At 44.5% G+C, this 144,179-nt stretch overlaps 1 protein-coding gene across 3 annotated transcripts; it reads left to right on the top strand.

Annotated features, from left to right (window-relative positions):
* The first annotated feature begins 27,917 nt into the window (after positions 1 to 27,917).
* On the top strand, positions 27,918 to 137,686 carry ARMC3 (armadillo repeat containing 3). Of its 3 annotated transcripts, none has more exons than XM_073581809.1 (19): positions 27,918 to 27,968; positions 33,411 to 33,459; positions 34,125 to 34,242; positions 39,627 to 39,752; positions 52,530 to 52,598; positions 61,509 to 61,684; positions 62,010 to 62,204; positions 64,735 to 64,918; positions 74,815 to 74,967; positions 75,052 to 75,157; positions 97,190 to 97,439; positions 103,323 to 103,459; positions 106,720 to 106,888; positions 109,073 to 109,173; positions 116,818 to 116,916; positions 118,354 to 118,446; positions 133,314 to 133,520; positions 134,936 to 135,098; positions 137,383 to 137,686. In XM_073581809.1, the coding sequence occupies exons 2-19, from the start codon at positions 33,412 to 33,414 to the stop codon at positions 137,584 to 137,586; spliced, it is 2,598 nt and encodes an 865-aa protein (XP_073437910.1). In that variant the 5' UTR covers positions 27,918 to 27,968; position 33,411; the 3' UTR covers positions 137,587 to 137,686. The 3 variants fall into 3 exon arrangements, with proteins under 3 accessions (XP_073437910.1, XP_073437909.1, XP_073437911.1); XM_073581808.1 differs by having other exon boundaries at positions 118,351 to 118,446; XM_073581810.1 differs by lacking the exon at positions 62,010 to 62,204 and having other exon boundaries at positions 118,351 to 118,446.
* Positions 137,687 to 144,179: the final 6,493 nt, after the last annotated feature.

The following is a 144,179-nucleotide window of genomic DNA, read 5'->3' as shown; positions in this document are numbered from 1 at the left end:
ACACGAAACGTGCTGGGTGGTGGGTGGAGCTTAGTTACATAAAAGAGAGCGGGACGAGTTTAGGTGGAATCAGTCAGAGTTGTTGTGGAGTTGGAGAGAGAAGAAGATCCCCAGAGAGAGGGATAGATGGATGGAAGTGCGGCAGCAGATCCCAGTGACCTGGGTCTGCTGGCACGGAAGAGAGAGAGAGCGACATACAGTAGACTGAAAGCCTGATTTTCCATAGAAAGAAAGATTAGTAGGGAACGTGAGGAGTAAAAGAGAACAAAGGATGTGGGTTAGAAGAGAACCCTTCCTAGAAGTTCTAAGCGCAAGGCCGGGGCCTGGTCCCTGAGGTTGTATGGATACTAATGGTCCTGCAGCAGACACCGGAGGAATAGAAGTAGTGACCGCTTTATTCCCGCACAAGACTTGGGGGCCCAACAGCAACTGGATAGTGAGCCGGGACTTAGTAGCAAGGAGTCCCCGAAGCAGGCTACAGCTGTCTGCCGTACAAGTAGAGTTCATAAGAGCATCGGTCAGGAGGAACTCCAGTGTAACTCAGTACCGCTGCCCTGGTGCGGGGCCTAACATCCAGGGGGGCCGCGGCTTGTTGGCACTGGTAGGCGGCTACGCGGGGGCTTTGCAGCCAAGGGATCCCAAGGTCAATATCCCAAAGCGACCTAGACTCCTCTAAGCCCTGAGGATGCCGTATTGTGCGCGCCTGCTCCAGCCGCTCCCTTCTCAGTAGGGACCTCTTCCACCTCCCCATCTCCGACAGCCTAGTGTCCCCAGCTGACTCTTCCAACTGCCCCACTTCGAGTTCCCGCAAGCCAGCCTCTGACAGCGTGAAGTCGGAGGGCAACCGATTAGGAGGGCCGGGGTATATACCTGGTGCCTCCCGGCAGTGCGGTCTCTGCTCCGGTGCAGGCATAGTGGCGGTGGATGCTGCTCGGTGGGATACCGGGGACGGCGGTGAAGCTAATGGCCGCTCCGGGTCCGCAGGGGTCTCTGGAGGGACCTGTGCGGCTGCGTCAGGTCCGGACGGGAGCTCTTCTTCCTCCGCTTCGGCTCCCAGGGCCTTGTACAACTCCTCCGGTGGTGGCGGCAGAGAGGGAACCATACACGCTGCCGATGGTATAGCAGCGGTCGAAGGCTCCACAAGGTCTGCCTGGAAACGACCCGGTGCAGCAGCGGCGGGTACCGGTTTCACTGGTACCGCAGGTGTAGGCCCCTCCTGGGCGCGCTGCAGATTTAAGGTCCATAGCGCTTCCTGCCTCAGTTGCAGGCGACGCATCAGCTGGGCTATTTCGTCCTCCAGCTGCTGGCGGTTCATCTCGGACACTGGGTTGGAGCCTTCAGCCATGGCGCCGGGGAGATCCAGCATAACCGCCTCGTGCTCCGCAGGCCTCCTCCCTTATCCTTCCAAGATGGCGTTCTCGCGTTCTTCTTCCTGCCTGAGCTCTTTTCCCGCCACTGGCTTCCACTCCTCCTTCTAGGGACGGCGTCTTCTTCTAGCTCCTCCATACCAAGCCAGTATACGAACCCCTCGGGGGGTGGGCCATCTCGCTATCGCATAGTAATTCAGGCAGGGGAGACCCAGGACAGTTTGTGGTCTTTTCTTAGGATCTCCCAGGTTGTCACGCCCTTCTTCACCGCGCCAGCGGCCATTTTTAACATTCATTTCACAGTCTATTAAATTGGGTCTTCTGCACATTTTCAAAAACTTTAAGTCTTAGGCACACAGAACCCGATGGCATCGGGTCTCGTCATTCTGTTCGTGACGCCAAGTTGGGTCGCCCTCCCAGGGCTGTGGGGTACTCGGTACCAGGCCGGTGTCAGCGGGATGTGTCACAGCAGCGGTGACCCAGTCCGTGGCCCTGGGCGCCCAAGTAATGGGGGAGATTGGATGGTGAATGTAGTTGTTTGAATGAATAGTTTGTGACACCACCTGTGGTATTCGGCAAGGAAGATGTTAAGCCGACGCTGCATGCAGATCCTCTGGGACTGGTTGTGTGTTGCAACCAAGATGGTGAAGCTCCCCACAGGTGGAGCTGTAGTCCCAGGGCAGTGTAGATGTAGGGGTAGAGGAGAGGCACAGGCGGTGTAGAAGCTGGTACCCTGATGTAGTGGTACAGGGTGTGTTAGCGCGGGAATAAGTGGAGGACACCAGGGCATGTAGTTCCAAAGCTTTACTCACAGTCTGTAGTACACACAGGTGCCTGCCTCCATGCTGTGTCCTCCGGGTCAGGGACCCAGTCAACCTCCAGGCAAGATGGAATGCTCCCTTCCAACACTCCACCAACATGTGCCTTTCTGAACGTCTCCTCTTATAGCGCCTTTGGTGTGAAGTACTCCTAGTACTGAGTTACACTGGAGTTCCTCCTGACAGATGTTCCCAAGAACTATACTTGTACGGCAGACAGCTGTAGCCTGCTTCGGGGACTCCTTACTCCTGAGTCCCAGCTCACTATCCAAGTTGCTGTTGTGCCCCCAAGTTTTAGATGGGAGTAGTGCATTTACAGCCCACTACTCCACCGGTGTCTGCTGCAGGACCATTAGTATCCATACAACCTCGGGGACCGGGCCCCGGCCTTGCGCTTAGAACTTCTAGGCAGGGTTCTCTCCTAACCCACGTCCTCTGTTCCCTTTTACTCCTACGTTCCGTACTAGTCTCTCCTTCTTATGGAAGATCAGGTTTCTGTTCAATGTCTTTCTCCTTCTTTCAGCAGGTCACTGAGGTCTGCTGCAGCACCTCCTTCCTCCATCCCTCTCCCAGGGATCTTCTCTCCTCACTCCTCTGAACTGAACTCACTGACTGACCTGAAATCCTAAACTTTCCCGCTCTTTTATGCATTCTAACTCCACCCGCCTCCCAGCAAGTTTCGTGTTCCAAGCAGGGAGCCACCAAAGGTGCTCTGCTACACTCCAAGCAGGGAGCCGCAATGTGGCTTTACTGAACTACTGTGTTGTGTGGGATGCAGGTGTTGGAGCGTGGTCAGGAGCCTCCAACCTACCTGGATGGTGGGGTACCACACCTCAGGAGGAGGTGCAGTACCTCTGTGGCAACTGAATCCTCAGGGGTGCCACATTAACATCACTGCTGCACCAAACCATCTGTCCCAGAGGATCTGTCTGCAGCGTCGGCTTACATCTCTATTGCCGAACACCACAGGTGGCGTCACGAATCACTTCTCCTAAGCACACAGAACATTCTCCTTTTTACAATGGGCGCCCAGGGCCACAGGCCGGGTCCCAGCTGCCATGACATCTCCCATTAAAGTTCATCGGGCCCGGTACCGAGTACCCCACAGCCCTGGGTGTGAGGGCGTCCCATAGGTACTATGGAAAATGACTTATCCACTGGCGTCCAGAGGAAGATCGATGCGGAGCCCCACACCTGACAGCACATTGTGACTGGGACATGATTTTCCTGTAGGGTGCCAGGGCGTAATGGAGCAGGAGCTTAGCCATGGCTACCGCCCTCTGCAAGTTTTATACTAATATGAGGGACCTTTTCCCTGATGGTCAACGGTGGAAGGCAAGAGATGAGGAGTTAGCAAAAGCTGACTGTAAAAAACTCCTGGGGAACGCTTTCACTTCCTGGTAACATGGGGTAAATTGGTGGCTGTCTAGAGGAAAACAAACAAAATTGCAGAGGAGTGAGTAAAGAGGCTTAAAGGGGTGAAATTTACAGTGGAAAGTGGTATTTTGTGCACTGATGTTTTTTTTCCAGTTAGTGGGATAATCAGCTTTAAAGGAAGCCTGTCAGCAGGATTATGCTCAGTAACCTACAGACAGTGTCACTGATTAAAATGATACCTGGGTGACGAAATCAGTCTTGTGGTTATTGTTTAATCTTTATTGTTGAATCTATTTTTATTGAAAAAACAAGGAGACAAAGGGAACATACAAGGTAGCAAAGTTATATACCTAACTGTACAAGATCACAGTATAGACAATCTCATATAAAGTAGAGCATATCTTCTGTGGTAAGAACTCGTAACTTCTCAGGGGGGTGAATGTCGGTTTACAGTATATTCAAATACGCAACCATTTTCAAGATTCAGACCGAGTGACTAGCACTATAGGTTGGTCAACTCAATTATATCAACAGACCCTCTCATCCCTCGGCATCACAGACTTGGCCCTCTCCTGGATCTCATCATACCTAACAGACCGGACATTCAGCGTCTCCCACTCACACACCACCTCCTCACCTTGCCCCCTATCTGTCGGAGTCCCACAAGGTTCAGTCCTTGGGCCCCTGCTGTTCTCTATTTACACCTTTGGCCTGGGACAGCTCATAGAATCTCATGGCTTTCAGTATCATCTTTATGCTGATGACACACAGATCTACATCTCTGGACCAGATATCACCTCCCTACTAACCAGAATCCCTCAATGTCTGTCCACTATTTCATCCTTCTTCTCCACTAGATATCTGAAACTCAACATGGACAAAACAGAATTCATCATCTTTCCCCCATCTCACGCGACCCCCCCTACGAACCTATCAATTACAGTAAATGACTGCCCACTCTCCCCAGTCCCACGAGCTCGCTGCCTCGGAGTAATCCTTGACGCTGATCTCTCCTTCAAACCACATATCCAAACCCTTTCTACTTCATGCCGACTTCAACTCAAAAATATTTCACGCATCCGTTCATTCCTCACCCAAGAATCTGCAAAAACCCTAGTCCATGCCCTCATCATCTCTCGCCTTGACTACTGCAACCTCATGCTCTGTGGCCTCCCCTCAAACACTCTCGCACCCCTCCAATCTATTCTAAACTCTGCTGCCCGACTAATCCACCTGTCCCCCCGCTATTCCCCAGCTTCTCCCCTCTGTCAATCCCTTCACTGGCTCCCAATTGCCCAGAGACTCCATTACAAAACCCTAACCATGACATACAAAGCCATCCACAACTTGTCTCCTCCATACATCTGTGACCTCGTCTCCCGGTACTTTCCTGCACGCAACCTCCGATCCTCACAAGATCTCCTTCTCTACTCCCCTCTTATCTCCTCTTCCCACAATCGCATACAAGATTTCTCTCGCGCATCACCCCTACTCTGGAACTCTCTACCACATCATATCAGACTCTCACCTACCATCGAAACCTTCAAAAAGAGCCTGAAGACCCACCTCTTCCGACAAGCCTATAACCTGCAGTAACCACCGATCGACCAAACCGCTGCACGACCAGCTCTACCCTCGCCTACTGTATTACCACCCATCCCTTGAAGATTGTGAGCCCTCGCGGGCAGGGTCCTCTCTCCTCCTGTACCAGTTATGACTTGTATTGTTTAAGATTATTGTACTTGTTTTTATGTATACCCCTCCTCACATGTAAAGCGCCATGGAATAAATGGCGCTATAACAATAAATAATAATAATAATAATAATTCATTAAACATTTTTGCTTATATGCAATAGTACAGACTGGAGAGTTGTCCTTTCTCTCCTACTATCTTTGGTGCGTTAGTAATATAGATGGGTAGATGCAATAAAGCAATAGTCGCAAACGTTCATAGCGCTCTTTTTTTATGTATCAGCAGAGGTGTATTTCAGAAGAGAAGAAGGAAGAATATAAGAAAAGAAAGGGAGAGAACACAAAGGAAATTAGAGTGGACCATTTAGGGGTAGTAGAATAGTAAAAGAAAAGGGGGAAGGGAGGGGGGGAAACGGGCACCAGACCTCCAAGCCAGCCCCTAAGAAGCCTCCTCAACCAGTTGAGATAGTCCGGCAGTTTCCTTGAACAAGATCCACGGATGCCATATACGAATCAGGCGGGTGTTGTCCCCTTCCATTTCAGCCGTCAGTTCCTCCATACGGAAGATATCTGCGAATTCCGACACCCATTCCGCCATAGTTGGCGGTATTGCTGCTCGCAATGGCGTGGAATTACCATGCGTGCCGCGGTGGCACAGAACCTAAGAAGGCTCCGTTTCTGAGCGGATATGGGACCCGGAAGGATCGAGAGGATGGCAATCTGCGGGGAAGGGGGAACATAATCTCCAGAAATTTTGTGATAAGCCAAGAACACCTTCGTCCAGAAGGGTTGTATAGCGGAGCACTGCCACCATATATGAAATAGTGTGCGTCTCTCAGTTCCACACCGCCAACAGGTGTCGTCTACTGACGGAAAAATAGACTTTAGTCTAACGGGGGGACAGATACCATCTGGTCAGTATCTTAAAGTCTTTCTCCTGTGCGCCCCCAGCCGGGGACATTTTGTGTGTGAAAAGGTAAGCTTTGTCAAGGTCCTCAGCAGAGAATTTACATCCCATCTCCTCTTCCCATGCCCGGATGTAACTTGGGATCACCTCCGAGTCCCCATCGTGGAATTCTTTATATAAAAGAGAAATCAAATGAGAGGGAGGGTCTTGCTGCTGCAATAAATTTTCCATTCTTGTCAAGGGGGGCAAGAAGTGCGGTCAACCATATGTCCTCGGATAAACTACTTCAGCTAATTGTATTCCATCCAGGAGAGCCCCCCAGTGGGAAATTGTTCCCGTAGGGTCTCCAAAGATGGAATATCTCCTCCCATCAATACCTGTCCTAGACGTAAGTCAGAACTGATATGCCAACCTAAAAATCGATCCCCGAAACGACCAGGAGGAAAGTCTGGGTTGCCAAAAATTGGTGTCAACGGATTCAGGACGCTAATCAGCTTCTTTTTAATTTTTATGCAATTCCAGAGTCGTAATGTCTCTCGCGCTAAAAAGCCCGTAGATCCCTCAGAGTCGTTTGCAGTAAGGTCATAGCATCGAATCCAAGGAAGGTGTCGCAAAGGGATGTTAAAAGATGTCTGTTACAATTGAACCCATTGTTTAGAACGGTGGCCAAATTGCCAGTCGAATAGGCGTGCTAGTATGGAGGCCTTATGGTAAAGTTGTAAGTCAGGGAGGCCCGCACCGCCTCTGGACTTCGGAGTAGTCAGACTAGTGTACTTTAAACGGGGCTTAGAAGTCTGCCAAACAAATCGAATCAGTGCGGATCTAATGGTTTGGAAGAATGCCTTCGATGGTGCAATCGGGACCGCTTGAAACAGGTATAAAAATCTGGGAAGAGCATCCATCTTAAAGGAGTTCATCCTACCAAACCACGAGATGTTCTTTCGTCCGTACTCTCTCAAGTGCTTCAGGGTCGATTCCAGGAGGGGCAAATAATTGAGTTTGTAAAGGTCGGTCATGTCGGTAGGGATTTGAAGGCCCAAATATTGAATAACTTCAGCTTTCCAATGAAAGGGGAAGTTCCCCATTGTTCTCATAAGTTCTGCTTATCCTAGGTATATATTAAGGGCTTCAGTTTTCTGAAAATTAATTTTAAAATTACTGACTGCACCATATTTTTGAAACTCCACTATCAACGACGGGAGGGAAATGTGCGGCTGAGATACATACAGTAGGAGGTCATCTGTGTAAAGAGAAACCTTATAATGAACATGGTCCACCCATAGACCGTGCACACTGGGGTTCCCCCTAATTGCTACCGCCAAGTGTTCCATAACTACCATGTATAGAAGGGGCGATAGAGGGCATCCCTGTCGTGTGCCGTTCCCGATGGTTATAGGATCTGACAGTGCACCGTTGACCCTAACCCTCGCCGAAGGGCTGGAATATAGAGCCGCAATCCTGTGTAGGAGACGGCTCCCCAGATCTATCTGTCGTAAGGAACGAGGATGTGGAAACCACAACAAAAATTGCGACCATAGATCCATATCATAAAAATATAAATCATCTTTATTTAAATAATGGACAAGAAGGGACAAACATGGGGGATCTGTGCAAATGGCAAACAAAGTGCAATAGTACAAATACAAAGAACGAGCAAGACCGGCCACGGTCCACCTAGGCAGTAATAAAAAACTATTGTTCAGAGATCAAATCTCTATATATATTCCTCAGCGTCCCCTGAGGAAGGAGCCCAGCTCTCCGAAACGCGCGTCGGGGAGACGAGCAGACCGCCCGGTCATCCTGAAGTCTGTAGTGAGGTAATGTGATTTTGCGTTTTACCCCATTGAGGTAGGCTGTGTGCATGTCCTGCAGCATCGGGAACGTATACACGCTCCATTTTACATGTGCTGTGTCAGTATAGTTGGAGATACTCTGGCGCAACTGCGCCATAATCTGACTGGTATTCAGTTACTTGGTATACAATGCACATGGGGATAATAAGCTGATGGATATTAGCTCCTCTATGTATAATAATGGACATGTGCAGCTGCTCTAACAATACAAGACAGCTCAGTTTTTTTTGTTTAACCCTTTTTGTTTAACCCTTTCTGAGCCCATTTTGGGCACACCCCATACCTCCTTATATATAGAGATTTGATCTCTGAACAATAGTATTTTATTACTGCCTAGGTGGACCGTGGCCGGTCTTGCTCATTCTTTGTACTTGTACTATTGCACTTTGCATGCCATTTGCACAGATCCCCCATGTTTGTCCCTTCTTGTCCATTATTTAAATAAAGATGATTTATATTTTTATGATATGGATCTATGATCGCAATTTTTGTTGTGGTTTCCACATCCTCGTTCCATATATCACAGCGATTGATCCTTGATTGTCCGATACAAGCTGCACCTTGGTGTCAATAGACAACACACAGGATGCAGTTTTATACCGTTGCTATTGTGATCTATCTGTCGTAAGGCCAAAAACATGAATCCCCAGTGTACACGGTCAAAGGCTTTCTCCGCGTCGATCGACAGCAGAGCCATCGGTTTGTGTTTTGATTTAGCATGTGCAGTCAGAATAAGCGTTTTGCCTATCCCGTCTCTTGCTTCCCTCCCCCGTACAAACCCCACCTGATCCGAATGCACAACCAAAGGTAGAAGGGGAGCTAGTCGGTTAGCTAAAATTTTTGCATAAAGTTTTACATCTACGTTAATGAGTGATATTGGGCGATAATTAGTCACCACCGTAGGATCCCTCCCTGGTTTCGGTATTACTGTAATGAAAGCCTCTAAGGATTGTGGGACAAACGGGGCCTCGCTTGCGATGGAGTTAAAGACCTGTGTCATAATGGGATTAAGTTGCTCTCAAAACATCTTGTAGAAATGAGGGGAGAAGCCGTCCGGTCCCGGACTTTTACCAGCCGGGGTGTTCCGGATGACCTCGTCAATCTCCTCAGTTGTAAAATCAGTTTCCAATGGTTCCGTTAGATCTGTGGTCAATGTCGGGAGGTCGGTGTCATGTATATAAGATTCTATTTGTGGTTGGGGGTCTAGGGGCGGCTGAGGGGGACTGTCTCCTTTAATATTGTATAATGTATGGTAATAACGTCGCATTATGTCAAGAATTTCGGTTGGATTCGACGTCGTCTGACCACAATGCTTCTGAAGGGATGGGATGTACGTGGTCTGACAACATGGGTGTAGAAATCTAGCTAGCATGCGTCCACATTTATTAGCTTGGCCGTATAATAAATTTTTAAAGCGATTTCTATGATGACGGGACTTCTCATTTAGCAGGGACTTCAGGTCATCTCTACATTTGATCTAGTCAGTCTGCGTCTCCGCCCTCAAGTCGTTCTTATGGTTCGCCTCCAGAGTTAATATTTTTTCCGGGGGGGCGGGGCCTAGCTCTTGATGTGAGAAGTCGGGTGGCTATGCTTCTCTGCCACCATTAGCCTCAATTATCCTGCACAGAGCCCGAACCAGCTAATTCCTTTACCAGGATCAGATGTCTGAAGGTCCCAGGAGTCAGGGGCGAGCTTCTGCCAGATTCAGAGAGACAGACATGGGCCGCAAAAGGCAGAAAGATGTCAGAGCCTGCAGCAGTGCCTCAGTCCAAGATGGTGCTGAGAGAGAGGAGGAGGCGGGAAGAAGAAACACAGCCTTTGCACAGAGGCTGGAAGTCTCAGCCCGGCTGAACAGGTATGTGAGGGGCATAGAGACAGATGAAGAAGGAAATGGAGGGAGAAGCACAGAGATGAGGAGGAAGACGATGAGGAGATGCCTGTGCTGAATGCAGAGCTGGAGCAGGAGGAAGAGGGGGATGGTGACACTGTGCAGTTAGCTGAAAGTGCAGATGTAGCAGAGCCCACCCTGCGGGATGTATTCCAAGCTGTCTTATACTGCAAGACTGCCTTAACTTCTCTAGCAAAGCAGGTGAATTGCTTGAAAGAAGAAATGGGAGGCATAAAAACATCTATGCAGAAAGTTACAGCCAGATTAACTGAGGTGGAGGACAGAGTTGGTGTAACAGAAGATCACTTAACCTCAGTGCAAAAGACACAACAACAGCACACTCAGAGGATCACGGTAGTAGCCAATAAAAATGATGACCTGGAAAACCGGTCATGTAGGAACAATTTGCGCATTGTGGGCATCCCTGAGAGAGCTGAGGGTGCTGACCCCACAGCCTTTATTGAAACCTGGCTGCTGGACAAGTTTGGTGCTGATAACTTGTCGAGAGTGTTTGCGGTGGAGCGTGCCCATCGCGTACCCATCGCGTACCCATGAGACCCCCAGTGCCGGGAGATGGACCTCGCACGATGCTAGCCAGAATCCTGAATTGCAGAGACAGGGACACTATCTTACGAAAGGCTGGAAAGTTGACAGATCTTAACCTGGAGGGTAAACGAATCGAAATATACCCGGATTACTCAGCCTAGGTGCAAAAGTTGCGACTGCGGTATGGCGAAGTGAAGAAACAGCTCCGCTCTTTGCATTTGAAATACTCTACAATTTATCCTGCTAAATTAAGAGTGGAAGCTTTTGGAAAGGTCATTTTTTTCCCGTCACCGGTTGAGGCTGCGTCGTAGTTGGAGCGCAACCGGAGCAAATTGAGAGAAGATAATGGCAATATGACCACATGACCCTGCTAGACTGATCACTGGACAGGGTTGTGGCGCTGCTTTACTCTGCGAAATAGGAGCGCAGAGGAGGGGGAGAACTCCCCACTGGGATCTACGTATTATGGTTAATTGTTTGACTAATGGTTCGGGACTATGCATACTGTTGACAATATGGCGGAGAGGCTGCCAATGATGGAGGAGGACACGACGCATGTTGAAGTGCGGAATACTGAGAAGTTGCTCAGGTTCTTTGAGCTCCCACTCTCACGTTGGGGAGAGAGTGACAACTGCAAAAGGGGAAGGGTGGGGGGAGGGTAAGCGAAGAGGGATGGGGGGAGGTGGGTTGGGCGGATTTGTAGGGAGATGGGGGTTTTCATGCTGTTTGACCGGGTGTGATTGGGACCACAATGTAATGATGTTACTTGATGATGATGGATTGTTCTTTCTAATGCACAATGAGTAACCGTACTGTTCGGATGTTAAGTTGGAATGTACGTGGTATATCTGATAAGGTTAAGAGGGCGGCTGTTCTGAATCATATCAAATCCTGTGAACCTATGATCGCGTGCTTGCAGGAGACACATCTCACTAGAGACACTATGCACTGGTTGTCAAGAGCCTGGATGCTAAAGACATATCATTCTACTTATTCCTCGTACTCCAGGGGGGTGTCAGTCCTAATACACAAAAACACACATTATGAAGAGCTGGAAGTGCATGTAGACAGTGAAGGGCAGTATGTATGGATTGCTTGCAGATTGTTCGGACACAAAATGATTTTATTGGCTTTATATATCCCTCCACCTTACTCTAAAAAGAAACTACAAGCAGTACTGGAACTGACGGGCAGATGGGGGGAGACTCCGTTGTTGATTATGGGAGATGTTAACAACACTATGAATGATTATTGGGATAAAGTAAGACCTGGCAGGTACGGAAGCTGGACAGGACAGGATGACTGCCTTTGGCAAGTATGTAGGGGAACTTGGGCTGGTAGATCTGTGGAGAGTACGAAATGAGGGTAAGAGGACTTTTTCATGTCATTCGGCAACACATGGAACACTGTCGAGGATAGACCTGGCTTTGGGGGATAACGCTATGGACGGGATGGTGGGGGAGGTGGAATACCTACAGAGGACTCTCGCGGATCATGGTCCTATGGTGGTCACACTTCTGGCGAGATCTGCTCAGGGTCAGAGGGGAGGTTGGCGTCTTCACCCGACGTGGCTTAAAGTGGTGGACATGGGTGGCATAACCAAAGAGCTAGAGCACTTCTTCCAAATGAACGAAGGGAGTACTGAGGCCACAACGGTATGGGATGCCATGAAGGCGTTTACGAGGGGACTTTTTATAAGTGAGATTGCGAGGTGTAAGACCAAAACTAAATTGGCAGATCAACAAATAAAGGATGACCTGACAAGAGCGGAGGCATGATTTTGGCGCCAACGAGTGAAGCTCACAATATACTAAAATTGGCTCAGGAGGCAGTTGATAAACTGCACATGATGCAAGCTGAGAGGAAAAGGGCATTTCAGCAAGCCCAATTCTTTGAAGAAGGAGAGAGAGTAGGTCACTTGTTGGCGGTGATATCTGCGGCACAAAGGGAGTCTTCCAGGGTGTATAAACTGAGAGATCAAACAGGGCCGACTCTGACAGACACAAAGGACATACTGGAGGTCTTCAAGGCATATTACATGGCACTGTACACTTCGAGAGCACGGGACACAGAGGGGGATGTGGAGAAATTTTTGGAAGGCATTTCACTACCTAAATTGTCTGAAGAAGATAGGTTGAGGTTGGAAGAACCTGTGAGTGTGGAGGAGGTGGAATGTGCAATACTGTCTATGCCCAATAACAAATCACCGGGAGCTGATGGTCTACCTGGGGAGGTGTACAGGGAGTTAGTGGAACTGCTGGCTCCGAAATTGAAATCTGTGTTTGATGAGGCTTTAGTGACGGGGGCACTGCCGAGATCAATGGAGGAAGCGGTGATAGTAGTTCTGCCGAAGGAGGGAAAAGATCCCATGGATGCGGAGTCGTACAGGCCCATTTCGTTGTTGACAACGGATGTCAAAATACTCGCTAAGATCCTGGCCACCCGGCTCACCGGGGTTGCGCATACCATTATACACGAGGACCAGTCGGGCTTTATGCCTAACCGCTCCACGGCTGTTAACTTAAGAAGATTATTTCTTAATATGCAACTGCCTGCTGATAATGGTGGCAGGAGAATAGTGATGTCATTGGACGCTAGGAAAGCATTTGATAGCGTGGAATGGCAATACTTATGGAAAATTATGGAACTGATGGGATTCGGCCCCGCGTTCATGGCCTGGGTGAAGTTATTGTACTCATCCCCAAAGGCGGTAGTTAAGGTCAATGAAGAACAGTCCGGGATGTTTGACTTGCATAGGGGCACAAGGCAGGGGTGTCCGCTGTCCCCGCTATTGTTCGCGGTGGCAGTGGAGCCCCTGGCGGCCAAGATTAGAGCTGAGAGGGGAGTGGTCGGATTTAAATTTGGGAAGCTGGAGGAAAAAATATCATTGTATGCTGACGACATCCTGTTGTTTTTGAAAAGTGCAGGAGAGACACTGGGGTGCGCGATGGATGTAATTAAACAATTTGGGAGCATTTCGGGACTGGAGATAAATTGGCACAAGTCTTATGTCATGGCTGTGGATAGAGCAATAGAAGCGGAGGAGATAGATGAGAGGGGGAAACAACTCCAGCTAGTTTCACAGTTTAAATACCTAGGGATATGGGTAGCTCTTCCACTGTCCCGATTCACGGGTCTGAATTTGGTTCCTCTGCTAGAGAAATTTAAAGGGAAAATAGGTGCATGGTGCAAATTGGCTTTAACGGTAACGGGTAGAACTAACCTGATTAAGATGGTCCTTATGCCACAACTAATGTACGTTTTGCACAATTCACCGATATGGCTACCAAAAAAACGGTTTCGGGGCATTGATTCTATCTTCAGATCCTTGATATGGGGCAAGAAGCAGGCACGGATTAAATTTGGGACTCTGCAAAAAGGAAAGGAAGAGGGAGGACTGGTCGCACCAAATCCATGGGTCTATTTCTTGGCAGTACAGGGCCAGCATGTCAGGGGATGGAGAGAGCTCGATTGTGGAGGAGCAGCTCACCGGGTGCTGGTACATGTGACGGGGAGACGCCCACTTATCCAGGGTCTAGAGGATGGTACCTTTAAGAAACTGGGAGCACCATATCCTACCATAGGCATGATTCAGAAGGTATGGGACACCATTAAAAGGATCAGAGGGGTGGATGAGCTGACTAGGTACTCACCGGTGTGGGACAATGAGCATCTGCCGGAACTTAATAAACTGCATCAAATGGGCAATTGGAAGGCGAAAGGAGTGAGATATGTGTGCCAGCTGCAGAGTGGAACGGACCTGAAGACCTTTGAGACATTGAGAGAGGAATTTGATTTGCCTTCGGTATGGGGGTTTCAATACTATATGCTTCGACATGCTTGGAGGGCACAGTGTAGATTGGGAGCCATGACGGTTCAGGGCGACATTGTACTAGACTTTGTGTGTATGAAGGGAGGGACGAGGGGAGTTATATCGAGCATATATCATGATCTACTACACTCCTATCTGGGGGACAATCACCTCACTGCAAAGAGTAAATGGGAGAGGGAGGTGGGTACCCTCACAACAGAACAATGGGAGGCTATTCTTGAATATGTCCCCAAGATCTCTCTAAGCGAGCAGGCACGGCTCTCCCAATTATATGTAATACATAGAACATACAAAACACTGCTGGTCCTATTCAAGGCGGGCTTGAGGGGAGACTCTAGCTGCCCTAGATGTGGCACAGACCAGGCCGGACTGTTACACATGCTATGGTCGTGTCCGCGGCTGGTGGCATACTGGCTGGTCGTTATCAACAAAATTGAGAGAGCTTATGTATGTACGCTCGACAGGAATCCAGTGCTGTGTGTTTTGGGGGAGGTGGATGGGATACCTGTCTCAGAACATTACAAGGTGGCAATAGCGAGGTTGCTGTATGTGGCACGCAAACTAATAGCACGAAAATGGAAGGATTCGGAACCCCCCACTAGGAGGGAATTTATTGCTCAGACACGTACGGTGATGCATTTAGAGGAAAGCATTTACAGGCGAAGGCATGGTGAAAGAACTTTCGAAAAAATATGGTCCGCCTGGATGGCGGTGATATGATTGCTAAGACTCTCAAATATACCCGGCATAAGGAGTATTGGGGGAGGGGGGGATGGCTTTGATTGTATTACTACAAGATATGTGAATTGTTACATGTATAGTGATATCCACTGTTTATTGTTTAAAATCTTTTGAAACCTAAATAAAAATAACTGGTTTAAAAAAAAAAAAAAAAAAAAAAATTTTTCAGTAAGATCCGTAATTTCCCTGTTTTTCATTTGTTTCAGACGGTAGCCATGTTTAATAAGTACCCCTCTAAGGACGCATTTAAGGGTTTCCCATTTGATAGGCATAGCAGTGGCGTCGTGTGCGTGATCTTTTAAAAATGTCGCTATGGTAGCTTTAACATCAGCCACGCATGTAGGGTCTTTTAAAAGATTATCGTTCAGTCTCCACGTCCACTGGCACGTCCCCGAGTCAGGAGGGCTGATGTCCAAAAAGACTGGAGTATGATCCGACCACAGGAAACTCCCAATGGACGGTTTCGGGTCCCAAGCCAACGCGCAATGACTAAGAAGAAAGAAATCTATTCTGCCATATGAGTTACAGTGGGGAAAAAAAGTATTTAGTCAGTCAGCAATAGTGCAAGTTCCACCACTTAAAAAGATGAGAGGCGTCTGTAATTTACATCATAGGTAGACCTCAACTATGGGAGACAAACTGAGAAAAAAAAATCCAGAAAATCACATTGTCTGTTTTTTTTTCATTTTATTTGCATATTATGGTGGAAAATAAGTATTTGGTCAGAAACAAGCAAGCAAGATTTCTGGCTCTCACAGACCTGTAACTTCTTCTTTAAGAGTCTCCTCTTTCCTCCACTTATTACCTGTAGTAATGGCACCTGTTTAAACTTGTTATCAGTATAAAAAGACACCTGTGCACACCCTCAAACAGTCTGACTCCAAACTCCACTATGGTGAAGACCAAAGAGCTGTCAAAGGACACCAGAAACAAAATTGTAGCCCTGCACCAGGCTGGGAAGACTGAATCTGCAATAGCCAACCAGCTTGGAGTGAAGAAATCAACTGTGGGAGCAATAATTAGAAAATGGAAGACATACAAGACCACTGATAATCTCCCTCGATCTGGTGCTCCACGCAAAATCCCACCCCGTGGGGTCAGAATGATCACAAGAACGGTGAGCAAAAATCCCAGAACCACATGGGGGGACCTAGTGAATGAACTGCAGAGAGCTGGGACCAATGTAACAAGGCCAACCATAAGTAACACACTACGCCACCATGGACTCAGATCCTGCAGTGCCAGACGTGTCCCACTGCTTAAGCCTGTACATGTCCGGGCCCGTCTGAAGTTTGCTAGAGAGCATTTGGATGATCCAGAGGAGTTTTGGGAGAATGTCCTATGGTCTGATGAAACCAAACTGGAACTGTTTGGTAGAAACACAACTTGTCGTGTTTGGAGGAAAAAGAATACTGAGTTGCATCCATCAAACACCATACCTACTGTAAAGCATGGTGGTGGAAACATCATGCTTTGGGGCTGTTTCTCTGCAAAGGGGCCAGGATGACTGATCCGGGTACATGAAAGAATGAATGGGGCCATGTATCGTGAGAATTTGAGTGCAAACCTCCTTCCATCAGCAAGGGCATTGAAGATGAAACGTGGCTGGGTCTTTCAACATGACAATGATCCAAAGCACACTGCCAGGGCAACGAAGGAGTGGCTTCATAAGAAGCATTTCAAGGTCCTGGAGTGGCCTAGCCAGTCTCCAGATCTCAACCCTATAGAAAACCTTTGGAGGGAGTTGAAAGTCCGTGTTGCCAAGCGAAAAGCCAAAAACATCACTGCTCTAGAGGAGATCTGCATGGAGGAATGGGCCAACATACCAACAACAGTGTGTGGCAACCTTGTGAAGACTTACAGAAAACGTTTGACCTCTGTCATTGCCAACAAAGGATATATCACAAAGTATTGAGATGAAATTTTGTTTCTGACCAAATACTTATTTTCCACCATAATATGCAAATAAAATGAAAAAAAAAACAGACAATGTGATTTTCTGGATTTTTTTTTCTCAGTTTGTCTCCCATAGTTGAGGTCTACCTATGATGTAAATTACAGACGCCTCTCATCTTTTTAAGTGGTGGAACTTGCACTATTGCTGACTGACTAAATACTTTTTTTCCCCACTGTATGTGGCGTGGAGAAGAACGTATAATCCTCCATGTTGGGGTTAAGGAGCCTCCAAACATCGGTGAGACGTAGGTAATGAAGGTCTCTTTTCAAAGAGGTCATTTGACGAAGAGAGAGGTAAGACCTTGCCGCCGTGGAATCCAACGTCGGTTAAGAGTCAGATTAAAGTCTCCCCCAAGTATAACAACCCCTTCAGCGAAATCAGCTACTGTCTTCAAAAAAGACCTAGCCACTTGAATTTGGTCTCAGCTGGGGGCGTACCAACCCGCTATAGTATATGTTGTTGAAAAGATCTGGATTTTCAAGATCACGTGCCTGCCCTCGGTATCAATTAGCGTGTCCAGTATGGTGTGTTGGAGGGATTTGTGGAGTGATATAGAAACACCTCGGGATCGTGAGTCCGGGTTGGCGCTGTGGAACCAAGTCGTGTAGTAGCGATTGGGTATATCAGGGACATGTCCAATCTTAAAATGAGTCTCCTGCAGTATCTATACATTAACTCTTTTCTTGTGCATACCATATAAGATATGTGACCGCTTCTGTGGTGTATTAAAGCCCCTAACATTCAAGGAGCCTAGTGTAATCTTTTGTGTGGCAATCTTACCAGGCATTGTATTTGCAGTCCAGAATCGAGAGAATCAGGCTTCTTCCAAAAGGATGGGTCTGCCTCGGGGTCCAACGCCCGCTATGGAAAGGGGGGAAGAGACTAGTAGGGTGGGGGTAGAAAAATTAGAAAAAGCAGAAAGTAACAGTAGAATTAACGATGCGAGTGTGAGTAAGCACACACCCACAGACAACATGGAACCAGGTGGAGGTAAGTACTAATTGCTGTACGCCTCAATGGCAGAACAGCACCTCCAGGGGGGGGGTAAGTGTACGACAAGAAGGGAGATGGAGACCCGTCTCCTCCGGACCCCAACCTCGTGATGATATAACACTCGAATACCCCTAAAACAAGGAATCTAACATATTAAGATTATATACAGTGGGGAAAAAAGTATTTAGTCAGTCAGCAATAGTGCAAGTTCCACCACTTAAAAAGATGAGAGGCGTCTGTAATTTACATCATAGGTAGACCTCAACTATGGGAGACAAACTGAGAAAAAAAAATCCAGAAAATCACATTGTCTGTTTTTTTTTCATTTTATTTGCATATTATGGTGGAAAATAAGTATTTGGTCAGAAACAAGCAAGCAAGATTTCTGGCTCTCACAGACCTGTAACTTCTTCTTTAAGAGTCTCCTCTTTCCTCCACTTATTACCTGTAGTAATGGCACCTGTTTAAACTTGTTATCAGTATAAAAAGACACCTGTGCACACCCTCAAACAGTCTGACTCCAAACTCCACTATGGTGAAGACCAAAGAGCTGTCAAAGGACACCAGAAACAAAATTGTAGCCCTGCACCAGGCTGGGAAGACTGAATCTGCAATAGCCAACCAGCTTGGAGTGAAGAAATCAACTGTGGGAGCAATAATTAGAAAATGGAAGACATACAAGACCACTGATAATCTCCCTCGATCTGGTGCTCCACGCAAAATCCCACCCCGTGGGGTCAGAATGATCACAAGAACGGTGAGCAAAAATCCCAGAACCACGTGGGGGGACCTAGTGAATGAACTGCAGAGAGCTGGGACCAATGTAACAAGGCCAACCATAAGTAACACACTACGCCACCATGGACTCAGATCCTGCAGTGCCAGACGTGTCCCACTGCTTAAGCCTGTACATGTCCGGGCCCGTCTGAAGTTTGCTAGAGAGCATTTGGATGATCCAGAGGAGTTTTGGGAGAATGTCCTATGGTCTGATGAAACCAAACTGGAACTGTTTGGTAGAAACACAACTTGTCGTGTTTGGAGGAAAAAGAATACTGAGTTGCATCCATCAAACACCATACCTACTGTAAAGCATGGTGGTGGAAACATCATGCTTTGGGGCTGTTTCTCTGCAAAGGGGCCAGGACGACTGATCCGGGTACATGAAAGAATGAATGGGGCCATGTATCGTGAGAATTTGAGTGCAAACCTCCTTCCATCAGCAAGGGCATTGAAGATGAAACGTGGCTGGGTCTTTCAACATGACAATGATCCAAAGCACACTGCCAGGGCAACGAAGGAGTGGCTTCATAAGAAGCATTTCAAGGTCCTGGAGTGGCCTAGCCAGTCTCCAGATCTCAACCCTATAGAAAACCTTTGGAGGGAGTTGAAAGTCCGTGTTGCCAAGCGAAAAGCCAAAAAAATCACTGCTCTAGAGGAGATCTGCATGGAGGAATGGGCCAACATACCAACAACAGTGTGTGGCAACCTTGTGAAGACTTACAGAAAACGTTTGACCTCTGTCATTGCCAACAAAGGATATATCACAAAGTATTGAGATGAAATTTTGTTTCTGACCAAATACTTATTTTCCACCATAATATGCAAATAAAATGAAAAAAAAAACAGACAATGTGATTTTCTGGATTTTTTTTTCTCAGTTTGTCTCCCATAGTTGAGGTCTACCTATGATGTAAATTACAGACGCCTCTCATCTTTTTAAGTGGTGGAACTTGCACTATTGCTGACTGACTAAATACTTTTTTTCCCCACTGTATACTCTTATCTAACGAACCCATGAGTCGTCAACATATCACGTAACGTATATAGCTTCATTACCATCAAAACTGATAGTGTTAAAGATTTCGCAACCTTTAGGTCTAAAACAACATAAGCTTCCAGGAATCATGCCTTCCGTTAAAATAGAGCACGACAAAGTGGTGAGCTATCTAGGCATCTGGAGGTATTCAGTAGAGAGACACAACTGTCCAAGAGTATATGGGAGGGGGCAAGGGGAGGGAAGGGGGGAAGAGAGGAAGGAAGAGGAAAAGGAAAGGAGATCGACTGATAGTAAAAACTGATTTAACCTTCAGTTCCACATTGCTAGTAGAAATGATCCCCCATCCCCGACCCCACCCACCCAGGCAAAAACCCTCCCCAAATCACAAAGCTTCACAATCAGGGTCGTCCATTCTGTAAAAGGATGGTAAGGGTGGCCAGTCGGGGATGTCCACCTCAGATACATCCAAAGCAGCCGAGAATGCTGGAATTCCGCTTGGGTGGCTCAAACGATGTACTCTGCCCCTTTTCTGAACCCGGAGGCAAAACGGAAACCCCCAGGTATAGGGAAGATCATGTTGTCGCAGCTCATCCAAGAGTGGGCGGAGGGCTCTACGTCTCTGCAAAGTCCATCTGGATAGATCTGGTAGGAGCTGTATGCGGGTATCCAAGTGCTTAATGGGTCCTGCTCTCCTGGCTGCTCCCATGACCGCATCTTTAAGTTGGTACTTGTGGACCCGGCATATCACATCTCTCGGTGGGTCCTGTTCACTAGGACGCGGACCCAGAGCCCTATGGGCATAATCTAGCTCTAGTGGAGTATCTTGGGGCCTGTCTAATACCGAATTGAAGATGCTTCTCAAAGTGATATTTAACTCCTGGGGAGGTATGGATTCGGGTAATCCCCGTATTCTGATGTTATTCCTGCATCCCCTGTTTTCAGAACCGTCCAGCATCTCTGCTAGGGTCTGCAGCTGTCTAGCCTGAGCGGCCACGGCAGCCTCTTGAGCCTCTACCCTTTCGTTCAGGGAAGCCAGAAGCTCATCATGAGATTCAACCTTCTCTCCGCATTGTTGGATATTGTCTTTAAGTATGGAAAGTTCAGCTTTATAGGAAGATTCCAGGCGAACAATATATTGTTCCATGTCTTGTTTCGTCGGGATGTCTTTTATCTTATTATACAGTAATGTGAAATCGACTCCCGTGGGTGTTGCAGATTGTCCCACAGAAAGAGAGGCCGAAGGTCCGCACTGTGATGTTAGGGACGTGGCTAGTTGGAGGGTAGGTAGAGGAGGTATAACAGACAGCAGGCCATCCTGATGAGCAGATATCGTGGAATGGTTTGACTGCCCTCTCATCATGGGGTCTGCTTCCTCCTGCATTGTATTGCCACTGGTGGTGGTAAGGTTGCCGTCAGGGGGAATACTGTTACCTCCCCGGGAATATGGCGCAGAGAGCTTCAGGGAGGTCTCTTCTAGGCCAGCACGAGCCACACCGGCACGAGGCCGCTCCGACCTGTCTGTGGGGTCTCCCTGTGAGGAGCGGGCTTCCAGGGGCCCAGCGATGTTGTTATTGTTATGGGGAGATTGTCCCATCCCTTTTATAGCCACTAGAATCGCCCCATTAGATCCGGAGAGGTCCCCCCACCCTCTCTCCTTCTCTCAGGCTGCTCCCCCACCTCCGATACCTTGCTCCCCACTGGCGGCGGAGCTGGCTGTCCCTTGCGCGCCACATCCATCATGGCGCCTGCAGCCTTCTTCTTGTCCACTCCCGTGAAGTAGCGGGAAATGTTGTGGGGAACCTTTTTGGGCGCCGCGGGGCCTGTGGACACACTCCCTCAGCTTCTTCTGGTGGACTTCGGGGTAGAAGACATCAGGGTAAGTTTCTGATTAGGTCGGTTCCCGGTGGAGGAGCGGGAGCTCTCCAGAACGCGTCCTCACTCCTCGCCGGCCATGCCACGCCCCCCCCGTTGTTTAATCTTTATTTTCAGTTTTCAGTTAATGAGGTTCTTGTGCTACGGGGCGACCTGTGGGGGGGTCTGTATATGGTGCTCTGCTCACGTATTCATCTGTATGGCTAATGACAGGTCACTGATCCCTCACTGAACTGCCCCCTCTTTTACATACTGAATATATATATTGAAAAAAAAATCACTGTGCTCTGTTGCCGCTCTGGTCTGTTCGGTCATATCTATTGGGTGATGGCGGCAGCCAGTAGCGATTCAGTGGCACGAGCAACAGCGCCTATGCGCCCATGTAATTGGCACTTGTAGCCACAATACAAAATGTGGATAGAACACCACCACACCACACGTCCCCTTGAGAAAGCAACACACAAAACGTGCGTCGGGGAATTGCTGGTTGGACTTCACTGATTTCTCCCTAACCATGGTGAGCAGCAATTTATTTAAGTCAACTCCCTTTGTCTCATTATGTGTTTATGGCCACCTGGACCGTTCATAGTCTATTCATGCATTGAGATTGAGCGCTGTGGTGTTTTGCACACTATGTGCTGTTTGATGTACTGGAATTCAGTGTAGCTCATCATTTTCTTTCCTCTTTAGAAGACTCATTTTTTGTATTCCATGGTAATAAGAGTTAATACGTACTATTTCAATAAATAACCTTTTTTAACCTTATTGGTGGTTCATAGCTACTCTTTTGTCCTTTTTGTCTTGATGATCATGTTTTTGAATACTCCACTGCTTGATCTTTCACGAATGATGTATTAAAGGGAGATGCTAAACTTTAGTCCCATCCCTTAACCATGATTCTGTGCTGTATGAATTTTGTCTTATTTATCTTCCTATTTATCATTTCATGCAGAGGCTAATGGAGGTGTCTTCTGCTGGATGTATCTTAGAAGCAAAAAGGGGAATTACCTATCGAATTCTGTTTCTTCCCTAGAAGCAATGGATTTATATGACAATATCATAGCAATACAAGGCAGTATAGAGGCACCATATAGCAGTATGCTGTATTGCTAAGGCTACTGAGCCACATGAAATCTGTGTGCTGCCGTACCGGCTCACATACATGGCAGGCTCTGGCGTGTGCATAAATCTGAACACTGAAGGTTGTGTTCTCCTTGTGGTCCTTTCTGCTGGTGGACAACGGAAAAATAATATATTTAACGAGAAACTGTAATCAGGATTATCCATGTTAAACGAAAGGTATGGTCATAATGGCACTGTCATACTATTTCTACAGACACCCTGAGTGTAGAAATCTGCAGCCAGGCTTTGGTTAAATCATCATTATAAATTTTGATTTCCTAATCTCTTCGTGTGTCGGGGCGGGACTGTGGGTAGGGTCTTTGGCTCTGCCAAGGTCACTTTGCTTCCTCTTGTGTCTTTATTATTATTATTATTATTATTATGCATTCATATAGCACCATTTATTCCATGGCGCTTTACATGTGAAAAGGGGAAATATAGACAAGTGTAATATATACAAGAGTAATATACAAGTGTAAGACAAGGGACAAGGGACACACAAGTACATAAGGAGAGGGGACCCTGCCAGAGAGGGCTCTCAGTCTGCAGGGATGGGTGAGGATACAGTAGGAGAGGGTAGAGCAGGTCGTGCGGTGGTTCAGTAGACCGAGGATCATTGCAGGCTGTAGGCTTGTCGGAACAGGTGGGTCTTCAGGTTCTTCTTGAAGGTTTCTGTTGAGAAGGAGATCCTGGGACGATCGAAGGTTGCGTGCGGGTAGGTACCTAGAGACCATGTCACAGATGTATGGAGGAGACAGGTTGTGGATGGCTTTGTATGTCATGGTTAGGGTTTTGAATTGGATACTCTGGGCAATAGGAAGCCAGTGAAGGGCCTGGCATAGGGGGGAGGCTGGGGAATAGTGGGGAGACAGGTGGATTAGTCGGGCAGCAGAGTGTAGGATGGACTGGAGCGGTGCTAGAGTGCTAGAGGGGAGGCCAGAGAGTAGGAGGTTGCAGTAGTCGAGGAGGGAGATAAGTGCGTGCACTAGTGTTTTTGTGGTTTCGTGGTTGAGGAATGAGCGGATCCGGGAAATATTTTTGAGTTTGAGGCAGCAGAAGGAGGCGAGGGCTTGGATATGTGGTTTGAAAGAGAGCGCAGAGTCGAGGATCACCCCAAGGCACCAGACATGCGGGACTGGGGAAAGAGAGCAGCCGTTGACATTGATGGATAGGTCTGGTGGAGGGGTAGAGTGAGATGGGGGAAAGATGATGAATTCTGTTTTGTACATGTTCAGTTTATCTTCTTCATTGAAATTTCACACCGAGACCATCCTAGATGCGAGCGGTGCTTGTGCAGATTGATCTGGTGGCGGGTTTCAGGAAAATGGCACTGTGGTGGCGCATGCACAGATTTAGATCTCGGCTCAATCTAGATCTTGTTATACGCATGTACCACCGCCAGTGCCATTTTACTGAAGACCGCCCAAGGTCTATCTGTGCATGTGTCACAACTGGCACCATTTTCCTGAAGCCCACCACCAGATCAATCTGCCAGCAGCTAGAACAGCGCCAGTGCAAAATTGAAATGAAGAAGACGATAAAGACACCAAGGACAGCAGAGGCGCCATGGCAGAGCCAAAGACCCTACCCACAGTCCCGCCCCACAGTTCGGTCATGATGCACAAAAAGTTTATGAAACCGAAATTTGTAATCATGATTTAACCAAAATGATGCTGCAGATTTCTACATTGAAGGTATCTGTAAAATGGGTATGACAGCGCCATATAGAAGAAGTCAATCTAGATAAGTGATTAAGTTATGATGCAGGTTACCAGCACTAATGCGAACATCTTTTTTCCAGTGTCAACCAGTAAATAGAAACTGTCCAAGGTAATTTTACCCGTTTAAAACTATTTCGAGGTCAGGATGATAGGTGGAAGAAAGCAGAAAAATTGTCTAAAACTGGTTGAGAATCAAATCTAATCAGCCGTCCATCTCATGGTGGAAGTGAGGGATCTTTATAACATCTCATCTAACAAATATTATTGTCAGAACACAGAAAAAACGAGTATTGCAGATCTGTCCATAATTCCTGTAGAGTTCTCCTCGCCCAGAAGCTTTCACGGATCCAATTTGTAAGACTTATCTGTATTTTATCTCTTTTATTTTATACTGTTTTTATGTCTTTGTATAATTTCATTTTTTGGAACCTTTTTAAGCACTGTACTTCTTTTTGTATATTAAATATATAATTTAATAAGTTTGTTCCTTGATGCTCGATAAGTACCCACAGACCCTGACGAGGGCGAGAAGAGCTTGGTTGTGCGCGAGCGAGTGGTGTTCATGCCAAATTGGTGGCAGCAGGAGTGCTGTTCATGGTAAGGTGGTAGATGTGTGGTACAGTATATACTGGATGTGTCATAAGAGAGGTCGGGGATGGAAGTGGAGAGGGGTTGCCGTTGCACGAGCTGGTAGACGTACTGTTTATACATGGGAGGGCGACAAGGAACTTTACATATACGCAGGGTATAAGTGGAGACGGAAATATGGCGCATGCATGATTAATAAGAATTCTAGGGATTGGGGAAGGATTGGGTAGGAGTGATTGACAGTGATCAGGGAACGGGGGAATGGGTACATCATGCAAACCCCTGCTTTGGGATCCAATAGATCTTGTTCTACCATTGAAATCCACTCTGCTAGATAAATCAGGAGCAAAAATAAAAACCTCTAATTGAGATGGACAGTTGTGACACAATTCTGAAACTATTTCCAATGAAACCTTTTTAATCCTCCTGTCACATAAATTGTATTTCAATTAAACAGAATTGTGTTACATGACGAATGTGGAATTAAAAAAAAAAAAGTATATATTAACGGCAAGTAAATTACGCCGTCTCGGTCTGTGATTTAGAATTCAATTTCAGTAATAGTGACAAAGCCTTTGCTTTAAGCCTCAGAAGCAATTTGTCTAATGTGATCGTTTCTGCTTTAATGCGGGTGATCACTATCGGAGAGGTTACAAAACTTCCAGGCTGTGCGCAAAAAAAATGGATCGATCGGACGCTGATCGCGTGTAACGCTGCCCACGTCCGCTGGATGGCAAAAATAATAATGCACTTGTCGAAGAAATCTCCGGGGAGCACAATACGAGCAAAGATTTAGCGACTCAACTTTACAGTTCTGACCTAAATAGACGTTAGCAGATGTTCCAATATTTAGAGATGCTGACTTTTACAATAAATCGTATTACACTTACCTTTGGCAGCTGTCTACAAGATTAAGGCCCAAAACAGACAAAGGCCTGAATTTGGAAAGAGTGTCTTATTTCAGGCATCTGGCGCTCTGCTCACTGCCTCCACTGTTCACCGGCTGCGGGGAGACTGGATGAGAATTACCGGATAATCATCCAGCTAGAAATCTCCTGGGAAAATGATTGTTAGACAGACTTGACCCATCGCTTTGCACTTGCGTGAGAAGAATGGGCTCCGTTTTCCTTACGGCGTATGTTCACCTTTGAACATCAATCCACAGATTACGTATAGAATGAATTTATGTGGGAATTTCTGCAAGGGTAGGTGCGTCACCCGTTAAGTATTTGGTGCAGAAAAGTCTGCATCACTTGGCAGGAAAAAAAACTACGCAAAATATGTGCTTTTTAATGCATTTTATTACATGTGTTTTGGTTCAGGTTTTTCTTCATTTACAGGTATGGGTATAGGTTCTTTTCAGCTTAGAAAAAGAAAAACACAGACGCCTTATATTTCTTTTACGGAAAGTGCAAAAAAATGTGCCCTATTTGTATGGACATATATGCAAAACACAAGCCGCGGAGACACCATCACATGTTTCTCAACGCAAGCAATGACTAGCCAGGTCTTTCCCCGGGAAGGAACAACCACGGGAAGGGCAGTCTCCAATGAAGGAAACCACCTATGCCAAAACATGGTATCCATCCACATACAGCTGTTTCGGGGTATGGCCCCTCATCAGTGTGGAGTAGGAAACTGGCCAGTAGGAGCAATGCCTAGTAAAAGACTGTGAAAAATGAGGATGAATGACCTCATGGAGATCAACATCCTTATTTTTCACAGTCTTCTACTAGGCATTGCTCCTACCGGCCAGTTTCCTACTCCACACTGATGAGGGGCAATACCCCGAAACAGCTGTCTGTGGATGGATACCATGTTTTGGCATAGGTGGTTTCCTTCATTGGAGACTGCCCTTCCTGGGGTTGTTCCCTCCCGGGGAAAGACCTGGCTAGTTATTGCTTGCGCTGAGAAACATGTGATGGTGTCTCCACGGCTTGTGTTTTGCATATATTTACATATTTCCCATAAGGGATGGGGGCATTGCCCTAGAATCAGTGCGTTGAGAAACATGTGGTGGTGTCTCCGCGGTGTTGGATGTTGATCTCCATGAGTTCATTCATCCTCATTTTTCACACTATTTGTATGGACAGTCCGGGAATTTTGATTGGCGGCCCTAATTGGACGCTGCCAACTTGGTGCCCTATAGACACAGGTCCGGGGGCTTCATGCAAGATGGTGATTTTCACTTTACACTACAACAGGGAAAGATCACAGGTTCCTCTATGAAGGCTAAAATATAAAGCGAGACTAAAAAGAAAAAAGTTTTAAAAGTAATAAATATATAAAAGTTTGATTCGACCCACTTTTCCCATTTGAAAAATATACAAATGAATTTTTTAAAAAAGCAGCTGGTATTACCTCATCAGTAGATACCCCATCCATCCAAATATAAAAATATAACATTATTTAGCCCATCAAATAAAGAAAAAAAAAAAAGAATAAAGACGTCAGAATTGTCATTTTTTCCATCACCAAATCTCGCCAATAATTGCAGAAAGCAATCAAAATATCATATGTGCCCCAATATGTAATTTTCAGAACTACAACTTGCAGGATGGATGTATGAATTTTTCCTGCGCTCAATGTGTATATACATACATATATAATTTTGCTTTGTTTATCTATGTATTAAAAGTAATTTTTATGCCGTAACCAAACGTCACGTGATGAGGCATTATGATTATAATAATCCGTAATATCACCGTATCACGTGACACTGATCCCCGCGCCATTTCTATACGGCGCCAACAGCGTGCAGTACCACCTAGGGGGCGACAGAGAGCCACTGTGACAGCCGGCGTTATCAGCTGTGCGCGCTCCCTTGTGCTTGCGTGCACGCGTGTTCCCCGGGCGTCTCCTAGCAACCGTACACAGAACTGTGAGCGAGCGGCCACCGCGCAGCGCACACGGCAGGTAATAACACCGGGAGGCACCGGACGTGGCACGGGAGTCGGGACTGTCGCATATATTTGATTGGAATGCCCTTTATAAAGTGGAGGGATGGGTCTGGAATGGAGGATGTGTGATCAGTGAACCTGCGAGTGTTTGATTGCTCATTCTGTATACTGCCATACCCCAGCATTGCAGGATATAGTGAAAATACAATGAACTCCTATAAGGGCAGGTGCAGACAACCAGATCTGTCCAGGCGTGATCCCACAAAACATCGGATCGCACCCAAACTAATGTTATTTAATGGGGGATGCGAACATGTTCAATTATTCCCACGGGCAGAACCGGTCCGAGGAAGAGATCGCAGCATGCACGATTGGCATCCTATCTTCGGATCGTACTCGGCCATGCGAGTCACTGAGACCATGGAGAAAATAGGACTGCACTTGGATGACTTCTGACTGATGTCTGATTTTCATGGACTGACAGAATGGAGAAAATGGGGATATTTTTTTTGTTTCCATCTTCTCCCCATCCGAGAAAATTGCTGACTCTCTGATCAGTGTGATGGATGTGTGATTAGCATTATCAACTCTATTCCCTAAGCTGGGGTCACACAACCGTATTTTCTCTCATCCAAGAATATTGGTCCAATTATGCTAATCACAGAATAAATCGGACATGTGCACAGCCCCAAAGCAATTGGTCCGAGTGTGATCCGAAGTGTTGTCGGATCACACCAAGAATACAGTCATCTGCACGAGTCCTAAGGCTGAGCCTGTGGCTGAGCTTCAGAGTTTAACAAACATGGCAACGACCCACGGTCTTTAGAAGGCTCCAGCCTGCATGGTACCACATCAGCAGAGGGGCTCATGGATGCCCGGACCGGCACACAGCCACATAGAAATCATTTAAAGGTTTTTTCTCCTTTAGGAAATGCTCTAAAATAATAAACTGGGCCGGCAGCACTGCCGCTGAGCTCAGTGATTGGCTGCAGCGTTGATGCACATTACCGATATGATGTCACAGCTGCAGCCGAAGCACTAAAATCCAAGCAGCAGCAGGGAAGAGGGGCATGAAAACCTGGCACTGCCGCCGGCAGCGTGCGGCTGCATAGAATTACATGTTGCCGCACGCTCCGGTCCGAGTGCCGGCGGTAGTGCCAGGTTTTCATGCGAGTTTCTCGCAAGTGAGTATGAGCCTTTAAGCAGGCATTAGTTCTTTGCATGTACTAAGTACAGTGCCACTGCCCAATCTAATTCCCATCGACGACTCCAGGGCTTTTGTGCATTGGCTGCTGCAAGAAGGAGCTGATGAACAATGGAGGGGTCCTTACATAGGAGCTACCACTAGGTGTGTGTGAGGACCTCCCATCGATACATCTCATCTTCTGGTCAGGCGAAGAGTCGGGGGGTGTTTCTTTATGGCGTGCCTCCATACTGTCTTTGTGCACACAGCAATGCCATATACATGAGCCTTTAGGATAAAATAGTCCAGGAGGTGAGATACAGTAAGGTTGTGATCTGTGACTGCTCACTATGTTGAATATTGGAGCAGGAGGCGCACAGGTTATTGCCAAAAGAAATCTCTGTGTTGACTCCTAAGTGTACCTTACACCTGTGACACCTAAATCTGGTAAAACCCAGCTGTCGCCCAGACTTCAGTAACAGAGTGAGGTCATTCTGCTTGTTAAGGGGAACCAGTGGGAATGATTTACCCCAGCAGTATAATTCTGACCAGACGTAAGCTTCCTATCCTATACCATCTGCCTGAAGGGTTCATAAATCTGACAGTCTTTGGTCATGTTGGCTCAGTATATAGAACAATAAGACTGTGATTAGGAGGTTTGGCCACATTCACATGTTCAGTATTTGTAAGCCAAAATCAGGAGTGGAACAATATAAGAAAAAGTATAATAGAAACACATCACCAATTCTGCATTTTTTGCCCACTCCTGGTTTTGGCTTACAAATACTGATCTGAAATGCTGATGAAATACTGATAGTGTGAAGGTAGCCTACAGTGCGGACAATCAACAAAAAGCCATTTATCAAGACAATCTTGAACCCAAAGCCTGTCGGAGTAAGGTGCCCCAAATTTATTAAGAGGCGCTCACCTCCTGATAATTTTGGTGCCACTTTATTGATCAATAACATCAGTGTTAATCCTGGAGACAGCACTTGTTTAGTCAAAACTGCAAGATCTCGCATATTGACTGCCAGGTTTGCTGTGGGAGTTTTGTGGAAAGTCCCCAATCCAAAAGTTCATACCTGATTCCTGCCGGGGGGGGGGGGGGGTCTGATTTATATATTTTAGTTTTATATACTGCCATTAATTACCACAGTGCTTTCCAGACATCATCATCGCTGTCCCCCGTCAGCATGTATTTGGAGTGTGGGAGAAAACTGGAGAACCCGGAGGAAACCCACACAAACACAGGGAGAACATACAAACTCCTTGCAGATGTTTTCCTAAAAGATTGATCATTCAAAACATGAAATTATTTTATCCATATGATAAAAATGAAAAAGAGAAATCTGAATTGAGGTTTTCCATGTTCTTTGTCTCCCTTGGGAATATAAAATAATCAGAAGGTCATCTGTACCCCAAAATGCTATCATTAGAAAACTACAGCTGGTTCTATAAAAATAGACATCATATAGATTGACTTAATTGTATTGACTTAAAGAAAAAAGTTATCAGGTCAATTTTACTGCATAATAAATGCCATAAAAATAAACCCTCAAAAATGTTGGCAGAACATTTTTACCCCACGCCAATCTTGTTTTATTCAGGACATTATATGGTAATGTGGACAATCTTATTCACAACTTGTCCCTAAAAAAAAAGGTCCCCATAAGGCTGTGTCGATGGAAATATAAAAAAGGTTTGGCTTGGAATAAGGGGAGGATTAATCAAATTGGAATATTGCAGCTAGGTCTCTAGAAAATCCGGCATCAGCTGCAGGGATAGAAAACGTTTCCTTATTTTTATAAACTTTTCTGAATGAGAAAATGATTCTAACTATCATTGGTACACCACAAGCTGTTCCCATTACTGCAAATAGGAACATAAATATTAATTTGAAAATGATAACTTCATATAAATGTAACTAAAATGAACAATTATAGAGAATTAATGAAGGGTAATTAAATGCTGTTTCTCTTTGAATCTAGTTTTATGTTATTTTTGACACTGGCGTGCATAATTCATGGAGGGATGTAAGCAAAAGTGCAAATGAACAGTGAAAGCAATTCCCTTGGTATTAACTTGCAAGTCATTTTCAGGTGCTAAAACAAGAGATGTAAAATTTAATACAATGAAAGTGAGAGAGACGATGCTCAAGAATATAGGTTCTTACATAATAACTGTATCTATCTAATGTAATGTAGTGTAATCTAATCTATCTATCAATCCCCGGGAATGGCCATTAGATCTATCATATGTAGAGATGAGCGAGCACTAAAATGCTCGAGTGTTCGTTATTTGAACCAATCAATTCCTAATACTCGGATGATCGTTTTGAGTAATAAATATAATGGCAAATCTGAGCATTTTTCCCAAACTCTTCGATGGCTGCCTGTCACACGTAACGATCTCCCGCCGAGATGCCAACTGTCGTCACCTTGCGGCTAGAGGGCCCGCTAGCATTTCTCCAGCCTTGGTCCTGGCTTGTCTCCTTGTCTCTACCAGCCAGCCTAAGCCCCGTAGTTCGCCCACCCGTTCCTGGATTCTGGATCTCCCGTCCGCAGTATGCAATAACAACAGCGGTGAAGGCTGCGGCCAAGGTTCAGGTCTTGGAGGTTCTCAGAAAACTGCCACAAGCTACTGCCACCTCCGCTGTCGCGCCAGCTTCCTCTGGCTCTAATATTCCTCCAGTCATTGTCTCGGGGGTCTCGTAGGATTCTGCCGTCTTTGTCGCCCACAGAGCATGCAATACTCTATGGATGAGTGATTGAATACAGAAAAACGTTTCACTCCTTTTTTGGGCTGTTATGTAACACCGAAATGTGCCACAGACCACCTAGTAGTATATGGATAAGTAAGTGAATCCAGAAAAATGTTTCAATGCTTTTTTGGACTGTTATATAACACAGAAATGTACCAATAAGCACCTAATACTCTATGGAGGACAATATAGTCAATTTTTACCCCCAAAAATAAAAATGTGGTCAGCTGCTGCAGCTATATATTTAGCAATAGACTTCAAAGCCCTAATCCCTGCCTAGAGACTGTATTCAGCCACTCAACCTGCTCTTACAACTCTTTCTTCCTACCTAGGCTAAATGCAGATTGTATCTGATGCAAACAGCAAAACACAAAATTGAGCCCTTCCAAGTATGATGGTTCAGCTTCAGCACCAGTATCAATCCTGCAGGACTCTGATTTGTTATACTGTGCGCCAAGAACCTGGACAAGCACCCTCTCTCTCTACTAACAACTGTCACAGAGCTGTTCAGTGGCGTCAGTGTGCCGAGCCTGGGGGCATCTGTGCTTTAATAACCCCTGATGATGTCACACGGTCAGCCAATCACAGGAATTTTACCACCAAGATGGCTACAACATTACAGTGACTCGCAGACAATCCCCGCATGCTTATTGGAAGTGTAAAAGGCGCCATACATGCGGAGCGGGGATTCGCCCATATCTGATCACCCAGACACTCCAGTGATGTCCGAGTATCACTGAGCACATTTGCTCATCCCTAATCATATGCTATCTGATTTCTCCCACTCCCTTGTAACAAAAGTTAACTCATTAGATGCCAAATACTTTGATTGCTAATATATCTGCAACGGAGAGGCAAAATTGTGCTCCTGATTATCTAGGACGTTAAAGAAATATGCAGTCAAAATAATTACTTTCAGTAGGAAATGACTTTACAGATATTAAAAAGTTGCCTTATATTAAATGGTAACTTCAAGTCTCAGAGAGAATGAAGAATCTCAGAGTACAAATTTATGAAAACTTTCCAAACATTCAGTGCAGGAATGAATGTGTCGCATGGATTTATGTCTTTTTACATCAATTAAGGAATTTGCTCTTTAGACCTTCTGGGGTCATCACAACACAGAACCAGACAGAGGCAATCAGAGGGCAATAAAACCTTCACACTGCTTATCTATGAACTGTTCCAATATTTATGCTTATCACTCCCCCATAATGACTATTCCACTTCACATCACTTGTCTTAGCTATTGGGTTATTTCAGTGCTGTCTTTTGTATAAATATGTTATCCTTCAGATTTTGTGCTAGTCTAGCCTGATGAAGAGACCTGCATAGTCTCGAAAGCTTGCAACTTGTTACCATCTTTTCAGTTAGCCATTAAAAGGTATCAACCACTGATGACTCTCAATTCTAAATATTCTTCTATCTACTGGCTAACACGGTACAAAGATATACATCTTTCCTGCATGAAATGTTCTGCATTGTAAGTTTATTCTGTGTTTTATTAATTTTAGAATGGGGAAAAAAGTAAAGAAGGAACTGGAGCCGCCACCAAAAGATGTGGTAAGTTTTTCTAATTCAGCTCCTATGTATTTACAATAAAACTTAAGGAAAAAATCTTGATAAATATTTTCTTACTGTTTTAAGTATACGGCTCCTGAGCAGCTCTGTTATTTACTTATTTTTAAAATAACCGATGACATACAAAATCTCTAAGGCTGTGTTCACACACAGCTTTTTTTAGCGGTTTTTACCGCGGTTTTCACTATAAAACCGCTATAAAACCGCTAAAAATAAGCTGCACAGTCATTTCTATGCATTTTGCACTTTTTGTGCACATTGATGCGTTTTTTACTGCGAAAAAAACGCATCGCGGTAAAAAACGCAGCATGCTCATTAATTTTGCGATTTTTCCGCGGTTTTGGCTTCTCCCATGCGTTTAGAAACCGCTGCGGTAAAAAACGCCTCAAAAATGCATCAAAACCGCGCAAAAAACGCGCAAAAACCGCCGCGGAAAAATAGGTGCGGTTTCTGGGAAGGGATTCAGGTTTTTGTGCAGAAATTTTCTGCAACGTGTGCACTTAGCCTAATACGTCCATGCGCATCAGTTCTAGAAGGCAAAACATAATTGGTTTTCAATGCCCGATCGCATCCTCTATTTAAGGTTCCTATATATTTTCTTATTTGTGCGTTCAGTTCACAAATCGTTTTCCCTTTTATATTTGCAGTTTGATCCATTAGCAATTGAAAGTAAAAAAGCTGAAACGGCAGTCTTAATGCTTCAGTCTCCGGAAGAAGAAATTCTTGCCAAATCCTGTGATGCTATATATAAATTTGCACGAAAAGGTTTGTGGTGTACATTGTAACTAGAAAGTGTAATAAAAATCATATACAAATATGTGATATAAAGAATGCCTGGTAATATAGGCCCCATATGCCAGTCTTGATGAAGTGAACACTAGAGTAACATGTGCCACATTCATTATGATGTATACGCCACTAAACTAATTTGCGTATCTTTTGTCTGCTGTGCACCACCGGCAAAAATGTACATCAGGGCGCAGTCAGAAGGCCGTATAACGGATGACGATCACATGGACTGACCGGTGGCTCTCCTGACCAGAGCGAGACAGTATGTATTTCTGTGCGCTGTCACGCTCGACTCAGCAGAGTCACTGGTCAGTCCGTGCAATGCGATGCCATTGACATCCGTGTTTTACGCTTTTTTGTTTTAAATCAAAAACATTGTTTACTAAGTGCCCTATGTATTTGCCCTATTGCTTTTCACTTACAACAGGGTGTATGTTCATTTTGTTTCTGTCTGTTTATTGGCCAGTGTGAACATGTTACATGTATACCAACTTATATTCCAGTTTGGTTCTTTCAGTTTTACTCTAGCGGATCAGTACAGTGGAATGCCAAAATCTTCAATTTTACTCAAATTATTGTCAAGATGTGATGGTGGGATAGGAAATGTGCATCTATACTGACCCTCAGGCTAGAGGTCCCTGGATATACCTGTCCCAGGATTACCCCTGAAGGTGGGGATGCCTAGGCCTCGTTCCTTACTATGCTCCTAAGTAGCACTAGTCTGTGCGGTGTATGGGGGGAATGCAAACAAGACAGACAGGACAAAACGGAAGGATTTTGTGACGTAGCAGCGATATTGCTAGCGATATCGCTACATGTGATACTTACCTCCGACCGGCTCCCCTGCTGATTATCGCTGGTCGCGCGAGAAGGTCCTGGATCATTTCTCGTCGGGCGCTTCCTGCGGCGCCGACGAGCGACGCGTGGACGTGGGCGGGAGGACGTCAGGATCGCCGCGTCTGACAGGTAAGTAGCGTCCCCCGACCCCTGCGATGTCGCTGGTGAGATCTGCCTGTGTGGCAGCTAACTAGTGACCACTTAGCGATGCACCAGTGATCCATATCGTTGTCGGGATCGCTGGTGCATCGCTAAGTGTAACGGTACCCTTAGCAGGACGTGTCCACCTCTCCAGACCAGGATAGAGAAACTATTGCTGGCATTACCTGTATAGCAGAGCCAGCTTAAATAGAGAAAGAGCAGACATGGCTGGCTCTTCCACAGTATGTGACCAATGGCAATAAACAACCTCAGCCAAATCTAAGATTTAACTCTTGCTAACCTGCCTAGGAGCTGCAGCTCTAAGAGTCGACACCTGAGTCACCCTGCACTGATCATAGCTATCAATGGAGTTACAAGGAGGAGAGTAAGAATCTGTGGAATCCACCGACCCTGACGCCGCCAAGACAGTTGGTGATGTTTGAGAAAACCTCAATGTGACAATTATTTAATGCAAAAAAGAAAACACCCCACATAAAAATGACTGTTTATGCTATATGTGTCCTTACTTTTTGGGGAATTGTTTTTGATATCTGTGTCTTTACAATACTCTGTTATTGGCTGTTTAGAGTTTATGTGTCTTTATGAAAAATATTCAGAATTGAGAGTCCTCAGTGGTTGATACCTTTTAATGGCTAACTGAAAAGATGGTAACACATTGCAAGCTTTCGATGGACCTTGCAATGTGTTACCATCTTTTCAGTTAGCCATTAAAAGGTATCAACCACTGAGGACTCTCAATTCTGAATATTTTTCTATCTACTGGCTAACACGGTACAAAGATATCCATCTTTCCTGTGCCTTTATGATACCCTGTTGGGAGTTGATTATGCTACATGAATCTTTGCAATACTCTGTAGGGAGTTTCTTATGCTGTATCTGACTTTACAATACTCTTTTGAAAGTTGATGAAGCTATATGTGTCGTTATGATACTCTGTTGGGAGTTTTTTATGCTGTAAGTGTCTTTATAATACTCTGTTTGGAATTGTTTATGTGTCTTTATGGTACGATACGATGCGATACACTTTATTGATCCCGAGGGAAATTATGGTATTGCAGCAGCGTTACAAGCAGCATTCCAAACATTACAACATTACAAACAGCATTACATAAAGTAATTCCTAGACACAGATCTTCCACATGACTAACCACATTACGTAACAAACAAATTTGCGTAAGTGCAGGTACTTAAATCCTAAAGTACGATACTCTGTTGGGAGTTGTTTAGGCAACATGTGTCTTTATGATATTCTGTTGGAAATGGTTTATTGTATGTGTCTTTATAATACTCTCTTGTTTCATATGTATCAGTATGTGGCCACCCAGTAGTTGTGATATGATTTTTAGTCTGTTGGGGTATATCAAATGTGTGATAATGTATTCATTTTAGATTGTGAGACATTGCCGTTCTTTTGGAACTTCTGGGAAAGGTTAAAAGGATACATCTGTATAATAGGAAACAATACAGTTGTGGCCAAAAGTATTGACACCCCTGCAATTCTGTCAGATAATACTCAGTTTCTTCCTGAAAATGATTGGAAACACAAATTCTTTGGTATTATTATCTTCATTTAATTTGTCTTAAATGAAAAAACACAAAAAGAATTGTCCTAAAGCCAAATTGGATATAAAACCACACCAAACATAAAAAAGAGGGTGGACAAAACTATTGGCAGTGTTCGAAAAATCATGTGATGCTTCTCTAATTTGTGTAATTAACAGCACCTGTAACTTACCTGTGGCACCTAACAGGTGTTGGCAATAACTAAATCACACTTGCAGCCAGTTGACATGGATTAAAGTTGACTCAACCTCTGTCCTGTGTCCTTGTGTGTACCACATTGAGCATGGAGAAAAGAAAGAAGACCAAAGAACTGTCTGAGGACTTGAGAAGCCAAATTGTGAGGAAGCATGAGCAATCTCAAGGCTACAAGTCCATCTCCAAAGACCTGAATGTTCCCGTGTCTACCGTGCGCAGTGTCATCAAGAAGTTTAAAGCCCATGGCACTGTGGCTAGCCTCCCTAGATGTGGACGGAAAAGAAAAATTGACAAGAGATTTCAATGCAAGATTGTGCGGATGTTGGATAAAGAACCTCAACTAACATCCAAACAAGATCAAGCTGCCCTGCAGTCCGAGGGTACAACAGTGTCAATCCGTACTATCCGTCAGCGTCTGAATGAAAAGGGACTGTATGGTAGGAGACCCAGGAAGACCCCACTTCTTACCCCGAGACATAAAAAAGCCAGGCTGGAGTTTGCCAAAACACCTGAAAAAGCCTAAAACGTTTTGGAAGAATGTTCTCTGGTCAGATGAGACAAAAGTAGAGCTTTTTGGGCAAAGGCATCAACATAGAGTTTACAGGAGAAAAAAAGAGGCATTCAAAGAAAAGAACACGGTCCCTACAGTCAAACATGGCGGAGGTTCCCTGATGTTTTGGGGTTGCTTTGCTGCCTCTGGCACTGGACTGCTTGACCGTGTGCATGGCATTATGAAGTCTGAAGACTACCAACAAATTTTGCAGCATAATGTAGGGCCCAGTGTGAGAAAGCTGGGTCTCCCTCAGAGGTCATGGGTCTTCCAGCAGGACAATGACCCAAAACACACTTCAAAAAGCACTAGAAAATGGTTTGAGAGAAAGCACTGGAGACTTCTAAGGTGGCCAGCAATGAGTCCAGACCTGAATCCCATAGAACACCTGTGGAGAGATCTAAAAATGGCAGTTTGGAGAAGGCACCCTTCAAATATCAGGGACCTGGAGGTTTGCCAAAGAAGAATGGTCTAAAATTCCAGAAGAGCATTGTAAGAAACTCATTGATGGTTACCGGAAGCGGTTGGGCGCAGTTATTTTGGCTAAAGGTTGTGCAACCAAGTATTAGGCTGAGGGTGCCAATACTTCTGTCTGGCCCATTTTTGGAGTTTTGTGTGAAATGATCAATGTTTTGCTTTTTGCTTCATTCTCTTTTGTGTTTTTTAATTTAAGACAAATTAAATGAAGATAATAAGGCTAAGTGCACACGTACCGGAACTCTCGCGGAAATTACCGCGAGAATTCCGGAATTCCAGTCCGCGGGAAAATCGCATTTTAAATTCCCGCGATTTTCCCGCGGAAAAACTAGCATTTTGCACGCGTAATTAGCTTGCAAAATGCTAGTGTTCTCCAAGCGATCTGTAGCATCGCTTGGAGAACTGATTGACAGGTTGGTCACACTCGACAAACATAGTGTTTGACCAGTGTGACCAACTTTTTACTACTGAGGCCGCCTATGCAGCATCAGTAGTAAAAGATAGAATGTAAAAAAAAATAAAAAATGGTTGTATTCTTACCCTCCGACGTCCCACGCATCCGTTCCCAGTAATCCTTTGCGAAAATGCCCGCGATGACGTCCGTTCTCGCGGGATCGCGATGTCTCGCGGTAATTCGCGATGACGTCGCGCGAATGACCGCGAGACTTCGCGATCCCGCGAGAACGGACGTCATCGCGGGCATTTTCGCAAAGCACTACTGGGAATGAGAGTGTGAAGAGAAGCGGGAAGGCTGCGCGGGACGCCGGAGGGTGAGAATAACAATATTTTTTATTTTTAAATTCTTTTTTTTACAGGGATATGGTACCCAAAGCCCGGAGGACAGTCTCCTCTCCTCCGGACCGTGGGTACCATCCGCAATTGTTCTGCTTACTTTCCGCATGGTGTGCACAGCCACATGCGGGAAGTAAGCGGAACAATGCATTCCTATGGGTGCGGGATCGCCGCGATTCCGCAAATTAATGAGCATGCTGCGGTTTTTACCGCGAAGCGATTCCGCCGCGGTAAAAACCGCAGCATTAGCACAGCATTGCGGAATCCCATAGGAATGCATGGGATGCTTATTTTTCGCGTTTTCGCGGCAAAATCGCGCGGTTAAAACCGCCACGGAAACACGAAAAAAACGCCACGTGTGAACTCAGCCTAATACCAAAGAATTTGTGTTTGCAATCATTTTCAGGAAGAAACTGAGTATATCTGACAGCATTGCAGGGGTGTCAATACTTTTGGCCACAACTGTATGTGAATACAATATAGTAAAACCTCGATGAGATGATCCTCAATTATTGCATTAAACACATAGACAATTTGCATAATATATGATGACATGGTAAATCTGTCACAGGAAATTAGGTGTTGATAAATGGATGGTCGTAGACTGGTATTTTGTATGTACTGAGCATGTGGCCTGACTGTATGTGTGATGATGAGTTCTGCATCTTATAGTTATTCCAGTCCAGTCAGGCAATGACGCTCGTTACTGTTAGCGGCTATTGATCGTTTAACAAGCTACAGCTATCACTGGACAGCACTAAATTATTCATTTATGTTCCTCAAGGAGATGAAAATAAAATCACCCTTCTTGGACTTGGAGCGATGGAATCACTTTCAAAACTCATCTCTCATGAAGATAAAATTGTGCGCAGAAACGCCACAATGGTCTGTGGAATCATGGCAGCACACAGTAAGTTATATTAATTAAAGGAATATGTGGTTTTGCAAAATTGTGCAAAGAAAAAAAATGTAAAAAAAACTACTTTATGTTTACTCAGATTAATATCATTTATTTTCTTATTGCATTTCCCAATTAAAGAAGCATTCCTCCTCCCTCTTAATATATTGCAGTCATCATATTATACAGCATTGTGTACTTACAACTGGTCATTTTGCCTTTCCACCCAGATAATTCTTCTCTTTCCTCTGCTCTATGTAGAATCAGGAAGTCTCTATTCCCTGCATTTATTATTCTGATCTTCAAGTCCTGACCCAGCTGCTCTCTCCTCCCCTCTGCCAGGGGCATTTGGGGCATTTGCAGTGACTCGTGACTCATACAGGGAAAATTGACCTCCTGTTTCTACATAGAGCTTAGAAGGATTCATCTAGTCTCTTTTTAATCACGTAATGTTATAGACCTAGTGAAAAATAGAAGAATTATCTGGGTAGAAAGGCAAAATGAGCAATTGTAAGTACTCAGTGCTATATAAAATTGTGGCGCCCCTGAGGCTCAGTCGCCACATAGGTACTGCGCCTTCTCCTAAGATGTAGTGTCCCACCATCCAGGTAAGGTGCGAACTCCCTGCCACACTCCAAGACCTGCATCCCACACACAGGATAGTTCAGCAGGGCCACATTGCAGCTTTAGGCTCAGGGTGTAGAAGGAGCACCTTTCGTGGAACCCTGCTTCGTAACACGAGATGTTCTGGGAGGTGGGTGGAGTTAGTATAAAAGGATGGGGCAATATAGAATCACAGGTCAGTCAGACCGAGAGGTCAGTCAGACCGAGAGGTCAGTCTGGGGTGAGTTCCAGAGGAGAGGAGAGAAAGAGCTCACTCAGACAGGAGTGAGGGATCCCTGGAAGAAGGGATGGAGGAAGGAGTGCTGCAGCTGCCTCAGTGACCTGAGCCAGCTGGCACGGAAAAGGAAGAGAGAAGGAGAGACGTAGAACTGTAATCTGCATTTCCATAAGAGAGAGAAAGACAAGCATGGAATGAAGTGGAGAGAGAACAGAGAGGAGGAGTGGGTTGGATAGGAACCCTGCCTTTAGGTTCTCAGTGCTAGGCCAGGGCCCGGTCCCCGAGGTTGTATGGACACTTATGGTTCTGCAGCAGACACCGGTGGAGTAGTTGGCTGTACATGCACTACTCCCAACCAAGACTTGGGACACAACAGCGAAACGGATAGGGAGCCGGGATTCAGGAGAAGGGAGTCCCCAAAGCAGGCTACAGCTGTCTGTCATACAAGTGAGAGAGTTGTTAGGAACATCTGACGGGAGGAACTTCAGAGTAACCACGGTACTGGAGCTCTTCACATTAAAAGGCGCAATAGAGGAGTCGTTCAGGACATTGGCGGGGTGCTGGCGGAGAGAGTCTGATCTTGCCTGGAGGTTGGCTGGGCCTCTGCCCCGGAGGACACAGTACCGAAGCGGGCACCTGTGTGCACTACGAACTGTGAGTAAAGCTTTGAAACTGCAAGCTCTGGTGTCCTCCAATCATTCCTGCATCAGCACCGCTACAACTGGGTATTGACATCTACACCATCCCATGCCCTTACTCCTCCATTGTACTTTCACACTGCCCTGGGGTTACAGCTTCACCTGTGGGGAGCTACACCATCTAAGCTGCGACACACCATCAGCCACAGAGGATCTGCACGCAGTGTTGGCTAACATCTTACTTACCAAACACCACGGGTGGCGTCACAAACTTTACCTTACAAACAAACATCACTGCCATTGATATTGGGCGCCCAGGGCCACGGACCGGGTCACCGCTGCTGTGACACCACATTGTCCCCCTGACACCGGCCCGGTACCGGGTACCCCACAGCCCTGGGTGAAGCCAGCGAGGGCGACCCAATTTTGGCGTCAAGAACAGGATGACGAGACCCGAAGCCATCGGGTTCTGTGTGCCTGAAATTTGTTGAACTTTGACTTTTTGAAAATGTGTAGAAGACCTGATTTAATAGACTGTAAAATGGACATTAGAAATGGCCGCTGGCGCGGAGAAGAAGGGCGTGAAGAGATAGGAGGTCCTAAGAAAAGACCACGAAGAGTGTTAGGCCTGCCCTGCCTGAATTATTACGTGACAGATACATGGCCCACCCCCCCGAGGGGTTCGGATACTGGCTTGGTATGGAGGCGCTAGAAGAAGACGCCGCCTCCGGAAGGAGGGGCAGAAGAAGCCAGTGGCGGGAAAGGGGCCGAGGCAGGAAGAGAAACGCCAGAGCGCCATCTTGGAGAGCAAGGGAAGGAGGCCTGCGGAGCACGGGAAAGTACATATCCCTGGCGCCATGGCTGAAGGCTCCAACCCTGATTCTAGAATGGACTTCCGGCAATTAGCCGAAGAAATCATTGAACTGACTACCCGTCTGCAGCTGAGACAGGAAGCTTTGAGGAGGCTGGGACGGCAGCGCGCCCCGGAAGGGCCTACACCCGCGGTACCCCCTCCACCGGTACTCGCCGCTGCAGCACCGGACCTTTTCTGGACAGACCTTGCGAAGCTTGGAGCCACTGCCATGCCATCAGCGGCGTACTCCGTTCCCTCCTTGCCGTTAATACCGGAGGAGTTGTATGCAGCCCCGGGAGCTGAAGTGGAAGGAGAAGAGTCCCTGTCCGGACCTGGCGTGGCTGCGCAGGTCCCGCCAACAACACCCGCGGAACCGCAGTCGCTGTGGGCTCCACCGCCATCCCCGGTATCCCACCGGGCGGTGCCAGCTACCACCACACCTGCACCGGAGCAGAGTCCGCGCCGCCGGGACCCGCCAGGTACGATTACTGCCCCGGGGATGACCTTAGCTTTGGGAGTGGCACCTGTGGATAGGAATGGCCCAGTTGATCTCCGCCGATGACCCCCGACTGCAGTACCGCTGATTGAAACCCCAATGGACACTGAGGAATCAGATGAGGAACTGGCAGTGGTGCCCACAGTGGATGTGCCAACCCCACCGGCGGTGGATTTTTCTATGGCCCTTTCAATTACCCCAACCAGTCCCTATCTCTCCTTGTGGGAAGCAGAGTACATGCGGTTGGCCAGCCAGCAACAGGATGAGGACATTTCTAGTACCACATCTGAAGACAGTTCCAGAACCCCAGGAGGGGACCACTATTAAAAAGATTTTTTTTTTCAGTTTCCACAATCTCGTTACCCAGGAGGGTTTGTTGCACCAGTTGTGCTCTTTTGTTTATTTTGTTGCCTAGTTTTGATTGGCAGCGTTATTTTCAAAATGGAACTAAGGAGATCATAGACGCTGATTGATCCGAACTTACATTGTAAATAGTTTGCACCTCTTTAGGTGCCCTTTCTTGGTTTTACATGCAAAGACACTTTGCGAAGATGATGTTTTTGCATGGACACTTTTCGAAGAATGATGTCTACCTCAAAGGATACTGCGAGAAATCCCGGCTGGGAGCGGAGTCCAGCGCTTACAAGAATATTTGCAATGTTTTACTGAAAAGTATTTGATAATGTGTTTTATGAGAATGTTGATATTTGAGAAATGGCCTTTATATAGTGAGAATTACGAATGTCTGATATAGAGATGAGCAATGTAGATGAAGAATTGATAGACAGGTGACAGACCAGGAATTTGAGGTCAGTGTCTTGCGTCTAGTAGAATGAGAGAAAAATAAGAATAAAGTGACAGAATAAGAGAAAGTGATAAGGAAATGTGTTACAGAGAATAGCACTTTGAAAATGAGAATTGCACTTAGAATTGAGAAATAATTGCACTGTTTAATATAGAATTTTTGATAGGATTGTTAGTAACGTTCAAGAAGAGTACCTCCTATATTAGGAAGCTTAGAGTAAGAAAAGTTATTATGCAATATAAAATTTTTTGTATGTTTCTCTGCTGTATGCTGTATTTTCTTGCAGCCCGCGGATGTGCTGTGTTTAACGGGGGGGAGTGTGGCGCCCCTGAGGCTCAGTCGCCACAGAGGTACTGCACCTTCTCCTAAGGTGTAGTGCCCCACCATCCAGGTAAGGTGGGAACTCCCTGCCACACTCCAACATCTGCATCCCACACACAGGATAGTTCAGCAGGGCCACATTGCAGCTTTAGGCTCAGGGTGTAGAAGGAGCACCTTTCGTGGAACCCTGCTTCGTAACACGAGATGTTCTGGGAGGTGGGTGGAGTTAGTGTAAAAAGAAGGGGAAAGATAGAATTACAGGTCAGTCAGACCGAGAAGTCAGTCAGACTGAGAGGTCAGTCTGGGGTGAGTCCCAGAGGAGAGGAGAGGAAGAGCTCACTCAGAGAGGAGTGAGGGATCCCTGGAAGAAGGGATGGAGGAAGGAGTGCTGCAGCTGCCTCAGTGACCTGAGCCAGCTGGCACGGGAAAGGAAGAGAGAAGGAGAGACGAAGAACTGTAATCTGCATTTCCATAAGAGAGAGAAAGACAAGCACGGAACGAAGTGGAGAGAGAACAGAGAGGAGGAGTGGGTTGGATAGGAACCCTGCCTATAGGTTCTCAGCGCTAGGCCGGGGCCCGGTCCCCGAGGTTGTAAGGACGCTTATGGTTCTGCAGCAGACACCAGTGGAGTAGTTGGCTGTACATGCACTACTCCCAACCAAGACTTGGGACACAACAGCGAAACGGATAGAGAGCCGGGATTCAGGAGAAGGGAGTCCCCGAAGCAGGCTACAGCTGTCTGTCATACAAGTGAGAGAGTTGTTAGGAACATCTGACGAGAGGAACTTCAGAGTAACCACGGTACTGGAGCTCTTCACATTAAAAGGCGCAATAGAGGAGTCGTTCAGGAAGGACACATTGGCGGGGTGCTGGCAGAGAGAGTCTGATCTTGCCTGGAGGTTGGCTGGGCCTCTGCCCCGGAGGACACAGTACCGAAGCGGGCACCTGTGTGCACTACGAACTGTGAGTAAAGCTTTGAAACTGCAAGCTCTGATGTCCTCCAATCATTCCCGCATCAGCACCGCTACAACTGGGTATTGACATCTACACCATTCCGTGCCCTTACTCCTCCATTGTACTTTCACACTGCCCTGGGGTTACAGCTTCACCTGTGGGGAGCTACACCATCTAAGCTGCGACACACCATCAGCCCCAGAGGATCTGCACGCAGCGTTGGCTAACATCTTACTTGCCAAACACCACGAGTGGCGTCACGAACTTTACCTTACAAACATCACCGCCATTGATATTGGGCGCCCAGGGCCACGGACCGGGTCACCGCTGCTGTGACACCACATCGTCCCCCTGACACCGGCCCAGTACCGAGTACCCCACAGCCCTGGGTGAAGCCAGCAAGGGCGACCCAATATCATGACTGCAATATATTAAGAGGATAACAATTTTGAGGTGAGTGCTTTTTTAAGGGTACGTGCACACGACACCTTATAAATGTCAGCATACCCGGATTGTCTTTGAAGTAGACAAAGACAACTGTTTAACTAGTCGCAGTTGATGATTATTTTGATGAAAACCTCTGAAAACAACTTTGCCGATATTAGCGAATATAAAGCAAACACATAGAACACAGAGTCTAAAAAAGGCGAAAGTTAAAAGAGGAATTATGCACAAAGGAAAAACACCAAAAACTAGATAAAAAACAGGCACACAAGCTAAAATGAGTTAGGCCATTGGTTTCTTAGGTAGATATCTAGCTGTCTCTAGGAAAGTGTTCTAGTTCTCCTGAAGATCCAGATGGTAGGGAGCTTTTAGGCTATGTGCTCACAACATCTTGATTCAGTCGAATTCCACCTGAAATAGCTCTCAGAAAATCGCTGAAAAAAATGAACATATGCAGTTCTGTTTTCTTTTAACCACTTTAGGTTTCCTAAAATGATAAACTCATCCTCTTCTTCACCCAAGTTTAGAAAACATTATGTGCACATACTTTTAAAGGGGTTGTCTACTACTAGGACAACCCCTTTTTAAATGAAATGTTCAGCCCCAATAAAATAATAAATCCTGTACTCCCCTCCCGTGCCGGCGCTGTTCTAGCGGTGTCAGCACTCGCGGTGCCGGGGCTGGGATGCAGTGGAATGACACGTGAAGTCTGACGCCCAATCAGCACTGGCGTCACTGTCTCTGCCTTCGGACAAACTGAACTTGAAGAGGAAGCCCGGGATGAGCTGTGGCCCTGGCTTCTAATTCATGTTCAGTTTGTCCGAAGGCGAAGATATTGACACCAGTGCTGATTGGGCTCCGGCATCATGTATCACAACGCCGCATCACAGCCCAGGGAAGAGTGAGCACTGACACCGCGGAAACGGCGCCGGCATGGGAAGTGAGTGTAGGCTTTATTATTTTAGCGGGGCCGAACATTTAGTTTTACAAGGGGTTATCCTAGTAGTGGATGACCCCTTTAAGGAGGTAATATGTAAGATAGCTCCAGAAAACTATTTTCCACCTATTGATGTCACTAGACAGTCAACTTGTTCCCTATTTTAGCAGGTATTCTTTTTATTATTTGATGCAGGAAATACAATGCATGTAAAAGTTTGAGCAACCCTGGTCAAAATTACTGTTACTGTGAACAGTTAACCCCGTTACTCCCAAGGGTGGTTTGCATGGTAATTCCCGGGCCAATTTTTACAATTCTGACCACTGTCCTTTTATGAGGTAATAACTCTGGAACGCTTCCATGGATCCCGGTGATTCTGACATTGTTTTCCCATGACATATTGTACTTCATGTTAGTGGTAAAATTTCATTGATATAACTTGTGTTTATTTGTGAAAAAAATGGAAATTTGGCGAAAATTTAGAAAATTTAGCAATTTTCCAACTTTGAATTTGTATGCCCTTAAATCACAGAGATACGGCACACAAAAAACTTAATAAGTAACATTTCCCACATGTTTACTTTACATTAGCACAATTTTGGAACCAAAATTTTTTTTGTTAGGAAGTTATAAGGGTTAAAAGTTGACTAGCGATTTCTCATTTTATTTTTAGGGACCACATCACATTTGAAGTCACTTTGAGGGGTCTATATGATAGAAGATACCCAAAAGTGACACCATTCTAAAAACTGCACCCCTCAAGGTGATCAAAACCACATTCAAGAAGTTTATTAACCCTTCAGATGCTTCACAGGAATTTTTTGAATGTTTAAAAAAATGAACATTTAACTTTTTTTCACGAAAAAAATTACTTCAGGTCCAATTTTTTTTATTTTACCAAGGGTAACCGGAGATATTGGACTGCAAAAGTTATTTTGCAATTTGTCTTGAGTACGCTGATACCTGATATGTGGGGGTGAACCACTGTTACGGCGCATGGCAGAGCTCGGAAGGGAACGAGCGCCGTTTGACATTTTCAACGCAAAATTGACTGGAATTGAGATCGGGCGCCATGTCACGTTTGGAGAGCCCCTGATGTGCCTAAACAGTAGAAACTACCCACAAGTGACCCCATTTTGGAAACTAGTCCCCCCCAAGGAGCTTATCTAGATGTGTGGTAAGAACTTTGAACCCCCAAGGGCTTCACAGAAGTTTACAACGTACAGCCGTACAATTAAAAAAATCATATTTTTTCCACAAAAATGATCTTTTCACCCCCAATTTTTATTTTCCCAAGGGAAGCAGGACACCAAAAGTTATTGTGCAATTTGTCCTGAGTACGCTGATACCCCATATGTGGGGGAAAACCACTATTTGGGCGCATGGCAGAGCTTGGAAGGGAAACAGCGCCATTTGACTTTTTTGGCTGGAGTTGAGATCAGACGCCATGTTGCATTAGGAGAGCCCCTGATGTGCCCAAACAGTGGAAACCCCCCAATTCTAACGCCAACCCTAACCCCAACACACCCCTAACCCTAATCTCAGCCCTAGACCTAACCCTTACTCTAGCCCAAGCCCTAACCCTAGCCCTAACCCTAACCCTAATGGGAAAATGGAAATAAATACTTTTTTTAAATTTTATTATTTTTCCCTATCTAAGGGGGTGATAACGGGGGGTTTGATTTACTATTTATAGCGGGTTTTTATGCTTGGCAGCTGTCATACTCTAAAAGACGCTTTTTATTGAAAAATAGTTTTTGCATCACCACATTTTGAGAGCTATAATTTTTCCGTATTTTGACCCACAGAGTCATGTGAGGTCTTATTTTTTGCGGGACGACTTGATGTTTTTTTCGGGCACGTGACATTTTTTGATCGCTTTTTATTCCGATTTTTAGGACGTAGAATGAACAAAAACCAGCATTTCATGAATTTCTTTTGGGGGGGTGCGTTTACACCGTTCCTCATGTGGTAAATTGATAAAGCGGTTTTATTCTTTGGGTCAGTACGATTACAGCGATACCTCATTTATGTCTTTTTATATGTTTTGGCTCTTTTATACAATAAAAACAATTTTATATAAAAAATAATTATTTTTGCATTGCTTTATTCTGCAAGCTATAACTTTTTTATTTTTTCGCTGATGATGCTGTATGGCAGCTCGTTTATTGCGGGACAAGATGATGTTTTCAGCGGTACCATGGTTATTTATATACGTCTTTTTGATTGCGTGTTATTGCACTTTTTGTTCAGCGGTATGATGATAAAGCATTACTTTTTGCTTTTGTTTTTTTTTTTTTGAAGGGGTTCACTAAAGGGGTTAACTAGTGGGACAGTTTTATAGGGCGGGTCGTTACGGACGCGGCGATGCTAAATATGTGTACTTTTATTGTTTTGGTTTTTTTTATTTAGAAAAAAAATAATTTATTAGGGAATATATATTTTTTTTATTTATTTTGGGATTTTTAAAAATTATTTTTACAAGTGTTTTTTTTTTTTTTACTTTATTATATTGTCCCGGGGGGGGACATCACTGTTTTTTGTCAGATCTCTGATCTGACACTTAGAACAGCGCTGATAGATCAGCGATCTGACAGGAGCTGCTGCAGGCTTCCTCATGCCTGCTTTCAGCAGGCAGTGAGGAAGTCACCTCCCTGCAGGACCCCGAAGGCCCCCGCAGCCATATTGGGGTCGCAGGGAAGCACGGAGGGAACCCCCTCCCTGCGCGCTTCTCTCCTATGCCCCCGGTACACTGCGATCATGTGGTGTCAGGATCCTGACAGCGCCGACGTACAGCCTCCGCTGAGCAGGGACTCACCCGCACTGTAGGGGGCCCGGGGACAGGTACAGCCGGAAAGTACAGATGCACAGGACCTGTGGACGCTGAAGTTTAGCAAGCAGTCACAGCACCTACGGTCATGTGACTGCAAGGGGGTGAGGCTTAGCGTCCTGCTTTCAGAGATGGCAGGACACTATACAGAAAACTCAGAGTCAGGCAAAACGGAGGTCATACACAGTACGGGCAAGCGAGGTACAGGAGGGATATACAGATGGGAGGTCAGACAAAGCAAAAGGTCATACACAGTACGGGCAAGCGCGGTACAGGAGGGATATTCAGGAGGGAGGTCAGACAAAGCCAAGGGTCATACACAGCACAGGCAAAGCAGGTACAGAGTCAGCAAACCAGAGACGTAAACCGTAACAGAGCAGGGTCAGAATACCAGGCAGACGGACAATGATTGGCATGACGCACGGACAGAGCAGGGTCGGGCACACTCAGATAGGAGTATAAGTGACAGGGGACTGCGCTCCCCTGAAGCTATAAAAACCCTCCCCTGATCCACAGAGAGGCTCTCAGAGTTAACTCCTACACCACCTACCCAAATCTCAAAACACACCATGACAAGGGGTTAAACAAGTTGAAGATGAAATGATCTCTAAAAGGGCTAAAGTTACAGATGTCACATTTCCTTTGTATTTTAGGCAAAAATATATATGTTTAATCATTTATATTTTAAAAATTCCAAAAAGTATAATGAGCCAAGGCAAAATTTTGTGCCCCCTGCATGGTTAGCACCTACCGTGTTTCCCCGAAAGTAAGACCCTGTCTTACATTAATTTTACCCCAAAAAGTCCCACCCTGTCTTACTTTCGGGGGAGGTCTTACATTAGCCGAAAAAAAATGACAATTTCTTTTTAACCAATAAATTAACATTTATTAACATGCTGTTATACCCCATAACAGTGCCGTATCCCACTGCACACAGCCCCACACCCCATAACAGTGCCGTATCCCACTGCACACAGCCCCACACCCCATAACAGTGCCGTATCCCACTGCACACAGCCCCACACCCCATAACAGTGCCGTATCCCACTGCACACAGCCCCATACCCTATACAGTACATGTTTCCCTACTTGGTTTTTAAATGCTGGACGTTTTCCTCTGCGGTGCGGCTGTGGGTGCAGAAGGCCTGTGCTGCAGGGAACGCTGTGCCAATCAGCAGGGAAACAGCGGTGACGTGGGGCTGGGGCGGCCAATTACAGCCCAAGCTGCTGGACCAATCAGTGCTCGAGCCGGGGGCCGGCGGTGACGTGGGGAACAGGGGCGGCCAATGAGCTGTTGAGCTGGGCGGATTGCGGGGTTAACACGGCGAGTTAACCCCATGAGTGCTGGACCCGCCCAGCTGCACCTTAGGACACCTCTGGAGCCTGGGGACCCAATGGGGGACAGCGGCGGCCCAAAGGTAAGGGCCTTACATTTCACAGCGGCCCCCAACCCTGCCTTACATTCGGGGGAGGCCTTACATTGAAGGACCCCCCATAACCCCCACCCTGTCTTACTTTTGGGGGGGTCCTACTTTCGGGGAAACAGGGTAGTAGCACCTCCTTTTGCAAGTGTCACAGTTTGTAAACACTTTTTGTAGCCATCCAAGAGACTTTCAATTCTTGTTTGAGGGATTTTCATCCTTTCTTCCTTGGAAAATTCTTCCAGTTCTGTGAGATTCCTTGGTCATCTTGCATCCACTGCTATTTTGAGGTCTAGCCACAAATTTTCAATGATGATCAGATCAGGCCCTGTGAGGGCCATTGTAAAACCTTCGCCTTGCACCTTTTGAGGTCGTCTATTGTGGATTTTTACATGTGTTTAGGATCATTTGTAGAAGCCATCCTCTTTTCAACTTCAGCTTTTTTTAACCAGATGGTGTTATGTTTGTATCAAGAATTTGTTGAAATTTAATTGAATCCATTCTTCCTTCTACCCGTGAAATGTTCCCCGCACCATTGGCTGCATCACAACCCCAAAGCATGATTGATCCACCCTCATGCTTAATGGTTAGCGAGATGTTATTTTCCTGAAATTCTGTGTCCTTTTATCTCCACACCTACCTTTGATCATTGTGGCCGTAAAGTTCTATTTCAACCTCATCAGTCCACAGGACTTGGTTCCAAAATGCACTAGGATTGTTTAGATGTTCTTTTGCATAAATCTATTACTGAATTTTATGGTGTGGAAGCAGGAGAGGTTTTCTTCTGATTCCATGAAGGCAATATTTATGCAGGTGTCTCTGAACTGTTTAACAATATACCTCAACTCCAGAGTCTACTAAATCTTTCTGAAGGTCTTTTGCAGTCCAGCGTGGGTTCTAATTTGCCTCTCCCAGCAATCCTACGAGCATCTGTCACTGAAATTTTGCTTGATCTTCCAGACCTTATCTTGACCTCCTGTGTTCCGGTTAACTGCCATTTCTTAATTACATTTCAAACTGAGGAAAAGGCAACTTGAAAATACTTTACTATCTTCTTATAGCCTTTTCCTGTTTTGTAAGCCTCCATGATTTTCATTTTCAAAGTGCTAGGCAGCTGCTTAGAAAAACCCATGGCTGCTGTTTTTTGGCAAAAGATTAGAGGAGGTTGGGTTTTTATAAAGTTGGGAAATTTGCATCAACTGGTCTTTCCTAACAATGATAGTGAACAAGCCATAACCCCAACAGGCTAATTAAGGTCTGTAACCTTGGTCAAAGTTATCTAAGCACACAAATCTCCAAGGTTGCAAACTTTTGCATTGGCCCATTTTCCTTTTTTAAATTTTTGAAATGTAAAAGATTAAATTACATATATATATTGTTTTGCCTAAAATACAAAGAGAATGTGTCATCTTTAACTTTAGGCCTTTTAGAGACCATTTTATCTTCAACTTACTTAGGCTGGTTTCACATTCGCGCTTTTTAAGCGCACGCACGGCCGGGGGTAGCTCCGCCCCCGAGCCGGCTCTCTGCCCGGCGTGCCCGCCCCTTCCTTGTAGCGCCGCCTCCTAGCGCACAGCGGCGCCTGCGATCGGCGCACCCTATCTTTAGCATAGGGTGCGCAGATCGTGCGCAGGCCGTGCGCTAGTTGCGCTTTGACCTGCGCTGCGCACTTTTGACGGTGCGCCGTGCGAGCCAAAATCCGAAAAGTTTGATTTTGGCGCGCACGGCGCACCGTCAAAAGTGCGCAGTGCAGGTCAAAGCGCAACTAGCGCACGGCCTGCGCACGATCTGCGCACCCTATGCTAAAGATAGGGTGCGCCGATCGCAGGCGCCGCTGTCCGCTAGTAGGCGGCGCTACAAGCAACGGGCGGGCACGCCGGGCAGAGAGCCGGCTCGGGGGCGGAGCTACCCCCGGCCGTGCGTGCGCTTAAAAAGCGCTAATGTGAAACCGGCCTTAACTGTTCACAATAACAGTAATTTTGACAAGTGGTGCCCAAACTTTTACATGCCACTGTACATATTTTAGCATCTATATCTGTCATATGCTTAGTAAACAAATAAAATATAAACACCTAAAACCTATTTTAAATGGTTGTAATGGAAACATTCACTGGGTCGACATTGTTCTAAATTCCAAAAATATTTTTTTCTCATTATATAATACATAGCATTGCAGTTAGTCTTGTAGACGTTGACAATGATAAAACCAGTTCCTGCCATTTAACTTTTGTCTTGTGGATTTCTTCCAGGTGATGTTAGGAGGTTGATGCAGAAGTTGGATATGATGCCTTCGCTAATTTTTCGACTTGCACCAGAAGGTAGAAACTGCAAAATGCTCTCTTGACAAACCCAACCATCTGCTCCTAAGTTTTCACCGTAACTAATAGCTGCTTATAGGGATTACGGAAAAATGGTTTTACAGTATAGGTCTTAGCGCTTTGTTGAATAAACCACTTAAAAGCAGCTCCGAGATAGGACGACATTTCCTACACGATGTACATGAAAATACACAGGTACTCCATTCTTCTCCATTGTTAATGTGGGTAAAAAAAGACCAAATATCATGTAAATGGCCTGTTAAAATATCAAGCCTCACGGATGGCCAGAGATGCTCCAAATTTACCAAGAAGTTTTCACCTTTTTGTAGATTAGATTCATCTTACTGTAGCGTATCTCAAAGTAAAACTGGCATCTAAAACATCAGTCTTCATATATTCCCCAACATTTTATTTTTTAATCATGATTTAAATAGATAAATATTGCCGCCATATACTTCAGTACCATATAGATGATTTAGCAAAAATGGTTCCATCCAGTGCCCCTGCTATTAGTGACATTTACACAGTCCCTCCCCAAATTATTGCCAGAATTACCCCAAAAATAAATACACGCATAATGCTTCCTAAAACGGTGTATATGTCACAGTTCTGTTGTCGGGTGACCCAGAACCAGGAGCTCCTTCCTTGTCCCTAACACTGGGGGCGTCCTAGCTCGCCCTTTTCCCCGGGTTACTTCTGAAGGTGAATATGCCAGGGCCATGTACCTTGCCTTATCTCCTTGATCTGCCCTCCATCTGTACCCTTCGCCCACCCAGGGAAGAGGGGAGTAGTTGTGCACCGTAATACACCAACCAGACGAACAAGGTAACCCGAACAGGGGAAACAGAAAATACCAATCATACAAATATACACTCACATATAACAGAGGTATGGATCGGGGAGTGGAGGATGGGGTAAAGCCAAAGTAGGAGAAGGAAAGGGAATTATCACACATACTAAACCAAGCAATAGTCACAGATAAACCCACCAAACGCCTTCTCATATAACCACCAAACTACTATACTCCAAGCCATGCACCAAAAGCTAACTCTGACGATGTGTGTCAGTCAGGACCCAGATTACATAGGGGATAGGAGTGGCTAACCATGCTCAGCTGAGAGCCCTATCTCCCAGAGCCAAAATAATTTTACACCGTTTAAAAAGAAGGTGAAGTGCTTCTTTTCAGTGCAGGAGTAGGAGCAATCAGATTCTGTGGTCTTCTGGCTCCTCTCTGTTGCGGTAACCACATGACAGTATGCTTATTGCATCACAGACATAGTGCCAAGTGAGAAAGTGCGATGCATGTCTTGGCCCTTAAATAATTCAGTCCATTGCACTGATTTAAAATGGGGAGAGGACACCCTGTGTGTACTCTTCAAGGTAAATGAAATATCGGTTTTGCAATGACAGGCCCCGTCTCACTCCAGTATTGAATTGCAACCCTATCCCTAGACTCGTATACTGAAAAACGAGGCAATCGAGGCCTATTCAAAGGGTAAAGTTTATGGGTCATAATTATAGATTATAGATCGGTCAAAACTCCAACGTTTAAAAAAACAAAACCAAACAAATGGTATTATAGTTATGTTTCATAAATGTAATGGTTATTCCTAAAATCTAAAGTTATCCTATAGCTAGATAATAATCTAGTAAATCCTAAGAGTCCAACCCTTGGGACCCCCAGAGATCCTACTTATTAACCCCTTTCCGACGTTGGGTGTAATAATACTCCCACGTTGGAATCCCTCCCTTTGATGTGGGCTCCGGCGCTGAGCCCACATCTTTCCCGGAACATGTCAGCTGTTTTGAACAGCTGACATGTGCCTCTAACAGCTGCAGGTGGAATCGCGATCCACCCTCGGCTGTTAACTAGTTAAATGCCGCGGTTAATCTCTGACAGCAACATTTAACTCACGCTTACCGGAAGCTCATCGTAAATCCTGCCCATCGGTGACCTTGTCACGTGATCGCGGGTCACTATGGAACGCTACAGGTCTCGGAAAAACAGCGGGGCCCGCCGCCGCCTTTACTTACCTGCTCTCGCCGCGCCGCTCTGTGCCCGCCTCCTCTTCCTTCTCCGTCCGGCGTGTGCCGGCTTCCTGCGGGCGCCTTAGGCCGCGGGCGCGCGCTCTGCAGATCCTTTAACCCTGCAGCGCCCGCCCAGCGGTCTGAGCGCCCAAATCAGCCGACTTCTACAGGGTATATCAGGCGTCTCCAACATGGTGGAGACGCCTGATTATCGTGTGGACTTCCCGTACGGTATCCTGGCCTGGGTGTTTAGGGGTTTCTCCCCTTCTCACTCCTTACACTCCTCTGCCCAGTCCTGTACGCCGTGTCTCCCTCCTGTACTCCGTGCCTCCGTCCTGTGCTCCAGTGCCCAGTCCTACACTTCTCTGCCCTGTCCTGTACGCCGTGTCTCCCTCCTGTACTCCGTGCCTCCGTCCTGTGCTCCAGTGCCCAGTCCTACACTCCTCTGCCCAGACCTGTACTCCGTGTCTCCCTCCTGTACTCCGTGCCTCCGTCCTGTGCTCCAGTGCCGAGTCCTACTCTCCACTGCCCAGTCCTGTGCTTCGTGTCTCCGTCCTGCACTCCGTGTCTACGTCCTGTACTCCAGTGCCCAGTCCTATACTCCAGTTCTCAGTCCGGCACCCTCCACTCAGTCCTTTGAGCCGCCCCTCTTGGTTCTAGCAGTTGCGGCATCTGTCTTCCTAGGGTCTGCCCCTAACGGCCCCTGCATAGGGGTCGGCACCACCTGGCGCGCTCACCCCTGGGAGCTCCAGTGTCGCGATCCAGAGGGTCCACTCTCGGACGTAACCTATTTGTTATCACAGCATACGTCACAGCATAATCAGGCCATGGACCCTGCTAGCGCCTCAGCGGCCACCCAAAAAGAATTGCTCTTTTTGCGTGAAAATCAGACTAGAATAATGTCTTTTATGAAGTCCATGGACACCCGCCTTTCCGCCTTACAAACCACTGACCCGGGGAACGCCCCGTTGCTAGCAGGACTCCAGCAGGAGCTTGCGCAGCAGCGTGACGCCCAATCCCACATTCTTAGCTACATGGCGTCCGTGGACGACCGACTCCAATCGCTACAGTCCTCTGCTGCCGCTTCTGCCCTACCTCGGGATCCCCTATCCCATCCTCCACCACGCTTGTGGAAACCTCCCAGGTTTAGCGGCGACCCCAAGTTGTGTCGGGGGTTTTTGAACCAGTGCCGTTTGCACTTCGAGCTCCTGCCTCAGCAATACCCCTCGGATCAGGCCAAGGTAGCTTTCATTGTGTCCCATTTAGAGGGAGAGGCCTTAGCTTGGATAAATCCCCTCTGGAAGAGAGATGACCCGGTGGTATCTAGCATCCACAACTTCCTGGATACTTTCCGCAGGGTATTTGATGAGCCTGGCCGTGTGGCCTCCACCAAGGAGGCTCTTTTCAATCTTCGCCAAGGCTCCCTCACCGTAGGTCAATATGCTATCCGCTTCCGGACCCTGGCCTCTGAACTGGGGTGGAATAACTAGGCTTTGGTTGGGGCCTTTTGGAGGGGACTCTCGGGTAAAATAAAGGATGAGCTGGCTGGCCGGGACACCCCTACCACTCTGGAGGATCTCATATCCCTAGCTACCCGTATTGATTTACGGTTCCAGGAACGCTCCCGGGAGTCAGTTAGGGAGAAGAGATCTTTTCGGCTATACCAGGCACCCATTCCCCGCTCCCCAGCGTCTTCCAGTAATTCCACTCCTGAGCCCATACAAGTAGACCGTGTAAGGTTGTCAGAGCAGGAACGCAGGGAGAGAAGGACACAGGGCCTTTGCCTTTATTGTGGCAGGGCTAACCATTTTGTGCACACGTGCCCAGTGCGGCCGGGAAACGCCTCTGCCTAGGCCAGGTAAGAGAGGCCTCCCTAGGTGACACCGATTCCTCTCTACCCCTTACTATTTCGGCTTTTATTTCAGGTCGGGAGCGCAGATCTGTGGAGGCGTATGTGGACTCGGGTGCGGCTGGTAACTTCATCTGGCTCAAGGAAGTGGACCAGCTGCGAATTCCGGTTGTGACGTTAGAGAGTCCGCGCTCCATCGCTTCCGTGGATGGCAAACCGCTACCTGAACCTATCACCATGGTCACTCTTGAGGTGGAGATACAAGTTGGAGCTCTTCACCGAGAAAGAATCGCCTTTTATGTTTTGCCCAGTTTGTCTCATGCCGTGCTCCTCGGTTTACCCTGGCTTCGTCTACACGAGCCTGTTCTAGACTGGCATTCCGGGGAGATCCTCCATTGGGGACACTTCTGCCATAAACGCTGTCTGTTGCCGGTATCTCGCCCCAGTCCGCAGCAAGCTCCAGTCGATCTTCCTGGGCTTCCTACGGCTTACCACTCGTTTGCCGACGTCTTCAGTAAGAAGGAGGGTGAGATTCTACCACCGCATCGTGCCTATGACTGCCCTATTGAGCTGTTGCCAGGAGCAGTCCCTCCCAGGGGAAGAATTTATCCCCTGCCGCCGGCAGAAACCGCGGCCATGTCTGATTATGTCCAGGAGAACTTGGCTCGGGGTTTTATTCGGAAGTCATCTTTTCCTGCTGGAGCATGATTCTTTTTCGTCCGGAAGAAAGACGGATCCCTTCGGCCATGTATTGACTACCGGGGCCTGAACAATATCACGGTCAAGAATAGGTATCCCCTGCCGCTGATCCCAGAACTCTTTGACCGCTTGAGAGGGGCCCGGATCTTCACAAAATTGGATCTGTGGGGAGCCTATAACTTGACCCGAATCTGCTCCGGGGATGAATGGAAGACGGCCTTCAATACTCGGGACGGCCATTACGAGTATTTGGTTATGTCCTTTGGTCTCTGCAATGCCCCGGCGGTTTTTCAGGAGTTCGTTAATGAGATCTTCCGAGACCAACTCTACTCTTCTGTCGTGGTATACTTAGATGACATACTCATCTTTTCCCCTGACTTATCCACTCACAGAAAAAGTGTTCGGCTGGTTCTGCAACGTCTACGGGAGAACAGACTCTACTCCAAACTAGAAAAGTGTCTGTTCGAGCAGTCCTCGTTGCCTTTCCTAGGGTATATCATCACGGACTCCGGAATAATGATTGATCTCGAAAAATTGGCTGCCGTGCTCAAGTGGACACGTCCGGTTGGAGTAAAAGCCATCCAGCGGTTCCTGGGTTTTGCGAACTTTTACAGACAGTTCGTTCCCTTCTTCTCCTCGGTAACCAAGCCCATCTCTGCTCTGACCAGGAAGGGGACCAAACCAAATGCCTGGACTCCAGAGGCTGAAGAGGCCTTTCTTGCTTTGAAGCAGTCCTTTGCTACCGCCCCGATTTTACATCGACCGTTGGTCAATAGGCCCTTCATCCAAGAAGTGGATGCCTCTTCTACTGGTGCGGGAGCGGTGCTTTCTCAGCGGACGACTTCTGGTCAAGTGGTACCGTGTGGATTCTTCTCTAGGTCGTTCTCTCCCGCAGAATGCAATTATGTCATTGGGGACCGGGAATTACTGGCCATTAAGATGGCCCTGGAGGAGTGGCGGTATCTTTTGGAAGGGGCAGTTCATCCATTCATAATCTTCACGGATCACAAGAATTTGGCATATCTTCAGTCCGCGCAAAGGCTCAACTCCAGGCAAGCCAGGTGGTCGCTATATTTCTCCCGGTTTGACTTCAAACTCCATTTTCGACCGGGGGACAGAAACATCAAGGCAGATGCTCTGTCCAGGTCCCTACAATCACCTGAGGTTGAGGAAGGTTCATCTCACAACATTGAGCCTGCCAAAATTGTCACCGTGGCGCCCGTGACGCTTTCTCCCATTCCGCCAGGCAAGACCTTCGTTCTACAGAATAAGAGGTCTGAGGTCCTGGATTGGGGGCATTCTTCCAAGGTTGCGGGTCACGTCGGGGTCAAGAAAACCCTCAGCCTTCTTTCGCGCTACTACTGGTGGCCATCCCTTCGCCAAGATGTGACTGATTTTATATCCTCCTGTACGGCTTGTGCTCTGAACAAGGTACCAAGAAGTCTGCCGTCCGGCCTGCTCCACCCTTTGCCTCCTCCTGAAGCCCCTTGGCGACAAATTGGTATGGATTTCATCACCGATCTTCCACGTTCTTCCGGATGTACTACCATCTTAGTAGTGGTCGATCGGTTCTCCAAAATGGCCCATTTCATCCCTCTGCCTGGATTACCCATGGCATCTGAGCTGGCCAAGGTCTTCATACACCAGATCTTTAGGCTTCACGGACTCCCTCAATGAATTGTCTCCGATCGCGGAGTCCAATTTACCTCCCGTTTCTGGAGGGCACTCAGCAAGCTCATGGGTATATCTCTGGACTTCTCCTCTGCTTATCATCCTCAGTCCAATGGGCAAGTTGAGCGAATCAATCAGGTATTAACAGCCTACCTGCGTCACTTCTCTAACGCCCATCAAGACAACTGGGTGTCTCTTCTGCCGTGGGCAGAGTTTGCCCACAACAACCATCCCAGTGAGTCCACCACCAAAACGCCGTTCTTCGTGGTTTCCGGCCAGAACCCTGGTGTTCCACTACCTCTCCCTACGCCTTCTGGTGTTCCCGCAGCAGATGCCCTCGCCACCGAATTTTTTCAAGTCTGGAAGGAGACCAGAGAAGCTGTTGAAAGATCCAGTATCCGGATTAAAAGACATGCAGACAAGAGGCGCAGGGACCTTCCACCTTACCAACCTGGCGACAAAGTTTGGCTGTCAACTAAGTATATCCGTTTGATGTTGCCTTCTTACAAACTGGGTCCTCGGTACATCGGCCCGTTCCAGGTCTTGGGACGCATTAATAACGTGGCTTAGAAATTGAAGTTGCCGGCTTCACTTCGGGTCCCTAACGCCTTCCATGTCTCGCTCCTTATACCTGTTGTGCTGAATCGGTACTGCTCAGTTCCCCCTTCTTCTCCCCAGCCAGTAGGGGCCGATGATGTCTTTGAGGTGAAAGAGATTCTTGCCGTGAAAAAAGTTCGGGGGCGTACCCTCTACCTCATTGATTGGAAGGGTTTTGGTCCCGAGGAGAGGTCCTGGGAGCCTAAAGAGAATATTAATGCTCCTCGTCTTTTAAAGAAGTTTTTGTCTAACCTCAAGAAGGGGAGACGTAAAGGGGGGGGTACTGTCACGTCGGCGGCGGTAGCCGCCGCCGTCCCAGCAACAGCGGGGCCCGCCGCCGCCTTTACTTACCTGCGCTCGCCCCGCCGCTCTGTGCCCGCCTCCTCTTCCTTCTCTGTCCGGCGTGTGTTGGCTTCCTGCGGGCGCCTTAGGCCGCGGGCGCGCGCTCTGCAGATCCTTTAACCCTGCAGCGCCCGCCCAGCGGTCTGAGCGCCCAATCAGCCGACTTCTACAGGGTATATCAGGCGTCTCCAACATGGTGGAGACGCCTGATTATCGTGTGGACTTCCCGTACGGTATCCTGGCCTGGGTGTTTAGGGGTTTCTCCCCTTCTCACTCCTTACACTCCTCTGCCCAGTCCTGTACGCCGTGTCTCCCTCCTGTACTCCGTGCCTCCGTCCTGTGCTCCAGTGCCCAGTCCTACACTTCTCTGCCCAGTCCTGTACGCCGTGTCTCCCTCCTGTACTCCGTGCCTCCGTCCTGTGCTCCAGTGCCCAGTCCTACACTCCTCTGCCCAGTCCTGTACTCCGTGTCTCCCTCCTGTACTCCATGCCTCCGTCCTGTGCTCCAGTGCCCAGTCCTACACTCCACTACCCAGTCCTGTGCTTCGTGTCTCCGTCCTGCACTCCGTGTCTACGTCCTGTACTCCAGTGCCCAGTCCTATACTCCAGTTCTCAGTCCGGCACCCTCCACTCAGTCCTTTGAGCCGCCCCTCTTGGTTCTAGCAGTTGCGGCATCTGTCTTCCTAGGGTCTGCCCCTAACGGCCCCTGTATAGAGGTCGGCACCACCTGGCGCGCTCACCCCTGGGAGCTCCAGTGCCGCGATCCAGAGGGTCCACTCTCGGACGTAACCTATTTGTTATCGCAGCATACGTCACAAACCGCAAAAAACAAGCCCTCACATGGCCATTTTTACGGAAAAATAAAAAAATTACGGCTCTGGGAAGAAAGGGGAGCAAAAAGCGAAAATGCAAAAACGAAAATACCTCCCGTCATGAAGGGGTTGAATAGAACAGCGGTGCGCATGGGACTGCCAGAAATAGCCAAGCGCTGGTATCTCCGGCAGCATGATAGACATTGAACACAGCGGAGGTTAAAGATGCGTTCTTGGGGGTTCTCTGAATCGATGGGGAGCACAGCAGTCAGACCTCCAGTGATCAGTTTATCCTTATGCTATGTACAAGGATGACTTTGTTATTTGGGGGATAACTCTTTACACTATATTTTACACCTAACATTTAATTCAGACATCAATGAGGGTTGATTTTCCTCCAGCAGTTGATGGTTCGTCCTCCGGTTTCAACGCTTCTGGATCGTCTGATGCCAGAATATGAGCTAGAAACTGAGCTACACATAACGCAATCATGGTAGGACGCATAGCTTTATAAGGTTCTCCGATCAAAATCTATTGGCTGGAGAACAATAATAACATTTTATGTAGGTAGTAATGCTCTTACTTTCTAAAGTAGCTGCCCCCTTGGGGCTGGTTGTGCTCCTGCCATGCCCTGGAAGCTCTGTGACTGCTAGCTGCAATTTATATAGCAGACGCCATGTTTCCCCATATACTACTTTCATCTCCTCCAGACATCTGGCAAAAAACGTGCTAATTGGTATAAAGAGAGTATCTGTACATAATGAGCCCCCTATGACAATGAAGACCACTATTGGCACATATTCTTTCGGAGTATAAAATGTCTTTGTTTTTTAAGTTAATTTCTGTATAATATTCCATATACAGTAAGTGATATTTAAATAGAAAGCACCGTTATCTTTCTGTTCTCTTGCAGAGGAAGTGGTGGTCCATGAATTTGCCAGTCTGTGTCTTGCATACATGGCTAATGAATACACGAGTAAGGCAAAGATATTAGAACTCAATGGGCTGGAACCTCTCATCCGATTGTTAAGCAGCCCGGACCCCGACGTGCAGAAGAATTGTGTGGAATGCATATACCTGCTGGCCCAGGTAATGAGGTTTAGGGGGTCGTTCCAAAAGAAAAACTCCTGTATGCAGATATGATATGGAACCCCAACAATGGTGGAATTACTTTTTTCACGGAAAAAAATAGATGCACAAAAAAACAAAATTGGGTGCAAGGGAAAGGATTATTGTGATTGTGCACATTAGAATAGGAGCAGTGCATAATACCTGCCAATCATGCATTCATCTCGGCAGGTAAGAGGGGTCGTAATGTCATCGGCAGCGCTCACTTCTGGTGCATTGTTTATCTTCCTGGGCCTTGTTTGTAAGATGCTAAAATACATAAATGACGCTGGTACTTGCCATGCAGGACTTCCAAAGTCGCAGTGCAGTTTGTGAGCAGAACGCTATCCCACCATTGCTGGAATTACTTAAGTCCGACTATCCAGTTATTCAGCAGCTGTCTCTGAGGGCTCTAGGGAACATCAGCAGTGAAGCAGATTGCAGACAAGCTCTAAATGAAAATCAAGCTTTGGATCATCTTCTAAAAATCCTGGAAGTAAAGGTAAGCTTGTACAGATCTGCAGCGTCCAGCCAGCGCACTACAATGGACTGCTTGCTTGTCTCACTCCTGTAATAGGTGGCACCAGAGTTCTAGTCCTTTTCCTCTCAGAAGAGACAATTTGCAAATTTAATTTCCCAGAGGAGCATGTATGGTTTATAAGTCTCCTCTCCACAAGGAGAACATTACCCCCTCGGCCCCAATCTAGAGCCTCACACCTAGCCAAATAAGATCTCATACTTTGCACTGATGAAGGACAACATCCTGAAACACTGTGTCTGCAAATTGAGATTCTGCTTTCTTTTTTAAGTCATATTGAAAGACTCCTTAAAGCCTAGATAGTGACTTTTAGGATTGCTACTTCCAGTAGGTGGTGCTAGAGTCCGAGTCCTCTTCCCCTCTGAAGAGACAATTTGCATATTTAATTTTCCTTATACATGACTTATAAGTCTCCTCACTCTGACATGCCAGGCTTGGCTTGTCACTCTCCACAAGGAGACACGTGGGCTTTCGCTCTATCCCTCGTTTATGGCACATATTATGAATATAAGGTCGGAGTCACGCTAAACGTATGGAAAATCGGTCCGAGTCTCCCTGCCTACAGTCGCATAAGTGTTCTCCATATGGTCATCTGTGTGTAATGCGTTTGCAATGCGATGATGTGATTTTTTCCCACCCGTGTATCCGTACGACATCTGTAAGACATCGGTATGACATCCATATGGCTTTATATTTCTCAATCACTTTCCCCATTGAATTAAATGGCTCAGTGGGCTGAAATGAGGAAAATGTGTGCGTGTTTGTCGCAAGTTACATGGATGGTCCGTGTGGCATCCGAGTTTTTCTCGCACCCATAGGCTTGCATTGGCGAGTCTCGGCCGAGTCTCGGTGACAGTCGCAGCATGCTGCGATTTTACACGCACATTGAATATGCCTGAGAAAAAATACGGTGATGTGATCTGCCCCACTGATTAACACTGGTCCGAGTGCTATATGATGTTTTCTCGCATAGCACTCGCCCGTATTCTACGGTAGTGTGACGCCGGCCTAACATAAATGCTTCACATAGGAATACTTCTTTACCCAGTTCTAGACTGAGTCATTTACACCCGTTTCTAATCAGCCACGTTTTGGGATCTTTTCTACATGGGATTTAAAGGGAACCTGACAGCTGATACATGCTGCCTAATCCATGTAGGTCTCTGCCTACATGCTCATATAGCTAGAGACCTGTCAACCCAGGACAGCGAGCTGAGAGAAGCCGCCGCGGACCTTCCTGTCCCACTAGTCTACAGCTCGGCTCAGTCTATGGCGGCTAATAAATTATTCTTTTCTCCGAAATGCTGCAACTTCTGTCTGAGACGTGCTGTAAAATTTGTTCTTGTTCGAATATTCAAATAATTCTTGTGTCTTTTTTTCGGGATTCATGGGGCTTCATGTTCATGTCACTGTATTATCTTTTTTTATGCTTATATCAGGTGATATTAGTGGAAAAATAGAGAATATATATGTCTGTTTTTTCCCATTTCTTTTTTATTAACACACAGGACCTCTGAAATACATTTAACACTTTTTTACCATTCTTTAATAAATATTGTTATATATTGGACACGTTTTTTTACGGGGGTGGGGCTAGTAAAAGAGATTTGGATTGACAGTTTAACTTTTTTTGAATTTTATTTTATTTTTTTTTATAATTTGTTCATTTATTTGCTATTTATTTTACACAATTTTTCAACCATAACGTCATAAAATACCTTTGGGGGACATTTACATATTTTATTTACCTTCTATTTGGGGCTAGTATATTGGCCTCAGTTACAAGGGAAATGTGGTCTTGTGGCTGCATGGCAGAGCTGTCTGGGCCTCCTTAACAAACTTGTTTTATTCACCCTCCCCAGGTCCGGCATGGAGTCTCTGCCGCTGGTCTTGGTGTCTGTTATCATCTGCAGGGCTGGTATCCTGCCCACAGTGCTGCAGCCAATCAATTAGCTCAGCAGCTCGTGCTGTCTACTCTTATAGAGCCGATGAGCAAACTGATTGGTTGCAGCACTACAGACGTGAGTCTCAGATTTATTCAAAATTTATTGCATTTGACGTCACATTTATTAGAAATTTATGGCATTTCCTGTGGACATCCTGTTGTTTGAGAAGGGAATACCTCTTTAAGATCTGGGATTTCATCCATGCATTAAAATGATCCATATGCAGTGAACTCCTGTGCTTGGCCATGAATACTTATCATAGAGGTTACATACTGTATATGAGAGTATTCATAAATATATAGCTTACGATGTAGTTATGGACAGTGTCAGACTGGAGAACATTGGGCCCACCGGAGGATTTGATTCTGAGGGTCCACATTTCTCCCCTACTGAAGAGCCCCATAGCAACAGCAAGGTTTGCACTATGAACTCTTCTGAAGGCGAAGCCAGGGCCCACTGGAGGATTCTCTGGTGGGCCAGTCCAACCCTGGTTATGGACCTAGGAGTGAAGCGTTCTGACCACTTACGAGCTCATTCTCTGTTATCAGGAGTTTAACGACCTACACGTGGAGGCGCTTTTGATCGTTGCGAACTGCCTTGAGGATGGAAAAACTGTCCAACTTCTCCAGCAGTCGGGAGGACTGAAGAAGATACTGACCTTTGCAGAGACATCTCCCTTGCCTGACGTGCAGAGAAATGCCACCAAGGCCATTGCCAAGTCAGCTAACAATGGTATGTGACATTCACCGACGGATTACATACAGTGTAATTCAGAATAATGGATTTGGATAGTCTCACATCAGAGCGGCTTCTTTTCATATGCTGCTTCTTAACGTCAATGTTTTGACAGCACCACTATTTTATTTTACACAATACTAGAGCAGTTCGCTTCGGTAGGAAATAGAGCAAAAACGATCTATGTGCACACAAATTCTTTAATGTTCAAAATAATGAACGTAAGCACAACTTGCTGCTCGTGTGATCAGGCTTTTGAACGTCTTTAAAACTACTTCAAGTTTCTAAAAATGCAAAGCTGTGACCCAATCATTCTTCTGGCGTTTTCTGCTGGGAAGACGCCCTGGGCTTTAAAATACAAGTCAATGGGAAAGCTCAAAAGACGCCTGGATAACGTCCAGATGTTTTTAGTGTTTTGCTATTATTTTCGCTTTAAAAAAAAACAAACTGCTTGTAGTTTCTTAATTATTCAAAGGCGTGAAAAAAGACCCAACCATAAAACAACAGTAAAAAAGACGTCACAAAAACTATGGAAAACTCTCCCCAAAAAATGCTACTTTTACTTCTTTTAACAGCTCAGCAATTTTAGAATCTTAAAGTGGCTAAAAGACTTTCAAAAGCCTGAACATACGATCAGCAAGTTGCCTAAAAATTTCAGTGTGCACATAACCTAAGGCTTCATTGAGACGTCCGCGTATCATGATCTGAGTAAGGACCGGGATGCATGGCCTGGCCGCGGGTCTGCTAACACATAGCCAGTCCGTACTTGGACTGTCATACATGGACATATGTACGAGGCCTTACAGAAAGCACACGATTTGGTGCAGGCTTTTGATGCTGGAACATACCTATAGGCTAGGTTCACCCGCCACATATTTGATATTTCTTTTTCCTGCTGAATTTACATATGTTAAATCAGCAGCACATAACAGTACCAACAAATTGAATGAATGTTAGCTTAATCTCATCCACACTCGGCGCTTTTTTTTTTCCGGAATCCAATTTGGTGTTTGTCGTTCTCTTTTTTTTTCAATCCTGAGCATGTCAATTTCTATTGTGAAAATGCATCATTTACCCATTCATTTCAATGGGGATCCTAAATCCTCAGTTTAAGCCTCTGGCATAACACTGTTTTGTTATGTTTTTTTTTTGTGTGGTTCTGCAAAAAAATAAATGCTCATAAAAACATGAATAAGGGTCCGGTTTCACTTAGCGATGCACCAGCGATCCCGACAACGATACGACCTGGTAGGGATCGCTGGTGCGATCACTAGTAAGCTGCCAAACAGGCAGATCTCACCAGCGACAAAGCAGCGATAACCGATCAAACACAGTGATGCATGCTGGCTAGCAGGACGCCGACGACGAAAAAGTGGCCCAGGACATTCCTGCACGATCAGCGATATCCAGCAGGGGGGCCGGTCGCTGCTGTGTGTCACATGTAGCGAGATCACAGGCAAGATCGCTGTTGCATCACAAAATCAGTGACACATTAGCGATCTCGCTATGTGAGACGGGGCCTTAAGAGCGAAAAATATACACATATTTTAGATGCACGGATTTTAGTTTGGAAATCCACACATGAAATCTGCACCAAATCTGCAGTGTGATTGTTTTTATTCATCTAAATGGGGTTGTTTCAGATAAACCTGACCATTGCAGAATTTTCTGCAAAGAAATCCACAGAAAATAGACAAAGTGTGAGCATGTCTTTAGGATAAATTCACACTATGTACTTGGTGTAGAAATCGATTGATTTCCCCTTTGATTAAAACTTCATAATATCAGTGTACAAAGCCGCAGAGTGTCTCTGTCGTTGGCACTATTAGGCCACGTTCACACCGTCAGTGTTTGGTCAGTATTTTACATCCGTATTTATAAGCCAAAACCAGAAGTGGAACAATCAGAAGAAAAGTATAATTTTCACCCACTCCTGGTTCTGGCTTAGAAATACTGATGTAAAATACTGACCGTGTGAACGTGGCCTTAGGGTTCGCTCACATCTGCGCATAAAAAATCACTTTGATGTTCATCCCGAAAAGTGGGACAAATGGAATCCGTATGGTTTACCTTTTGTCAAGCAAGTGCAGTGCGAGTGTCTGAATATTTTCTCTCCTGGCATCCATTTGCAAACATCATCTTTTACATACTATAATATTCTATATAAACTTAAAGCTAGTTTGCAAAAGTAATAAAGCAATCTTATATAAAGATGCAGATAGGTGATAGAAAGATACTATATACAGTTGTGGCCAAAAGTATTGACACGCCTGCAATTCTGTCAGATAATACTCAGTTTCTTCCTGAAAATGATTGCAAACACAAATTCTTTGGTATTATTATCTTCATTTAATTTGTCTTAAATGAAAAAACACAAAAGAGAATGAAGCAAAAAGCAAAACATTGATCATTTCACACAAAACTCCAAAAATGGGCCAGACAAAAGTATTGGCACCCTCAGCCTAATACTTGGTTGCACAACCTTTAGCCAAAATAACTGCAACCAACCGCTTCCGGTAACCATCAATGAGTTTCTTACAATGCTCTGCTGGAATTTTAGACCATTCTTCTTTGGCAAACTGCTCCAGGTCCCTGATAGTAGAAGGGTGCCTTCTCCAAACTGCCATTTTTAGATCTCTCCACAGGTGTTCTATGGGATTCAGGTCTGGACTCATTGCTGGCCACCTTAGAAGTCTCCAGTGCTTTCTCTCAAACCATTTTCTAGTGCTTTTTGAAGTGTGTTTTGGGTCATTGTCCTGCTGGAAGACCCATGACCCCTGAGGGAGACCCAGCTTTCTCACACTGGGCCCTACATTATGCTGCAAAATTTGTTGGTAGTCTTCAGACTTCATAATGCCATGCACACGGTCAAGCAGTCCAGTGCCAAAACATCAGGGAACCTCCTCCATGTTTGACTGTAGGGACCGTGTTCTTTTCTTTGAATGCCTCTTTTTTTCTCCTGTAAACTCTATGTTGATGCCTTTGCCCAAAAAGCTCTACTTTTGTCTCATCTGACCAGAGAACATTCTTCCAAAACGTTTTAGGTTTTTTCAGGTAAGTTTTGGCAAACTCCAGCCTGGCTTTTTTATGTCTCGGGGTAAGAAGTGGGGTCTTCCTGGGTCTCCTACCATACAGTCCCTTTTCATTCAGACGGATAGTATGGGTTGACACTGTTGTACCCTCGGACTGCAGGGCATCTTGAACTTGTTTGGATGTTAGTCGAGGTTCTTTATCCAACATCCGCACAATCTTGCGTTGAAATCTCTTGTCAATTTTTCTTTTCTGTCCACATCTAGGGAGGTTAGCCACAGTGCCATGGGCTTTAAACTTCTTGATGACACTACGCACGGTAGACACAGGAACATTCAGGTCTTTGGAGATGGACTTGTAGCCTTGAGATTGCTCATGCTTCCTCACAATTTGGTTTCTCAAGTCCTCAGACAGTTCTTTGGTCTTCTTTCTTTTCTCCATGCTCAATGTGGTACACACAAGGACACAGGACAGAGGTTGAGTCAACTTTAATCATTGTCAACTGGCTGCAAGTGTGATTTAGTTATTGCCAACACCTGTTAGGTGCCACAGGTAAGTTACAGGTGCTGTTAATTACACAAATTAGAGAAGCATCACATGATTTTTCGAATAGTGCCAATACTTTTGTCCACCCTCTTTTTTATGTTTGGTGTGGAATTATATCCAATTGGGCTTTAGGACAATTCTTTTTGTGTTTTTTCATTTAAGACAAATTAAATGAAGATAATAATACCAAAGAATTTGTGTTTGCAATCATTTTCAGGAAGAAACTGAGTATTATCTGACAGAATTGCAGGGGTGTCAATACTTTTGGCCACAACTGTATATACTAGATATATGTCAATAATTCTATTTAAAACTTTTTACTAATAATTCAATAAAAGTTTATTTTATTTCAGATGAAGCTTCTTTTTCTTCTTTTGATGTTAGATAGATAATAAATAGAATATGTGATAGAAAGATATTAGATATATACTAGATATATAATAAATAGATAGAATAGATATATATATGTTGCATATACGGTACATAATTTCACATCGTATTATAAAATCCCACCTTTTAGTACATTGCATGTGGAGTTTAGTGTACATTTTTTAGGCTTGTTTAACCTAATAAATAAATAAATGAAAAAAAAATGATGTGTTGTCCCTTCTATTTTAGGAAACCAGCAAAGGTAAAGCAGACAGCTGTGAGCTGATATTATCAAGCTGGGAAGGTCCATGGAATGTTTATTGGGCCCTTCCCAGCCTATACATACCAGCCCACAGCCACCCCAGAAGTGGAGCATCACATGAGATGCGCCAATTCTGGTGCTTAGTCCAACTCTTCCCGATAATCCTGGTGCGGTTTTAAGCGGGCTAATGGGGCTTGGGGTTGATGTCAGCTGTGAATTGTCCAAAAACACAGCTGACATCAAGTCCCGGTGTTAGTAATGGAGAGGGGCCTATCAGACACCCCCATTACTAACCCAGTAATAAAAAGTAAACAACAACACTTTCCCCGGTTCAACAATTTATTTAAAAAAAAAAAAAAAAAACCATGCCGGTCTGACGTAGTCCAGAGAATCTGACGTAGTCCACAAATAGATACCTGAAAAAAACATAAAAAGAGAGGAAAAACCCAAGACACTGTCCCTCGTTCACCAATTTATTCTAAAAAAAAAGGCCCCACGCAGGTCCAATGTAGTCCAGCACTTCCCACGATGTTTCCCAAGTCTATCGTACCAAGCCTATAGAGGCTCGTTGTGAGGCTCCATAGGCGTTAACAGCAGCCACTTCTGGCTCATGCTGCGCTCCGCTAGATCTGGCGGCTCTGAAGAGCGGTAACATCTGTAACGATACTGCTCATCAGAGTCGCCGAGTCACGCTGCTATGTTGGTGCTATGTAAGCATGAATAAGCAAAAATTGGGACCCGGTGAACATATTGCAGTCTATACAGTGTGTCTGAAAAACACTGATTCTTAAAATACATAGGTGACATTTTAAATGAGCACATTGACCATTCTCTTCCATGTTTTTTTTCTTACTGTTTGTTGAAAGCAAATGTGTTTTTGCTTTTTGTGTGACTCTTGCCTTTTTAATTATATTCATTGCTTGTTAATGAGCCCTCACCCCCCATGGAGTAGCTCAGGGGGGTTTATGGCAGCCTGGTGAGCATGGCATGGTATCAGAACTTCCCCAGCACGATTATCACGCTAATTGGATGACACTATTGATCTGCGGGTAAATGTCATTTTCCTAAACGGAATTTTATTTACTTCCCTTACATTCCCTTATGGAGCCCTAAAATGTGACATGTAGCGTAGTAAGGAAGGAGCTGTGAGAAATCAAGATGCAGGGTTTTTTTCTAAAACAAATCAATTGCAATTTTTTTCATTATCTCCAATTATAAAATGTTTTAGATATATTAGAGTTAAAGGGTACATGTCAGCAGTAATTTATTTGCTTTTTATCAATATGCAAAGTAGACTGCAAGTGCACCAGGGGGCGTAATAATGAAATTACAGTCCATGGCTCCTCTTTCATTTCGCCGTACTCCTCTGCTTGCTTGCCAGAGGAGAGGGAGGCTGTTTGTGTTATCTATGTTGCCAGGTGAAATCTGCGCCACTTAGCCTTTGGGCTGGCATCCAGACGCAAAGCATGCAATCACTATGGAGCCAGACCGAAAGAAATTCCTAGGTAGTTGCAGTAGACTCATGCAACTGAGAAAGCAGTTTTGACGAGGGACCAGTGTAAAAGGGGCAGGACACAGACAGGAGAGGCCCCTGTGAAAGAACAATCAATGGACCCTTTAGGGTACGTGCACACGCTGCGGATTGCAGTGCGGATTTGGCCATGCGGATTTTGTAAAATCCGCAGGTAAATCTGCAGGTCTAAAGACCTGCGGTTTTACCTGCGGATTGCTCTGCGGTTTTGCCCTGCGGTTTTTCATCTCCTCAATGGAGGAGATGGCAAACCGCAGCAGAATCCGCAGAAAGAATTGACATGTCAATTCTTTCTGCAGTTTCAAAACCGCGCGGACAAATCCGCATCGTCTGCACTGCGGTTTTTTATTCCCATAGGGAATAATGGTACTGTACACCGCAGCAAAAACTGCTGCGGACCCGCAGTGGCCAAAACCGCTGCGGCACCGCAGCAGAATCCGCAGCGTGTGCACACCCCCTTACAGTCCTATAGCCCATCATAATGTACAATTCCACCTGATTTGGAAATGACTGTGATCCCTTTAACTCTTGGGCCCTTGTGCACAGGTTGCACCAGTGGTAAGTCTGCCCCTGAAAAGGGGGGCTAGACCTAAACTTTATTCCCTCCAAGCTGTATGATGCTGCCATAATGCTACTTGTAGTTGTCGCTAGGGCAAGACTCACTGAACACAGACTTATACAGCTTCAATTGAGTTAATTACTAGCTGTATACCTCTATATGCAGTTAGTTCCTCCCAAAGATGGCTACATGCAACCAAAACTATCCCACTAATCAAGTCAGAAAGACAAAACTTTCCTGTACTGATTTTAGACTTAAAACTTTCAGTGAGGAGCCGGTCTCATTTAGAGTTGTGCCATTGTCCTGCACATTTAACGCAGGCACCCAAAGTGATCAGTAAAGGTGGTTGAAAAAGTGTACGTATCCCCTAATCAGTCATATACGTAAGAAAGGGCCATGTGCCCCTGACTAGCTATGCAGGGATGTAATGACTGTCAGAGGTGGATGTCATTGAATAAAATGATGATGATCTTTAGCTATGCACAAAAGATCATTTCACTTAATTAACCAGCGTTTCGCTCGGGCGATCGGCAGCATGTTTATATTACAAAATAACCTTGACTCAAGCGATTTTAAGAATATTCGTTAACTAGCATCTTGCAGTGTAAGTGCAGCTTTAGGGTCCATTTACACTGCAAGATTATCACATGCGAACATTCCTAGGATTGCTCATTTCATGCTACTCTTGCATTCAAAACCGGCTGTACAAAAGATCATCTTTCTCTGCAGCACGTTCTTCTGAGTAAACTGGACCCTCGCTGCCGAGGACAGTTGCAGCTTATGTACATTGAATAATCTATCACTGATCATTCAGGTGCGCTACTGAAGCGGGGTTTCCCTGCATAAAAAAGACTATTAACCAACCGCTGATCAGCAAACCTAGTAGATGACCAGTTCGGTCGTTTAGTTCCCCAGGTGGACCCTAGGTCTCTAAATCGGCCAGACTCAATTACAAACAGTTTTGTCCTATTGAAACGTGGCGTGGGGTGCTAGCCGTGGGCGAGGTGCTCATCTCTTACTCCCCAACAAGTTACACGAAGGTGGTGGTCCTGTCTGGGTGTATGGACTTGTGCTATGAGGGCGTCAGGCCCCTGCAGGCTACATGTTACCAATGACTTTGGTTGGCCGGGACCATATGTTGAAGACTTCAATGAGGGAGACCACCAGTAGAAAACAAACTTGTTACATAGCGATAACTTGTTGGGAATTGTGTACCGTAGATAGCGGGTACACAACTTTTTGAACGTTTCCTTCACAGTACGGAGCATTTTCCACACACAGTCTCAATACCTTTCCCGTTACTCACTTGTTCTCTATCTCCACTGTTTCACTCTACTCCCACACCACCCAGCTGAGTACTACAGTCCAGTTAGCACGAGTCTTATTCTCAACCCACGGGTTCCACATCTTCTTTGTTTTCAAGGGAACTATGTTGCCAATATGGCCGGTACTTGGCTTCTCTGCTAGTGACGCCTTGAAACTCCCACCTGGGAACTCCCTTCATCTCACGTTCTCTGTTCCATCTTGGCCTATTACCTCTCTGAGTTATAAACTTGGTGTTGTATTGCAAGGCATCTGTCTCCAATTGATCACTACATCTTCCTGTCTGTTTTCCTTTTCTCTTTTCTCTGGTTCACACTAACCACCATCTCAATCTCCCCTCACTTCGGAACACCCACATCATGCGGCACTGCTTACTGTCCAGACCTTAGGTCTGCTTCAGATGCACGCTGTGCCCTATCTGATGTCCTGACATAAAACTGTCTCTGTCCCTTCACCTAGCCTGTCCCACTCTGGGCTAGTCCCAATCATTAAGTCTAACTCTTCCTACCATGGGGCCACACACAACATTAACAACACCATTAACGCATGTCACAGTTCATGGGCAGTATGTCCATCTCTTTACACACAATTCTGTCCTATGTCTGATTCAAACAAGAAAACAAGAAAATGTCCTGTGGGGACTTAGACTTCAGAGCCTGAGTTTGTAGCTGAAGATCGGGGTCTTGTAGATCAAAGAATTTATTATTTTGAAAATGTTGACAAATCAAAATCATAAACCTAGATGTGATTATGAACATTTGGCAATATTTGCTTAAGGACATGTAAGGGTCCCATAGTGTTCCCTGTACAAGGGAAGCTTCTCACTGCACACGTTCCTGCGACATATTGAACAAGACGGATGATCCATCCTGCAATGGTAACTGTACATAACTTAGCAGATGTACCAATCTGGAACAATGCAACGTGACAGTGTAATTAAAACTCCGCTCCATTAGATAACATATGTTCCTGTGACATCTATTACTGTGAGGCTCTGCTGCAGATCTTACAGTGTATAAATATGGTCACTTACAAAAGCTTTACAGTCTGTCTTTTTGCAAAGACATTTTAATGGGGTGTCATGGGGTGTTGATTTATTTTAATAGAGGCCTTTCTCTACAATTGTTAAAGTGTTTTTTTGAGATATTAAAAAAAAAGGAGGGAAAGTGTTCGCATAAAGGAATGACATATTATCACCTTCTAATACCCAGTGTGGCTGCTTTAGTGGTCCTCACTGATCTTCCACTTGTCTTGCAGTGATTGTTTGCCCAATCATTAGCCTCAGCGATGACCATGGTCATCTCAAGACTGCTGTGGCCAAAGAATGGTCGAAGCATGCCATCACTGCAAAAGCAAAGACCTGCCCCAGCTTCCTATAGAAAAAAAATACCACTTCCTATATAGACAAATACCCACCTCCACTTCATGTAGAGATAAAGACACACCCCAACTTCCTGTAGAGACAAAGACTCACCCCTGCTTCCTATACAAAGACCCGCCAAGCTTCCGGTAGAGTCAAATACCCACCAAGCTTCCTGTAGAGTCAAAGACTCGCCCCAGTTTCCTGTAGAGACAATGACCCAACTCCGCTTCCTGTAGACAGTGACCTGCCCACGCTTCCTGTAGAGACAATGACCTACCCCCACTTCCTGTAGAGACAATGTCACCCCCCCGCTTCCTGTACAGACTATGACCCATCTCTGCTTCCTGTAGAGATAATGACCTGCCCCTACTTTCTGTAGAAACAATGACCTGCTCCCACTTTCTGTAGAAACAATGACCTGTCACCGGTTCCTGTAGGGGCAATGTCCCGGCCCCCACTTCCTGTAGAGACCATGACCCACCCCCTTTTGAGACAGTGACCTGCTCCTTCCCATAAAGACAATGACCCGCCCCCACTTCCTATAGAGACAATAACCTGCCCCCGCTTCCTGTAGAGACAATATCCCACCTCAGCTCCCTGTAGAGACCATGACCAGCCCCCGCTTTATGTAATCGATCTCAGTGTCTCTGCTGTTAGAGGTGGATTACCACTTGCAGTATGCAGTGGGCAGCAAGTTAGCAGGGAAATACTGTAGCTAGTGATCGGCACTTAGAAGTGATTTTTTTTTATGAGTAAGACAACATTATTTAGAAGTAAAGAGATTTACAGAATGCTTATTTTTCACATTATCAAGTGAGATCTGAAATGCAGTGACCATTTGCAATATTGTAATTTTTGTATAATACATTGTTTACTTTGTATTCTGTATGACCTGTTTTATATTTATCAGCTGAAAACAGAAAATTCTTCCATGAGCAAGAAGCAGAGAAAACTCTGGTGGAGCTGCTGGGATCAGATAATAATGGCGTAAAGGTGGCTGCTCTACAAGCCATTTCTGTGCTGTGTGCAAATGTGGCCAGCAAGGACGTATTCAGTAAGAATGGTGAGAGCAAGAGCTGGAAATAGTGCATGTAGCCATATAGAGCGCAGGAGCAATCCCAGCTAATAATATGGTGTTTTCCTGCAGGAATTATTCAAATAATTAATTTATTGAGCAAAGACAATGAAGAAGTCCGAGAAGCTGCCGTCTTTGCTCTGGCAAATCTCACCACCGGCTGCCCTAATAATGCTGGGTACGTATCCTCCTAAACCTAATAATATGTGCTGATGCTTTCATTGCATTTGAAGCCAGATTATGCGGACCAACAATATATAAAATTCCCATAGTGTTCTCCACTTGACATCTGTGACATTTGCTTGACCTTTCGGTCAGCGTGATGGTAGGATTGGCCTTCCACATCGGGTCCAGAATCGCATATTCTACCTCTTCCGCACATGTCACAGGAAAAAAAATGTACGTGATACGGATAAGAAAGCCTAAACACAAGTAGGACCGTGGCCAAGAGAAACCTAGAAAGCAGGTGATCTTTGATAGTGCAGAATACCTTCACGCACAATTGGGTGTTTTTTATAAGGTTTACCAAAACTATACAAGAACTAACAGAGGTGTTGCCATTTACAAAATGGAGCATGAAAAGGTCACAAAGGAAACACATAATTTCCAACAAATAAACAAAAAAAAGAAAACTCCAATTATAGAAAAATATAAAATAAATAAAAAATCCACACATGCACTATAAGTTGTATATATACGGTATTTGTAAACATAGGGGTCAAAAACACCACAATAAGTAATAAAGGAAAAGAGGAATATTTGCCCTTGGAATGCAATCAAGTTGCTTTTATTTTTCAATGCACCCTTAAAATAAGAGAAGTGAAGTGCATTTTTTTCTTATTAACTATAAAAACTTCAGATTTTTACCCACCAATAAACCTGACCTTAAAGCTGCACGTATTAAGACTTTGTATTATCAGGCTGTACGAAATATTATATAATATATTCTATAATATAAAGTATTTCTGTAAACTTTACCCATGGAAAGAGGTCTATGAAAACAAATACTTAGGATAGTAAAATATTTACTTAAGATTTTTACTGATATTGCAAATTATGGCCAAAACTATTTTTTTCCATTAAAAATAAATACATAAAATAAATATATTAGAAGCAAAAGGATTATCAATTTCATAAAGGTTAAAAAAAATGCATTGTACCAATTTTCTTAAATTCCTCTGAAGTAGGTGTAATATACTGGTTGTAATGACGGGCACATTTTAGATTCATACAATCTTAAAGGGGTTTTTTTTCAGACAGACACCTTTAAAAAAAAAAAATAAATAAATAAAAAAAAAAAAAATATATATATATATGCCAAATGCACCTCTTTCTTCTTAGCTCCACTTTTTTTTCTTAAAGGGGGATTGTAAAAATATGTGTATGTACATATTATTTGTATATGTGTTTATATATACTGCTCAAAAAAATAAAGGGAACACTATTCCATTTGCAACAGGCTGTTTGTGTTCCCTTTTATTTTTTTGGGCAGTATATATTGTATGTAAATTATTTTTTATTTTTAAGACAGGTTGAAACACAGTTTGCAGTGAAAACATATGTATGCTCACATTTGGATACATTTGCAATTAAAATTGTTTGGGTTTTTTTTGTCTTTTTTATGGTGTTCTTCTGCTTTGAGAGGCATTCTGCTAGACATAATGCTTTTGGCATGTTTGCCCCACAGAACTCTAGTAGTCACCTAGATATTTTTTTTTTGTCTTTCCAGAATTATATTTTCAGTTTTATATGAAAAGATTTTGTGAAATGAGCACAGCTGTTTATTTACCGGTACCAGTTTGTTGTTTTTTTTTTTTTAAAGATGAAATCTATTGTACATTGTTGACCTCCTGGTTTTAGCTTAAAATAAGGATGCAAATTGCTGAACAAATTGTGTAAATGGCCTTGTGCAAGTAATTCACAGCCAAACCTTTATGATGGATTTTCAGGCATAATCAGCATTTTCCATTTCAGCTTTTTTATTACTAAACATAACTTTTTTTTTTTTTTTTTAAGAAGTATATATTATAAATGTGTTAGTAATACCGCGAGCTCTGAATTAGTGACACAAGGGTTAATGGAAAGAGATCATAAAGAATTTCACTTGATTTGTGAGTAAATTGATGTGATCTTGGGGACATTTTTTAAATTAAATTAGATCTTTACTGCCATCTACTGGTGGAGGATGTTCCTTATACCATACAACGCCTACATCAGTGAACATTTCTGATGTGTTACTGGCAATCTTATACTCATTAACCCTTGAGTAGTCCTTTCTTACGCTTTTCTCCAATAAATCTGTTACTGGAAAAGCTTAGTGACGGCCATATATACAGTAGCTTCTCAGTAGTCAGTAGAGATCTAACATGAAGCTCTGGGACTCTGGTGCCAGATCTGTAACACAACCTTATTGATCATGTATTATTTATAATGCACTTTTTTTTATATCTATAGAGATTTGGGGGCACCTGTAAGCAGATTGTGACTGAGACCCTCTGAATCTCTAGGAACTTTGCAGTTTTGCACGCTTGAGGCTACGGTCTTTTCAGAGAGAATCGGATCAATTATGTGGATGATACTCTGATCAATCTCTGACCAGAGTGTCATCTTAGTGTGATCCAGGGGAGGAGAAGGTGGAGAATAAAATGTCTCCATCTTTTCTATTCTGTCAGTTCACTGTCATCCGAGTGCAGTCCAATGATTTACATGCTTTCATAGACTTGAATAGGCTAGTGGCATCCAATTTGCGCTACATGCACCGATTTCTTTCTCATGCCGAAACAACATGAGAAAAATACACTGATCCGCACTGTCCCATAGAATAACATGGGTCTGAGTGTAGGAGAGCAACTTCCTGTTTGTGGAACATTAGTATATGGGAGGGGGGAAACTTTTCAAGATAGGTGGTGACCATGGTAGCCATTTTGAAGTCGGCCATTTTGGATCCAACTTTATTTTTTCCAATGGGAAGAGGGTCATGTGACACATAAAACTTATTGAGAATTTCACAAGAAAAACAATGGTGTGCTTGGTTTTAACATAACTTTATTCTTTCCTGAGTTATTTACAAGTTTATGACCACTTATAAAATGTGTTCATAGTGCTGCCCATTGTGTTGGATTATGAATGCAACCCTCTTATCCCACTCTTGACACACTGATAGCAACACCGCAGAAGAAATGCTAGTCTAAGGGGGTCACATTCCTTGTAGGAATACTGAGACCTGACACTAGAGGCGTAGCTAGGGTTTTGCTTTGGGGGGGGGTGAAACTTCTGAGTGGGCCCCTAACTAGGTAACTTTGATTACAACTCGGTGATGCACCCTAATAGTGGATGTAGAAGATGACTGCGCTGTTACTGAAAATAATCCCAATATAAAGACCAACATGGATATTACATGGTCAGTGGTAAATACCAGTCCTACAAAACATACAAGTGATTACTGCACAGTTACAGATAGTGCATTACCGCTGACGTTCTTTCTGATGGAATCGTTCACTTTTCGCGTCTTTTCCATCTGGCCCAGACAGACATGACAACTTCTCCAGCCACGACTCTGCTACAGAGAATACAACAAAGACACGTTTCACTTCTCATATTACAGCCCCATCACTGTCTATCCCCAACCTGCACAAACTCCTCATCCTGTTGCTACCCCAATACTGAGTCTCTGCTGCTGCTGTATGTGTCCCTATTACTGCACCTGATACCCCAATGCTGAGCCTCTGCTACCTTATGTGTCCCTATTACTGCACCTGATACCCAAAAGCTGAGCCTCTGCTGCCTTATGTGTCCCTATTACTGCACCTGATACCCCAATGCTGAGCCTCTGCTGCCTTATGTGTCCCTATTACTGCACCTGATACCCCAATACTGAGCCGCTGCTGCTGTATGTGTCCCTATTACTGCACCTGATACCCCAAAACTGAGCCGCTGCTGCCGTATGTGTCCCTATTACTGCACCTGATACCCCAATACTAAGCCGCTGCTGCCGTATGTGTCCCTATTACTGCACCTGATACCCAATACTGAGCCGCTGCAGCTGTATGTGTCCCTATTACTGCACCTACTGTGTGGTTCTGTGTGACCTCTAAATTCTAAAGCATCCCTCTATAATATAGTAATGCCGGGTGCAATTGCCCTAGAAAACAGTGCCCACATACAGTGGGGCAAAAAAGTATTTAGTCAGTCAGCAATAGTGCAAGTTCCACCACTTAAAAAGATGAGAGGCGTCTGTAATTTACATCATAGGTAGACCTCAACTATGGGAGACAAACTGAGAAAAAAAAATCCAGAAAATCACATTGTCTGTTTTTTTTCATTTTATTTGCATATTATGGTGGAAAATAAGTATTTGGTCAGAAACAAAATTTCATCTCAATACTTTGTGATATATCCTTTGTTGGCAATGACAGAGGTCAAACGTTTTCTGTAAGTCTTCACAAGGTTGCCACACACTGTTGTTGGTATGTTGGCCCATTCCTCCATGCAGATCTCCTCTAGAGCAGTGATGTTTTTGGCTTTTCGCTTGGCAACACGGACTTTCAACTCCCTCCAAAGGTTTTCTATAGGGTTGAGATCTGGAGACTTGCTAGGCCACTCCAGGACCTTGAAATGCTTCTTACGAAGCCACTCCTTCGTTGCCCTGGCGGTGTGCTTTGGATCATTGTCATGTTGAAAGACCCAGCCACGTTTCATCTTCAATGCCCTTGCTGATGGAAGGAGGTTTGCACTCAAAATCTCACGATACATGGCCCCATTCATTCTTTCATGTACCCGGATCAGTCGTCCTGGCCCCTTTGCAGAGAAACAGCCCCAAAGCATGATGTTTCCACCACCATGCATTACAGTAGGTATGGTGTTTGATGGATGCAACTCAGTATTCTTTTTCCTCCAAACACGACAAGTTGTGTTTCTACCAAACAGTTCCAGTTTGGTTTCATCAGACCATAGGACATTCTCCCAAAACTCCTCTGGATCATCCAAATGCTCTCTAGCAAACTTCAGACGGGCCCGGACATGTACAGGCTTAAGCAGTGGGACACGTCTGGCACTGCAGGATCTGAGTCCATGGTGGCGTAGTGTGTTACTTATGGTAGGCCTTGTTACATTGGTCCCAGCTCTCTGCAGTTCATTCACTAGGTCCCCCCGCGTGGTTCTGGGATTTTTGCTCTCCGTTCTTGTGATCATTCTGACCCCACGGGGTGGGATTTTGCGTGGAGCACCAGATCGAGGGAGATTATCAGTGGTCTTGTATGTCTTCCATTTTCTAATTATTGCTCCCACAGTTGATTTCTTCACTCCAAGCTGGTTGGCTATTGCAGATTCAGTCTTCCCAGCCTGGTGCAGGGCTACAATTTTGTTTCTGGTGTCCTTTGACAGCTCTTTGGTCTTCACCATAGTGGAGTTTGGAGTCAGACTGTTTGAGGGTGTGCACAGGTGTCTTTTTATACTGATAACAAGTTTAAACAGGTGCCATTACTACAGGTAATGAGTGGAGGAAAGAGGAGACTCTTAAAGAAGAAGTTACAGGTCTGTGAGAGCCAGAAATCTTGATTGCTTGTTTCTGACCAAATACTTATTTTCCACCATAATATGCAAATAAAATGAAAAAAAACCAGACAATGTGATTTTCTGGATTTTTTTTTCTCAGTTTGTCTCCCATAGTTGAGGTCTACCTATGATGTAAATTACAGACGCCTCTCATCTTTTTAAGTGGTGGAACTTGCACTATTGCTGACTGACTAAATACTTTTTTGCCCCACTGTATTGTCTCCTAGAATGTAATATTGCCCTCTGTGTGCCCGTTTGACAGTCACTGTAACATGAGTTCCCCTATAACAATGAGTGCCCACTTTACATTTATTAATGTCCTGAGTCCCCCCCTGTACAGCTCCCCTATACACAGTAATATGCCCCCTCACTGTATACATACTGACCCCTTAGTATCCCCCAATGATGGCTCCAACACTGTATGGTGGCCCCCTCAATAATCTCCATATTGTATGATGGCCCCCTAGATAGCCTCCATATAGTATAATACACCAGATAGTCCTCAATATAGTATAATGCAGCCCCCCATGGGCAGACTCAATAGTATATTGCAGCACCCCATAAGCAGACTGTAATGTAAGGCAGCACCCCCCAACCCCCCTATAGGCAGCCTGTAATATAAGGCAGCACTCCCCCCATAGGCAGACTGTAGTATAAGGCACCCCCCATCCCCTATAGGCAGACTGTAGTATAAGGCAGCACCCCCCATTCGCTCCATACACCTTGTACACATACGGCTCCGCTCCGTACACCCCGTACACACACGTTTCCCTTCCGTATACCTCGTACACATGCGGCTCCGCTCCGTACACCTTGTACACAAACAGCTACGCTCCGAACACCTTGTACACAAACGGCTCCGCTCCGTACACCTTGTACACAAACGGCTCCGCTCACCCCATAGATACGCGGCTCCGCTCCTCCGTACACCTCATACATGCATATCTCCGCTTTGTACACCTTCTACACACACGGCTCCGCTCTGTACACCTCATACACACACAGCCCTGCTACATCCACCTGGCTGTAAACCCCTCCCGACCCCACACATAAACTTCACCTTATCCAGCAGAATGCATGACAACCAGCACAGCAGAGTCCTGCAGCCAGCCACTGAAGTCCCTGATCATGTGACCCCCTGAATCCGCCCCTCGTGTGACCTCATCACAGGTCCTGTGCACACAGATTAACTCAGGATGACATTGCTGGCTGTGAACCCACTGCTGGAACCGGGGCCCCCCACTGCCTTCTCAGGGGCCCATAGCGGCCGGGTGGCAGAGTAGGGAGATCAATTCTCCCTACTCTGCCGCAGAATGTAACTGTATGGGCGCGCTGTGCACGCCCATACATTTACATTAGTGTAGCTCCAGTGGGCCCCCTCAGAGAGCAGGGCTCGGGGCGACCGCCCCCTCTGCCCCCCGGGAGCTACGCTACTGCCTGACACCCATAATGTGGTGGTGCACCATCTTGCTGGAAAAACTCAGAGAACGTGCCATCTTCAGTGCATAAAGAGGGCAACACATCATGTAGCAATTTCAGATATCCAGTGGCATTGAGGTTTCCATTGATGAAGAATGGCCCCACTATCTTTGTACCCCATATGCCACACCATACCATCAATTATGGGTGTCAGGTCCGAACATTCCAAAATGAACAGTTTCCTGGAAAGCAGAATGGTCGTCGCCAGTTGAATGGCCACCAAGGTCTCCCAATCTGACCCCCTTAGACTTTTATCTTTGGGGTCATCTGAAGGCAATTGTCTATGCTGTGAAGATACGAGATGTACAGCATCTGAAACAACGAATACTGGAAGCCTGTGCTAGCATTTCTTCTGCAGTGTTGCTATCAGTGCGTCAAGAATGGGAGAAGAGGGTTGCATTGACAATCCAACACAATGGGCAGCACTTTGAACACATTTTATAAGTAGTCATAAACTTGTAAATAACTCATAAAAGAATAAAGTTACATTAAAACCTGTCATGGGGCCGTTGGGGAAAAACGGGATGTGGAACAGGGGTGCCCTGACTTTCCTTAACTTGGGGGTATACTTGATGGTAGTGAGGCCCAAGTCCCCAACTTGTCCCTATCTCCTGTTTAGCCCTAATCTAAACCCCCAACCCCCTCCCCAGGAGGTGAGACGGGGAAAAAGTGCACTGCACAAAAAAACAAAAGGAAGGGATTAAACAGACTGGGTAAAACAAAACAACACTTAGCTTTCTCTGATGCAATGCTTCTGGACAGCAGAGTAAGGGTACCGTTACACATAGCGATGCACCGACAACGATATGGATCTCTGGTGCATTGCTAAGTGGTCGCTAGTGAGCTGCCACACAGGCAGATCTCACCAGCGACATCGCTGGGGTCGGGGATCGCTACTTACCTGTCAGACGCGGGGATCCTGACGTCCTCCCGCCCGCGTCCATGCCTCGCTCGTCGGCGCCACAGGAAGCGCAGCAGGAAGCGCCCGACGAGAAATGATCCAGGACCTTCTCGCGCGACCAACGATGAGCAGAGGGGGAGCCGGTCGGAGGTAAGTATCACATGTAGCGATATCGCTAGCAATATCGCTGCTACGTCACAAAATCGGTGACTTTACAGTGATATTGCTAGCGATATCGCAGTGTGTAACGGGGGGCTTTAGGTACCAGAACAAGGAAATAGCTGGAGCTCCACTGCAACACAGCCTGCTCCTGACTCCAGCTTGGTTGGTCTCCAAAGAGGAATAATTTCACCAACAGTTAGCTGGTGCACCTGGTGAGCTTATATAGGAAGGTGGGAGTGGTTTCCACCTGCCTCAACAGATAGACCAGCCATGCAATTACACCAGCGGCCATCGGGGGCAAAAACTGATATTAACCCCCGATGGCCTGAAAGGATAAAAGGTTATATATGAGCATCCAGATCTGACATCGATCCAAAAATGGAATGTGACAAAACCAAGCACACCATTGTTTTTCTTGTGAAATTCTCAATAAGTTTGATGGGTCACATGACCTTCTTCCCATTGAAAAATATAAAGTTGAATCCAAAATGGCCACCTTCAAAATGGCCGCCATGATCACCATCCATCTTGAAAAGTTTCTCCCCTCCCATATACTAATGTACCACAAACAGGAAGTTGATATCACCAACCATTCCCATTTTATTTGGGTGTATCCATATAAATGGCCCACCCTGTACTGCAGTGGATGCCAATTTGTGCCTAGAAGTTCCCAGCTTTTGTGAACCTTTAACTTCGACAAAGATGAGCGTTGTAGTCTTGGCAACAGTTGTCTGTCCTGTACAAATTTCAGGCTGTTACAGAATGCTGGGAGTTGTAGTGAGCAGTGTTGTATATAGGGGGGGGCAGCCGGGGGGCGCAGTCGGGCCGCCTAATGCAGCGGTCCGCAGTGTCCTACCTGGCGGCTGTGTTCTTCCGCCCCCCCCGGCCTGGGAGTCGGTGGTTCTCTGTGTCAGCTGTCAAGCTGACAGCCGGCGCAGAAAAGGAGCGCGTGCCGGCTCCCAGGGAGCAATTGTTCTGGCGTCTATACAGACGCCAGTGAAATTGCAGCTCTGACCGCCAGGTCAGAGCGACGTTAGCAGCGTGATCAGGTCATGTGATCACGCTGCTGACGTCATTCCCCGGCGCCCAGAGAGAACCCTGGTGGTAAGTGTGCTCCACTGTGGAGCTGAAGAACTACCGAAGAGGGGATGGGGGTTAATGAATGGGGATGGGGGTTAATATGTGGGGGGGTTAATGAATGGGGATGGGGGTTAATGAGTGGGGATAAGGGTTAATGTGTGGAGGCGTTAATGAGTGGGGATGGGGATTAATGTTGGGGGGTTAATGAGTGGGGATGGGGGTTAATGTGTGGGGGCGTTAATGAGTGGGGATAAGGGGTAATGTGTGTGGGGGTTAATGAGTGGGGATGGGGTTAATATGTGGGGGTATTTGGAGTGGGGATGGGGGTTATTTAATGTGTGGGGGGGGTTTGAGTGGTGATGGGGGTTAATGAGTGGGGATTGGGTTAATGTGTGGGGGGATTTGGAGGGGGGGAGGGGGGGGCGCCGAACCGAATTCTTGCCCCGGGTGCTAGAAAGCCTAGATACGCCTCTGGTAGTGAGGGTACTACCCTTTCAGCGGGGTACAGTTTGGAGACCACTGTGGTCTGCGCTACAGTGTACATAGTCATCTTGTACAGTCATGGCCAAAAGTATTGACACCCCTGCAATTCTGTCAGATAATACTCAGTTTCTTCCTGAAAATGATTGCAAACACAAATTCTTTGGTATTATTATCTTCATTTAATTTGTCTTAAATGAAAAAACACAAAAAGAATTGTCCTAAAGCCAAATTGGATATAATTCCACACAAAACATAAAAAAGAGGGTGGACAAAAGTATTGGCACTGTGCGAAAAATCATGTGATGCTTCTCTAATTTGTGTAATTAACAGCACCTGTAACTTACCTGTGGCACCTAACAGGTGTTGGCAATAACTAAATCACACTTGCAGCCAGTTGACATGGATTAAAGTTGACTCAACCTCTGTCCTGTGTCCTTGTGTGTACCACATTGAGCACGGAGAAAAGAAAGAAGACCAAAGAACTGTCTGAGGACTTGAAAACCAAATTGTGAGGAAGCATGAGCAATCTCAAGGCTACAAGTCCATCTCCAAAGACCTGAATGTTCCTGTGTCTACCGTGCGCAGTGTCATCAAGAAGTTTAAAGCCCATGGCACTGTGGCTAACCTCCCTAGATGTGGCCGGAAAAGAAAAATTGACAAGAGATTTCAACGCAAGATTGTGCAGATGTTGGATAAAGAACCTCCACTAACATCCAAACAAGTTCAAGCTGCCCTGCAGTCCGAGGGTACAACGGTGTCAACCCGTACTATCCGTCGGCATCGGACTGTATGGTAGGAGACCCAGGAAGACTCCACTTCTTACCCCGAGACATAAAAAAGCCAGGCTGGAGTTTGCCAAAACTTACCTGAAAAAAGCCTAAAACATTTTGGAAGAATGTTCTTTGGTCAGATGAGACAAAAGTAGAGCTTTTAGGGCAAAAGCATCAACATAGAGTTTACAGGAGAAAAAAGAGGCATTCAAAGAAAAGTACACGGTCCCTACAGTCAAACATGGCGGAGGTTCCCTGATGTTTTGGGGTTGCTTTGCTGCCTCTGGCACTGGACTGCTTGACCGTCAGAGGTCATGGGTCTTCCAGCAGGACAATAACCCAAAACACACTTCAAAAAGCACTAGAAAATGGTTTGAGAGAAAGCACTGGAGACTTCTAAGGTGGCCAGCAATGAGTCCAGAACTGAATCCCATAGAACACCTGTGGAGAGATCTAAAAATGGCAGTTTGGAGAAGGCACCCTTCAAATATCAGGGACCTGGAGTAGTTTGCCAAAGAAGAATGGTCTAAAATTCCAGCAGAGCATTGTAAGAAACTCATTGATGGTTACCGGAAGCGGTTGGTCGCAGTTATTTTGGCTCAGGGTTGTGCAACCAAGTATTAGGCTGAGGGTGCCAATACTTTTGTCCGGCCCATTTTTGGAGTTTTGTGTGAAATGATCAATGTTTTGCTTTTTGCTTAATTCTGTTTTGTGTTTTTTCATTTAAGACAAATTAAATGAAGATAATAATACCAAAGAATTTGTGTTTGCAATCATTTTCAGGAAGAAACTGAATATTATCTGACAGAATTGCAGGGGTGTCAATACTTTTGGCCATGACTGTACTTGCCATTTGTGATTCTGACTTTTCCTCCACCAGCCCCTCATTGCAGACATTGCCTCTCATATAGCACTTTACCTGGTGATTTAATTACCAGCACTCCATCATCCAGGGAACATTATTACAGAACGGTGATTCATTTGAATTCTTGGACAGTATTAGCTGGAACTCATTTTGCAGATAGATTTCAGTACTATAATAGACATTTGTGATTAATCACCATATTACAGCGTAGCACATTAATTAACATTGATAATTTGTCATGTTCTGAATTTAGCCTGGTGATTAAAAGGCTCGTCTTAGTACCTGCGTGCCAAATTTAGTCAATATAATGTATTGTACATAAAGTTTGTGCCATGTTGTAAATTGGTACTCTACTGAATAGCTTAAAGAGGTTGAACCAAGATTTTATATTATCCCCCTACTCAAAAGATAAGGAGTAACTTACTAATTGCTTGAGGTCCACTTGCTTGGACCCCGAGTGATCTTGAGAATAGGGCTCTGAGAGAAGAATGAAGGTTAAATATGCTCACCTCACCTCCATTCATTTTCTGAGGCTACTAGAGAGACCTGAGTACAGCGCTAAACTATCTCCAACAGTCAAATGGACAATAAATGGAGCAAAGGTTCACATTATCGACAAGCTAAGGCACAGTCCATTAGGCCCAGCTACTTGATCGGCCCAGAATATGTCTCTTGGTAGTCAGTGATTTTGGAAAAAAACCATCATGGCTTGCCCAAGTTCTCTCATCTTTACCTTCAGAGAGGGTTCTTTTTGATGATCAGCTTGTCAGTTTCCTTCTCTTTTTCTTCTGTAACCTGAACATGTTATCATTCTCTATTTTTTAACATTTTGCTCTTTGTCTTAGCTGATTTATGACAATGACAGACTGGTACAGAGGGGAGAGTAAACGCTAGTGGCCGGTATTTTAATAAATTATTTTACTTGCTCTGGAGTTTACAAGTATTATTATTATTATTATTATTTATTTATATAGCACCATTGATTCCATGGTGCTGTACATGAGAAGGGGTTACATACAAATTACAGATATCACTTACAGTAACCAAACTAACGACGACAGACTGATACAGAGTGGAGAGAGGACCCTGCCCTTTCGGGCTTACATGCTACAGGATGGTGGGGAAGGAGACAGTAGGTTGGTGGGTTGCAGCAGTTCCGGTGTTGGTTGAGGTGATATCACCGGTAGTGGTGAGAGAGAAGGAGGTAGCGGGGTCATTGCAGGCTGTAGGCTTTCTTGAAGAGGTGGGTTTTCAGGTTCCGTCTGAAGGATCCAAATGTGGTTGATAGTCGGACTTGTTTGGGCAAAGAATTCCAGAGAATAGGGGCTATTCAGGAGAAGTCTTGGAGGCGGTTGGGTGAGGAGCGAATAAGTGTGGGGGAGAGAAGGAGGTCTTGGGAGGACCGGAGATTATGTGAGGGAAGGTATCGGGAGATTAGTTCAGAGACATATGGGGGAGACAGGTTATAGATGGCCTTGTAGGTCAGAATTAGTAATTTGAACTGGATACGCTGAGGGAATGGGAGCCAGTGAAGAGATTTGCAGAGGGGAGAAGCGGAGGAGTAGCGAGGAGAGAGATGAATTAGTAATGAAGTAATGAGGTTGCTAAAAAAAATAAAACTTTGGCTCATCTCAATCTTAAGTGCATGGTGTAGATGACTTGTGTCTGATCGTAAAGTATTCATGGGGCGCCTGTAGGATAAAGTACATAGGCATGTTACCTGAAGCTGGCCTTTTCTGTTAGTAAATTGATTTCTGATGATCTTACAGGAGTCTAATACATGGAAACATAGGCCCCATCCAATAAGACTAGTATTCATAAACCCGTCTTAATGTGGGGTGTGCAGGAATAAGATGCGCCAAATTCATGAAGAGGTGTATGCCACTTAAAGGGTTTGTCCACTACTGGGACATCCCCTTCTTACACTAAATGTTCGGCCTGATAAATATACTGCTCAAAAAAATAAAGGGAGCACTATTCCATTTGCAACAGGCTGTTTGTGTTCCCTTTATTTCTTTGAGCAGTATATAATAAAGCCTATACTCACTTCCTGTGCTGACACCTTTCCCACGGTGTTGGCACTCGCTCTCCCCAGGGATTAGCTGTAGACTTCCTCCTCATGTTCAGTTTGTCCGAAGGTTGAGACAGTGATGCTAGCACTGATTGGGAGCCGGACATCACGTGTCATTCCTCCGTATCACAGCCCCGGGACTGCGAGTGCCCACACCGTTGGAACAGAGCCAGCATGGGAGGTGAGTATAGGCTTTATTATTTTATCGGGGCCGAACATTTAGTTTAAGAAGGGGTTGTCCCAGTAGTGGACGGACTGGAGTAACATTTCTTGCAAGAGAAATGCCTCCAATATTGATGAATTTGAAAGGCGGGCCTAACCATGCTCCATTCCGCCCAGGCTCCCCCGAGCTACGCCCATTTTAGCAGAGCTGCTTGAAAATGCCAAAAGTTGCAAAAAAGTGTTGTGACTTTTACAACTGCATTCACATCACAGTTTGCTGCCCATTTAGCACTTTATCATCTTCCATTTGAATTCCTCAAAAAACGGTATTTATATGTTCCACCTTCCCCAAAGTAGAAATTTTTTTTTTCACTCCGTTTTCTAAATATCATTTTTTGGGAATTCTGACAGAAGCTGCTGAGATTGTGCTAAATGGCAAGTAAAACATGATACCACTGCTACCTGAAGCTGATAAAAGTCCAAAAAATTAATCTAATCTCCTGCAATGTTGGTTGAGAGGCGAGCAAAACCCATAAAGCCATGTCTGTGTCTATGGGACATTCTACAGGGCCCCCTGATGTCTGAAGGAGCTAACCGGACAGATTGTTTCCTCCACAGGTGAGCCATGCGTGGCATGTCTTGAACAAGACAACGTATTTGGCATGTCAAACTAACATGTTAGATGCAAAGCTGCAGTTAATGATCGTCAGCTAATTACTGTACAGATGGGGGTTGTTGCACGTGCAGACCCCGATTCTTTATGCAAATAAATATTTGCCATTTCTTTTCATTCATTACCCGTTGATAACAATAAAGTATTATATTGAGTAGTCTGCTGGATAAATGATGAATGATCATTCAGTGGGGTCTAACAGCTGGGACCCCCCATGATTGCTACAACAGTGGGCGCGTTGTATGCGGCAGCCCCCACCATCGGCATAATCATGTGTTGTAGCTTGAGAATAGTCAGTAAAAACTGTCATCTGCTGGCATACACCTTTTAACGTTGATTTAAAGGCTGTGAAATCCTTGGATTCTGTCTGTACCCTTCATTCTTTCATTTATATTTTATTTACTTATTTTACTCATTTATATGTCAAAATTAATTCCACAGCGCTTTACAGACATTATCGGCAACCTGCTCCTAGTTTTAGACTTTTCTCCTGTCGATCCGTCCTCCCAGTTGTACAGGCTGGATGTGAGTTCTGATGTCTTCACAGCTTCATTACTGAGTGATTTCCCTTTCTAGAACTGATGATGGATCAAGTGCTTTCTCTGAGCTCAGAAGCCTCCCTCAATAACATGAATGCTTTCCTCTCTGATCTGCTAAGTACAACCCCTTCACTCTCCCTGCTGCTATGTCTAGGCACAGTTCAGACTGTAATATGTAACGTTATTTATTGTCATCCAAAAAATGTTTATTGTTATCCATATGGCATCTGTCTTATTATACATCAGCGATAATAAAAAAAAAAAATATAGAACACCAAATACAGTTTCGAGTGTTAATAATCTCCGTGAATCCATAAAATATACCGCAGATGCCATATGGATGTTGAGCGGCGTGCTGTAAGGTTTAGTTAACATACTGTATCCAGCTCTGAGATTTATACAAATGCCAACATTCTGTATTTCAGTTTCCATCTAATTTGCTAGATTCTTTTTTCTTTATAGAAACTAGAGCTAGATTTTTTTTTACTAGAAAACCACAGCATGCCGCATTATTTAGTTTGCTAGAGAAAGAAATTGCTTAATATATTATTACTGCTCTCATTAGGCAGATTATTGGAGAATAACATGCATATTTATTCAGTAATGTTTGTTCAGATGGCATTATTCATAGAATCATAGAATCATAGAATCATAGAATCATAGAATCGTAGAGTTGGAAGGGACCTCCTGGGCCATCTGGTCCAACCCCCTGCTCAAAGCAGGATTCGCTAAATCATCCCAGTCAGATGTCTGTCCAGCCTCTGTTTGAAGACTTCCATTGAAGGAGAACTCACCACTTCTCGTGGCAGCCTGTTCCACTCATTGATCACTCTAACTGTCAAAAAGTTTTTTCTAATATCTAATCTGTGTCTCTTCCCATTCAGTTTCATCCCATTGCTTCTAGTTTTTCCTTGTGCAAATGAGAATAAAGTTGACCCTTCTACAATGTGACAGCCCTTTAGATATTTGTAGACAGCTATTAAGTCTCCTCTCAGTCTTCTCTTTTGCAAACTAAACATTCCCAAATCCTGCAACCTTTCCTCATAAGACAGGGTTTGCAGACCGGTCACCATTCTGGTCGCTCTTTTCTGAACTTGCTCCAGTTTGTTGATGTCTTTTTTAAAATGTGGTGCCCAAAACTGGACACAATATTCCAGATGAGGTCTGACCAAAGAGGAGTAGAGGGAAATAATGACTTCACGTGATCTAGACTGTATGCTTCTGTTAATACATCCTAGAATTGCATTTGCCTTTTTTGCTGCTGCATCACACTGTTGACTCATATTCAGTTTGTGATCTATTAGTATACCCAAGTCTTTTTCACATGTGCTGTCACTTAGCCCTATTCCTCCCATTCTATATATGCTTTTTTCATTTTTATTGCCCAGATGTAGTACTTTGCATTTCTCCCTGTTAAAAACCATTCTGTTAGTTGCTGCCCACTTCTCCAGTTTTTGTATTTTTCTACTCAATAATATTTGTTTAGATGAAGCTAATACATTTGACATTCCCAACCCAGAGAACATGCAAGCACTACACGGGACTACACAGGACGTCTGCTGGTTAAAAGCTTTTTTACCCCTACTAATTACCTTGTCCTTTCAACTCCGAGCGGCATCCAGTCTGATGCCAGAAGAAATCAGACAATGGGACCTGTCAGTTACATTTACATTCACGCTTAGTAACAGCAGTCTCGTTCCTATCGGGCCTGTGTTTTGTTTAAATGCTACAATAATGTATTTATTACATTACCTATTGTTGGTTATATATAGGCTGCTATAACGCGGTTCTACTTAATGTATTAAGAACGAAGATTTCTTAGTAAAAGGAGAGAATTTCGGTGATGTGTTTCTTTCCCAACAGTTCAAGTCAGTCTGAGAAATTAGTTTGACAATCTATATATTTTTTTTTAATTTAATCAAGAAAAGTTGATTTATTGAGGCATCAGTGATAACAAGCATTAGAACAGTAAAGCAAGCACCGATACAGGATATGCCTTAATAGCAAAAAGCATCTTCAAACAAGCATGCAAATAAACAATTCATAGAAGTACCGTAATTTTCACATTAATATTATTATTATAGCGCCATTTATTCCATGGCGCTTTACATGTGAGGAGGGGTGTACATAATACATACAAGTACAATAATCTTAAACAATACAAGTCACGACTGGTACAGGATGAAAGAGGACCCTGCCCGCGAGGGCTCTCAATCTACAAGGGATGGGTGAGGACACAAATCCCAATAATCCCCACCCAACCAACAACCCCCACCATTTATTCCCTTGATATAAATCGAATAGTTCAATCTGACTCTGATTGCTTAACTACATACACAAAATCTTATAAAGTATTTAAAGAAATCTTCAACCTAGCACTAATGAATTGAAAATTAAATCCGACACCAAAGCCTTAGACACTACTGCTCGGGCATTTGATCCAGTCTCTCCATTGTTTACCAACAGCTCCCCTTTTAATATATACCTTTTTCTCTATTAGGATTGTATTCTATAATCCCCAAACTATTTTGTCAATCAAGGGAGGGCTACTTGCTAGCCAGTGTTTGGCAATAGTCTACCTTACATGATAGAATATTTTAGTTATGGCCAGCTGCCCTGGAGAAGATCCTCAAATGTACCCCACTAGACCCAGGACGCAAGACTTAGGATTAATGGAAAATGGAATGTTAAAGACCTCACTAATTAGTCTGCCAATGTTTTCCTTTAGTTCTCCCAATTATGAACATGACCAAAACATATGAATCAGGTCTGTCCTCTCTTTCCCACAGTGGGGACAACAATCATCAGCTCTGAGACCCATTTTTGGGGTTCTATAGACTCTATGAATCAAGAACAATTGTGACCTCCTCTGTACCATGTCGAGGAGTCCAAGATGTCCTCCCATTCCTCCATGGAAATATGTCCCAGATAAGGTCACCCAGAACTCTTCATAGCATAGAGTTATACATCAGGCAGGTAATACCCTTAGTAGTTTTCCCCTTAGCACATATTCTAGTTTCCCGTTGACTGATATGGAGAGTTCAGAAACAGTATTTCAACATCCGATGTGAGCAGGGAAACGGGTCTATATGAGTTGGGTATTTCTTTATCTATCAATCTCTCTGTTAACTAGTATGTAAATACAATTATATTGTTGTGCCTGTGCTAGTTTGGCTAATCGACCAGTGGTTTCTACCTCCTCATAAACTTGTTTTAAAAACATGCTATTAATATTTGCCTGCTCCAGTTTATACTCTTTTAGTTGCTGTTGATCCTCTTTCCATTGATCCCTATTATATGAGTATACCATTCCTTTACCACTTTTATTAGCCTTCATAGCGTCCCAAACTACTTTCAAGAGTGCTGAACCTATATCAAGATCGAGAAATTCTGTCAACTTCCTCCTGATATTATCTATGTTGTTAAGTTTGAGCAAAAATAGTTCCACTTGTACCTGAAATAGGAGAGGAGAGTGATCTGATAAGGACCTAGGGGAATATTCGATATTGAAAAGAAATGGGACCATAGGGGGATTACAGAGACTCATATCTATTCTTGAAAGAGACCGTTACGTCGAGGATGCACAGGAGAAGACCCTTAAGTTAGGAGCTCTTTCCCACCAAATATTTATCATATCCACTTCATTAATCAGGCAGCCAGAAGAGGACGGATTGTCATAACCCACTGGACACCTATCCTTTAAATGGTTACATATATTATTAGTCTCTCATAATTATAAGGGGGATATTCGGCCAGTTTGATATCTTCCCTAGTATTTTTTTCAGCGGGATATTTGAAAAAGGAAGAGGAACATATCTCTTTTACCTCACTGATAGATTCAAAATGAGACAGTATACAGCGAACGCCAACAAATTTTCAGGGAATGTTCTTATGTACTAGAAGGCTGACCCCACAGGAATGGTTAGAATGGACAGAATGAAGACTAAATCCCGATCCAGGACCTTTGTAGCAGATTGATAGATACCTTGGTCAAGTGCGTGTCCTGCAGCCCTGTAATAATGAGGTTAATTTTTCTAATCTGCTCAAAAATTGCTTGACTCTTAGCGTTGCCTGACCACGAACATTCCAAAGCATACATTTTACCAATAAACTCATATTTTAAATTCAAGAATAACTTTCATCATTCCATCCAGCGTAGCATGTTTCAGAAATATTTTCCCAACTAAGAACTCAGAATTAAAACATGTGTATACCCATGAAACCAATACTCACCTCAACCTCAAACTCTTCCTCCTATCCTATCCTAACCTTACAAGTAAGGGACGGGGTTAAAAATCATATAGAACCATTTGTTATGTGTTTTTACTTTAGGAACACAAATATCATCTTTACCAAATGCAGGCGACTGCGGAGTAGATCCCGCTCCATTGCTATAAGGAAAAAAGAGAATTAAATACAGTAAATGCACAGAAGAAGTAAACCGTACCTCCAACATATACATTCTTATACAATTTTGAACTTTCATGGAATCCCGGGGCTCCAGGCTGAAAACCCCCAGTAAACTTTTTGCTTTTTCCCACCAGAAGATTTAGTGCAACCAAATCATTCTTTCCTAGAATCGTTTCCGATCAAAGCCCTTCCAGCTCTCATTTCCTGTTGGATCTGACACTCATGAGTGTCCAGCCATCTCAGGGCATCCTTAGGGGTCTCAAGGAAGGTATTATAGTTGTTATTTGTAAAGATGTTTTATCATTTGGATAATGTTGGAAAAAACGATGGATTGAAGAGATGGGATACTTACAATGTGTATAGCAATATGCATGTTCACCTAATAAGCTGAGTGCGGGATGACTCACATGCTCAGTCACTGTCCACACAGCCAGGTCTCTGTATAGCGACCCTCTGTTCACTGTTTAGTAGCGAGTAGACGTTGCTCCTTTTCTTACAAGCAGGGCAGACAGCTGAGACTCGGCAGCAGCATGGTTGTATAGCTGAGAAGACTCCTTCTGCGGGAAAACTAAAAAGAGACTATATTGTCAGTTACCAAAGGGGGGAGCAGACTGATTTTGTCCACAGCCCAATCTAAGTAGCACAAATTAACAGCATCACCAAAAGGCTGCGTTCACACGTTGCGTTTTTTTCGCGGCGTTTTTTAAGTGCGAAATCGCAGTGAAAATGTAAAAAAAAAAAAACCCATGCAGTCCTATGGGATTCTGCAATGCTGTGCTAATGCTGCAGATTTTTCCACTGCGGAATCTTATAGCAGGAAAATCCACAGCATGCTCTTTCTTTTTGCAGAATTGCGGCGATTCCGCACCCATAGGATTGCATTGAAATGCTCATTTTTCACATGTGGCTATGCCCACCATGCGTGAAGTGAGCACTCAATGTGCTGATGGTACCCAGGGTCTGGAGGAGAGCAGACTGTCCTCCAGGCCCTGGACACCATAACCTGTAAAAAATAGAATAAAAATAAAAAATATTGTTAGTCTCACCTTCCGACGGCCCCCAATCTCTTTCCCGCCTCTCACCACACTCCCGGCATCTTCTGGTCCCGGTAATGCTTTGCGTGAATGAGCGGATCGGGGGCCGTCGGAAGGTGAGAATAACTTTATTTTTAATTTTTTTTATTATTTTTTACATCCTATCTTTTACTACTGATGTTGCATAGGCAGCCTCAATAGTAAATAGTTGGTCACACTTGTCAAACACTATGTTTGATAAGTGTGACCAACCTGTCAATCAGTTCTCCAAGCGATGCTACAGATCGCTTGGAAAACGTTAGCATTCTGCAAGCTAATTACGCTTGTAAAACGCTAGTTTTTTGTGAGAATTCCGTATGCGAATTTCCCACGGCAAGAAGTTACAGAATTGCCGCGGAAATACTGCACGTGTGCACATAGCCAAAGGGATACATGGAAGCAAAAAAAAATAGAATTTAACAACCTCTTATACTTTAAGTTCTCTCCACTTTCTCCTCTCTCCTTGCCCTATCCACCACAATTTTCCCTACCCAATAAATGGTTAACTTCTCCTTCCTTTTTCTCACTCTCCCCCTTTTTCTTTGTAAATATTTATAAAACTTAATAAAAATTACTGAAAAACAAAAAAGGGTACTATTTTATTTTATAAACAATGCCAGTTACTTTAAAACATCTTTTACCAGACTTTCATTACTTTTTTTATATGACAATTGTTTGAGATAACTCTTTTAATAAACAGATATTTAAGATACTCCTAGGACTGTCTTTTAGTGGGCGTTATGGCACCAAATGAATGATGCTCCAGACGACTTATAACACATCTTGCACTATTTGGCCGAGAAGCTTCACACAGTGACAGCCATGACTGTATGTTGCCTCTTGGACCATCAGACCTAGATGCACAATTCTGTTGTTAAGGTCATAAGGTGGATCCACTAAGGTTCAGACGGGCACATGGACCCCGGGCATTAGTTCAACTTCCTGGAGGACATGTGGAACCGTGAGGACTTGGACAAACAGCAATCTCAGAAGAAGTAGGACAGATGAAGTGAAATCCAGCCGATATGAATGCAAGTTAAAGCACAATAATCTCTGATGGTGGAGCACCCCAAATATAGGTCTCAGGAGTCTCAATCCCAAGTGTGTGTCTTAGTGAGCCTTAAATAGAGCTAGGGAGAATGTCACTGAGCCACATCGGGCAACTTGCAAAACGCGACGTGGAGCACACCAGAGGGAAGTAGATCTAGGTGAAGGAAGTGGAGCCAGGGATACTCAGGACAAAAGTGTAACACCTGTAGCATCTATCAGACCAGACAATCTCTGTAAACGTGCACTTCAGGCAAAAACTTCTAAACAATTTTATGCCAAGTACCGCACATGTCCAGAAAGGCAATAACTAATTGTTAGAGATTTTTTTTACCGAGAACATCTGTTCGTTAAATGGCATGTGTAATTTTTTATTTTCCTTCTTGTTGCACTGCAGGAACATTGAACATTTGATGTTCGTTTCTGCCACAGATTATAGCTACTAATTGGGGTGACTAGCGGCAAGATTGTTCTAACAAAAAGGGTTTGTCCAAAACAGATAACCCCTTTAAAAAATGAAATAAGCAGAGCATTGTACTGCATCATTCACCCCATAAAAATGTATCTGACTGAATTACATGACTAAACAAACATTAATCCTAATTAGCAGTTTCTGTTAAAAATATAACTCCCAATTTTCGCATCAAAAAACGTAATCATTCAATTTTTAATTTGCTGAGATGAAAATTTAGGTCGGTTTTTTTTTTTGCAGCTGCAATGTTGAGCGACCTGTTTATATTTCCGCATGTGTATTGTTATCATTACAAGTTTTGTTAAGTCCTGCGTGACTTATTTCATCATAATATATTTGGTCGTATGTTATGTTTTTTGTTTTTTCAATATTGATTAATTTAAAAAAAAATTGAACATAAAAACGTAATCATTGAAGTAAGACATAAACAGGAGTAACTAGTGATCCTTATTGTTTTTTTCTTCTATCAGTGCATTGGTTGATGCCAACGAAATTGATGCCCTAGTCAATCTGTTGACAGATAAAAGAGAAGGAGTGGTTGTCAATGCTTGCAATGTTCTTATCAACATGGCTGCTCTGGAGCCTCTCCGTCTTGCTATGCAAAGTAACAGTGTTATGCAGACCCTTGTAGCTACGCTGCAGTCAGCCAGTAATTTGGTGCTCACAAAAGCCTTACTTACAGTGGCTGCCTTGGGATGTGATGCTGAAGCAAGAACTGAGGTAAGGGGCTTATTAAATTACTAGATGGAGGCTCGATGCTATCGCATCGGGAGGGCGGTAATGTCACGATGGGGGCAGGCTTTGCAGCGTTGAGAATCTCTCCCCCCATGTGCTCACCCACCTACCCACTCTATCCCCATGTGCTGACTTCTCCCGTCTGTGCTCTCTTCTTTGATCTGTCTACCCCATGTGCTAACCCCCTTGTCTGCTGTCTCTCTCCTTCCTGTGCTGTGTTCTCCCCTCATGTGCGGTCCCGTTTGAGCTGTCTCCCCCCTGTGCTCTGTCTCACTTACCCCAGTGTCTGACCGTGTACAGAACATACTACAGCTCCTGGGCAGGTGAGGAAGCAAAAGACAATACTGACATTACAGCAGGAGATTGCAGAGGATACATTTTGTGAGGTAAAATATTATTTAAAAACAGTCAGTGAAATATTTTACCTCACAAAATGAATCCTCTGTGATCCCCTGCTGTGATGTCTGTATTGTCTTTTGCTTCCTCTCCTGCCCAGGAGATGTGGTATGCTCCGTACACGGTCAGACACAGACAATTTTCAAAATGAACTTTCGTTCATGGGAAAACCTCTGTAATGTGACTGGCTTCCTCTGCCTGTAGACACGTCGTGCATCTGCCGCTGGGACCAGCCAAATGATTCACTGCGCCTGCGCGAAATACGTGCAGGCGCAGTGCGATGGTGTTCCGCTGGTGGTACCGTGCAAGAGGCTGCGTGAGTGTGTGAGTGTGTCAGTGTGTGAGTGTGTGACTGTGAGTGTGTGTGTGGTGCGTACGACGTGTAGAGTGTGTGTGTGTGTGGTGCGTACAGCGTATAAAGTGTGTGTGGTGCGACAGTGTTCCGCTGGTGGTACCGCACAGAGATTTAGTGTAAAGCAGTTCTGCAGCCCCTTCCACCTTAGGATCCAGCAGAAAGTGATAGCAGAGGTACATCATTTCCTGTGATGTGAACGCGTTTCTAATAATGTCGTAACTGCAATAGTTTAACAGGAAAAGTAACTTAAAGAGATATTTCCGAATTGTGTTCCCCAATATTGCCAAATAGTAGCACAGGCCTTTATTGTTCTTGGCAGCACATGACCTGTTTGCACAGAACGATAAGCGCTGCCAAGAATGGTGATTTTAAATATGCTTAAAAATCATTTCACCCAACGAACGAGCAATTTGCTTGTCAGATGATTGGCAGCATGGCTGATGTTCAGGTTGCCAATAATTCTCTAGTGTAAATGCACCGTAACTATTAGTATGATGTAAGGAGCCTTGAGAGCTTCTTCAACTAATGCACTGTACTGTACACACTATGTTACTAAGTTACTATGTTACCCCATTTACCAAACGTGTTTTCTAACAACTTACTGAGGGGATTACTAATACCTGAGATTTCAGCTGATTCGTTGGACAAGGCATCAATTTCTCTCAGGGTCTAAGGCTAGTTTCACATTTGCGCTTTATAGCGCAGCGACGGCCTGCGCACGGCCGCCGCTAAGCCCCGCTCCCTGCCGGCTCCCTGCTCGCCCCTTCTGGTCATCGCCGCCTTCTAGCGCACATGGGCGCTTGCGATCTGCACACCCTATCTTTAGCATAGGGTGCGCAGATCGTGCGCTGGCCGTGCACTAGCAGGATTTTGCCGTGCGCTGCGCACTTTTGGAGGTGCGCCGTGCGCGCCGAAAAGCAACATGCTGCGTTCAGCGCACACGGGCGCACCTTCAAAAGTGCGCAGCGCATGGCAAAATCCTGCTAGCGCACGGCCAGCGCACGATCTGCGCACCCTATGCTAAAGATAGGGTGCGCAGATCGCAAGCACCCATGTGCGCTAGAAGGCGGCGATGACCGGAAGGGGCGGGCAGGGAGCCGGCAGGGGGCGGGGTTTAGCGGCGGCCGTGCGCAAGCCGTCGCTGCGCTATAAAGCGCAAATGTGAAACTAGCCTTACTTATGCTATCATCTGGAGCAGTGTTGTTGGGAATAAAAGTACAACATGATTCCCCAACAATCTTACAGAACTCTCCCCTCTCTGCCAGAATCATGTTAAGAGCAAGTCTAATCTGAAGGTCATGGTTAAGGTGGCACCCAACTGTTCAGCGATCCCCTGGAATGCATCCCTACTAACATTACAAATCTCTGTTTATTATAGTAGATATAATTCTACAGCAGCTCTACCTTGCTCAGTGTATCCCTTAGGCTACTTTCACCCTTCAGTTTTTTTACGTCAGTCACAATCCGTCGGCTCAACAGATCGACGGATCGTCGCAGATTGTGAAAAACTGATGCAACGGATACGGTTTTTCGTTGGATCCGGCAAAAAACGGATCTTTCACATCAGTTTTTTCATCTGTTTCTTCTGTTTTTCGATGGATCTGTTTTTTAAAAGCCGTCAATTCAGTGTGCTGTACAGTAAAATCACACTGACATGAATCAAAAGAATAGATATATACACATAGAATACATATATATTTATATATGTCATTGAGACACACACATATATATATATATATATATATTTTTAGTTCATAGAGTTCTACATAGCATAATACCCGCTAAATCAATTTCCGGCTTCAGTAAAATCATTCCCGAACCCGACATGCCAAAATGACTTATGTATGTCAGTGTTTAATCAATTTAGTAGTTTGTGTTAGGCCTCTTTCACACATCAGTATTTTTGATCAGTATTTCATCAGTATTTGTATGCCAAAACCAGGAGTGTCTCCAAAACAAAGAACAGACATCAGTCTTTCAATTATATTTTTTTCTTGGTAAGTTCCATTCCTGGCTTTGGCATGCAAACACTGATGCAAAATACTGACCAAATACTGACGTGTGAATGAGCCTTTAGGAAAATTTTGGAAGTCTAGGGGTTAAATTTAAGGCTGTAATCGCTGAAAAAAATTGTGTGGGATCCCACGCAATTTTCTCCCCCAGAGAGGGAAAGCCAGTGAATGAGGTCAGATATTAATAGCCTAAAGAGGGACCATTGTTTTTGCCCCCCCCCGGCTAAAAAAAATCTGCCCCCACCCACCCCAGAAACGGCGCATCTATAAGATGTGCCTTTTCTGGCACTTAGGCTATCTATTCCCATGGCCTTTAGCGGTGGCTCATGGATTAATAATAATGGGTTAATGTCACCTTGCTATTGAAAGGTGACATTAAGCCTGGTTAATAATAGAGAGGTGGCAATAAGACACCTATTCATTATTAACCCTAGAATAGTAAAGGGTTAAAAAAAGACACACACATTAATTAAAAAATATTTTAATTAAATAAATACACAATGTTTTTGACAAAATGTATTATTCTGCCAATTCAAAAAAGCCCTTGTTCTGTAAAAAAATAAAATAAAATAACAACAATATACATACCTCTCCGCCGTTCAGTCAGGTCCCCCGCTGCAATCCATCCCAAGGGGTTAACTAGTTTACAACAGGGACCAGTGCTAATGCTATCGGCCACGCTGTAAACCAATGCAAGAATGAATGAATTCATCTCTGCGCAGGCACCCCGGCTGACCGGAGATGAACTGATTAGCGTGGGAAAGTTTCTGTACTTTTTCCCACACTGTCAGTTCACCTCAGGTCAACCGGGAACTCCGCGCAGCCTCACCGACTACCGCTGACGTCACTGAGGCTGCGCTGAGTGCCCGGCTGACCTGAGGTGATCTGACAGCGTGGGAAAAAGTTCAGAAACTTTCCCACGCTATTAAGTTCACTTCAGGTCAGCCAGGGACTGACTCTCCATGTTAGCATGGGATCCAGACATGCTGATAGGGAATGTTGATTGTGAGCCCCCAATAGAGACAGCGTTGACAATGTCTATAAAGCACTGTGAAAATTATTGGTGCTATATAAGTGAAAGAAGAAGTATAAAGCCCCATGCTGTGGCTGTTTTTCTGATTTTTTTATTTTATTAGTATTCATTCTTTTATGAACTTTATATAAAACAAATTTGCACAGACCCTTATATCAGCTTAAATAAACATAATTACTTTAGAAACAGAAGCTATTTTCTATTAAATGAAGACGAACCCTTTATGAAAAGTAAACCTTTTGAAATCAAGTTTTGATGAGAAGGTGAAGCACTTTTAAAACGAGAAAATGATTACGATGATTTACAGGTGATTACAGTATAGGAAATCGTTGCAAGACATTAAAGTCCCGTCATCTGGCAGATTACCTCTATAAATCAATCAGCGTTAATGTGTCAGTGTCTGCAATGATGGCCTATTAATTGTACAAATTTAGCCCTGTAAGATGACACATTTAATATCTTCATGTTAACTTTGCATTTGATTATAGAAAACTACACTAGTTCTGCTTAACACAAAAAGGCAATTGACAGATAGCGGTATACAATAATTTTAAAGGAGTTTCTCCCACTATATGCATTTATGATCTTTCGACAATATAGGTGATAAATGTATGATCACTGGGAGTCGGATTACTACAACCCCCACCATTCACAAGAGCTGGGTCCCAAAGTCACTTATGTGAATGGACCAGGAACCCATATGTGTGATCACCAGTCCATTCATATGGGACTGATTACAATAGATAATCACAACTTCTAACTTCCATCAGAGAAGCGTCACCTTGCCATGGTTGATGGGCACACATGAATTGGCCAATTTATGCACTAAGAACCTTCGCTTCTTTGTAAGTACATCTTGCTGAGGGATAATACGGTTGGAAGTTGGTATTTCCATTGACCCTATATGTCTTGGCATTCACAGAGTCCTGCTGTGCTTTTTTTTATACATATTTTGAAGTCACTACAGCTTGCACCTATTCACATTTAGGAGGTGCTGGTCAGTTTTTTTGTATATCTATCTCCTATCTATGTCATATTTATCTATCTATCTATCTATCTATCTATCGATCTATCTATCCTGACAGTTCGGGTAGTGAATTTACTGTAGTTGGCTGATGAAAGGTTTGATCTCTTTTGAGATATGTAGGGGAAATCGGACAGCATACGCATGATCCATGTGTCGTGCGATTTTTTTTTTCTCGGACCCATTGACCTGCATTGGCGAGTGCGATCCAATGCTGCATTTTTTTTTCCTCAGTCCGATCTGAGCTGGGAAAAAACTTTGCAGATGAGCACTGACTCATTTACGACCACTGACTCATTTACTAACACTGGTCAGAGTGCAGCGGGATGTTTTCTTGCAGTGCACTCGTCCGATGTATGCGCCAATGTGAGCGAGCCCTAAAACTAATTCAAACGGCACTTTGTGAGCATAACAAAAAAGTTAAAATGTGAAATTGAACACATTGCCTTTTTTCTTCACATGTTTTCCACATTTCTGCTCAAAAGTTGAATATACAACTGACATAAAAATTGGGTACCACACATCACGAAACAAAAATAATTTGAATAAGTGAAAACAAAAGTGTCGAGCTCTAAAAACTATGTGTATGGAAAAGAAAAAAAAAATTTGCCTGGCTCGGTACTGATCTCATTAAAGTTGTTGTCCACTGCTGGGCCCAGAAAGATGAAAAAAAAGACACTTCTTGTGCTGGTGCCTCTTTCTACTCCATGAGATAAGATAGCGGGCACAGGGATCAACCTATTGCATACTATGTACAAATTACCAAACACAAGAAGAAGAGGTATGCAAAAACAGGGATTACCTGACAAATATATTTTTATTAAACATACAACAGGCCAAAAAAACCCCAAATCCTTTCTACTCAGCGCCAGTCTCTTGCATTCAACATCCAGCAGGGGGGGCGCCACATGAACACTGCAGCAATCACATTTTGTCTAGAGAAATATTGTACTTTTGCATAAAGATGGAGGGCCGCCAGAGGATTGGGCTAAGCAGATGATACGGCTTTGTAATGGTTATATTAATTTTTTTCCTATTATTTATGTAGTTTAAAAATGCAGATGGACTGCTCTATCTAGTGAAACTGCTTCGTTCTGACCATGATGAAGTTAGGAGGAATGCATGCTGGGCTGTTGCTGTGTTTGCAAATGATGGAGATATTGCAGCTGAACTGTACAGATTGGGGTAAGTAAAGCGGCTCATACATTTGTCCATCAACTATTTCTCCTCCTGACACACCATGTGCATGCTCAGCGTGTATCCTCAGCAGCTGCCAGACAGTTCACGCAGAGGATTATTTCCCTTAAAAACTGAAGACTCGGGCATGTTGGATTTCATTGTTTCCCATGAGGGAAGAGTTAAGACAATTGACGGTAGAGGTATCCAGTTGTTTATTATTTGTAGTCTTGGAAATAAAAAGAAAAGAACATTACCAGCATTATAAAAAAATGTGAGCTTTTCCTATGAAAGTGAATCTCAGTCCTTAATCATGGAATAGTTAGGACACCCCCGTACACAGTAGATAGTCCACTGGTCTTATGGAACTCACTAGGTTCATCTGGAATAATATTCAGAATTGAGAGTCCCCAGTGGTTGATACCTTTTAATGGCTAACTGAAAAGATGGTAACAAATTGCAAGCTTTCGAGACTACTCAGGTCTCTTCATCAGGCATTGACTAATGCAACATCTGAAGAGTCACATATTTATGCACAACACAGCACAGAAAAAATGCAATAGATAAGACTAGTGACGTGAAGCAGAACTATCATTATAGGGGACTGATAGACAGTTATGGCCATAAATATTGGGCCAGTTCATAGATAAGGAGTGAAAGTTTTATTGTCCTCTGATTGGGGTCTGGTTCTGTGTTGTGATGCCCCCACAAGGTCTTAGGACCAAATTCCTCAATTGATGTAAAAATACATAAATCCATGCAACACATTCATTCCAGTATTGAGTGTGTCAAAGGTTGTCATGAGTTTGTACTGAAGATTCAGTAATGTTTATGGCCACCTTATACATTTTTCCTGTTTACATACAAGAAAGAATAAAAGGAAAAATTGGGTAAATTGGTTTCATATATCGGACACCGGGAGAGGTCGATTGGACATGTATAATTTCGGACTGCCGATCACATTGTTCTCACCGAAATAAACCGCCGGCTGATGATTATGGCAGCGACTTTCTCATAGAGAATACAGGAGCTCTCAGCCAAACAAGCGCTCCTGTGTATGGGAAAGTCGGCTGACATGAAACTAAGCTTACCAAGTGACGGGTTAACAAAATACGGCTTATCAGAAAAAATCCTGCTAAAATATAAAATTTATGTAGATCAAATATTAAAATAGGCAAAAAAGAGGCCAGGAAAAGGTTATGAAATATAGCAATACAATAATACTATAAGATAGTAGCGCGCTTTAAACCACAAAAATTTAAATGTGGAGTACTCTCTCTCACCCTATTGATGCCCTAAGAATCATCCCTTCCTGGCTGCGGAGGATGGCACCCTAGCTTGGAGCAATATGGTGTCCCCGCTCACCAGAAATTAAAATATTCCAATACAACACCGATAAATAGCAGTAAATGATGCCATGAGTTTCTACCATCCACAAGTGCCCATATAAATGCACAACATGCCAAGCTCCTCACGGAAGGTGAAGCCAATCGAGTATAAATAGCAATTCATGGGACATTCAAATTACAAAGGACATGAATAGGGTATAGAAAATTAAAAGGCCCATGATTAGTGAGTCATACAAACCAACATAATTAGAAAAAGGCAAAAAAATGGGAAAAAAATACTTAAATATGAATTCAAATACATATAGCAAGGCATCAGATTGTATACTACTTATCTGCAGCCTCTGCCATACAAGTAGCCTTAAGACTGTCTGCCAAACGATCAACCGAAGCATCAGGGCTGCCACTAGGAATTTCGGGGCCCCATACTGGCAACATTTTCGGGGCCCCCTTGAGACTCCACCCAGGCTTTACCACAGCCCCACCTCCAGCCCTTTGTCCACAGCCCCTCCGCTTTCTTTTGGAAAAACTCCATTTCTCACCAATCACACTTTAACAGTTCCCATCACCAGATCACACATATAGCCAGAAGCTTTTGTTTTGGCCAAAAGATTTTTTAAATCTGCCACCACGACAAGGCAGACTGTTTTGGCCGGGCTCTACTCTAACCTATTAAACATTTGTTACAATATCCAATACAATTTAGGTATATTTTTATTTATTTTTCAATTTTTAAAATGACCAATTGTTACGGCTCCGGTCCCTACCTGCCTCACTGCGCACACCTCCCGGCGCGCTCCTGCTCCCCGGCGTGTGCCCCATGATCCTGCACCTTGTGTCTCCCATCCTGCCCCCTGTGTCTCCCTTCCTGCCCCCTGTGTCTCCCATCCTGCCCAATGTGTCTCCCATCCTGCACCCTGTGTCTCCCATCCTGCCCCTTGTGTCTCCCATCCTGCCCCCTGTGTGCACATCCTGCCCCTTGAGTCTCCTATCCTGCCCCCTGTGTCTCCCATCCTGCCCCCTGTGTTTCACATCCTGCCCCCTGTGTTTCCCATCCTGCCTCCTTTGTTTCACATCCTGGCCCCTGTGTCTCCCATCCTGCCCCCTGTATTTCACATCCTGCCCCCTGTGTCTCACATCCTGCCCTTGGGCCAGAGGGAGGCTAGTGGTAACTGAGGGCCTGTGCCCAACAGGGCTAAGGGGGAGGCTAGTGGGGACTGTCTGGGGGCCCACATCCAACAGAGCCCAGGAGCCCTGGGCCCTGTTGGATGCGCGGATGCTCCAGTCACCACTCGCCTCACCTTCCCTCATCAGCCACACGTAGCAGTGGCCCGCTACCAGTCAGTCCATACGCAGCCACGGTGAGCCTCTTCTCACCGCCGCTGGAGAGGCTCACTCATTCTGCTCGCCCGCCAGCCTCCGCTTGTCCGGTTCATCTGCCATCTGCTGCCGTCCGCCGGGCCCCACCATGGCACGTGCGCTGCTCTGCTCTGGACAGGAAAGAGGAAGTCGAGCAGCGTCACCATGTGACTTCAGGAGTCCCATGATGCCCCCGGGCCGGCCGCCGCAGATTAAAGATACAGTGCCCTTTTCTGTTCGCCGGATACATTAACACTGTGGCATTCAGAAGACTTGAAAAAAATGTACAGGGGCCTGGGCCCGATGAGGAGAAGCAAAGAGATGGGGGCCTGAGAGCGGACTGGACGGGCGGGCCTCCCTTTTTGCCTGTAATCACTGGGCCCCATACAGCAGTAAGGGCAGTAATGCCCTGATGGCGGCCCTGCGACGCATCGACCGACCAGTGATTATGTAATGTGTATGGCCGGCTGTGTTCATATCGCATTGTGCTGTTACTAGTAAGCATATTAGCTCAGTGTTCAGTTCATTTACATATACATATATAATGATCTTTCATCTGTTTAGGGCTCTTGAAATCCTTCAGGAGATGAATCTTTCAACAAGTCGTAGAAACAATTTTAGTGAATTAGCAGAAAACAAGATGCTGGATAACAACCTCTCCTTAAAATACAATCAGAAAGGACATTTGTCCTACAGCAACCTGATAACTGATGGCTTTTATGACCATGGTCGGGTATGTAAAGTTAATCTTTTTTTATATTAAGGTATTGCTGTCTTTAGAGTCTATGACCATTGCCAAGTATCACATTGCTCCTCTCTCTTGGGTGAGCGCAGGAGTTCTCTGCCGGCATACATGGATCCAAAAACTGTATGCTGCATCTGCGCATGTTCATTCCCCACTACGCAACACTCATCACTGCATTGCTGACAATCCATCAGTGGGTCAGAACTTGGAAGGCTTAATACCACTTGACTTGTAGATGTGATGCCAGTTCTCCTCCGCAGAAAAAAACATGGACAGTGGATTCATTACTACATAAATATTTAATCCCAGAATACCCCTTTAACTTGATTGCTTTTGAAGAGTAACAGAAAAGAAAATTTACATGAATGGGGTCTGGTAGCCATTGTTATTTCTGGGCCAGCATTATACAGACGTGGTGGCCTTCACTTCTACAAAGAGTGATCAGCCTCTCCACAGATGACATCTACGTCTGATGCCCAGAAAAAGCCAGAACCTATTCTGCTGCCTTTTATGCAAATGGAACCAAGGAAAAATCAGTCATTAGGCTACAATCTTATGTAAAAAAAAAACTTAGAGATGAACTGGGGTATAAAGGCCCCGTTACACACAACAATATTGTGAAAGATATCATTGCAACGTCACCAGTTTGGTGACGTTGCAGCGATGTCGAAACAACATTGTTGCGTGTGACACTTAGCAACGATCAACAATCAGTTGGCTGATCATTAATCGTTGCCTAATGGTCTGGGCCATAAATCTATCGTTGGTCTCCCGCTGGGCAGCACACATCGCTGCGTGTGACAACGAGAGACCAACGATCAGCGAGCTCCCAGCGCCATACAGCAGACGCTGGGAGCTGGTATCCAGGGTAAACAGCGGGTAACTAAGCGCCGCGTGACGCTCAGATACCCGCTGTTTACCCTGGATACCAGCGTGCTCTCGGTCCTGATCGGGTATCCAGTGTAAACAGCGAGTAACTAAGGCCGTGCAGCGCTTAGATACCCGCTGTTTACCCTGGATACCAGCGTGCTCACTGGTCCTGATCGCTGGTGAGTCTGCCTATGTAACAGCTCACCAGCGATCAGCTAACTATGTCCCAGCGATCCCATCCACGTCGGATCATTGGTGGGATCGCTGGGACATTGAAGCGTGTAACAGGGCCCTAAGTTGGTATGTATGGGCATGTTTACACTGGCCACTAAACAGACAAAACCCAAGATAAAAACAAAAATAATCAAATACCCTGCAGTAAGTAAGTAAATAACAATAGTGCATAAAAATAATATAGGGTACTTAGTTAACATAATTTTGATTTAAAAAAAAAAAAAGCGTGAAAGCCAACCCACCACATCAAGGCAACCCTACTACTGAGACCCGACCAATGGACACACAGCCATTGGGAACTTTATGAATGTAATTTTCAGCTCATGGAAAAGGGAGGCTACATCCTTTTCCTTGAGCCTGACATTACATTTATGTAGTTCTCCTTGGCTGGGTGTCCAATGGCCGGGTCTCGGTCCTTCTTAGCCCTTATCCACTTTACGTCACATGACATATGGTAAGGTCTTAGTGCTTGAGGATGGGATAGTCCCGAGTAGGGTCGCCTTAATGTGGTGGAATGGCTTTTATGTTTTTGGATCAAAATTATGTTAACTAAGCAGTAAGCACCCTATATTAATTTCATGCAGTTTTGCTATTTATTTATTTACTTCAGGGTATTTGCTTGTTTTGTTTTTATTTTATGATTTTTACAATTTGATGTAGTTCAAATTTTCTGCAAATGTAACATTTAGATTTTGCAGATTCACCAATAATTTTACATTTTGCAAACTGCTACAAAATCTACTGCATAAAGTGCATTTTGCAGATTTCAGAATTGATATTTTTTTGTCTGCAAAATGTGAATGAGGTTTTTGAAAGCTACACAGAAAACCTCCCACAAATCAGCAAGTTGTGACTGTTTATCAGTACTCCTCCATTCTACACCTCCAAAACTCCTTGTAATCACGTGACTTGAGCTAGACGGTTTGAAATCAGGGTTGTCCACGTAGCAGTTGTGATTATGATCAGCTCCCGATCAGGTCAATGCAAGATACTTGACAGATGGTGGCCTCACCTAATTTTAGTTACCTGGAGAACTTTTTTAATTAAGACAATTCTTTTTGTTCCTAGCTAAAACCCGGCACACATTTGCCATCTTTAGAAGAACTCTGTAAGCAGATGTTAAACCAGAACCGAGCAGTTATCTTAGTCAACACGAAATTTACTGAGATGTGAGTCTTTCTACATTTTCTTTTTTGTTATTGGGAAAAAAATTGATGTTTACTGGTTTTTATTTCTGCAAAATGTTTCTATAGCATTACTGATTTTGTCCTTCATTGCTGCTTCCTGCCACTCCCGTGTGGTTTGCTAGGTTAGAGTGAAGTTACTTCTATAGGGATGTGTCATCACACAACCATAGTAAACATACTGGACAGGCAGAAATAGTCAGCAGAAGAATTCTGATGGTTAGTTTTTACTTTCCTTTTTATACAGCTTCTGAAGGTTTATGAAAAGGCAGTATCCCTTTTAAATAGTCCGAAATAACCTTTCAACCCCTTAACTACCGTCGATACGCATTAAACCAGTGGCCGCTAAGGGGCCTTATTCCCTTTTCTCCATTTTGAAACAGCGATCGGGAATAAGGGTACAGGGGGTAGCTGAGACCCTAGAGAATACGATCAGGGATGGATTTTCCAGTCACCCTGCGGGGCTCATACTTAGTGCGCCCGTTGAGATCTGCCGTCCAGCACCCGGCAACAATGTTTTTTTTTTTCCTATTAGTTCCTTTGATCACTGCGATAGATCCTATCACAGTTAACAAAAGCCAATAATTAGTATGTCACCTCCTCCCTTGTGGCATCCCCAGTCAGATTATTTATTTTTCAATATTATAATTTTTATTTCATTCATTGTTTGCCGTTAGGGTTAGGGTTGATCTTATTGTTTGGGTTGGGCTTATTGTTAGGGTGGGGATTGGGCTTAGGGTTGGGATTATTTTTAGGGTTGGGGTTCGTGTTGTTTCAAAAGTAAAAAAAAAACAAAAGATGACTAGTGTTGAGTGCAAGTGCACCGAGTATCACGGGTTCTCGAGTGACATGCTTGAGTCTCCTCCTCACATGTTTTGCGGCTGTTAAGACAGTTAATAAATAATTGTGGGGATTGCCTGCCATACACAAGGCAATACCAGCATGTTTTTTTGGGGTGTCCATCAATCGTGAAACTAGCGGGGTAGTGACTCGAGCATGTCACTCGAGCACCCCGATAGTCATTGCATACCCGAGCACCCGATGCAAGCTCTAGTAGCGAGCACTTGGGCTCAACAGTAATGACAACATATTCAATATGATGACCTAATGTTATCCAATTAAATGTAGTACCTTTGGGAACAAAATCCACACTATACCACTGGATAAAATCCTTGAGGGATGTAGTTTCATTATGGGGTCAGTTGTGGGGGGATTTACACAGTTTAGACTAGACACATCAGGGGCTTTCCAAACACAACAATGGCGTCCACTAATGATTCCACGAATGTAGTTTTGAGGACTTTGAGGGGTACAGTTTTTAGAATGGTGTCACCTTTTGGTATTTTCTGCTATACAGGCCCCACAAACTCACTTCAAATGTGATGTAGTCCTTAAAAAATGGTTTTGTAAATTTTGTTGGAAAAATGAGAAAATTACTCGTCAACTTTGAACTCTTCTAACATGATAACAAAAAATAATTGTTTAAAAAATGATGCAGACGTAAAATTGACATGTGGTAAATGTTATTTACTGACTATTTTGTGTGGTATAACTATCTGATTTAATGGCATCAAAATTTAAAGTTTGAGGCTATGTGCCCACGGTGCGTGTTAAAATGCACACCAAAAACCGGACTCCTTCCCAGAAATTTCACCGCGATTATGATCGCGATTTTGCCGCGATTTTCGTGTGCGATATTCAAGCACTTTCCAAGCGATTTGAAGCATCGCTTGGAAAGTGATTGACAGGTTGGTCACACTCGTAAAACATAGTGTTTGACAAGTGTGACCAGGTTTTTACTATTGAGGCCGCCTATGCGGCATCAATAGTAAAAGATAGAATGTTAAAATGCTAAAAAAAATAAAAAAATCGGTGTACATTTACCTTCCGGCGTCCCGCGCTGCATTCCCGGCCACAGCGTTCCCAGCGATGCCTTGCGAGACCTGTGATGACGTAGTCTCGCGTTGCTATAGCGATCTCGCGAGACGGCTAGAGTCACGCGAGACTACGTCATCACAGGACCTTGCCGCAAGGCATTACTGGGAACGCTGAGGCCGGGAATGCAGCGCGGGACGCCGGAAGGTAAATATACCCCGATTTTTTATTTTGTATTCTTTTTTTTTACAGGGGTATGGTACCCAGGTCCTGGAGGACAGTCTCCTCTCCTCCACACCGTGGGTACCAACCGCACATGAGACGCTTAACTTCCCGCATGGTGGGCATAGCCACATGCGGGAAGTAAGCGGTTCTCATGCATTCCTATGGGTGTGGAATCGCGGCAATTCTTTGCGATTCCGCACAAAAGAATGAGCATGCTGCGATTTTTTCCGCGATGCGATTCCGCCTCGGAAAAAAGCGCAGCATTAGCACAGCATGTGCAGAATGCCATAGGAATGCATGGGGGGCGTTCTGTACATGATTTTTAAACGTTTTCGCTGCGTTTTCGAGCCGAAAATCATGGCAAAAACGCTTAAAAATCGCTACGTGGGCACACAGCCTGAAAATTGTGAAGTATACGCAAATCATATCGACCAAAATTTACCGCTATCATGAAGTACAATATGTCACGAAAAACCTGTCCCAGAATCAATGGGATTGAAGCGTTCCAGAATTATTACCACATAAAGTGACACTGGTCAGATTTAAAAAAATTTGGCCTGGTCATTAAGGTGAAAAATAGCTTTGTCACAAAAGAGTTAAAGTGGGTTTGTCATAAGATTTCACAATACAAACTGCATACATTATTAAATAGATCTTGTAAACCTGATGAGACAGGTGTACTTGCTTTAAAACTTTAAAAATCCTTGTCAGCTTAGCTGGAAAATGCTCAAATTAAAATAAGCATTTTGTGAATCCAGCTATAGAGAGAGAGAGCTCAGGAGTCCAAGGGTTTTCGGTTTCTGCCCACCCAGCCTGACTTTACAGCTGCAGCTTGTACTGAGTAGTGTGAGATAGCAGCAGCAGGGAGGAGGGACACTGAGGAACTGTAAATCAGGTTAGGTGGGCAGAGATTTAATGTACACATTAAAAAATATTATACAGCAATTCTAATGCAAATTTGCGCCATCAGGTCTCAGAGATTTTAGTAATGTATGTGGTTTCTACTGTGGAATCTGGTGACAGATTCACTTTAAAGGGAAGGTGCCGCAATTTTATATAATTTGCAAAAAAAGAGTAAGTAACAAAACATGTTGTTTCAGCAAATGTTGTACTAACTAGGATTTATGGTTTGTTTGTAATAATGTTTTAATGTAGCCACTGGGCGCTGCCATCTTGATTTGCAGATCTGTGGAGGACTCATACAGTCTGCAAATATGGCCGTCCCTGGACATAGGAGACTGCGGTCGGTTCCCGACCCCACCATGCAGCCTCATTAGCAGTGAACTGGGCACGCCCCTGTGGGCTGCACCATTCACTGCTGTAGGTGTGGCTGGGCGCCATTTTACTGTAGCCCAGTGCTATCTGCTGAGCTCCACTTTCTGCACCGTGCTTCCTGCTCCAGCTCCACTGTCCTCCTGCTCTGTCTCCACCTCCTCACTCACACACAGCCCCAGTGATCTCTGGTAATCTGACACCTTCCTTTTTATGAGAGCTTTTATGGCTGTCTCAGGAGGACAGTGACATATACAGCCCATAGTCTAGTGTATAATTGGGGGGGCTGGAAGTTTCACCAGTGTGGGCATACCTGTAATACTGTCTTGTGTGATACTGCCTGCTGAGCCGTGTATCTAATCCTCTCCTATGTGATGCTGCCTGCTGAGCCGTGTATCTAATCCTATCCTGTGTGATACTGTCTGCTGAGCTGTGTATCTAATCCTCTCCTGTGTGATGCTGACTGCTGAGCCGTGTATCTAATCCTCTCCTGTGATACTGTCTGCTGAGCCGTGTATCTAATCCTCTCCTGTGTGATACTGTCTGCTGAGCCGTGTATCTAATCCTCCCCTGTGTGATACTGACTGCTGAGCCATGTATCTAATCCTCTCCTGTGTGATACTGTCTGCTGAGCCGTGTATCTAATCCTCCCCTGTGTGATACTGCCTGCTGAGCCGTGTATGTAATCCTCTCCTGTGTGAAACTGACTGCTGAGCCGTGTGTCTAATCCTCTCCTGTGTGATGCTGCCTGCTGAGCCGTGTATCTAATCCTCTCCTGTGATACTGTCTGCTGAGCCATGTATCTAATCCTCTCCTGTGTGATACTGACTGCTGAGCTGTGTATCTAATCCTCCCCTGTGTGATACTGCCTGCTGAGCTGTGTATCTAATCCTCCCCTGTGTGATACTGCCTGCTAAGCTGTGTATCTAATCCTCTCCTGTGTGATACTGACTGCTGAGCCGTGTATCTAATCTTATCCTGTCTGATACTGTCTGCTGAGCCGTGTATCTAATACTCTCCTGTGTGATACTATCTGCTGAGCCGTGTATCTAATCCTCTCCTGTGTGATACTGACTGCTGAGCCGTGTATCTCATCCTCTCCTGTGTGATACTGACTGCTGAGCCGTGTATCTAATCCTATCCTGTGTGATACTGACTGCTGAGCCGTGTATCTAATCCTCTCCTGTGTGATACTGTCTGCTGAGCCGTGTTTCTAATCCTCCTCTGTGTGATACTGACTGCTGAGCCGTGTATGTAATCCTCTCCTGTGTGATACTGACTGCTGAGCCGTGTGTCTAATCCTATCCTGTGTGATACTGCCCGCTGAGCCGTGTATCTAATCCTCTCCTGTGTGATACTGACTGCTGAGCCGTGTATCTAATCCTCCCCTGTGTGATACTGACTGCAGAGCTGTGTATCTAATCCTCTCTTGTGTGATACTGTCTGCTGAGCCGTGTATCTAATCCTATCCCATGTGATACTGTCTGCAGAGCTGTGTATCTAATCCTATCCTGTGTGATACTGTCTGCTGAGCCGTGTATCTAATCCTATCCCGTGTGATACTGCTCTCCTGAAATACTCTGTGCTGCTGTCACCCTGCTGGTTTTATGTGTGATCTACATGGTGGTATGAACTATATGGCGGCATTATGTGTGAAGTATATGGCGGTATTATGTGAGAACACTATGGCAGTATTATCTGCTAAAAGCATTCTAGGGTGGTTCTGGCTGAGCACCTGCACACGGGTCAGGGGTAATAGGTGCAGTCAGAGGAGGGCTGGGGAGGCAGCTGAAGAGAGGGGTCTCATTTTTATCTTTACTGTATGGCTACATTTCCCCCCAGCCTGCTTCCCAGCGTCACCCCGGACTGCGCCTGTCGCCTCGCTTTCACACATCGCCAGGACAGGATCTGAGGAGGGGAATGGGGTCTTTGCATGCAAAGTCTGGATCAGAACAGGCCATCAATCAGCAGAAATGTTTCATGGATATCTGTGGTGCTGTCACCCTGCTCCTCCACCATATATCTCCCTCTGTGCCCCCCATAGACCAGCACACTGCTCTCCTGAAATACTCTGTACTGCTGTCACCCTGTTCCCCATATATCTCCCTCTGTGCCCCCCATAGACCAGCACACTGCTCTCCTGAAATACTCTGTGCTGCTGTCCCCCTGCTCCTCCACCATATATCTCTCTGTGACCCCCATAGACCAGCACACTGCTCTCCTGAAATACTCTGTGCTGCTGTCACCCTGCTCCTCCCCCATATATCTCCCTCTGTGCCCCCCATAGACCAGCACACTGCTCTCCTGAAATACTCTGTACTGCTGTCACCCTGTTCCCCATATATCTCCCTCTGTGCCCCCCATAGACCAGCACACTGCTCTCCTGAAATACTCTGTGCTGCTGTCACCCTGCTCCTCCACCATATATCTCTCTGTGACCCCCCATAGACCAGCACACTGCTCTCCTGAAATACTCTGTGGTGCTGTCACCCTGCTCCTCCCCCATATATCTCCCTCTGTGCCCCCCATAGACCAGCACACTGCTCTCGTGAAATACTCTGTGCTGCTGTCACCCTGCTCCCAGAATCCTTCCTGCCTGCCATCCTCAGTGACCGAAGACCCCATTCCTCTCCTCAGATCCTGTCCTGGCGATGTGTGAAAGCGAGGCGACAGGGGCCTGATGTATGGTGGAAGGAGCAGAGTGACAGCAGCACAGAGTATTTCAGGAGAGCAGTGAGCTGGTCTATGGGGGGCGCCCTGTTCGGTGCCAGGGATTGTACATAGAGTGCTGTGTTTTATACACATGGATGGACCGTCTGCTTGTCTGCTCCACACATTTCTGCTGATTGATGACCTGTTCTGATCCAGACTTTACATGCAAAGACAGTCACTAACTTTGCAGGCCCCATCAAAATGGCAGCTCACTGTGTTCCTAGATGTCATAGGTTTTTGTGCCAGATTTCAGTAGCTGCTCCCCCCTACTTTTTAAAATTATTTTTCATATTTTGCAAAATTAAAAACAAATGATAATATTTTTTAAGAAAATGTAAACATTAATTCTTTACATTTTTTCAATTGCTGAAAAAAATTTTTTTGGATGGCACCTTCCCTTTAAATAACTCTAAGAATGCCGGGATGTTATACTGCAAAACCCTTGAAATGCATATATGAATTTCCCAATTTTGTCTACCTCTTATGGCCAATTATTGTAATTATGTGTTATATTTACATTTATCGGGGGAGTACTCTTATGGGGGACTCATGGTCTCTTCCTCTGAGGAATTTATTGATTCTGCTCTGTCTGTTACATTCCTGGTTTTAGCAGACTTTCTTGCCATATACATATATATTATCTTTTGATAATTATCTAATAAACTTTGATATTTCTAATTGTTTTTCCAGTCTATGCCTTTCCTTTATTTTATTATACTATTAGCGTGTTATTATTTTCATTGGATAGGCTATCTTTTTGATTGACTATCATTAATCTCCCAATCGCTCTCTATAGCGTTGGGCAAAATGTTCAATTTTGTTTTTCTACAAAGTGTTCAATATCTTAAAATATGGAAGTACAAGGAGAATAGACAATACAGTAAGTGGACTTTTCACTTATTAACCTTAGTGAATGCCAGCTTATTATTCCCCCAGAGTGGACTGATCAGATAAGATTGTAGTATTGCTTAATGGGGAATCCCTTTGAAAAGAAGGGCTAAAATAATAAAAATAATAAAATCTCACCCTGGGGTAATAAATTATTTATTGAAATGCTTTGATGCATTTTACACAGACAGTGGTCTTTGCCCCAAGGAATATGAGATGAAAACCATAGCTAGGATTCACAAAGGTGCTGCCAACTTTCATGTGCAATTACAAGAGACAGAGTCCTGAGACCGACACTAACCACTGCCACCGCTGCTTCCACCTCCTGAACACTACTATTCGCATTGGCAAATGTATTAAAAAAATGTTACATCCAAGATCTGAACATTTTTTAAAACTCAAGGTGGCATTAAAGACATTAAAGATACCATCTTCAACAGAGACAGCTGTGATGACATTTCCGACAACCATCAGATTTCTTCCCATCTGTGTAGTGAGCTATTTTTCTAATTACCGTACTTGAAGTTATGATTCACCTCTAGTGATTCAACACTCTACGGCACAAAGTGTGAACCAGTGCGTCAGTTTTCTCTGATACTTTACATTTTAGATGGTGTATGATAGCTGATACTTATATGCAGATAACTCTACTTACAGAATTACACCTTCACCACCTCCGGCAGAGGAGAAGCTGGAACCCAATCTTGGGAGATCTCCGTCATCACACAGTCAGAGCGCTTCTAGAGAGAAGGGAGGGTATGTGACATATCCACACGCTGCCGCATGTATTATTATATGGCGTTATAGAATATGTCATCTAAGTTCCAATCCGCATGGGGAACCACATCATACCTCTAGGGTGTACCCACACTATACTGATCCCTCATAGCTTACATGTATCAGTCTTTATCTGTGCCTAGTTATCCATGCTTATGCTGAAATGCCAAAAAAGAAAAAAGAGAAATATTGAGGTTTCTTCTGGTGCTGAAACCCACTTGGAAGATAATCCATGATGCCCAAATAAGTAGTAATACGTGTTTAATACTTATATAAAATAAAATAAAAAAATGAATACTGTTTTCCATAAAGTAGTTGAAGCAATCGCATTTGACCCCGGACTAGGATCTTCATCAGCTTCACATTTCCTACTTCAGTCCAGAGTTGATAAGGCTTTTGTTTCAAGCGCCTTATATATGTTTTTTTTAATTTATAAATGAAATAAAAACTGTTTCTACTGATTTGAGAATCATGGATTATCTTCCAAGTGGATGTCAGCTCATGAAGGTACCCCCAGATTTTTATTTTTTCTTCTTTGTACAGCGTCACAACATCTGATGCCACGTACCTACGTTGGGGACAACCGGTAAGGAGATAATGCCACTCGAGGAAGAGCATGAGCTGGAAGTCCTCGTAAGAATCCTTGGTTGGGGAAATTCCGTTCTGTAGCCACCGTTCCATCATTCTGGAAAAACAAACTTGTTTTTTCTTCTTTGGCATTTTAATTTCTCATGGCTCTACCAAGAGGGATCTGAGAAGGAGTGGCCAGCCACCAAAACTGCAAATTAATTCATATTTTATACTTGCTTGCATAGCTCATATGGTAATCAGATATGAACACCCTTTTTTTAAGGTATACCGTAATTCTTGTAACAGTATTTTACTAGGAGGCACCTCTTTTTGTAAGGTCAGTTGACCGATGAAGAAAACATCATCCCACCGAAAACATCATCCCACCATAAGGTCTAGTTCAGACGTCAATGATTTTTCTTATATGCGATAATCTAAGTTTTATCATTGTTCTTTATCAGAGTTTCCATCAGTTTGGTCAATGTGTCAGTTTTTACCATCATTAGTTTTCCTCGTATAAAAAAAAATGATGACAGTTTGTCCAGCTTCTCCTATCAAATAGTCCTTGAAACGAGTGCCGCACGATATTTTTCACCGATCTGTATACTAGCATTGGCGAGTTTGATTCAACACTCAGAACAGTATTGGCCAAATTTTTTTCTTTTGTGCGGATCACTTACTCCCCCCAAAAAATCATACCTGTGAACTACCACATAGACTCTCATAGGAGTAAAAAAAACCCTGATGTCTGAACGAGCCCTAATTGAGAACATCCCGTCCATCAGTCAGTCTCGTAAAGTCACCTCGCCATATTGACATCCACATACTCATTTTTTTTCCCAGCAGAAGTGTTTCCTCTCCAGTTGATGATAAACATGATCTTCCTTCAGGGCGATCTCCATCCCTAAGCAGAAGTGGTCTCAAGGAAAAATCTTCCAGGTACATTTTCACTAATTACAAGCTATTTCGGGTTATAAAACCCAAAAATATGTATGGGAAACTGTATAATAAGTGATACTATATAATTTTTTAAATGTGTATTATTCAGTGATGACAGGGTATAATTACACGTGTGTTTTGATAACTGTGTATGCCGTGGTTTAGCTACGGTCAGATCAGTAGACATCTTTTAGGTTACGCTATCCGTCAGATTTTTTATACTGAAAGTGTAACTTGGTGCTGGGCCGGTAGCCATGGGCGAGGTGCTTGTCTCTTACACCCCGGCACGCTACACGAAGGTGGGGGTCCTGGCTGGGTGTGGGTGCTACTAATACTGAAGTGGTACGCCTTGGCAGGCTGCATGTTACTAATGATGTTGGCTGGCCAGGACCAGTTGTTAACCCATTCATCAAGGGAGACCACTACTTCTTTAGAAACGTATTTACTGAACAGAAGTTTGATGATAACATTATACATGAGATAGCAGGCATATCTCTTCTTGTACGTTTCCACATCACACAACATCTCTATATATATATTCTTTTCACTTCCTTTGCTTCTCTGGTTCCAGTCTCCACTAGTCCTACTTGGTTCTGCCCAAAAAACCCAACCTAGTACCACATCACAGTCTGTGAAAGTCATCTTTTCCTCCTGTAGTTCCCTGTCTTTTCCCTCATAGAGAAATAATGCCAATATGGCTGAAACTAGCTTGTTGACGCATAAGGAACTCCCACCTGGGGCACTCTCTTCTCTTTCCACGTTCTGGTCCGTCCTGTTCCAGGACCCGTCTTTCTCAGTGTCCTAGTCGTCCGGTTAGTCAACTGACCTGTCCCTCCTTAATTACTCTGTAAGTCGGTCAGCACTTTCTCTGTCTCGATGTTCAGGATCTCGCTATCCTCTGCTCTGGTCTCCTCTCGCCATGCCACCTTTGTTATGCAGCTCTGCGGACTACTCGGACCTCAGGTCCATCTCTGTCACTCGCTGGGCCACAACTCACTTTCTCCCACTATGGGCTAGTCCAAACCCTTAACTCTAACTTAACCTACTCACTGTCTGTTGCTGGGCAGAACACATCTTCCTCATAGTACAGTGCAAAACACTACAATGCATCACAACACAATTCATATTACACTCTACAATATACACAGCACTGATGTCTTCAATAGGAAACAGGGCAATATGTCCACCTCTTTACAAAAAGGTCTGAATATCACAGCTCACATCCATCTCATTGTCTCTGCAGCAGATCCATCTGCATTATAAGCTGCAGAGATCAGCAGCATGTGAAGGTGGGATGCATTCATGTGTGCCGGGGAACGCAGCTCTCATTTTTCCTCCACTTCTACGAGCCACCCAAGACTGAAGAACATGTAACATTGTTCTCCCGACACATGTTTTTACTTTATACTAATTAATAGAAACCATGTGCAGCTTAAAATCGTGTACAGTTTTCTCGAGAATTCAGAAATCCTCTGCTGAAAGACAGATGTGCCAGGGGATGTGTCAGACGATTCGTTTTCACGAATTAAACGAACGATTAAATTGAAGCAGATGTGTTTTCTAACAGCAAGGCTTCACGTGATGGATATCGGGGCTACACATCACCCTGCACCATTCAGAAAGATGATCTCCACTGGTAGTTTATTAAAAATATCATGCAAGGAAAATCAACCCTGATAAAATGCTTCTAAAAATCCAATTTTGAGCATTTTTAATAGTTTTTTTTTTAAATTTACAACTGATGATTTTCAAATTCTATAGAGATGCTTATGGGAAAACCCCAGAAAAAAACACCATAGCCAGAGTATGCTGTGTATAGAAAAAAAATTACAAACACCCCTCTCACCAAAGCATTGCATCTCTGCAAGAGGACAGCATCGCTCTATTCAGTGTAGTGGCCGCAGCAGAGTGCTGCAGAACATCTCCAATTCCTATTGAATATTGCTTCTTAGTGAACCTGCAGGATCATCAATATCTTGTGACCTGAAAATCCATTTACATTTGAGAAAGGTTTATGAAGTATTGTGCATGGGAAATATAATCTAAAATGAGAGAGAAAGACCCATTCTCCTTTCTCCCCAAAAGCCAAAATCAGGAGTGGAACAATCAAAGAAAAGAGTATAATAGAAAGACTTGCATCACTTCTGTATTTTTTCACTCACTCCTGGTTTTGGCTTACAAATACTGATGTAGGGTATATGCACACGTTGCGGATTCGTCTGCGGATCCGCAGTGGATTTGGCCCTGCGGATCCGCAGCAGTTTTCCAAGGGATGTACAGTACCATGTTATCCTATGGAAAACAAAAACCGCTGTGCACATGCTGCGGAATAATCTGCGCTGAAACGCAGCGGTTTATTTTCTTCAGCATGTCAATTCTTTGTGCGGATTCCGCAGCATTTTTACACTTATTCCATTCTAGGAATCCGCTGGTGTAAAAACACAGGCGAAATCCACTACAAATCCGCAGATAAAACGCAGGCATTTTGACCAGTGGATTCTGCAGATTCCGCGCTGAAAAATCCAAAGACAAATCCGCAACGTGTGCACATACCCGTAGACTACTGACCAAATACTGGACGTGTGAGCATGGACTAATTTGGTGAAAATTTGGGATTTTTACAGATGCCAAAATATTAAACAATTTATTCCACTATATAACCTGCATGGTTAAAAAAAAAAAAAAAAAAAAAAAAAAGACAGAATTTTTTTTTGTTCTTCCTGCCTTACAACAAAAGAAAAAAATTAAATTAAAATTGATCAAAAGTCATATAAAACCCAAAATGGTATCAATAAATATCTTTCCAGCAAAATACATGACCTGACCTAGTTTTTTGTATGGAAAAAGAATATGGCAACACAAAAACAAATCATTTTTTGCAAGTCGAATGGAAAAATAAAAAAGTTATGGCTCCTTGAGATGCAACGACAAAAGAGCTTGTTCCTTACGGCCTAAAAAGCTGAAAATGTATTTTGTAATCTTTTGAGATATATTGTGATTGGCTTGTATCTCACACAAAGCCTGTAGCAAGTTTCACAGGAAACAAAACAACTAGTCTATTTTTGGAGTGTGGAACAATCCAAAGGGAATAAAGTCCATGAAAAGTTGATGCCTTTGATCAGATTTGAATCCTTAACTCCAGCACTGTAGAACTTTCCACATGAGAAGCTGAAGCTCAGTGGCGCTTGCCTTTGCCAAAATTTGCCAGGAATACTCTCCAAATAGTCATTTTCAGGCATAGTTTTGCTAAATGCCACTTCTTTGTTATTCATTTTGCAAGTGCTTTTCAAGCAAAATTTGATTTGTTGACAACCATTGCTAGCAGAAAGAGCAAGAATTACCCGCTTTCTACTAGATATTAGCTAGTTGTCAGATTCTTTAGGGGAAAGATCTCTTTTCCAGAGGTTTCCCTACAGTGCGAAGGTTGGAGTTGACTCTTTTAGACACAAATCAGTAGTTTTATTTATGATTTTCCTTTAATTTTTATTAGTTCAGTATTTCAACATCCAGTTTTAGCGTCAGCAGAGACTTGTCTATAGTTCATCTAAGTTCTAACTTAGTTCAAAACAATATTGCAAACAATATATCTTACAAGGTACATGTCTTTTCTTTGCTCCATGAAGGTCAGGTGGAACCTTTTTCATGCCGTTCTGTCAATGTGGTATTAATTAATCTGTCCAGAAATGTGTGATTTATGGGCACTAACTCTTATTGTAACCCAAATTTGTCACTGAAAGAAAAACATTTCTTTGTATATTTTTGCTTTCCCATATCCTACCCATTTTTGTTACATAGCTGTGTCGATAGGTCTCGACTAATAAATGACAGAGGGGAACAATATATTTTAGAAGCCATAGTTTCTAAGCTTGCTTGTGTCCTGCTTCTCCCGTCCAAGATTTGTCTTACAGCCGAGTAGTGCAATCCTGAGTTGAATAGCACAGCGTAAACCAGGAACATTAGGAAAGAGCTGTGATCATATGAGCTTACAATCTATAAGCATAAAGGGGTAGATAGAACGAGAGTGATGAGTAAGGATCTGCAACTTGGCCAAATGGAGTCAGTGCTGGAAAAAGCCTCTGACTAGTGACTTTAAACTGTGTTATAGGGTTATTAGAAGAGATGAGTTTTGTAGGATTTTAAATGTCTGTAAAAGTCAGATGGCATCACAATGGTATTGTAAACTTTAAGATTCATTTTCAGAATCAATGGTTATACAGTATATGTGTACATGAGGAATAATAGTATTTCTGGCCATAATATAACTTGTATCCCGCATTGTTTTAAATTTTTCCCTCTTTACGTTTAATTTCTAGTTGTTTTATTTTACCCAAACTCGGTTCCAAAATTGAGGGGAGTCTAGGATGTCTACTATAAACTAAACACATAGAAAAGAGATCCCTTTCCCATATGTCTCTGAGGCATCCTTAGATCAGCTGAACTGAGCAATGTAGTTGTGCTTCCTCCTCCCACCTTACCCTCTGTACAGAGTTCTATGAACAATATGTAAACTAACCCTTCAGTGTACAAACTTGTCTATGCAAATTTTATCATCAAATTCAGAGAGATTGATCATTGTAACGGTTGGAGGGGGAGAAGATGTGTTTATTAAGTTGAGAAAGACACATTTTTCCGTGGTAAGATTATGACAATGTTTTATGAAAAAATTAATTAAAGTTGAATTCAATGATAGGAGGTAAGAGAGCACTATACTATTACACTGGGGAACGCAATTTTTTAGGAGTTAGGTCAGACAACTGTTCTTAATTAATTTTTGGATGCTGAATCCAGAAATGATCTGTTTTTTTCTCTATCACGTCAAGTTTTTGAACTATAGGATTTTTGTCTTCTCAAAAATATGTAAACTGCTGTACCTAAAAAGTTTTTTTTTTTTTTTAAATAGTACAAATATGAACAAAAAATGAAATATATAAGAAATAGGCATGACAAATATGTTTTTTAACACTATCATGTTTTTCTACAAAGGATATATATATATATATATATATATATATATATATATATATATATATATGCAAGTATTTAAGGTAAAAATGTACATTTATAGCTTTTTCTGGAGTGTTTAACTTGAGGACAATCACATTTGATGCTCCAGCAATAGTCAGCCATCATATGTACATCCCATCTACCCTGGTAACGGTCTTCCATAACCTTCAAATCTTGGTGAAATCGTTCACCTTGCTCATCGCTAACAGCACCAAGATTTTCCGGAAAGTTGGCAAGATGGCAATGTGTTGTGAGTTCATTTTCCCCTTCATTACTGAGGCCCGAGGAACTCCCTCTTCTGGTAAAGAAAGGTAGTGAGCCTGATTATCAAACACCTGAGGCTGATGATGATGACTGGCTGAGTGGAGTGACTGACTGGATATAAGGCTACCGACGCCCTTCTGCCCTGCGGGTGATTTCTCTGTGGGATCCTTGAAGACCAGTCTGAATTCCTGCTCCTCTAAAGCTAAGTTTGCTGCTCGGCCTTTTACTTTGGTGCTTTGACTTTGTTTTGCTTTGTTTTTCTGGATTTCTGCCATTCCCTGCTGGGGTGTGCTGAATTCCTTTAGCTCTGTCTTCTGAAAATACCTGAGTGCTGATTTAGTTTTTGAAGCCTAGCTGCTTCAGGGCCTTTTTCATATCAGCTTGTTGGCTTATGTCTTTGATAGGGTTTTGGCAGATTGCAGACAGCATCCTTCCTGTCCTTTCCTATCTAGGTAGTTTTGGGCCCCGTCTTTCCTCAGTCTATCTTTCTGTCTGTGTTAGTATTTTCATCTTGCTTCACCGTCATTATATGTTGGGGGCTGCCTATTGCTTTGGGGTCTGCTCTGGGGCAGTTTAGATTTCCCCTTTTTTCTTTAGGCCTAGGTAATTCTCCGGCTGTGATCGAGGGGTCTAGGGCATCGTAGGAACCCCCCACGGCTACTGCTAGTTGTGTTGATAGGTTCAGGGGTCTGCAATCTGATAGTTGCCAACTTCTCTGGTTTTCTGGACTTAGCTTGTATTTCTGCTTTTGCCTCCTACGGTGACTCATTCATAACAGAATCACCCGCCATACCGCAGATCCTAGGGTACTCAATAGCAGGAAAGAATTGTAAAAAAAAAAAAAAAAAAAAGTGTGTATATTTTTTCCTCTATATCTCTGAGGCCGTAGGGGGAATTTTTTTTCTCTCAATGGAGATAAAGCAATTGTCTGATCGTGTGGAGCAGCTCGCTGCGGAAGTGCGGGGAATTTCCGCCTACCTTGCTCATTCACATGCTGCTGAACCAAAGATTCCTACACCTGATGTATTTTTTGGGGATCGGTCTAAATTTTTGAATTTCAAAAATAATTGTAAATTATTTTTTGCCTTGAAGCCTAACTCGTCAGGGAGCTCCGCGCAGCAGGTTAAAATTGTCATCTCTTTGCTGCTTGGCTATCCCCAGGATTGGGTGTTTTCTTTGAAACCAGATGATCCTATTCTGACTAATGTGAACGCATTTTTTCAGGCCTTGGGGTTGTTGTATGACGAACCTAATGCCATTGATCAGGCTGAAAAGACCCTGCTGGCATTGAGCCAGGTTCGTGATTCTGCAGAATTGTACTGTCAAAAATTCCGAAAGTGGGCAGTACTTACTACCTGGAATGATAATGCCTTGGCTGCTCTTTTTCGGAAGGGGTTGTCAGAAGCCGTAAAAGATACTATGATGGGATTTTCTGTTCCCTCTGGTCTTGACGATTCTATGTCATTAGCCATTCAGGTTGATCGGTGTTTGCGCGAACGCAAAGCTGCACGAGAGGTGTTGCCACCTGTTGAACAAATGTCTGAACCTATGCAATGTGATAGAGTTTTGTCCAGACAGCAGCGTCAGGAGTTCAGAAGGCGTAATAAGTTGTGTTTTTTCTGTGGAGATGCCTCGCATATTATTTCTGTCTGTCCTAAACGAGAGAAACGCTTTGCACACACGTTTTCTGTTGGGGGTGTTCAACCTAAGTTTCTTCTGGCTATTACTCTAATCTGCTCCCTGTCCACATTTTCCGCCAAGGCTTTTGTCGATTCGGGAGCAGCCCTAAACCTAATGGACTTGGATTTTGCTAAACGTTGTGGATTTCCGATGACACCTCTGCAGACACCTATCCCTTTGAGGGGGATTGATGCTACTCCTTTGGCAAAAATAAACCCCAGTTTTGGACCCAGGTGGTAATGCGGGTCGCCCCAGACCATCAAGAAAATTGCAGATTTTTGGTGTTGCATAATCTGCATGATACTATTGTTCTGGGGTTTCCCTGGTTACAGATTCATAATCCAGTGTTGGATTGGAAATCTGTGTCTGTGGTGAGTTGGGGTTGTTGGTGTGCCTTTAGTGAGGCATGATGTTCAGGACTATTTGGCGGACTTTTATGATGTATTTAGTGAGAATGAGTCTGTGTCTCTGCCTCCTCATAGGAGTTATGACTGTGCAATTGAACTGAGCCCGGGGTGTAAATTTCCCAAGGGTCGGCTCTTCAATTTATCTGTACCCGAGCACGAGGCTATGCGATCCTATATTAAGGAGGCGTTGGAGAAGGGTCATATTAGACCATCCTCGTCACCCTTAGGTGTCAGGTTTTTTTTTGTAGCCAAAAAGGATGGATCATTAAGACCATGTATTGATTATCGTGCCCTCAACAAAATTACTGTTAAATATCAGTATCCGTTACCCCTGATTTCTGATCTATTTTCCAGAGTTAAAGGTGCTGGCTGGTTTACCAAGGTTGACCTCAGGGGGGCGTATAATCTTATTCGCATTAAGCATGGGGATGAATGGAAGACGGCGTTTAATACTCCGGAGGGACATTTTGAGTACCTGGTGATGCCTTTTGGGCTCACTAATGCCCCTTCTGTCTTTCAGTGCTTCATGAACGATATTTTCCGAGATTTTGTCGATAAATTTTTGATTATCTATCTGGATGATATTTTGATCTTCTCCAAGGATTGGGATTCTCATGTGGAACATGTTCGGACGGTGTTCCGGATCTTGAGGGAGAATTCCCTGTGTGTCAAAGGATCTAAATGCCTTTTTGGAGTACAGAGGATTTCTTTTTTGGGATTTATTTTGTCCCCGTCAACTATTGAAATGGACCCGGCCAAGGTACAGGCCATTCACGATTGGGTTCAGCCCACTTCTTGAGAAGGCCCTCCAGAAGTTTTTGGGTTTTGCTAATTTTTATCGGAAATTTATAGCAAAATTTTCTAGTATTGCCAAGCCATTGACTGATTTGACTAAAAAGGGTGCTGATGTGTTAAATTGGTCTCCGGAGGCTGTTTCTTCCTTTCAGGAGCTGAAGCGAAGATTCACCTCCGCCCCGGTTTTGCGGCAACCTGATGTCTCACTTCCATTCCAGGTAGAGGTGGATGCTTCTGAGATTGGTGCAGGAGCTGTTTTGTCCCAAAAGGATCCTGTAACTTCTAAAATGAATCCCTGTGCTTTCTTTTCCCGAAAGTTCTGTCCATCTGAACGTAACTATGATGTGGGGAATAGGGAACTGTTGGCCATGAAATGGGCATTTGAGGAGTGGAGACATTGGTTGGAGGGAGCTAAGCATCAAGTCGTGGTCCTCACTGACCACAAGAATTTGATTTACCTAGAGTCGGCTAAGCGCTTGAACCCTAGACAGGCTAGGTGGGCCTTGTTTTTTACACGTTTTGATTTTGTGGTTTCTTTTCTTCCTGGAACAAAGAATGTCAAGGCAGACGCCCTCTTTGCTGATTCTCCTGTAGTGACCAAGCCTGCTACCATCTTAGGCGAAGGGGTAGTTCTTTCTGCCATCTCGCCCGATTTGAGACGTGCTCTGGAAGAGTTCCAGGAGGACAAACCTGAGCGTTGTCCCAGTGGAAAGTTGTATGTTCCTGACCAGTGGAAGAAGAGAGTGATGTCTGAAGTTCATTGCTCTGCTTTGGCTGGTCATCCAGGTATTTTTGGTACTAGAGATCTGGTGAGTCGGTTTTTTTGGTGGCCCTCCTTGTCTCGTGATGTCAGGAATTTTGTGCAGTCCTGTGGGACGTGCTCCCGGTCTAAATCGTGTTCTCGCTCTAGTGGGTTGTTGATGCCTTTGCCTGTCCCCAAGAGGCCATGGACCCATATTTCAATGGATTTCATCTCTGATATGCCTGTCTCTCAGAGGATGACTGTTATTTGGGTGATTTGTGATAGGTTCTCTAAGATGGTTCATCTTGTACCACTCCCTAAGTTGCCATCTTCCTCTGAGTTGGTGCCACTGTTTTTACAACAGGTGATTCGTTTGCACGGGATTCCTGAGAACATTGTATCTGACAGAGGAGTCCAGTTTGTGTCTAGATTTTGGAGAACTTTCTGTTCCAGGCTGGGAATTCAGTTGTCCTTCTCCTCTGCTTTTCACCCTCAGACCAATGGGCAGACAGAGAGAACAAACCAGACCTTGGAGTCATATTTGAGATGTTTTATTTCTGCTGATCAGGATGATTGGGTTTCATTTTTGCCCTTGGCCGAATTTGCTTTAAATAATAGAGCTAGTTCTGCCACTTTGATGTCACCTTTTTTTTGTAACTTTGGGTTTCATCCTCGATTTTCTTCAGGGCAGGTGGAGCCCTCTGCCTGCCCAGGTGTTGACACTGTGGTGGAGAGAATGCACCAGATCTGGGACCAAGTGGTGGATAAGTTATCTCTCTCCCAGGAAAAGGCCCAGCGGTTTTCCAACCGACATAGGACCATTGGTCCCCAGTTTAAGGTTGGTGATATGGTGTGGTTATCATCAAAAAATATTGCTATGAGGGTGGCTTCTCCTAAGTTTAAGCCTAGATTTATTGGACCTTACAAGATTGTGGAGATTATTAATCCGGTCTCTTTTCGTTTGGCTCTTCCTGTCACATTTAAAATCCATAATGTGTTCCATAAATCTTTGTTGAAGAGGTTTGTTGAACCTGTTGTTCCGGGGGTGGCACCTCCAGACCCTGTATTGGTTGAAGGTAACATGGAATATGAGGTAGAGAAAATACTGGATTCCCGTCTGGCTAGACGGAGACTCCAGTATTTGGTTAAGTGGAAGGGTTATGGTCAGGAGGATAATTCCTGGGTCTCTGCCTCTGATATTCATGCCAAAAGATTGGTGCGTGCCTTTCATCGGGCTCACCCTGATCGCCCTGGTGGCGTAGTTGAGGGTTCGGTGACGCCTCCTCAAGGGGGAGGTACTGTTGTGAGTTCATTTTCCCCTTCATTACTGAGGCCCGAGGAACTCCCTCTTCTGGTAAAGAAAGGTAGTGAGCCTGATTATCAAACACCTGAGGCTGATGATGATGACTGGCTGAGTGGAGTGACTGACTGGATATAAGGCTGCCGACGCCCTTCTGCCCTGCGGGTGATTTCTCTGTGGGATCTTTGGAGACCAGTCTGAATTCCTGCTCCTCTAAAGCTAAGTTTGCTGCTCGGCCTTTTGCTTTGGTGCTTTGACTTTGTTTTGCTTTGTTTTTCTGGATTTCTGCCAATCCCTGCTGGGGTGTGCTGAATTCCTTTAGCTCTGTCTTCTGAAAATACCTGAGTGCTGATTTAGTTTTTGAAGCCTAGCTGCTTCAGGGCCTTTTTCATATCAGCTTGTTGGCTTATGTCTTTGATAGGGTTTTGGCAGATTGCAGACAGCAGCCTTCCTGTCCTTTCCTATCTAGGTAGTTTTGGGCCCCGTCTTTGCTCAGTCTATCTTTCTGTCTGTGTTAGTATTTTCATCTTGCTTCACCGTCATTATATGTTGGGGGCTGCCTATTGCTTTGGGGTCTGCTCTGGGGCAGTTTAGATTTCCCCTTTCTTTCTTTAGGCCTAGGTAATTCTCCGGCTGTGATCGAGGGGTCTAGGGCATCGTAGGAACCCCCCACGGCGGCTACTGCTAGTTGTGTTGATAGGTTCAGGGGTCTGCAATCTGATAGTTGCCAACTTCTCTGGTTTTCTGGACTTAGCTTGTATTTCTGCTTTTGCCTTCTACGGTGACTCATTCATAACAGCAATGCAGAAAGTGTAGTTTAATACTCATGTTGCAACCAAGCGCTTTGTAGCTCTCCAATAGTTTCTGAACAATTTCTTTGTAATTACTTGCACGTGTATTTCCAAGAAAGTTCTTGACGACGTCTTTGAATGATAACCAAGCATTCTTCTCAAGATCTGACATAGTCCCGGTGAAATGTTCATCTTTGATGAGCTGTCGAATTTGTGGACCATCAAACACACCAGCTTTGATTTTTTCAATGGACAGGAAGTGCCAACATGATGTACTTAAAACAGTCGCCGTCAGTTGGCAATGCTTTTACAAATTGCTTCATGAGACCTAGTTTTATGTGCAGAGGTGGGAATAGTATATTCTTCTTGTCAACAAGTGGCTGATGTAGAATGTTAGGATCTCCAAGTTTAAGACCAGATCTCGGAGGCCAATTCGACTCAACCCAATGCTTTTCTCGAGCTCTGCTATCCCACATACAGAGAAAGCAGGGATACTTTGTGTACCCACGTTGCTTCCTTCCAAGAAGGAAGCAAACCATTTTAAGGTCAACACAGATGATCCAATTGTGTGTGTCATATTTCAATAACTCAATAACTCTCTTTACATCTCCATGTTCTTCACGAAGAGAGACAGAATGCCCAATAGGGACTGCACCAAATAAATTGCCATTGTGTAGAAGGACACACTTAAGACTCCGCTTTGAGCTATCAATAAACACTCGCCATTCATTTGGATTGTACATTGAAAGCCCTAATTCTTGTAGTAAACCAGGAATATTATGGCAAAACACAAAACCGCTGTCACACCGAAAGTACTGCAAAAATGTACTTTCTCTAGTACGAAAGTATGATACCTTCGCTCCTTGTTCAAGTAACTGTTTCTCATTCAGTCTTGATGCTAGTAATTCTGAAGCTTTTTTTGATAAGCCCAATTCACGTGCTAAATCATTTAACTCGTGCTGATCAAATCCCTTACGAACTGAATCCTTGTGACTTTCAAATTCTGCATCATTGCTGTCACTGTGTTCGTCAACATCACTCAGAACTTCTAGAGATGGTAGCTGTTCGAAAACTGGTACTGGAATTTCAGCTGAATGAGGCATTGGTCTGATAGCTGACGGTAGATTTGGATATTCTATTTTACTTTTATTTTTCCTGTTAAATCCTGATGTTTTCACTAAACAGAAGTAACAGTCTGTGGAATGACTTTTTTGCTCTCTCCACACCATGGGGATACCAAATGCCAACTTTTCACGTGTTCCTTTGGTCCACATCCGTAAACTCTCGACACACTGCTTGCACACTATGTGAGGGGCCCATGGCTTATCTTGATCACCGAGTTTTACTTTAAAATCTGCAAAATATGCTTGTTTGACAAATGCACTGATGTTTGCCCTTTGAACTGGAATGGTGAAAACACCACAAATATAGCAGAAGGAGTCAGGGTTGTTTAGGCATTTACGACGAGAGGAAGAAGGAGCAGACATGATCTGAAACAAAGGAAATATGTACATAAGTAAATAAAACACTGAGATGGAAAGTTACAAGCTTTGAAAACTAACAAAGAAAAAAATCATAAAAGATATATAAATTACAACTAAGCGCCCAATGTAAAGAGAAAAGCTATCACAAATCCTATTTATTCCTACTATGATACATTTTTTGTGTAAAGATATTGATAATTATGACGTATTGGGAGCTGTACAGACCTCTCACCACACTGTCTCAGTTGTGACTACTCTTACAAGTTGCCACGTAGCTCTATATGAATCGAATTGTACTCAGATAACAAGTCTTATTACAGAAATCAGTGCAATTGTGCTTCTATGGCAGGTAAGTTGAGGAGGAAAAACTTGACGTGATAGAAAAAAACTGACTACATTTTTGGAATCAGCATGCCAATTTTAGTATAAATCAGCTCAAAAACCTAACTCAACAGAAAATTTTTTTCAAATTGTTCCCCAGTGTTATGTATATATATATATATATATATATATATATATATATATATATATAAAGTAAAAAAATAGGCAGCACTCAAATTAAATGTGAAAAAAAAGTGGATACTTTACTGATGAGTAAAGTATCCACTTTTTTTTCACATTTAATTTGAGTGCTGCCTATTTTTTTTACTTTTGTTAATTTGACTGTTTGAACACTGCTGAATAGGTTTTGCACCAACTATTTAATTTTGGTAGTGCTGCCCTTTTTTTGATATATATATATATATATATATATATATATATATCTTATCGGATAGTGGGCCGTATGGGTTACTGTTGGATTTGGCTTCTCAATGACCCTATGGATAAGGTATCGACTGTCCCTGAATAGGTAATTATTCTACAGTAGTCCTTCTCCGCTACAGTTACCTTTTGACTTTTGATAAATGCAATGAGCAAAATCATGAGGGAAATGTATTCTTCATGGGCAGTCAGGGAACACTTCTAATTATGTCAGGTGGAGAATTATTAAGAATTTAAGAAACCAGGTTCTTAAACATCTATTTCCCAGGAATAGTTGCATTATTGAGATAGTATCTGATACCATCAGCCAATGCACCAAAAAATTCAGTGGGTTGTACATATAAATCAGCGCACATGTCAATGCAATCAGGTGGCAGCGGAGAGGGGTAGAAGAGCCAGATCATGACTAAAGCTGCAGCAATGGCTTTGCCGCAACCAAACAAACTAGAAACAAATTATGGAGGGTGACTGAGCTATAAATTTATCTACAGTGGGAAGACATGGCAAAGGGGTTCAGCAGGAACTGGTCTTTGCAGAGTCTCCAGGAATATTTTATCCTGTGATTGCAAAGGTTGAAGTATATGACAACAGATGTGGCTGGTATTTTGTGATAAGTAAGGAATTGTAATGCTGGCCAGCCAAACGATGCTTTGGCCGATCCTTCGGCCGACAGCCATCTCAGCCAACTCTGTCATACACAGGAGCGCTTACTCAGCTGAGTGCTCCTGTCTTCTCCATGATGAAGATTCCAGCTGACACATTAGCCAGCAACTTATTTCAGGGAGAACAATGTAATCGGTAGTCTGAAATCGGACATGCATAATCGACATCTCTCCAGACCATCAATCGGCCGACACTCCAATATACAGTAGACCGTCACCCAAACCCGTCTATCAATGGGTTCACCCCATATTTCTCTAATGCGTATGGGGCCTTTAGGGTGGGGCATATAAATCTCTCCTCTTCTTCATTGTAGTTATGAAGACCATGATTATTCTCTTTACTGTAGCGTTAGATGATATTACTAGTCAATGGTCTGCTATGATGTACCCACATATGGAAGAATGGTCAACTTTTCCTTAAATCACCAATCCCTTTATCGCCCATCTACGGAATAAGTTGCTGATCGCTTGGGGAGTTTGGTCACTGACCAATAATAAGGGTCTGGAGTTTTCTGTTCCTGGATACTCATCACTGTTCAATTTGTCTATGACTGATGGAAATGGCCAAGGGTTGCATTTTTTCTTGTGCGTGAGGGAACATTGCTCTATTCAAAGGAGTAACTCCAGATGAAGAGCTAACAACAGGGTAGCTGATAAGCTGGTATGGTAGGTCAATGCCTTTAATTAAAAAAATACCTAATTGATCAAGCAAGATAGGCGTTCATAGATGCTGTATACTTTGGATTTGTGGTATGATGCTCATTTTATCTCCTAGCATGTGATGAGCTGACTGCTGTTGCAGGACTCTTTGGGATTTACCTTTCGACTTGATGTGGCTGTTTAGATCCTTTCTCAAACTCTCACAAAGTGTATTGGTCTTTGTATCAGTTTGCCTCCTTTTGAAGCCTTAAGATAGCTCACAGAGTAAATGTCTTTTTTGTGAATAAGAAATCTGTGCTGTGTGAATTCATCTTAGCAAAATAAAGAGTAAAGTGAAGAAAGAAGAAGAAAAGACGAAGGAAGAAGATGAGATACCCCAAACGAAAACTCAGTCGGAGCCTGTTCTTCAGATACCTCGGTTTTCTCCACCATTTGACCAAGAATTGGCTGACTATATCTCAGAAGTAACCCGGACAATCCTTCCTCTCCCGCACCCTAAAGAGCAGGTTGTTGCTTTGGCACAGTAAGTAAATCTCCTATGTAATGAACGTTACAATCTACGCAGCACAATGTCAAAAAGACTATGAAGCGTAATGGTGGCCAGAGACAAAAAGTTCTTGGATCTTTAGCTAAAGGTGGTAAGATCACAACAGAGCATTTTTGCTTACTTGTGTGCAGTAGTTGTTACATGCTGTGAACATAGTAATCAAGAAAGTTGGGTTGTCTTGTGAAGACCCCTGTACCCAGGCCTTTTAGTACTTTTGGACTTCATTGCACCCTTCTATGTGCTCAGTAAGACCCCCATCTCTGGCAGCCATGTAGTGTTTCTCACACCTTTATATGCAAACTAGCTCTCTTCAGGAAGGGAGCTACCCTTACAAGTCAATGTCTGACAACTCATTTTAATATTTTTGCAGTAGGAGTAATGATATTAGCCATGCCAGAAACGTATATGCAGACAGCTTTTTGATTGAAAGCCCACAAATGTGACTTTCTTTGCCTAAGTGCCAAATAGGTGCAAAAAAAAAGTGCAGAGGATGCTGTCTATTGCAAGCCCTCCCCAAAAGGGAATATCCCCTATTATATCTCCTCCTCTATTACAATCTAACCGTTCTCTCAGCTTCTGCTCCAGATGTTCCTGGCAAAATGGCAACCACCAATCTGTGACTACTCTCTCCTTACTGAAGTCCCAGTTTGTAGTACAAAGACCAAACCTCCTTGCAAGGATTAATGGTTGAAAAATATTGCTCTTCGTTAGGATTGGTTTTCCTGCAATTTGCTACAGTTTTGCCGCAATTTTGCAACCATGTGTCCCACCTTTGCCCCCCCCCACAAACGCTACATGAAAACCAGGTCCCAGACTCCACACCACAGTTTAGCCAAAACCAGACCGTATACGTCCCAAGCATGAACGATCACGCTTTCTGCTGTTTGTTTCCGTCCACCCTTATTAAACATGTAAGGGTAGTTTGGCGGTATCCCATGTCATATGCCATAAGAATGCCGGAGAAGGAAAACCAGTCTCCAGTGTACGTGCTGCTCTGGAAATCTCTTAATTGTGTAGGTTAATGCTCCGCATTAAGCAACATGTTGAACTCTAGCCTAACCCTTTGCTGATAAATCTCTTCTTCCTCCCTAACTACATAATCATTAGATTTGCCTAATTTCTACAGACTTCAGGCTAAAATTGATTTCATTTTGAGCTTTTATGTTCAGCTTTTAATCTTACAAAAAAAATGCAGTTTAGCAGACAAAACGCCTAAATGGCTGCATACATTACCATCTTAATTTATTTAATGATCTGAGCGTAATTGCAGCAATCACTCAGCGGCCATTTGGAAAAAGAAAAATAGCTACTTTTGTTTTTTGATGGTACTTGAAAAAATGTCATCAGAAAAAAAATCTGAAAAGCGATGGATATGCTTTCATTTCATGAAGGTTCGTTGCGGAAAAGATGGGTGGATCTATAGCAAAAGATCGACTGCATAACTTCAGCTGGGAGCTTCACGTTGGCGAGCTCAAGTACGAGCTGAAGTGCAATGTAATACCTATCGGAAAAATTAAGAGAGGAATGTTCTATCATCGAGCCTTACTTTACAAGGTGAGTGTATCCACATGTCATTGGTGCTACTCAGTGTATTGATATCTACAGGTCTACTGTACATGAAAGTAATGCAGGCCCAAATAGACTCTGATGGTGCTTGTAGACTTCTATAGGGCCGTGCTTTACCTCTGGATGTCTCCAGTACTACACCCAAGTAGATACAGCTTTTTTTTATGCCTCATATCATCAGATTCTGCATTAGGCCGGCGTCACACCGGTGTAGATTCTCTCATCTGAGAAAATCAGGCCGATTATGCTAGTCACACTCTGATCAATCTCGTTCAGAGCTTGATCATAGTGTGATCCGATTCTCTCGGATGAGGAGAAGTTGGGACGAAAAAATGTTTCCATATTTTTTATTCTGTCTGTCCGTGAAAATCAGACTGCACTCCAATGTCATCCGAGTGCAGTCCAATGTTTTCCACGGACTCATTGACTTGTACGGCTGAGGGTGATACGATAATTGGATCTAGCTCGGACATGCTGCGATTTTTTTTCATGTGTCACCGAGCCGGTCCTAAGAAAAATTTTTTACATGTGCACAGCCGCATAGATTAACATTGGCCCAAGTGTGATCTGATGCTTTGTCTGATCGCACTCGGAGCGAAAATACGGCCATGTGCACGGGTCCTAACTTTGGTAAACTTTCTCCTTATGATATCTTTATTATAGAGTGGCTTTCTGCAAAAATCTGTGTACCTTCATAATGTCTCCTTACTATTCATTCAGTAACTGAGTATTCTATTCAATCAATAACTCCTTCATCCTAAACATGTCCCTTTAAATACATGTATCACCAATCCACTCTGTAGGTAATAAATGTACGGCTGCTGAGGGTCAAACTACAAGGAACCGAAGAAGCTCCAAAAATCACCTGTTTCCCGTTTGAATGAAACAGTATGATTGTGTGAGCACTACTCTATTCACTTTGGCTAGCTCCATCAGTCCTATAAAGGTGAACAGAGTGGCGGTCACACATTTGCACTACCGATCCAGTCACACAGGGATCTTTGTTCTTGGGATCTTCTGGGTTCCCAGAGCCATAACTACATTGGGTGCAGTAACAGTTGCACTTGGGCCATAAAACCTTGTGGGGAGACACACAAGTCCTTTTTGACTCATAAAGGAAGGCCAATACTATTAAAGAGCTATAATAGTAGGGGGCTCTGTTGGAAATATTGTGTTGGTCCCACTAACTGCATGTTATGCCTCTATGGCTCACAGTCATTGGACTCTCTGCGATTGCACATTTTTTACCTATCCTCTTCGGTAAACTCTAGTGCCACCTATTGGAAGTAACAATCTTAAAAGTAAGTATTGACCCTTTAACAAGTCTAGGCACATGACTGGAGATAAAAATTAAGCCAGACAATCTATTTGCAGACACGTGTTTCGGAATGTTTGCCTCTCTTCAGTGAAAGGGAAGAGGTCTGATTCGGTTGAATGACAGACTTCTGGTGAGGGTCTCAGGGGGAATGTCGCTCTTTTCAGATTGCTACGTCCAGTAGATGGCACTGAAGTTCAAGTCCTCATCCTTTTGAAGAGAACATTTACATATTTAATTTCCCAGAGGAGCATTGCATGGCCTATAAGTCTCCTTACAGTGACTTGGCACCTTCCCCCTTATAGACCTGCATCACAAAATAGAGTGACAGACTCTGCCACCGCTGACAAGTCGAATCCCTAGTGCCAACTGTACAGCTGGTATCAACTGGATGCGGCAGTGATAAAAAGACATTGTAAAATGATGTAGATACTATCGATTTAGAACAGTGCCTGTTGGGTGAAAGGAGAAACAATTGCGCGCACCTTCACACTTTGTATAAGGGTACAACACCTACTGAGTCAATGAAAATACCAGATTCTTGTCTGAAAAGGAGTTCCAATGGCGTTGGATCTTACAACTTCACTGCTGGTGTGGAGGAATTTTGTGTCTGAGTTGTAGTTATTACAACGCGTTTCTGGGTTGGACTAACCCCAGTGTGATGTATTATACTTGACGGAGGGGCAGTCTGTCCCTGAAACACGTTGTTGTACCTCTTAATGAAGATGTAATAAGCTGTAGCATCCAACGCCATTGTAAAACTTTGTAACTTTATATAACTTTATATAAACTTGTGAATGGTTTTGGAGGATTGAAGAAAAGAATTTGAGGTCCCTTTAAAGGCAGACTATAATATAAGCAAAAGATGAAAATGAGACGTAGTGGCAGTAAGTACCCATTATATGTGATGTCCACAACCAATGCCTCTTATCTTGTAATGACATGCTGCTGTTCTAGGCTATAGCTGACAGAATTGGCATCAGCTGTTCCCTGACGCGTGGAGATTACGGCCGAGCGTGGAATGAAGTGAAGTTACTCGATGAATCCATTCGTGCTGGAACCAAATCATCACCAGAGACGTATATTGTGGACCTCATGTATGAGCCGGGTCGATTGATGAGACATGGAAGTGTGGAGGCCGATCACTATCAGCACATCTAGTGAACATTCTTCCCGCTATATTTATTTTGGCCTCCTCTGCTTGCAATACACTATATTAAATAAATGTTCCTCTATTACTCTGTGGGGGATTCCAAACTTTTACCGACTTCTGTTTAACATTTTCTTGTCATCCTTGGGAACACTACATTTACAAAGTGGTTGGCCCAAAAACTAGATTTATCCACAGGATACATTTGAGATCTCTGGGGGTCTCTCACTGTTCACGAGAATGAGGGTCCTATGCCCCCCAGTTTGAATAGTGCTGGATGAATGCTATTCATAGTCCAACTCTGATAAGCTACATATTTATTTTTGATTTTGTAGTATTTTTCTTTTGTGGGTTTTTGAAGATATTTTTTTCCACCAATTTTAGTGGCATAGAAAGTATACAAGGCTTTTCCAAGGTTTTGATATGCATTGCTTAGCCTTAGACACCATTAATTTGATATTGATAATGTCACGATTCCTCCGCTCAGTGTGTCTTGGATGACTGGTCACTGACAGCTCAGTCATCCAATCTGCTGAGCTGTCGGTACTTTGATGGACAGCTCAGCTGTCCAATCTGAGTCTTAAGAGGTGCTGAGCTTCTGTCAGGTGTTCGCTGCCCCAAGGTATTGCCCAGATACTTAGCTGAGCTGTCAGTCCCAGATCTCTGCCAAATGTAGCATCTGCTCAGGTGTTTGCCTTGTATTTCTGTGCTCAGATGGTTGATCTTTTGCTGCCTGGACCTTGTTCTGACCATCCGTTTGCCTAGCCTCTTTGTGCTGATCCACTATCTTACAAGCTCCTGGCATTCTGAACTTAAGAGCAGTGCCTGCAGGTTTTGACCTTTGTCTTTACCCTTTAGTTTACTATGTACACTCTTGGTATCTGACCGAGGAATGTTTGACTCCAACCCCCAGCCCCCCCCCCACTCCTGGCCTGTCAGTGAGTAGTGACTAGTGTCACAGATAATTTCTACTGACACCCAGCAGCCCCACAAGTCAAATGGTAGCAGGTCCCACCATTGCTGGATGTGTGCAGAGCAGAAATGGCACAGGTCCACACATGGTGTAGTGTAGTGCTGTATTTTTCTGCCTCCTTATACTGTGTACATTCAGCCACAGTGGGAGATGCAAACAGCTGATCAGTGGGGTGAGTTGCGGTAAGACCTCTCCCAACTGATTTGATATTCCTTACCTATGTGTCACGACTCTGTTGTTAGGTGACCCAGGACCAGGGGCTCCTTCCCTGACCCTAAAGTTAGGGGTGCCCAAGCTCGCATTGTTCCCAGCATTACTTCTGATGGTGAAGACGCCGGGGCCATGTACGTTGCCTTAGTTTCTGTATCTGCCCTCAGTCTGTACCCTTCCCCACCCAGGGAAGAGGGGAGTAGTAGTGTACCATAATACACCAACCAGACTAACAAGGTAATACGAATAGGAAAACCAATCGATCATAAAGGAAGGTCCAGCTCCATGATATACATAAAAATTATTTTTTTATTCATAATTCATTAAAATAAATCTTTTTGATACAATCGGCATAAATGTCACAAGCCCCCTCTGATCCCACACTCCTTGACTGGCTTCGACTCCGACTTGTACCCCGACTATGTCTTATGTCTGACGTTTTGGTTACCACGTTCCCGGTAGGCTCTGAATTTTTGCTTGTCCCTGACTATGTCCTTTGGTTCTTCTGCTCCTGACAGTTTCTGATTCGGCTTGTCTGACCACTCTTTCGTTACCTATGACACCTGTGCTGCTGCTCAGTGTTTCTACACTGTGTGTGCAACCTCTCTTCCCTCACCAGCACCCCCTGGTGGAGGTTGCACTATGCTGCACTGCAGCAGCACAGTACAGCTGTCACGCTGCTCTCACGTTCTCATCTTCCAGAGCCACGGCCATTCCGGGGGTCCCGTCAGGTGCGCACGCGCACCTCTCATACTTAGGTTCATGTTTGCACCATGTTATTTGCGCGCACGCGCGCTTTTCTCAGCTCTGTCTCCAGGCCTGTCCTCTCTATGGTATTGGATGACTTGACCCGGAAGTCCTTGTGATCATGTGCTATATCAGGCTACCTCTTCCTATGGGAGGTGCCTGATTATTGTTGTGCTTCCTGGCTTGGTCTGCCTTGTCCGTGCTTGGCTGTGCACTGTATTCGGGTCCTCTGTCTTGTGCTCTGTTGTGCCTCCTGGCACACGCTCTGATCCTGTACTCTGACTTGTGCTCAGTTGTGCCTCCTGGCACACGCTCTGATCCTGTACCCTGCCTTATGCTCAGTTGTGCCTCCAGGCACACACTCTGATCCTGTACCCTGCCTTATGCTCAGTTGTGCCTCCTGGCACACACTCTGATCCTGTACTCTGCCTTATGCTCAGTTGTGCCTCCTGGCACATGCTCTGATCCTGTACTCTGACTTGTGCTCAGTTGTGCCTCCTGGCACACGCTCTTATCCTGTACCCTGCCTTATGCTCAGTTGTGTCACACTTTGTTCCTGTACTCTGTTGCACCTCCTGGCACACCTGCTGCCTAACTCAGTACTCTGACGTGCTCCTTTGCACGCATCCCGCTTTGCTCACACCCGGGTGTGCTTGTCTGTGCACGCCATACGTGTTCTCATGTACCTGCCTTGCACTATCCTGTATCTAGTGCATTCCCGTGTACACGCCTTGTATTCTCCAGTACTCTCCGTGCCTCCGTACACTCGCCCTGTACCGTCCTGTACTCGGCGTGTCCCTGTGTCCACGCTTTGTACGTTCCTGCGGACACACTCGTGTCTCCTGTGAGCCGGCCACCTGGTGCCAGCAGTCGTGGTACCTTACCCCCTTAGGCTTGCCCCTGACACTTCCTGTATAGGGGGTGGTCCTCACTAGGTCAGCTCGCCCTGGGAGGGTTGGTGCCATGACCCAGAGGGTCCACTCCAGGAGTCGTCACAGTATAATCAGGCCATGGACCCCACTGGTACCGCGGCTTCCGTCCAAAAGGAGCTGGGGTTCCTCCGGGAAAACCAGACTAGGATTATGTCATTTCTTAAGTCCATGGAGTCCCGTTTATCTGCCTTACAGTCCTTGGATCCTGGGAATGCTTCCCAGTTGGCCAGCCTCCAGCAAGAACTCACGCAGCAATGCGACACCCAGACCCATATCCTCAACTATATGGCGTCGGTAGATAATTGGCTCCTTTCCATACAATCCGTTTCTGCCCAGTCCTCGGCTCCGCACCCGCTGCCGCGCTTATGCAAGCCACCCTGATATAGTGGTGACCCTAAGTTTTGTCAGGAATCCTTGAACCAATGCCGGTTACATTTTGAGCTTTTGCCGCAGCACTATGCTACCGAGAGCGCTAAAATAGCCTTTACTGTTTCCCACTTAGAGGGGGAGGCGTTAGCATGGGTGAACCCCCTCTGGGAGCGTAATGATCCACTCGTCTCTCAACTTTCCACCTTTTTGGACACCTTCCGCAAGGTGTTGAACGAGCCGGGTCGTCTGGCTTCCACCACCGAGTCCCTCTGTAACCTTCATCAGGGTACTGTCATGTCGGACGCTGTTCACACCACAGCGTCCGGCAGGCAGAGGTAGTTCCACCTCCAGCCACTATAGCCTCAGTGGCGCCGGCTTGATCTTCAGGCTCTCGGGGGTTAATCCTGCTGGAGACCAGGTTGGAAGGTTAGTCACGCCCATGGTCTTTAAATAGTCATACTGGCATATGGGCGTCGCCGATTATAGCTTGTGTTTCATACCAAGTGGTTCCGGTCTGGAGTGGAGGTGTTGCAGAGAGAGAGAGATTCGTATCTGGTGTCGTATGATCCGTCGTTATCCTTTCTCCTTCCCATATTTGTGTTTAGTTGTGCCCTGTTCACATTACTGTATATTCCTGTGTGTGTGCGGCGCAGTGCAGTTTAAGTTCTCCCTGTCTGTCATTATTTGTGTGGGAGCTTTGGTGGTGTGACTCCTCACTGGGTGGAGGGTGGAGGATTAAGTGCAGGGCTGAGCAGGAGATAAGGAAAGGTCGGAGGCTCAGGCATTTGCACCTTCAGCAAAAACCCTGGGTTGAGGGTCAGACAGGGTTTTCCCTAGTTATAGGGACATCACAGGGGCCCGGGAATTACAGCCTTAGTTGAACTAAGCCCCCGTGACATTATAATCGGCCCACATTTTTTCAGGAGTCCATGGATCCATTAGATTCCATAACCCGCCAGTTGGCGGCGCTGTCCTTACAGGTCTCCGAGTTGAAAGGGGCAGTTCAGCAGCAGGGCCTGGTAGTAGCAAAGGTGCAAACGGCATCTGCAGGTATCGGTGCAGAGCCGAAGTTTCCGCTGCCAGAACGATTTTCAGGCGATCGCAGCAAATTTGTCGTATTTCGGGAGGCCTGCAAATTATACTTCCGCATGCGGCCAATATCCTCAGGTAATGAGGCCCAGCGAGTAGGGCTGGTATTGTCATTACTGAGTGGTGACCCCCAAGCATGGGCATTTTCCTTACCAGCTGACTCTGCTACATTTCATTCGGTCGATAATGTTTTTTCTGCCCTCGGGCTCATTTACGATGACCCTGACCGACTGGCTCTAGCGGAATCTAAAATCCGCGCCCTCCGCCAGGGGGAGCGCTTGGCAGAAGACTATTGTTCGGAATTTCGCCGCTGGGCTGTAGACACACAGTGGAATGACCCAGCACTGCGGAGCCAGTTTATTCATGGGGTATCAGGGAGGGTGAAACAAGCCCTCCTGATGTATGAGACTCCGGCATCATTGGAGTCTGCCATGAGTTTGGTGATACGTATTGATCGCCGTTTTTGTCAGGGGGCACAGGAGACGCTACCTCTGGGGGAAAACAGAGGTGCAGGTGTGGTTGAAGTAGATGAGTCCCCTGAACCTATGCAGATTGCTGGCGTGGCACAGGTTCAGCCTCGCGCTCCGGGATTCCGGAAGCCCGGAGCATGTTTCTACTGTGGTAAAGGAGGTCATTATGTTAACGTTTGCCCGGTACTACCTAAGAGGGTCACACCGGCGGAAAACTGTTAAGCTCAGAGGGTATGGAGGAGACCCAACTGAGCGTATGCATATCCTCCATGATGGTATCTCAATGTATGCTCCCTGCCAAGGTTATTATCGCCGGCAGAGAGCTACCTATATCAGTGTTTGGTGGCGGAACCGCTATCCACAATCTCATAGATGAGGAGTTTGCACACACCGCCGGGTTTAAGATCGAAAAACTTCCTCACCCCATACAGGTGGTGACCATTAATGCTGTTCCCCTCCCTCAAGGGGAGATTACTGAGTTTGTGGCAGAGGTGAAACTCCACATTGGGGTCCTACATTCTGAGTCGGTTACATGTAGGGTCCTCCGTAATCTCCCAGCTCAAATGGTCCTGGGTTTTCCATGGCTGTCCAGGCACAACCCGGTAATTGATTGGAAAACTCAGGACATAGTACAATGGAGTGGTTTCTGCCAAGACAATTGCTTGGCCACATGTGTGTCCGCCGTGACGCCCAGCCTGCCGGAGGCTTTGCAGGATTTCGCGGATGTTTTCTCTGAGAAGGGTTGCTCAGAACTGCCTCCACATAGAGCCTATGACTGTGCGATTAGGTTAAAACCCGGGGCCAAATTACCTAAGGCCAGGATGTTTAATATTTCTGGTCCTGAGAGACAAGCTCTGAAAGACTACATCGCGGAGAGTCTGAGCAAAGGTCACATCCGGCCTTCGTCCTCGCCTGTAGCCGCGGGGTTTTTCTTCATTAAGAAGAAAGATGGGGGGTTACGCCCGTGTCTGGATTTCCGAGAGTTAAACCAGATTACTATCCGTGATCCCTACCCAATGCCGTTGATCCCGGATTTGTTCAACCAGGTAGCGGGGGCGAAATGGTTTTCCAAGCTGGACCTCAGGGGGGCGTATAACCTCATAAGGGTCCGTCAGGGGGATGAGTGGAAGACGGCGTTTAACACTCCTGAGGGTCATTTTGAGAGTCTGGTTATGCCGTTTGGGTTGACCACCGCGCCTGCCGTTTTCCAACATTTTATTAATGATGTATTTGCTCATGTCCTGGGGAGATTTGTGATTGTATACCTGGATGATATCCTCATTTATTCTAGCGATCGGGACACTCATTTGGAGCATGTTAGGCAGGTGTTACAGTTGCTCCGGGAGAACCAGCTCTATGCTAAGCTGGAAAAATGTTTATTTTTTTGTCCAGGAGTTGCCCTTTTTGGGATATATTGTGTCCGCAGCCAGTTTTAAAATGGACACCGCTAAGGTGCAAGCGGTGCTGCAATGGGAGAGGCCGGAGAGTCTGAAAGCACTCCAGCGTTTCCTTGGGTTTGCGAATTATTATAGGAAATTTATAAAACACTTTTCGACTGTCGCCAAACCGCTCACGGACATGACAAAAAAGGGTGCCGATCTGGCGAACTGGCCTGAGGTGGCTATACGTGCATTTGAGCGTCTGAAGAATAGTTTTGCTTCAGCCCCCATTCTGGTGCAACCAGACGTGTCTAAACCTTTTGTGGTAGAGGTTGATGCGTCGGAGGTGGGAGTGGGGGCAGTACTGTCTCAAGGCTCGTCCTTGAGCGAGATGCATCCATGCGCCTACTTCTCCAAGAAGCTGTCGCCGGCCGA

Source organism: Dendrobates tinctorius, unplaced genomic scaffold, assembly GCF_039654945.1.
Source record: "Dendrobates tinctorius isolate UK_male_01 unplaced genomic scaffold, ASM3965494v1 ptg000070l, whole genome shotgun sequence".
Lineage (NCBI taxonomy): Eukaryota > Metazoa > Chordata > Amphibia > Anura > Dendrobatidae > Dendrobates > Dendrobates tinctorius.
This window is presented reverse-complemented; position numbering and strand designations above follow the sequence as displayed.

Bases quoted from the DNA above. Each gene is read 5' to 3' on its own strand.
- ARMC3 (XM_073581808.1), top strand. From the start codon at position 33,412: ATGGGGAAAAAAGTAAAGAAGGAACTGGAGCCGCCACCAAAAGATGTG. The intron at 74,968-75,051 runs GTGAGAGCAAGA...GTTTTCCTGCAG, and splicing joins GGACGTATTCAGTAAGAATG to GAATTATTCAAATAATTAAT. The intron at 116,917-118,350 runs GTATGTGACATA...TTTTTTTCCCAG, and splicing joins GCTTCTAGAGAGAAGGGAGG to CAGAAGTGTTTCCTCTCCAG.